A 144,179-nucleotide genomic window follows, 5' to 3' on the forward strand; every position below is an offset into this window, starting at 1 on the left:
TGGGTGTTCCTCGTCAACAATTCGGGAAGTTTTACACCACCCAAACCCCTTCAAAACATCCTGGATCTGCCGAAATAAATTATGATAATTAACAGCACTGCTGTTACTGATTGAGAGAATCAAATGCTGACACAGGAGATCACCATATTGTGAATGAGTCAGCCATTTTTCTTCAGCTATCATTATAGCTTGATCGAACATTAGAAGATGGACGTAGATGTGTATAGGTGTGTGTGTGTGTGTGATGTTCGTGCTGGGTACGTCTTCCCAAGGCAAGAGTGTCCACTAGCCTATATCTTAGCCTTGTTTCCACCCTTGCCATTTCAAGCCTGTTTTTTACATCGATCGTGGCGCCACCCCGTGTAGAACACGCATTGTGACCCTTGTGCTTAGATCTGTTGTTATTTCAAATGGCTTCACAACGATGGCTACCATAGCAGACGACCTGGTTGGTCAGATAACGAAAAGATTCAAGATTTACTCCCTGACAGACGGACAGTTAAACACAGTAAAGATACTATTACTTGATCATTTTTTCTTTCAATGATAGAGGCATACAGACTACACAGTATCAAGTAACCATGGTAACACTGCACATTGCTGTAACATGAAATGCCCAGCAAGGTTGATCTAAAAATGGCACTTCTTCTCCTTCACTTTGATAACGGGCGGTCGGGTAGCCTGGTGGTTAAAGCGTTCGCTTGTTACGCCGAAGACCCGGGTTCGATTCCCGACATTGGTACAATGTGTGAAGCCCATTTCTGGTGTCCCCCGCCGTGATGTTGCTGGAACATTGCTAAAAGCGGCATAAAATCAAACTCACTCACTCTCACTTCGATAAGCGTTCAGTTCAAGTTAAAAAAACGGTGAAGTTTGCATTGAAATATATAAGTATTTGAGCGAATTGATTGAAAACTTTCAACCACTTAGAAAATATTTTCCTTCGCTTAATTTATGGAATAATTTCAGTGCAAATTCCACTGGCCATAGCAGCGACCTTGTTTTCGGAACCGGATGTTATCCACTGTTCACTGATTGGAATATCAATATGTGCGATAGTCCTTTCATATTTTAGCACAGAGAAGTAGTTTAGAAATGGCAGGGGTTAAAACTAGGCTTTGATAGAAGCTTCTGGACGCTCTTGCCACGGAAAAATGTGCTGGATATTAAGGAGCAGAGGATGGAGTCACTTTTGCTGCTCAAACACTAAATTATGAGGTTGAAATTTATATGTATTCATTTTCTGTTGTATACTCCATTTCCAAACCATTTCAACTGACCTCTGCTTCCAGGAGTCCATACAGTGAAGTATATACCTATGATGTGTTTGTGTAGAAGGAGGACATTAGCTGGATAATACAAAGCTAAGTATATACCCATGATGTGTTTGTGTAGAAGGAGGACATTAGCTGGATAATACAAAGCTAAGTATATACCCATGGTGTGTTTGTGTAGAAGGAGGACATTAGCTGGATAATGCAAAGGACAATAAAACATGTTAAATGAATAATCCATGTTTTGTTGTGTTCAAGAGATACATTGTTTGTTTGTTTGTTTCCTGTTTAACATCTCACTCAGTAAGTCTTTTATCTTTGTTGTTTAACGCTGCACTCAGCAATATTTCAGCTATATGACGGCGGTCTGTAAATAATCAAGTCTGTACCAGACAATCCAGAAATTGACATCATGAGCATCGATCCACACAATTTGGATCGAGGACATGCGTCAAGCTAGTCAGCAGAGCCTGACCACCCGATTCTGTTAGTCGCGGACAAGCCTTTTAAGGCAAGCATGGGTTGCTAAGGACCTATTTAAACCCATATCTTCACGGGTCCACTCAGTAAGTAAGTGCAGCGATATGACGACAGTCTGTAAATAAGTCTGACCAACCAATCCAGTGAATGAGATCATGAGTATCGACCCACGCCTTTGGGATACGATGACATGCATCAACAATGTCAGCCAGCCTGACCACTGGGTGCTGTTAGTTGCCTCTTACAGTAAAGATGGCTTGCTGAAAACCAGGACGGGAACCAACCAAGTTGATCTCATGTCATCTGGTATGACAAGCATTGGTTGCATGGGACTAATTGTAACCAAGAATCCCTAAAGATTTCGATCATTACTGCACTGTGGCCAATTGTTCCTGTGGGCTTTCAATCAGCAACAGGGTACTGCAGACCTTGTCTGACCTGAATACCCACACAGGTACAATCAGTCACAGGGTACTGCAGACCTTGTCTGACCTGAATACCCCCACAGGTACAATCAGCAAAAGGTTACTGTAGATCTTGTCTGACCTGGATACCGACACAGCTACAATCAGCGATAGGGTACTGCAGACCTTGTCTGACCTGAATACCAACACAGGTACAATCAGTCACAAGGTACTGCAGACCCTGTCTGACCTGTATACCCACACAGGTACAATCAGCCACAGGGTACTGCAGACCTTGTCTGACCTGAATACCCACACAGGTACAATCAGCAACAGGTTGCTGTAGATCTTGTCTGACCTGGATACCCACACAGGTACAATCAGTCACAGGGTACTGCAGACCTTGTCTGACCTGTATACCCACACAGATACAATCAGTCACAGGGTACTGCAGACCTTGTCTGACCTGTATACCCACACAGATACAATCAGTCACAGGGTACTGCAGACCTTGTCTGACCTGTATACCCACACAGGTACAATCAGCCACAGGGTACTGCAGACCTTGTCTGACCTGAATACCCACACAGGTACAATCAGCAACAGGTTGCTGTAGATCTTGTCTGACCTGGATACCCACACAGGTACAATCAGTCACAGGGTACTGCAGACCTTGTCTGACCTGTATACCCACACAGATACAATCAGTCACAGGGTACTGCAGACCTTGTCTGACCTGTATACCCACACAGATACAATCAGTCACAGGGTACTGCAGACCTTGTCTGACCTGTATACCCACACAGATACAATCAGTCACAGGGTACTGCAGACCCTGTCTGACCTGTATACCCACACAGGTACAATCAGCCACAGGGTACTGCAGACCTTGTCTGACCTGAATACCCACACAGGTACAATCAGCAACAGGTTGCTGTAGATCTTGTCTGACCTGGATACCCACACAGGTACAATCAGTCACAGGGTACTGCAGACCTTGTCTGACCTGTATACCCACACAGATACAATCAGTCACAGGGTACTGCAGACCTTGTCTGACCTGAATACCCACACAGGTACAATCAGCAACAGGGTACTGCAGACCTTGTCTGACCTGAATACCCACACAGGTACAATCAGCAACAGGTTACTGCAGACCAGTCACTCACTCCTCTAACGTAAAATATAGTTTTCGGATGTTTCAGATATTCGTTTCATGACTGATGAATCTAATTGCCGTGCATGCATTATGACAGAAAGAAGTCGACATCCCTTGAGATGGAGTGTTACTTTATATATTCCTGTTCCGGCGATTAAAATGGAGCTAGTATTTATTGGCCGCCGTGGTGTAGCTTTAATATTGGTGATTGCGGTGTGAGTATCCTTCACTCACCCATCAGTAGTTATTGACCATGGCCCCGTTCCCACAAAGTGAACTCAAACTACAATTGTAAATCTTTGTTAAACTATGGGAGCTACGATCGTCTTGGCGCTACGATCGTTTTGTGGCCCAGTCTGCACACACATCGTCGAGATTCATTATAGTTTAACGTTGATTCGTGACAGACATAAGACCCCATTGTGATAAAGGGCCAGACCTGAAAATCTCATTTTTGTTTTTTGTGTAACCTTATATTTTTATTACGATAGAGTGTGGCAAAACTTTCCCCCAAAACTCGTGTAACGTGTTTTTTTAGATATGCCAGACATACGCGTCTCTAAATACCTTTTCTGATTTCATTCCATCTATAAATACACATATAATCATAAGTACAAAGCACAGTGAGAATGCATGTGTTTTACGCCGCAACCTTGTCCAGGGACCCGTTCCACAAAACCTATGCTAAAGCATGGGAGTTACGATCACCTCAGTGCTAAGATCGCTTTGTGGAACGGACCCCAGATCACACGTTATGACCACCCGATCTCCAGTTTAGCCAGAGACTGGTTTGTTTTTTGTTAGCGCCCCACTCAGCAATATTCCAGCTATATGACGGCTGTCTGTAAATAATCGAGTCTGGACCAGACAATCCAGTGATTGATATTATGAGCATTGATCTATGCAATTGGGTTACGATGACATGCATCAACCAAGTCAGCGAGCCTGACCCCCCGATCCCGTTAGTCGCCTCTTACGACAAGCATAGTCGCCTTTTACGGCAGGATGGGTTGCTGAAGACCTATTCTACCCCGGATCGTCACAGGTACTGGTATAATTGGACACACTCCTCTATACAGCTGTAATTTTGAAAACGTTTGGGGTTGCGTTAAAAAAAACTGCAGTATACATTCTACCCGGAATAACAAACGGTGTTATACGGAAATATCACCTGTTTGTCTGCCATATCCTTATCTCTAGCGTCCACGGGCAACAGGCAATGGAATATTTTATAAGCCCCTCGCAGCTCGCGATGGGTCAAGACATAGATAAGATAAGTGTACGTTGAGCCACGCACCTGTCACACGGGGACGAACTCACCTGCTCAGGTAACTCAGATAACTTAAGTTTGTCTCTCATACACAGAAACTTGAATTTTTTTTTGATAAGTGACAAAACCCATGACGCTTCTCTCTGTAATGACCCTAAAGAACTATATTCAGAAATATACGCAAACTAACCCTACCTACATTTTTAATTAGGTCACTCCTTGGTATAATTCTCATGTTAATACTGTTCTACTGACTACGTGACTTTGTATGTATAACTGCGAGTGTCCTAAAGATCATGTCATTCAGGGTCGTTTGAAATAAAATATTCATATTACATATTAACTGCGTGGAAGTCGGTGTCAGACTTTGTACGGTAGAGAGAATTATAGCTGAATGCAAACTTGAGTAGCCTTGCGCAAAACTGAAGGTCCCTTCAGGTCTGCAAGTGGTTGTGACGCTGCCTTATCTGCTTTATCTAGTTCTATCTTGTATGCCATTCTAACACTGACTAAATACCATCACTTCATAAAGTCATTGTATAGTTTCAACAAGGTACTGGAGTGAGGTGAAATAGGGTTTAACGTCGCGTTCAAGACTATTGGACTTATACAGCGACGTGTGTGTGTCTGTGTGTATGTGGCAGGGTAACCTTATTTTTGGTAAGACGCGACTGGGGATCGAACCGTCGATCTTCCGCTCTCCGGGCAGACGCGCCCTCCACTAGACCACGGAGGCGGTCCTACAAGGTACTAAGGGCTTGACTATTTAATATTGCAGGGAAGATCTGGGATTTTTGACTGAACGGGTTTTTGTTCAGTCAGTGCTTCAGAAACATTCTTTCTCTCTCCTTTCTCCAAGAGAACCAACCAATTTGGGGGGACGCACAATACAGTATTTTCAGAACACCCAGACCCTAATAACAACGCCTAGATATATGCCATAAATCAACGACAGACCTTGGCATGTAGCCCCAATTTAAAACTTGAACTTGAACTAAATATGACATACAAATGCTGGGTGAGGGCACTGCCTTGATGCTAATGTATGATTTCATGTATTGTAAAACGTTTTGGTGTTATAATGAATTGATTGTTATGTGTTGATGTCAAGGTTGTCGCACTATCGCTGCTGTTGACTTCAAATCCTATAGACGCTTGGTTTTCAGTGCTTATCTTTTGCCAGTAGATCTGGACAGAGGATCAGTGTAGGCCGGTCTAGGAGATTAACAGTACGCATATCACAGGACGGTCCACAGTGTTGTCTCTCAGCGATAACAGCTGGGGTCCATGAAGAATACATCTCGAGATCTTCAGTCTCATCAGCGCCAGCAGGACACACGGTGAAGGGAAACTACATCGAGCTGAAGATGTCCACGTTAAAAGAACTGTGCATGGGACTACCGTTACACCCGCTCCCTGAACGCCGCGACAGGGACGACTCGGTCCCCCACGCCCCCATCCGCACCCCCAGTCTCACCGTGGAGGACCAGAGGGTATGTACAGACACGTGCGGCCTTAGGTCTGACTCGTGGAGTGCACTGAGATTCTAGTTCAGAGTGTGCTAGGTTGGTCACATGTAATTGACCTCGTTAGAAACATTGTATTGCTGAATTCTATTTCGATATATGAGTCATTATCAAAAAATAACTTAATTTTAAGATTGAAAAAATGATTTCTTTTAATGGCTTTTCTCGGTCCAAGATTATTTTGGTTAATAACATTTTTTATAATGACTCGTATTCTAAATTAATCAAAAACACGCAAGTTCATTGACATGGACCCTTTAAAGATTCAGAGTTGTTTTATTGGAAATTATTGTTTTTAGGCTTATTAAATAAGTATTATACCATGTGTTATATTATCATGTTCGGTATTCTGTGAAATATCACTCAATTAGAATCTAGTTATGTCCAGGGACAGTTTCCACAGAAACCTCTGAAAGCTGGTGAGTGACATGTTGAACTGATGGGTGTAAAACACAGAAACCTCTGAAAGCTGGTGAGTGACATGTTGAACTGATGGGTGTAAAACACAGAAACCTCTGAAAGCTGGTGGACACCAGTAGCAAGTCAACAGTTGAGTGACACGTTGAACTAATGGGTGTCAAACACAGAAATCTCTGACGAAAATAAAAAAAACATATCAATATGTTCAAACTGGTTTATATTGACTAATCTGAAAATGTATTTCATCACTTGAGATTTGTGGTTTGATGAGAATAATATATGTGTTGATAACTCAATTTGACATTTCCTGTGTTGGATGTTTAAAAGCGACCAGACTTTGTCCACAATCATAAGAAATCTCTATCAAAGGCTTTGCACGATTCCTATTATATCATAACCGCGTTTGACATATTAGGTAAACATTAGGGTTATGATAACCGATTGCGTATAAGTCACTGATAACTGATTATGCATAAGTCGCTAATAAATGATTATGTACAAGTCGCTGGTAACTGATTATGTACGCGTCACTGATAACTTATTGTGTACAATTCACTGATAACTGATTATGTACACGTCGCTGATAACTGATTGTGTACAAGTCACTGATACCTGATTGTGTACAAGTCACTGATAACTGATTTTGTACAAGTCACTGATAACTGATTGTGTACAAGTCACTGATAACTGATTGTGTACACGTCACTGATAACTGATTGTGTACACGTCACTGATAACTGATTGTGTACAAGTCACTGATAACTGATTGTGTACACGTCGCTGATAATTGATTGTGTACAAGTCACTGATAACTGATTATGTACAAGTCACTGATAACTGATTGTGTACAAGTCACTGATAACTGATTGTGTACACGTCGCTGATAACTGATTGTGTACAGTTCACCGAGAACTGATTTTGTACAAGTCGCTGATAACTGATTGTGTACAAATCACCGAGAACTGATTGTGATGACGACATTGATCGTTCGGTGTGAACAAGTCACTGAAGATCCGTTGCTTAAATGTTCAATAACAAATACATTTGATGTCCTATCTAACATACATGTATATATGACCACCATCAAGCTGACATGCCCTGATATAGAAGTGAAACACTGTTAAAAGCAACGTTTAATCAATGTCTCTACGACATAACGTTCACAATAAGGTTGAACCATCAATCAGTCAAATGGAAACACTTGTTTGTTTGCTTATTGTTTTACACCGCACTCAGCAATATTCCAGGTATATGACGGCGGTGTGTAAATAATCGAGTCTGGATCAGACAATCAAGTGATTGACATCATGAACATCGATCCATGAAATAGGATAGATGATATGCAATTAATCAAGTCACCGAGCCTGACCATCCGATCCCTTTTGTCGCCTCTGACGACAAGCATGAGGCTGTTAGGAGTCTAAATTCTTACCCGGAATCCACGGGCTAATGGTCTGTCTGAACTTAGGTAGACAATTAGTTACTCTAACACAGATTTACGATACGTCGTCAACATGAGTGAGTGGGTGAGTAAGATTTTACGCCGCTTTATACAATATTCAAGCAAATCACTGCGGGGGACACTTATTGAACTCAGACTTTTGTCGTTAAGGGTATTTTCGTCTTTACGAAGAACGTTTAGTGTGTCCTAGCTCCGATGGTGATCTTTTACTTTCAGCTGGCACTGGAGAACGCCCTGCGCTACTTCCCCCCGGAATATCACGGGGTGCTTGCCTCCGAGTTCGCCCATGAGCTCCGAGAGTATGGCCACATCTACATGTACCGCTTTAGGCCGGATGTGGAGATGAGGTTAGTCACTTAGTTGCTGTTGTTGTTGTTGTTGTTGATGATGATGATGATGATTAAAGTGTTCGCTCGTCAAGCCGAAGGCTCTGGTTCGAATCCCCACATGGGTACAATGGATGATGATGATGATTAAACTGTTCGCTCGTCAAGCCGAAGGCCCTGGTTCGAATCCCCACATGGGTACAATGGATGATGATGATGATTAAACTGTTCGCTCGTCAAGCCGAAGGCCCTGGTTCGAATCCCCACATGGGTACAATGGATAATGATGATGATGATGATGATGATGATGATGATTAAAGTGCTCGCTCGTCAAGCCGAAGGCCCTGGTTCGAATCCCCACATGGGTACAATGGATAATGATGATGATGATGATTATTAAAGTGTTCGCTCGTCAAGCCGAGGCCCTGGTTCGAATCCCACATGGGTACAATGTGTAAAGCCTATTTCTGGTGTCCTCGCCGTGATATAGCTGGAATATTGCTAAAAGCGGCGTAAAACCATACTCACACACCATAAAACAGTCTACTGATCACACTTGGATCGCGGTCCTCAAAGCGTTGTCAACTTCTTATAGCTTATGTTGAAAAATGAGAAGTAAGACCGTCTCAGCACTAAGATCGCAATGTCAAACAGAACCCTGGCCACACATTTCTGGTTACTTTCTGGATGCAAAAGAAACTCTACGCCAAACGATTCTTTCTATCAGTAGATATTCTTTATCCACCGTGCATCAATCTGCATGTATATACAGTGTGGGTTGAATCCTCGGGTAACATTGCACCATGTCAGGTCGAGTTTTAAAAAATGGTTTTATGTTTCAGAGCCTATCCTGTAGACGAGTACCCGTCCAGGAGTCGCCACGCCGCCGCCATCATGCACATGATCATGAATAACCTTGACCCACACGTGGCACAGTTTCCTCAAGAACTCATCACATATGGCGGAAATGGACAAGTATTTTCTAATTGGGCTCAGGTATATAGCATACCCTATTGCATGAAGCGAGGGTTTATGTCTTATTCTTGACTCCCGTTAGGTCAAATCCTTTCTGTAGGTTTAAACCTGGGTTGTGCTTATCCTACTTTTTCCTCAGGGTCGCGGGCAACTTCTATAGTGTTAAACCCAGAGTACTGGATATCTTGGCGTCCCTACTACTTAATCCAGGAATATGTTTTGTATTAATCCTTTTGAATCCAAAGTAGGTTACCTTAATTTATTGAACTTGGTCCCTGTAACTGATCTATCCCATTAAGGCACAGGTGGCCGACTGGTCTGGCATGTCGCTGTTGGGTCCCCGAGTCTCATCGTGAACTGTAATACGTGTACTACCAAAGCGGCGTTAAAGTCAACTAACTCATTCGATCATTCCCTGTAATGACCATCACCTATATTTGACACTGCAGTTCTGGATAGTGATGAACTACCTGTCCAAGATGTCAGATGACCAGACGCTGGTCATGTACTCCGGACATCCCATGGGACTCTTCCCAAGCAGTCCGTCCTCACCCCGTCTCGTGGTGTCCAATGGAATGGTGAGTCGACCCCTCATAGTACCAGACCCCCTCCTACATCTCGTGGTGTTGTCGCCACAAAGTAGCACACCGCCCCCTCCGATCGAGGTGTCCAATGGAATGGTGAGTTGACTCAACTTCAAAGTAGCAGCCCGTCTTCACCCCCGACTCGTTGTGTCCAATGGAATGGTGAGTTGACTCAACCTCATAGTAGCAGCCCGTCTGCACCCCCGACTCGTTGTGTCCAATAGAATGGTGAGTTGACACAACCTTATAGTAGCAGAGCATCCTACTGCACCCCTTTTAAAACATCAATCTTAATGCCTCGAGCCCTTCAAATATAGTTGATTCTCTCCAATTTCAATATTTAAGCATATGAGAAAAAGTTCTAATGTGAATTGTTTTTTCGGCTTTTTATTTGCTATAGCCAGCAGGAAAACACAATAAGTCTCTCTGCACCCTTTTATTGTTTGGGTTTTTGTATTCATAAAAAAAGGCCATTCAAGTTTTTGTTCAACTTATATAATGGTTGGCCATAAAACACGTTCCTCTTATATATGTGCTACATTGGCGATTCTCCAGAGCCCGGTACTGGTCCAGAAGGCGGAGTGGTCCAGTGCACCCATTCCCTATACTACCACAAATAAAGAAACGTTTCTGGCATAAGCATAAATGTCATCCACCCCAATCTTCCACCCTTCCAATATTAAATTGCCGGTCCCTTTGAACCATAAATACGCAGCAAAGATACTGTGTTTGCTTCTTGCAGGTGGTGCCCAACTACTCGTCCCGGGACATGTACGAGAAGATGTTTGCACTGGGTGTTACAATGTGAGTGATGGAACAGCTAGGGTTTTCATTGCCGGATAGGAACACTACTTGATTCCTGAGAAGATGTTGAGACAGAAACTACAAACAATATATATTTCATTCACTTCGTGCGATTCCTGTTAAAATATACAAGACATTAACTTCTGCAAAATAAATGGTATGCCATTCTCCCAAAGAAGAAAAGTGAATGATTGACAATTAAACCATCAACGATTCGTGAAATATAACTATGTGTCATATTTACACCTGACAAGGCACCCGGTGTTGTAGGTACGGGCAAATGACGGCTGGGAGTTTCTGCTACATAGGACCCCAGGGCATCGTCCACGGCACCACGGTAAGTCTCGTGATCACAAACACCGTGAAACTCTTGTCTCAATCTCATTAAAATCAGACCTCAGTCCTCGCTACCGCTAAACAAAAATCTGAGGACATCCCATTAGGGGTCACGTCAGAACGACCTTTCATCCGACCAATCAGAGCATCGCTTACCAGATTATGAAAGTGACAGTCGGAATGTGATTCCTAATCATGCAACCTCGAAAACTTTAACTCCGAACAATAGTTACGGGTTCAACGACTGAATCCATGCAATCTAGACCATCTATTATCCATTCCAGAATGTTCAGGTTTCAAATTTATAATCGAGAATTTGTCAAAATATGTTTCGAAACGTAGTCGCCAATTTGAAATTAGTGCCGTAAAGCACGAGAAAGCTGCCTTCTGATTGGTCATTCCATTGGTTGGTCAAAGTTCGCGCAAGGTCGGCCTGACGTGACCCGTAATGGGATGTCCTCAGATCTTTGTTTAGCGGTAGCGAGAACTAAGATCTGATTTTAATGAGATCGCTCTTGTCTCGATACATATACCGCAGACTGTACAGGACGGGAGCTGCATGTTCAAGCCATGTAACACGTGATATCTGGATGTGCTTGATTAAAAAAAGGTCACTTGGGGTTTTATTCCAGTGAGACCAAACTTGGGGTGAGTCGAAAAGAGGTTAGGTACGAGTAAGTCTTAATAGAGTGTCCAAAACTAATATAATAACAGAACATCGTTTGTGCTTCATCGACATGGTACAGAAAGCTGAAGGCTTTGATAGATAGTTGACAAATATTTACTGATTGGATATGTCTGACGTCATATAATTGTCGATTGTGATGTTCCTAAACAGTTGGTGTTGACACATGTACTTGTAGCTGACGGTGCTGAACGCTGCTCGGAAACACCTGGGTACCAGCAATCTGGCGGGGAAGGTGTTTGTGACGTCAGGTCTAGGGGGAATGAGCGGTGCTCAGGCTAAGGCCGCCGTCATCTGCGGGTGTGTCGGAGTAGTAGCCGAGGTGAGATGTGCGACGTGCTCCTTGGTTAGACTGGATTCACACTTTGTGTGTGTGTATGTATATATTATTTCTCCTTATTTAGTATTTTCTTTTTCAAAATGTTGCATTTTTATCACATTCACAGTAACTGTATGCTCGATCGCAAACAGTTTTTAATTAACGGTCATAATGTTTAACCTAACGGTCATAAAGTTTAACTTAACGGTCATAACGTTTAACCTAACGGTCATAAAGTTTAACTTAACGGTCATAATGTTTAACCTAACGGTCATAATGTTTAACCTAACGGTCATAAAGTTTAACTTAACGGTCATAATGTTTAACCTAACGGTCATAATGTTTAACCTAACGGTCATAATGTTTAAGTTAATGGTCATAATGTTAATGTAGCCCAGTGGGTAGAACGATTCCTCGTCTCCAGTTGTTTCCGGGTTCTATTCCTTCATGTCAGCCCTCTTATACTGGTTATCGTTACTTGGCACTGCTGTTGACTGCCACCAGGGGGGTTACAGGGAGGAACAAATCCCCAGTGGTTCATGCTTGTCGTAATCATCGACCCAATAGTATGGTGAGTTGGGTTTAACGCCGCTTTTAACATTTTCCAGTTATATCACGGCGTGCAAGCTTAATGTTGGAGGAAAGCAGGTCTCAGTCGTTTAACACTTCGGTGAAACCTACGAGCATGGGTATGGTACTGACAAACCCAGAAACATAATCGGGGCGAACCGGGATTCGAACCCGCAATCATAAGTTTCTGGTGTGCCAAAGGGACGCAACTCTGCACAGCGAATCGCGGTGCCTTAGAGACGGGACCACGGAATCTGTTTGGTTCACAGTTAAACAAAATTCACCGGTTTCACAATATTTCTACGTTCTTCTGTACGTCCTGTTAACGTGGCCAGAGGAGAGCACGGGTGACCCAGTCGTCGAAGGCACCGCAAGTAGCTGTGCATGCAGACTTACATCCCTTAGAAGTGCAAGAACTCTATCATCTCGGGATAGACTACCATATTCGCCGTGCTCGTGTTTCTAGATTTGTCAGCACTATACCCGTGTTCTTGGGTTTTACCAAAGTGGTGAAAGCACCTGTCTCTTCTAGCTCACCTTGCGCATCAAGCTTACAAGCCGTTTGTTTGTTGTTTAACGCCGCACTCCACGCAAAATCCACGCAATTGGGATGACATGCATCAACCAAGTCAGCCAGGCTGACCACCCGATCCCGTTAGTCGCCTCTTACAACAAGCATGGGTTGCTAAAGACCTATTGTACCCCGGATCTTCACGGGTCCTCACACGCCGTGATATAACTGACCAAAGTGCCCCCAAAAATCTTATGTATAAACTGTCCATGTGTCTGTTTGTCCAGGTGTCTATGTGGTAGCTTGTCCTTGTTCGGACCTATGCGGTTTTATAGTGCTAGCCCCACGAGATACCATACAGTTTAACATGGATACTCAACTCAGTATACTGACTCGGAGCCGACGAATATTTGTTTAGCCCCATTATTGCGCAAGGTGCCCCCAAATCTAACCAAGAGCGGATCGAGCATTTTTGGAAAGAAGGGTCCAAAATATCAAAATTCTCTGCAAAATTTTACTGCCTACAATTGGTTTTCAAAAGGGGGAGGGGGTGGGTGGACCCCCTCTCTGGATCCGCCTGTGCTAACGTCTAAGCTGTCCATTTGTCTGTACCTCCAGGTGAGTCTGGAGGCGATACGGAAGCGGTACAATCAAGGCTGGTTGATGAGGATCACAGATGATCTGGATGACTGCATTGCCGTGATACGCCAGGCAAGGAGAAAGAAGGAAGCGTTTAGTCTTGGTTACCATGGCAACATCGTCAGTCTCTGGTAAGGTTCGTGAATGACTGAGATTTAAGTCAACGTCAATTGGCAAAAGGAGCCATATATCGACGAATATGGCTCACGAAAAGTCAGAGGGTAATAAGGTCGTCTTGGTCCGGACCGCCTCCGTGGTCTAGTGGTAGAGCGTCCGCCCGGAGAGCGGAAGGTCCGGGTTTCGATCCCCAGCCGCGTCATACCTGTTGTTACCCTGCCTGGCGCTTGGCTTTAATGGGATCAAACAAGAACTGGTCGGCTCGGAAAGCAGCCACACACGCACACACGTTCATGCACATCGCTATATAAGTGCAATAATCTTGGATGCGACGATAAACCCCATTGCACCTCACCTCATCTTGGTCCGATGTTGTTCACGTGATTACACCGTATAAAGTAAACCTGTTCTTTAACGATGTCGTTGATACACTGAGTGATATGGGACCCACCAAGTAATAGTATTCAAATCACCCTATTGTTTTCTGTGATTGGAGAAGCCGAACATTTTAATTCTTTTAACCTAACCAATCTGGTAATATCCGGATAGCCAACGTAAGAATGTCGTAGGTGCATTGATATCATACTGAATACATAAAAAAAATTGTTGTTTAACGCCGCACTCAGCAATATTGCAGCTATATGATGACGGTCTGTAAATAATCGAGTGTGGACCAGACAATCCAGTGATTGACATCCTGAGCATCGATCTACGCAATTGGGATACGATGACATGCATCAACCAAGTCACTGAGTCTGACCACCCGATCCCGTTAGTCGCCTTTTACGACAAGCATGTGTTGCTGAACCTATCCTTACCAGGACTTTCAGGGTGTTACTACATAAGAGCTGTATTAGGAAAATATTCCTTGTCACCGCAATCTATATATGCTGACAATAACATTAATAGCACGAACTCTCACTTCCCCACCCAAGCCCCATTTATGGAAACCAGAATAAACACAAGGGGAATGTATCAATGTAGAAGGAGTACAAAGGTATTATTTCAGGGAGAGACTGGCAGATGAATACGAGCAGACAGGTGACCTGCTGGTGGAGCTGGGGTCTGATCAGACGTCGTGCCACAACCCCTACTTGGGAGGGTACTACCCTGTGCAGGTAACACGCCTACCTGTGTTGCTCAAACTGCGTCTTCATACGATGTTGTGGGACAGTGCACAAGCCGCCGCAAATCTCAATTTAATTTGTGTCTCATCGCTTACCTGCATTTCATAAAATGCTTTCGTATTTAGGGCGGTGTGGTAGTCCAGTGGATTATGCGTGCGCTCGTAGCGCGAAGAGTCAGGGTTCGATTCCCCGCATGTTTGAAGCCCATGTGGTGTCCATTGCCATGATATGGCTGTTATATTGCTATAAGCAGGCAGAAACGACACTCACTCCATCGTTTAAAGGATTATGAGAAACATATGTACATACATAAAATGTAATCATTGTAAGAATTGGCAATATGGTGCTGGAGAACATAAACTGCCGGGCAAAAGAAAGTATACACTAAGTCTTGGAAATGGAAATTCTCTCAAAATGTTACTACGCTGAAAACAGTCGCAGAAACACTGCGAACTTCAGGTCAAAAATTCAACAACAGTACAAATACATTACCATCGAATAACCATTTCTTGTTCTCCATCAAACATGTGTGCAAACTATCTTTTTCCCGGCAGTTAACTTGCTGAAAGTGTTCTGGACGTTAGATTCAGGCAGGTTGAAGATAATATCATCTTCGAGAATCAAGGATATTACATATCCATACTCGTATGATACATACCGTGAGATTTTCGCCACCATAGCTTCGTTTCGGAAGTGACGTCTACACCCCCATTAGTCCTTTATCTTAATGAGCACGCAATTTCTTTCGCACTGTTGAATGATCTGATTGGGTGGCTATATTTAGTGTGCGGTCATACGAATCGGGTTAACAACTAAACTGCGTGGTTGCGGAGGGGTCCAGGGGATTTATCATTATAGTTTGAAGAAGCAATACCCTGGACACTCGAGGATGAGATAATGCATGTTGTCTGTCCTAGGTGGGGTATGACGAGGCCAGGGAGATGATGCACGAGAAGCCAGGGAGATTCAAGATCTTAGTACAAGAGAGGTAACTATTATACAGAGTGAGCAGGCTGGGTGTAACTCACCCATCCACCCACCCACCTTCTCGCTCAACCACACACACTCCGCCTCCACCCCCCACCCCATCCAACCCCCACCCCCCACCCCCCACCCCACCCACACGGGCCGCTCCACAAGCGTCAACCAATCCAGAAAGTCACATTCGCTAAGTTGATTCGGTTCAATAAACGTTGAGCAAATAAAATGGTTGGCTGTGGGATATAAATGTCCTCTGATCATCTCAATGGGTGTCTCTTTAATGTCCTCTTTGAATGTTTATGTTTGTTTTTGTCAGCAATAATACATCGAGTGACTTGTCTATGACCTACCAGTGATTCTTGTCATTTTGTGTTCAGTTTACGGCGTCAGGTGGCGGCCATCAACCGTCTGGCAGATCGGGGGATGTCCTTCTGGGACTACGGCAACGCCTTCCTTCTCGAGGCCAGCAGAGCAGGTAACTAGATCTGCTACATCGTATTCAAACATCGTCAACAGATCCATGCTACATTGTGTTCTCCTCTCTCTATCGCCGTCAACAGATCCATGCGTATCTGCTACATCGTGTTCTCCTCTCTCTATCGCCGTCAACAGATCCATGCGTATCTGCTACATCGTGTTCTCCTCTCTCTATCACCGTCAACAGATCCATGCGTATCTGCTACATCGTGATCTCCTCTCTCTATTACCGTCAACAGATCCATGCGTATCTGCTACATCGTGTTCTCCTCTCTCTATTACCGTCAACAGATCCATGCGTATCTGCTACATCGTGTTCTCCTCTCTCTATCACCGTCAACAGATCCATGCTGCATCGTGTTCTCCTCTCTCTATCGCCGTCAACAGATCCATGCGTATCTGCTACATTGTGTTCTCCTCTCTCTATCGCCGTCAACAGATCCATGCGTATCTGCTACATCGTGTTCTCCTCTCTCTATCGCCGTCAAAAGATCCATGCTACATCGTGTTCTCCTCTCTCTATCGCCGTCAACAGATCCATGCGTATCTGCTACATCGTGTACTCCTCTCTCTATCGCCGTCAACAGATCCATGTGTATCTGCTACATCGTGTTCTCCTCTCTCTATCACCGTCAACAGATCCATGCGTATCTGCTACATCGTGTTCTCCTCTCTCTATCGCCGTCAACAGATCCATGCGTATCTGCTACATCGTGTTCTCCTCTCTCTATCGCTGTCAACAGATCCATGCGTATCTGTTACATCGTGTTCTCCTCTCTCTATCACCGTCAACAGATCCATGCGTATCTGCTACATCGTGTTCTCTATCTATCACCGTCAACAGATCCATGCGTATCTGTTACATCGTGTTCTCCTCTATCTATCACCGTCAACAGATCCATGCGTATCTGCTACATCGTGTTCTCCTCTCTCTATCGCCGTCAACAGATCCATGCGTATCTGCTACATCGTGTTCTCCTCTCTCTATCGCCGTCAACAGATCCATGCTACATCGTGTTCTCCTCTCTCTATCACCGTCAACAGATCCATGCGTATCTGTTACATCGTGTTCTCCTCTCTCTATCACCGTCAACAGATCCATGCGTATCTGCTACATCGTGTTCTCCTCTCTCTATCACCGTCAACAGATCCATGCGTATCTGCTACATCGTGTTCTCCTCTCTCTATCACCGTCAACAGATCCATGCGTATCTGTTACATCGTGTTCTCCTCTCTCTATCACCGTCAACAGATCCATGCGTATCTGCTACATCGTGTTCTCCTCTCTCTATCACCGTCCACAGATCCATGCGTATCTGTTACATCGTGTTCTCCTCTCTCTATCACCGTCAACAGATCCATGCGTATCTGCTACATCGTGTTCTCCTCTCTCTATCACCGTCAACAGATCCATGCGTATCTGTTACATCGTGTTCTCCTCTCTCTATCACCGTCAACAGATCCATGCGTATCTGCTACATCGTGTTCTCCTCTCTCTATCACCGTCCACAGATCCATGCGTATCTGTTACATCGTGTTCTCCTCTCTCTATCACCGTCAACAGATCCATGCGTATCTGCTACATCGTGTTCTCCTCTCTCTATCACCGTCCACAGATCCATGCGTATCTGTTACATCGTGTTCTCCTCTCTCTATCGCCGTCAACAGATCCATGCGTATCTGCTACATCGTGTTCTCCTCTCTCTATCGCCGTCAACAGATCCATGCGTATCTGTTACATCGTGTTCTCCTCTCTCTATCACCGTCAACAGATCCATGCGTATCTGCTACATCGTGTTCTCCTCTCTCTATCACCGTCCACAGATCCATGCGTATCTGTTACATCGTGTTCTCCTCTCTCTATCGCCGTCAACAGAGCCATGCTACATCGTGTTCTCCTCTCTCTATCACCGTCAACAGATCCATGCGTATCTGTTACATCGTGTTCTCCTCTCTCTATCACCGTCAACAGATCCATGCTACATCGTGTTCTCCTCTCTCTATCGCCGTCAACAGATCCATGCGTATCTGCTACATCGTGTTCTCCTCTCTCTATCGCCGTCAAAAGATCCATGCTACATCGTGTTCTCCTCTCTCTATCACCGTCAACAGATCCATGCGTATCTGCTACATCGTGTTCTCTCTCTATCACCGTCAACAGATCCATGCGTATCTGCTACATCGTGTTCTCCTCTCTCTATCGCTGTCAACAGATCCATGCGTATCTGCTACATCGTGTTCTCCTCTCTCTATCACCGTCAACAGATCCATGCGTATCTGCTACATCGTGTTCTCCTCTCTCTATCGCCGTCAACAGATCCATGCGTATCTGCTACATCGTGTTCTCCTCTCTCTATCACCGTCAACAGATCCATGCGTATCTGTTACATTGTGTTCTCCTCTCTCTATCACCGTTAACAGATCCATGCGTATCTGTTACATCGTGTTCTCCTCTATCTATCACCGTCAACAGATCCATGCGTATCTGCTACATCGTGTTCTCCTCTCTCTATCGCTGTCAACAGATCCATGCGGATCTGCTACATCGTGTTCTCCTCTCTCTATCGCTGTCAACAGATCCATGCGTATCTGCTACATCGTGTTCTCCTCTCTCTATCGCTGTCAACAGATCCATGCGTATCTGCTACATCGTGTTCTCCTCTCTCTATCACCGTCAACAGATCCATGCGTATCTGTTACATCGTGTTCTCCTCTCTCTATCACCGTCAACAGATCCATGCGTATCTGCTACATCGTGTTCTCCTCTCTCTATCGCCGTCAACAGATCCATGCGTATCTGCTACATCGTGTTCTCCTCTCTCTATCACCGTCAACAGATCCATGCGTATCTGCTACATCGTGTTCTCCTCTCTCTATCGCCGTCAACAGATCCATGCGTATCTGCTACATCGTGTTCTCCTCTCTCTATCACCGTCAACAGATCCATGCGTATCTGCTACATCGTGTTCTCCTCTCTCTATCACCGTCAACAGATCCATGCGTATCTGCTACATCGTGTTCTCCTCTCTCTATCGCCGTCAACAGATCCATGCGTATCTGCTACATCGTGTTCTCCTCTCACTATCACCGTCAACAGATCCATGCGTATCTGCTACATCGTGTTCTCCTCTCTATATCACCGTCAACAGATCCATGCGTATCTGCTACATCGTGTTCTCCTCTCTCTATCGCCGTCAACAGATCCATGCTACATCGTGTTCTCCTCTCTCTATCACCGTCAACAGATCCATGCGTATCTGTTACATCGTGTTCTCCTCTCTCTATCACCGTCCTCAGATCCATGCTACATCGTGTTCTCCTCTCTCTATCACCGTCAACAGATCCATGCGTATCTGCTACATCGTGTTCTCCTCTCTCTATCACCGTCAACAGATCCATGCGTATCTGTTACATCGTGTTCTCCTCTCTCTATCACCGTCAACAGATCCATGCGTATCTGTTACATCGTGTTCTCCTCTCTCTATCACCGTCAACAGATCCATGCGTATCTGTTACATCGTGTTCTCCTCTCTCTATCACCGTCCACAGATCCATGCGTATCTGTTACATCGTGTTCTCCTCTCTCTATCGCCGTCAACAGATCCATGCGTATCTGTTACATCGTGTTCTCCTCTCTCTATCGCCGTCAACAGATGCATGCGTATCTGCTACATCGTGTTCTCCTCTCTCTATCGCCGTCAACAGATCCATGCTACATCGTGTTCTCCTCTCTCTATCGCCGTCAACAGATCCATGCGTATCTGCTACATCGTGTTCTCCTCTATCACCGTCAACAGATCCATGCGTATCTGCTACATCGTGTTCTCCTCTATCTATCACCGTCAACAGATCCATGCGTATCTGCTACATCGTGTTCTCCTCTCTCTATCACCGTCAACAGATCCATGCGTATCTGCTACATCGTGTTCTCCTCTCTCTATCACCGTCAACAGATGCACCACCGTCAACAGATGCATCCACATGTCGAAACGAGACCTAGACAGACAGCGGCTTTCAACATTGATCAGTCAATAAAGACAAGAATATTACATAATCAGTAATGTTTCCACACAAACAAAAGAATCGATAAACAATTTGGTTGACATTGTTGTAGCCGATTATACGTTATATATGCATCATTCTATCAGGAGTGGGGGCACGAGTGACCCCGTCGTCTAGGGCGGCGTAATTTGCTCTGCAGAGTTATATCCCTTAGGCTTGCCAGAAACCTTTAGAATCATGGGTTCGAATCCCAGAATCGCCATCATTGTGTTTCTAGGTTTTTACAGCACCATACCCGTGCTCGTGGGTTTCACCATGGTGGTCAATGTCAAATACTTGTTCAAAGCGGCGTTAACCCAATTCACTCACTCACTCACTCACTCAACGAGTGACCTTCCCGCCGACCCAACAAGACGACTTCCTGTTAATGTGGCGTTACACCAACCACATTCACTATTTTCAGAGTTTGATGCACACATGTCAGAATCTCCCTTTATAACAGCTACACAGCTGCATGCAGATGAGCAGCGAATTTGCGTAAAATACCCCCCAAAAATATTCAAAACCCAATTACTTTAAATTAACTTGCGTACAGAAACGCATGCATTAAATGAAAAACTCAAATGTATAAAAACAGCTCGCGTAAATACACAATGAAGTTTTATCAGCATGCGTTCAAAGGAGCTAATTCCGAAACACAAATACGAGCTAATTAACTTTCCGAGTCAAGCCTATATATTTAGAACAGTTATATACATCTCAAACATATTTTTTTTTTAAATCTTAAAATTTTCACTAATTTTGGGAAAAACAAAATAGAGTGATGAATAGATGAGTGAAAAAATATTGGTTACCCAATGAAAAATGTAATAACCCAATTAAAATAGAAACTCTAGAGTAAAAACTCAATTACTCAAAGAGTTATCTGGAGCTCTGGAGCTACATTAAATGGGTTCACCCCGTGGTGTTTCGTGGTAACAGAATCACGTTGTTGTGCAGGCGCTGACGTGGGACGCTGTGACGACATGCACGGCACCGCCTTCAGATTCCCGTCGTATGTACAAGACATCATGGGCGACATCTTCTCACTGGGATTCGGACCGTTCAGGTAACACCAACCGTTTTGCACAGGAATGCATATAATTTTTCTTTCTTTCTTTTCTTTCTTTGTTGTTTAATGCCGCACTCTGCTATTGCCCAGTTATATGACGGTGGTCTGTAATTAATCGAGTCTGGACCAGAAAATCCAGTGACTGAGATCATGAGCATCGATCCACTCAATTGGGATACGATGACATGCATCAACCAAGTCAGCATGCCTGACCATCCGATCCCGTTAGTCGCCTCTTAGGACAAGCATAGTCGGAACTCATATCCACTTCAAGCAGACAATATGGCCACCTCATCCCCATTTTATTATCCTCATACTCTTGGAATATTTATGGTTAGAATAGGCCCAAAGTGAATCTAGGCCTATACTATCGGCTCCATTTTGACGTATTTCGACCACGTGTTATTTTAGGTCTTTCGGGTTTTTGGCATGACTCTTTGACTATCCGGTGGTCAGATTTGATCTATTGCGTGTCAACGTACTCCAACAACGTGCATCGTTGCTCATAATATCAATCAATCACTTGTTTGTTTGGTCCAGGCTCGATATATACAGGTCAGCGTCATATAACAGGAATATTGCTTAATGCGGCTTTAAACAACAAAAGAATACCAATAGTTTCCATATATATGTGAGAAGTTAGAGGCTTTTTCTGCCCTGTAGCACCGCGGGGATAATTAATAAGGACAGAGGCTGGTTCCACAAACCATCTCAGCGCTAGAACTATTGTAAGCCTGGGTGTCGTTAAACAAAACAGCCTTAGCGCTACGATTGTTGTATGTCTACGTTATGGTATGGAATTTACTATCACCTTAGTGCTAAATCGCTTTATGCTGTACTGTATTGGTACGAACACTGTGCTATAGTTACGATCGTTAAGCGCTATCGTCGTTTTGTTAAACTTCGTACTGGGCACAAAGTATTCTCTCTGGACTGTAAGTATTCTTTCTGGACTGCTAGACCAGCTATACTCTTCCACACAGTATATAAAGATGCTGTGTGTGTCCTCAAGGTGGGTCTGTGCATCCGGGGACTCCGAGGACCTGGACAGGACTGACGACATCGCCGCCTCTGTGTTGGAGGACATCCTCAAGGAGGAAGGTAGGTTGTCGTCTTATGGGGGTCGGCGGGTAGCCCACTCCTTGAGTGAGTGAGTAAGTCGGGTACTTGGTGACCTCTGTTGTCTAGACTAGTGTTTGTGTGTGTGTGTGTGTGTGTGTGTGTGTGTGTGTGTGTGTGTGTGTGTGTGCGTGCGTGTTAGTTGAAACGTATTAAAACGCATTCATTAAGTGATTATCATGAAGTGAATATGTTTCAGTGCCTGAAACAGTCAAACAACTCTACCAGGACAACCTCCGGTGGATCAGAGAAGCTTCTCAACACAAGTTGGTGAGTTTCACATCTACCCGGGATGGGTTGAGGGTAGCTCTATCACAGGTGTCTCAACACAAGCTGGTGAGTTGTACATCTACCCGGGGTGGGGTGAGGATAGCTGGTGAGATGCACATCTACCCGGGGTGGGGTGAGGATAGCTGGTGAGATGCACATCTACCCGGGGTGGAGTGAGGATAGCTGGTGAGATGCACATCTACACTGGGTTGGGTCAGGGTAGCACTATGAGAGGTGTCCAATCAGAAGCTGGTGAGATGCACATCTACACGGGGTGGGGTGAGGATAGCTGGTGAGTTGCACATCTACCCGGGGTGGAGTGAGGGTGGCACTATGAGAGGTGTCCAATCAGAAGCTGGTGAGATGCACATCTACACGGGGTGGGGTGAGGGTAGCACTATCAGAGGTGTCTCAACACAAGCTGGTGAGATGCACATCTACCCGGGGTGGGGTGAGGGTAGCACTATCAGAGGTGTCCCATCAGAAGCTGGTGAGATGCACATCTACACGGGGTGGGGTGAGGGTAGCACTATCAGAGGTGTCCCATCAGAAGCTGGTGAGATGCACATCTACCCGGGTCGGGTTGAGGGTAGCACTATCAGAGGGGTCCCAACGCAAGCTGGTGAGATGCACATCTACCCGGGGTAGGTTGAGGGTAGCACTATCAGAGGTGTCCCAACACAAGCTGGTGAGATGCACATCTACACGGGGTGGGGTGAGGGTAGCACTATCAGAGGTGTCCCAACACAAGCTGGTGAGATGCACATCTACCCGGGGTAGGTTGAGAGTAGCACTATCACAGGTGTCCCAACACAAGCTGGTGAGATGCACATCTACACGGGGTGGGGTCAGGGTAGCACTATCAGAGGTGTCCCAACACAAGCTGGTGAGATGCACATCTACCCGGGGTAGGTTGAGGGTAGCACTATCAGAGGTGTCCCAACACAAGCTGGTGAGATGCACATCTAACCGGGGTAGGTTGAGAGTAGCACTATCACAGGTGTCCCAACACAAGCTGGTGAGATGCACATCTACACGGGGTGGGGTCAGGGTAGCACTATCAGAGGTGTCCCAACACAAGCTGGTGAGATAGCCGGGGTGGGTTGAGGGTACCTGGTGAGTTGCACATCTACCCGGGGTGGGGTGAGAGTAGTACTTTCAGAGTCTCAACACAAGCTGGTGAGTTGCACATCTACCCGGCGAGTGTGATTCAATTCTTCATTACAAGTACAGCTTGTCAGTTTTAATACACAATGCAAGCAGCGATACTGTCATGTGGGATATGACACAGTATGAGGGAGAGAATTATTTTAAATTAAATTAATAATTTTACTTAGGTAAATGTACATAAGCGACACAGTTTGACATTCAATGGAAATATTCACTGTACAGTCTTCAAGGAACATTGTCAATATGTTGTTTGTACATATATTATTTTGGGATGAGGGTAACACTATGTCGAAATAAACCTCTTATTTCGCCAGCTGTGCAGGTGAATATATCGTTTAGTCTGTTTCTGCTACGGCAATCGACAACAGACAGTCCCATCGTGCAAATCACTCTTTACCCCTCGGTCACGATCAGTGGCCATACATAGTATACTCCTGTACATTTCTCAAGGAAGGCTACTATCTAAAAGGATCTCGTTTAGTAATAAAAGTGTCAGCAGCTGATAAGTGGGCACCAGCTCATGGACAGCAGACGGGCCAAGGCCCTCCTCTTCTCTACGTTGTCAACACAATCACCAGCTATGCATGTCTAGTAATGTCAAGTCGACATTAGCGGGTGAGATAATGTATCAAGTGTATACGAGGTATCCGACCTTGAGAGCACCACGCACCGATGGCTCTGTTAAGAGTGTTAAATAACCGCAGAACGTGAAGTTCAGGCCACACCAATATATTTTTCTGTTTAACGGATATAATTGATGTTCGGGTGTTGAGACTTTTATTTCAAGAGATTTTTCTTCCGAACTTAATATCAATCAAACCTGAACATGTTTTTTTATTTGTTATATTTTCCCCTGCATCCGGGAATTTCCGTAAAACAGGACAATTAATCGTCCTAGCAAACAATGGTATGTATAAATTTTCTCGGGGACTTTAGGGCTTAGTGGATATGTAGTATACCTATACATTGTGGGATTCGAACCCACAATCATAGGTTTCTGGCGTGCCCAAGGGACGCAACTCTACACAGCGAGTCGCGGCGCCTTAGACGACTGGGCCATCCGTGCCCCCGTATTCTATTATAAGCTTCAGATTAAAGGTCGCCATGGAAAATGGTTTCAAAGTGCTGCTTATCCCATAACGAGGCTGACATTATTTTGCTAGTCTTAGCGGGGTTTTTTCTACACCTTAGTTCTAAACGGTAATCTAGAATAGAAAGAGAATTCCATTGTGACGTATTTAGGTACATGTATGTAGGAAGCGATAAAATGAATCGTGTGGTCAGGCTCGGTAACTTGGTTGATTGTGTGTCGCTGTACCCCGGCGGCGTGGGATATTGCTCACAATATCAATCACCGGATTGCCGGGTCCAGACTCGGGTCATCGCTGGAATATTACCGATTACGACGTTAAACAACAAACAAACAAACAAATACACTTCCTGTATCAGTCTTTAATCATTCTGGTTGCAGGTTGTGGGATCGCAAGCCCGGATATTGTATTCGGAGCAGTTAGGGCGGATAAGGATAGCCCTGGCGTTCAACAAAGCGATTGCAGAAGGACAGATTAAGGTAAACAATTGCATATGCAAATATTCATGCGAGATGTGCTCAGGGCCCATGCGTGGAGAGAGTGTCGACTAAGTGTCGGGTGGATGTGCTGCTTGTGGCACAGTGCCCCGATGGCGTGGATTGCTGTTCATTATTAACAAAGGCATTGTTTGCCTGGCCCCGTCTCCAGTACTTACAGGTTACCGTTATATAGCTCGCACAGTGCTGACTGCGGCGTTGACCAACAAAAGCATTCCGAATCGGTGCTTAACGGTGAAGATTATGGAAATGAGATCGATGGTTATGATTATGGAAGGAGATGGATGATTATGGAGGTGAGATGGGTGGTATAATGAGGATTATGGAGGTGAGATGGGTGGTATAATGGGGATTATGGAGGTGAGGTGGGTGGTATAATGAGGATTATGGAGGTGAGATGGGTGGTATAATGCGGATTATGGGGGTGAGATGGGTGGTATAATGGGGATTATGGAGGTGAGTTGGATGATATAATGAGGATTATGGAGGTGAGATGGGTGGTATAATGAGGATTATGGAGGTGAGATGGGTTGCATAATGAGGATTATGGAGGTGAGGTGGGTGGTATAATGAGGATTATGGAGGTGAGATGGGGGGTATAATGAGGATTATGGAGGTGAGATGGGTGGTATAATGAGGATTATGGAGTGAGGTGGATGGTATCATGAGGATTATAGAGGTGAGATGGATTGTATAATGAGGATTATGGAGGTGAGATGGGTGGTATATTGAGGATTATGGAGGTGAGATGGGTGGTATAATGAGGATTATGGAGGTGAGATGGGTGATATAATGAGGATTATGGAGGTGAGGTGGATGGTATAATGAGGATAATGGAGGTGAGGTGGATGGTATAATGAGGATTATGGAGGTGAGAGGGGTGGTATAATGAGGATTATGGAGGTGAGGTGGATGGTATAATGAGGATTATGGAGGTGGGTTGGATGGTATAATGAGGATTTATGGAGGTGAGATGGGTGGTATAATGAGGATTATGGAGGTGAGATGGGCGGTATAATGAGGATTATGGAGGTGAGATGGGTGGTATAATGAGGATTATGGAGGTGAGGTAGATCGTATAATGAGGATAATGGAGGTGAGGTGGATGGTATAATGAGGATTATGGAGGTGGGATGGGTGGTATAATGAGGATTATGGAGGTGAGATTGGTGGTATAATGAGGATTATGGAGGTGAGATGGGTGGTATGATGAGGATTATGGAGTGAGGTGGATGGTATAATGAGGATTATAGAGGTGAGGTGGATTGTATAATGAGGATTATGGAGGTGAGATGAGTGGTATAATGAGGATTATGGAGGTGAGATGGGTGGTATAATGAGGATTATGGAGGTGAGATGGGTGGTATAATGAGGATTATGGAGGTGAGATGGGCGGTATAATGAGGATTATTGAGGTGAGATGGGTGGTATAATGAGGATTATGGAGCTGAGATGGATGGTATAAGGATTATGGGGGTGAGGTGGGTGGTGTAATGAGGATTATGGAGGTGAGATTGGTGGTATAACGAGGATTATGGAGGTGAGGTGGATGGTATAATGAGGATTTTGGAGGTGGGCTGGATGGTATAATGAGGATTATGGAGGTGAGATGAATGGTATAATGAGGATTATGGAGGTGAGATGGGCGGTATAATGAGGATTATGGAGGTGAGATGGGCGGTATAATGAGGATTATGGAGGTGAGATGGGCGGTATAATGAGGATTATGGAGGTGAGATGGGTGGTATAACGAGGATTATTGAGGTGAGGTGGATGGTGTAATGAGGATTATGGAGGTGGGTTGGATGGTATAATGAGGATAATGGAGGTGAGATGAGTGGTATAATGAGGATTATGGAGACGAGATTGTTGGTATAATGAGGATTATGGAGGTGAGATTGGCGGTATAATGAGGATTATGGAGGTGAGGTGGATGGTATAATGAGGATTATGGAGGTGGGTTGGATGGTATAATGAGGATTATGGAGGTGAGATGGGCGGTATTATGAGGATTATGGAGGTAAGATGGGTGGTATAATGAGGATTATGGAGGTGAGATGGGCGGTATAACGAGGATTATGAAGGTGAGGTGGATGGTATAATGAGGATTATGGAGGTGGGTTGGATGGTATAATGAGGATTATGGAGGTGAGATGAGTGGTATAATGAGGATAATGGAGGTGAGATGGGTGGTATAATGAGGATTATGGAGGTGAGATTGGTTGTATAACGAGGATTATGGAGGTGAGGTGGATGGTATAATGAGGATTATGGAGGTGGGTTGATGGTATAATGAGGATTATTGAGGTGAGATGAGTGGTATAATGAGGATTATGGAGGTGAGATGGGTGGTATAATGAGGATTATTGAGGTGAGATGAGTGGTATAATGAGGATTATGGAGGTGAGATGGGTGGTATAATGAGGATTATGGAGGTGAGATGGGCGGTATAATGAGGATTATTGAGGTGAGATGGGTGGTATAATGAGGATTATGGAGGTGAGATGGGTGGTATAATGAGGATTATGGTGAGATGGGTGGTATAATGAGGATTATGGAGGTGAGATGGGCGGTATAATGAGGATGATGGAGGTGAGATGGGTGGTATAATGAGAATTATGGAGGTGAGATGGGTGGTATAATGAGGATTATGGAGGTGAGATAGGCGGTATAATGAGGATTATGGAGGTGAGATGGGTGGTATAATGAGGATTATGGAGGTGAGATGGGTGGTATAATGAGGATTATGGTGAGATGGGTGGTATAATGAGGATTATGGAGGTGAGGTGGATGGTATAATGAGGATTATGGAGGTGAGATGGGTGGTATAATGAGGATTATGGAGGTGAGATGGGTGGTATAATGAGGATTATGGTGGCGAGAACAATGATGGTGACGCATGTTAAATATACAAGCTCCTTTCAGGGCCCGGTGGTGTTGAGCCGTGATCATCACGACGTCAGTGGTACAGACAGCCCCTTCCGGGAGACGTCCAATATCTATGACGGGTCCTCCGTCTGTGCAGGTACGTCATGTCTTTGTACCTCCATCTGTGAAGGTACGTCCTGTCTATGCGCCTCCATCTGTGCAGGTACGTCATGTCTATGTACCTGCATCTGTGAAGGTACGTCATGTCTATGTACCTCCATCTGTGAAGGTACGTCATGCAGTTTGACAGCATATGACGGATCCTCAGTTAGCCAGACAGCCTTTGGGCACATCAAATGTCTTTGAGGGGGTCCTCTGTCTATGCAGACGTCATATAGCTGGAACATTGCTGAGTGCCGCGTCAAACAGCTAACAATCATTTTTCTCTAATAAAGTATCAACATGTAAGAAAAGCGATAGTAAACTAAAAAAACGATCTTAATTATAGAAATGTCAGAAACCTCAATGATGTCTCAAAGAGTTACAGCTTATATTTACGATATACATATATATTTCCTTACTCGAACATTAACCTCCGTTGGGGCGGTTAGGTTACCTCCAGGTGTCAGATCATATTCCCGAGGCAAGGGAGTTAACTGACTTTAAAAGTCCAGTTTCAATCCTTGCCGAACTAGGCTGGAATTCCTTGGCTCGATCGTAGCGCCACCAGTGGCTATTACCAGTTATGTCCCTTCTAAGCCTCTCCTAAGGATCAATCAGATTCCACCTCTCGTTTCACTTGCATTTGCTTCAAACAAAATGGTGGAGCCGAGTCAAGCGATCTGATCGATCATCAAGACCTATATTGCGATAAAACGAGTCTTACATCGCAAAGTGCATCAGATCACGTGAGCACCTTGATTAAAAACATGAAAAGATTTAGAATATATCTGTTGACAATGTGTTGACATTTTACGAACCGGGTTTCAATTTTGTTGCGCATTTTGATTGGACTATGCATAGACCCGTTAATCCAGCCAAACTGTAACTCCATAATACCAGCCTAGTTCGGCAAGGGTGGAAACTGGACTTTTATAGTCAGTTAACTACTTGTCTCGGTAGGATGGTGTCAGGTATGGCTCGTCAAGTTCAAAACCAGGGTTAATTCCCCCAAGGGTACAAGGTGTGAAAGCCTTTGTTACCCCCTTCCCCGACATAGGTATGATCAGGGCCCTAGCGTTCAAATTGTTGAACGCTCATGTTAAAGTATGGGTGTTACGATCGCCTTAGCGCTAAGATCCCTTTGTGCATGGAACAGCCCTAATTGTACTGTTATGAGTTCGTACTCCGCCAGCAGAGATCAAAGACCACATACGATCACTGACAGTCTATCTGCTCGAGACCAAACAGGTGATGAACTCTCTGTATTCCATATCTGTACAGACATGGCCATCCAGAACGTCATCGGGGACAGCTTCCGGGGAGCGACATGGGTGGCGATACACAACGGTGGCGGTGTTGGCTGGTGAGTGGGTAGCGTCGCTCCAAGTTTTCTCCACTTCACGTAGAACGGTATTTTGAGAGTCAGAAAATATATAACCTTTCGTATCGAAAGAACTTGTCACTGAACGGATACGACCCAACGAATTCTGATATTAAACACACAAACAGTTGACCTAAAGTGTGCATGCGAGCTGTCTATGTTAATGTATATGTCTATGACTAGCAAACGAGTTCCCAACATGGCAATACAATTCGTGATGGTTTAAATACTTTATACCTAAATATTTTAGAATTGCTGCAAATTTAAATCATATTCAACATTTGAAGGACGTGAAGTGAAAAAAGGTAGGATCTGTTGATGTCTGTCGACTCCAAAGATTACCGAAAAATTGCATGCCTTAATCTACGTTGTCCGGAGTTTATTATTGACGTCAAGGTTTCGCAAGAATAACGTCCCTTAGCAACAAAGATCCGCAGGTGTGTTCGACTCCTAGATTCATCCTTATGGTTTATTTAGCATCACACACGTACGTACCCCTTGGTTTCACTGTACCGTTCTCGCACATAACGCCGACATTGCGTGATTTGAAGGAAACGTGTAAGACTGAACTATTTTACCATAGTGAGTTGGGTTAAGGCTGCCTTGAACAGTTATTTTCATTCATATCACGGCCTGTCCGCTTGACGTGGGAGAAAACTAAGTAATGCAGGCCGTTTGACAGTTTGGTGAACCAAGCGATCTCGTGTTCAGTGCTGACAAACCAAGGTTCAAAATAAGTAATAAATCTGAGATAGATTCGTACCCACGATCAAGGGACGCAACTCTCCAACAGCGAATTGTGATGTGACCCTTACACAAATAGTCCACCTCTGCCACCCTTTGCTATCATATTACTGAAATGCATGATTCATCTGTTCACAGGGGAGAGGTTATCAACGGCGGGTTCGGTCTGGTCCTCGATGGTTCCTTGGTAGGGTTTTTGTGTTATAAAATGTTTTTTTTTTATTAAAATGTAAACGAATTCCACCTCACATAGGAAAATGTTGACATGTATACAAACAGCAACATGGACAAGCAAACAATGATGGTCATAACATCCTGATCGGAGTTTTCTTTAAACAATCGTGATGATTTACATGATGACAATTTGAAACAGCTATTGTTCTATTATCATAAAAATATTCATGTTCCAGGATTCTGCCTTGAGGGCCAAACGGATGTTGTCCTGGGACGTCAGTAACGGGGTAAGAAGGATGGGCAGTGACTAAAAGGTAGTAAATGGGGTTTGACCCGCTGGATGCTGAGTTATTTTACTGACGCACATTTTCATAAGACCTGCTTTGCTTAAAATGACAATGGGTGACATGGCAGAACAGGAAATTTCCCACAGAATTCAAAACTGAGAATTTGAGTGCTTTATGTATGTTGAATTTTATTCTACTCAGAAGTGAGTGAGTGAGTTGGGTTTAACGCCGCTTTTAACAGTATTCCAGTTATATCGCGGCGTGTCAGCTTTATGTGGGAGGAAAGCCCGAAGTGATGCAGGTCTCAGACGTTTACCACTTCGGTGAAACCCACGAGCACGGGTATGGTGCTGACAAACCTAGAAACATAATCGGGGCGAACCGGGATTCGAACCCACAATCATAGGTTTCTGGCGTGCCCAAGGGACGCAACTCTGGACAGCGAATCGCGGCGCCTTAGACGACTGGACCACCCGTGCCCCCCTCAGAAGTGAGGGTTGGAGAGGAGAGACATGTGTCTCTGGCATCCAGGGGGTTAACGTCGCGTTCAGTATTATTTTACTTATATGGCTTAAATTACGTGTACATGTGTGTGGGTGTGTATTAACTGAAAACGTCTTCGCCTTGCCTAGCGTGCCATGAGTTGGTATCAGGTTTCTTAAAATATAACTTGACTGATTGCCTGTCATCGCACCCGATAGTGTAGGCGTTGCTCGTGTATTCTGTCAGTAGTTGTTGTTTTTTCAGATCGTCGTGATATAGTTTGTTTGTTTGTTTGTTGTTTAAAGCCGCACTCAGCAATATTCCAGCTTTATGACGTCGGTCTGCAAATAATCGAGTCTGGGCCAGACAATCCAGTGATTGACAACATGAGCATCGATCCACGCAATTGGGATACGATGACATGCAACAACCAATCCCGTTTGTCGCCTCTTGCGACAAGCATAGTCACCTTTTACGGCAAGCATGGGTAACTGAAGACCTATTCTACCCCGGATATTCACGGGACCCGTCGTGTTATAGCTTGAATACTGAATACTGGGTTCATTTTAAGGCGAGAAATTCATGTATTTGAAAACCTGTTTATATTCTAGGTGGCCCGTCGTTGCTGGTCCGGCAACAGTCGAGCTGAGGAGACCATCTGTCGGGCAATGGAGTCTGACCCCAAGTTGAAGGTCACGATACCATACCACGTGAAGAACCCCAATGTCATCGACAAGGCTATCAACGGCTAGTGTGAACACCACGGATCTCATGGAAATCAAGAATACTGACATTGAAATATACTCTATCCTGCCATCACTAGATCTTTATGTCCAACACTACAGCTGACCATCGTCAGTGCACACGTTTCTTCATCACCCTTATCTGTTTGTTGTTTACGCCGAGAACTGAACGATTGTTAGATCTGAAAAAAATAACCAGTGGCCATTCATTCTAGGGGGTGCAGATATAGGAACAATATCTTTGATTGAAGACTCAGATTGGTCCGAGCACTCACTGGTTAGCCGCTCGCATGTTTCCGTAACCTACATTCGGCTTGTCTCGGAATGTCCCGCTCGTTGAGCCCGGCTGTCACTTGAGTCGTGGTTTACATCTTAACGTTTTTGCTAATAGTGACTACACCGCAATGCGACCGTATGTATGTACGGGTGATGGAGGAACGCAGTGTATACAAACCCCCCGCGAAGTATTGACGTGGTCAGCAGACGTTTCATGTCTTCAACGGTGGTAATATCAATTATATTATTTGTAATAAAGTTCTGATACGTGATAGAGGATATTTCACGTGTCGAGTGAAATATCATGTTTTTCTCATCGAATGGGGGAAAGGAGATATTTTCACGAGTAGCGTTGCGGTTCACCACCTATTGTATTTGCGACTAAAAAAGTAGTTTCGGGTTTGCAAAATCTAAAAAATCTGTCCATCCGATCCCGTAAGTCGCCTCTTGCGACATGCATCATCATCACTGATTTACAACAGTCGTATAGTGCTAAGATCGCTTTGAGGAACGGACCCTGCATCGCTTTTCATACGAAAATCAGACATTTGAACTCAGTGTAAATTTTAGGCTGCTTGCATCACATCACATTTAGGGCCCGGTTACACTGTACAACGAAGAACATATAGGACTTGTTTTTCAAATCTAGGACAATGTCAAACATACAATTAAGTTTCTTGTACATTCCTGAACATCTAACAATTTCTGAACTGTCATAAACACACTTGATATCATTGCTTGACAGAGTTTCTATTATTAATCTGCACGTATTATGTATTTGAACCCAACGAAAAGTCATTGGCTACTATTAAAAAAGATATTTGTCTAGTTGACCGTGGGCTTCATCTAGAGAGGGTTTGTCATAATGTAATACAGGTACCACGGTCACAGCATTATATACCCTTTCTATTAGAAGTGGCTATGGAAGTCACTAAATGTTCATGCTGCCCCTATAGACATCGTTATGGTGCATATGTTTCAAATATATTCTAAAGGAGCATATCAAATCCCTGTATGCACCATAACGATGATTATTTTTACGTCTGTAAATATATTTGCCAGTGCTCATGTGACTTTTTCAACTGCCAGTCATACGGACAGGCAGTATTTAGAAATACCGCCCTGGAAAATGTTCCCCTATTTAAAAACACTAGAATTGCTGAATAAAAAACATTTTATTATCACTTACTTGTGTGTGCCTTTGAAAACAGGAAAGAAGAGTGCGCGTCAGAATGGATATCGCCTTCACCATGCACATATGTGCCATACACTCAGCTGTCTCAAATACAGAGATTAACAAAAACAACCAGTTAGGGTGGTAAAATAGCGGACGTTTCAGTACATATGCTAGTACTTTAATCAAGCATGTGATCTACAACTGGGTAGGACATGGTCATATATAGCTTAGAATCACATGTACAGTAGGCCTGGGACAGGAAACTCGGGTCGGGTGGGTCCTGAGTAGGACCCGGGTACCCACGGGACTACCCGGACCCGTGGTTAGTCACGTGATATATTGTTTAATGACAAAAAATATCTAAAACTCTACGGTTACACTAGAAGTCACTGACTTTCGCATTTCTTTCTGACTATGCACATATTCGTTCTGACTTTTAGATGTTTGAATAAAGATAAAACTCGTTGAACTTCCGTGAATGCATGTTTTTCGTTGATTGCTTGTATCTAAGTACATTTTGGCAGGGCTACGGTCTCTCGAGGGTAGGGTCGGGGAATACAGGGCAGGGTACCCGGTAGTGAATTTGAACTCGTCACATCCCTAATGTACAGTCATCCTTGGCTTTCGTTATTGTTGATCTCAGTATGTTATGTTTAACTACAAAAACCATGTCTACTACTAATCATAGATCATAGGCGGGTACAGAGGGGGGAGCAGCTATATGATGGCAGTCTGTAAGTTATTGAGTCTGGACGAGACAATCCAGTGATTAATATCATGAGCATCGATCCAAGCAATTGGTCGGGTCGTATGTTGTAGGCAGTACATTGACAGAGAGGATTGTATTTTTGGACCCCTCCCTATAAAGTATTAAAAAAATGCTGGATCCGCCCTTCTGATCAGAATGTATCTTATCGTATTGTAGAATACATCAACCAATGATAAGACTATCTGGTTGATCCATCAAGATGCATCCACATATTGTGAATCATCCCACCCTATCATGTTTTCCTATTCTGAATAAAACAAGAAGGGACCATTAAACTTTTGGGTGATATTTTATGCAGTGAAGACTGAGCACGCAATTTCAAAAAGATATCCCAAATATAGTCATGATCCCTAACTTGTTTTGTTCAGTATACATGAATACCCGAGAAGACCTGGGATAGAATTGGTCTTCAGCAACCCATACTTGTCATAAGAGGAGACAATGATTTGGTTGATGCAGGTCATCGTATCTCAATTGCATAGATTGATGCTCATGATGTCAATCACTAGGCTTTACAGACCATCGTCATAAGGCTGGAATATTGCAACAGAACATCAATCATACCTGGTTTTCAGCATTAGACATTCATTTTCCTTAAGAATAGTCCAGAGGACTTTCGTAAACCGTATTACACTGGTCCTTGGAGATTGTAGTTATTCCTGCTTGAACACGACAACAATGTTTACTATGATTACATTTTCTCTCAGTTTTATTCAGTTGTCAGAATTATAGCCCTCGATTACGAGTAGTCAATGAGGACTACCCTTATCGGATTCTTACTTGTCTTCAGCACAATTTAGTAGTCTTTGGCCAGCGAACTAGCGTGAAATTTACCTGTAGTACTGTTTACTTATTCCATTCTGTCTGATACTGTTGTTTTAACTGTCTGAACAATGAAATAAAACTATTCAAATATGTTAACATTTTAACTGAAGATTAAACTTACATTCTATTGACAAAAAAACAACTGTAAGCACTGCACAAGTTGTAATATGTTTATATACTACATGTACACCATATATATTACACACACATGTATTCACATTGTCACACAATGTAGCTGTTATCTCTTGATACAGTCTCTCACTACAGTCAGGTCACAGAATCTGAAAGAGAAATCAGTTCATGAATAATAGTATTAGTCATGGTAGTAATACTGGTATCAACATGATCATGTTGATAGTCATTTGATATATTGTTTAATGACAATAACAATAGAACTCAATGCTTACACTACAAGTCTCTGATGTAAGTAATTTTCCCATAATTTTCTGACTGCACTTTTTTATATTTAAGTTATAGGAAAGCATCAGTCAGCTTCAGTGTATGCATCTGATAATTTTATATGTGTATCCAAATGGTTTTTGCAAGGGCTTCATTAAACATGGTGAAACAATTCTTAATCGGACATTTTGTACCCAACTCTTGAGATCTACATTGGGTTCCGGGGGTAGGGTTGTGAAGTAGGGGGTTGAGTACCCTGGTAGGGTTGTGTAGTAGGGCTGTCGGGTACCCGGGTAGGGTTGGGTAGTAGGGGGTAGTACTCCTCAGGACCCACCCAACCCAAGTACCCGAGTTAACCATCCCAGTCCTACCTGTTACCTAAGACATGCAAGTCTTGAAATGACTAAAAGTCAAATTCTCATTCGTATGGAGACATCTGATAAGTTTCGCATTGATGTGTAGCTTCAAGTGGACAAGCGGACATACCTGCTTAGCATGGTCAAGTGGACAAGCGGACATACCTGCTTAGCATGGTCAAGTGGACAAGCGGACATACCTGCTTCAGCATGGTCAAGTGGACAAGCGGACATACCTGCTTAGCATGGTCAAGTGGACAAGCGGACATACCTGCTTAGCATGGTCAAGTGGACAAGCGGACATACCTGCTTCAGCATGTTCAAGAGGTTGGCAACACCTCAGCAGCCTCTACTGCAGCTACCTCCCGGGCAACATACACAGCACCACAGAACACAAGAAGACTCTTCACCAGTGACCTGCAACAGTACTAGTGTGTTAGGGCTCGAACAATACTTTCAAATAACAATGTGTATAACACCTCGTAAAGGAAACAATGAGGACAATCCCCTTCTTATGGGTGTACAAATGGTATCACTGGTTACTGAGAAAATGTCCGCATCTCAGAAATGATTGCTCCTCCCTCCAAAAACTGTATATTTTAAAACACTTTTTTAAAAGTGTTATTTCTTAGGGGTGAAATGATAAGCCAAGGTCATGATATGATACGTATCACGACATATAGCTGTACACATATTTAGGTCAAATCACATGGGAACTTCTTGCCTTGAAATATTTCAGAGATGTACAATGCGAAGAGCTAACTGTAGACACATGTTCGTCGCGGCTATTTTTAGTAGTGAACTTGAAACCCTAATTTTATAACATATTTTGTAGTAAGTAGTTTCCTTTAGCATGTGTATCGTCTTGCATCGATACAGATAGAAAATGTATCGTGTTCGTATCGTCGCTTGAAGACTCACTCACCAAAGCACCAATGCATCATTTCACCCCTATTATTTCTGGTATACTATCAATGTTGACAGTATATTTGCAATGATGTGGCCTTTACTTTACAGCATTAGAATATTGACAATACTGATGTCAAAGGTAACTGCATCATTGAATAGGCTATATTGTCAAGGTTGTTATGAAAGCAATAACCAACTCCATCGTACAGGGGCAACAAGTTACTTCAATCAGTGTACATTGATCTATAAACATATAATTTGTATGATTCATACACAGACTCAAAACCATTCAACATTCTGTTTACTCGTAGGAATAAATCTGAACCAAGTTTATATCCAATGAGTCAGGACAGAACACAGCCTAACACATGAAGTGATCAACAGAATAAGCAAAGACAATTTTTTGTCACTTGTAGATAAAAGCCGAATCATGTAATTACTAGTCAAATAAAATGATTAATTAGTAAACACAACTGTGGCAGTTGTTTCATCATGATCTTATAGTATAGTGATCAGCTGAGCTGGTGATGAGCTGAACGAATTCTGAGGCCGTGAGGGAATGACTGAATGGTGACTGAATCCTGTCTACAGCAAAGGAATGCTTCTGTCGCTGCGAATTAAGTTTGAATGATACCGAAAAAGAAATTGTAAAGCAGATGCAGATTCGTCACTAACCATCTGAATGGGTCAGTCCATAAACTCTTGGTGAACGATACAATCGCAGAAGCCATGCTTGTCGGGTGAGATCGGCATTCGGAAACTATCGGTAGTTTTCAACACTTTACCTTATCCTAGACCAAGTACGAGATCACCAAGCTCACACAAGGCAGTTCCGATTGACAAAGAAACATGACTGGGCTCTGTCGTTGTGCATTGTGTACAAAGCGCAAAACCAGATGAAAATGTGAAGCGCTCGTACAAGTTTTAATTCAGTTTTACCAGGGTTACGTACCTGGGTGTTTTTGTTTCGAATTTCGAAAATAACGGTGTGTTTTTGGAAATTATCTTTTTATTCACTGTCCAATAACGAGTTACTGAGAGAGCTGCACCCTCAACCCTTTGTCCAAATGTGCAGGCCTTCCCTTCCTTCATCTTGAACACAATGTTAACCCCATTTCACCTCACATCACAGGTGTCATCACACTAATTTGCTGTTCAGAGTTACGTCCCTTAGACATACCAGGATCATGTGATGATTGGTTCGAATCCCAGAAAAACACTCATCATGCTTATCAGTAACCTGTGCTCATGACTTCATCAAAGTGGTGAATGTCGTGCATCACTTCAGGCTTTCCTCCCGTATGAAGGGAACACACCTGATCAAATCAGGGTTATCAACAGAAATACTTCTAAAGGCAGGGTTAATAATGCAGAGAGTATTTTCAACAAACATATTGTCCTTGAGGGCTGGTGAGGTAGTGTAGTGGACTAGGTGACCATTGTTTCTTCATACAGTTGACATAAATAATGCTGATCAACTTCAGTTCAGTAGACAGATTTACAGACTGAACCAACAGCAGACTAAGGACCGGTCTTGTATAAGTGGGGTGGGAAGACGTTTTCAACATCCTTCATCTGAACAAGCATTGTTCGTCTTGAGTCTTCCAATATGATGATCTCTCCAGACTCAAAGATAGCTCACAAGCATTATGAATTCCAAAACTTTATTTTAATAGTCACTGGGAAGGATTTCATATGCCACTGTTGGCAACATTCCAACAGAACACCCAGGAGAGGCTTCTGTTCTACTGTACATTTCATGTGTCCTTAACTTAGGCTTTTCTTCCACATCAAACTGACAGCTGTGATGTAACTGGAATATTGTTCAAAGCAAGTTAAACCCAACTAACTCACTCACATATGTCATGAGCAGGTCACCTGCCAATCCCATTAAAATCAGATCTTAGTTCTCTACCACAAAACTGTTTAATTTTGGTAGTGAGAATTATGATCTGACTTTAAAAAGATTGGTAACCTGCAGAAATCTATTTGTATTTCGTCTAATTTGTCGAGATCGTCATAAGCACAATACATTAAATGATCTATTGTTTCATTTTGTGGACATTTGTGTTAAACCTGGGTAAAGACCTGAGGTATCAGTTGATTACTTCAAGTACAGACTAAACGAGCGAATTACCATGTGTCACCTATTTTAATATCAGTGTGAAAGTATTGTTAGTTAATAAAGTTATTTCCACTTGAAAATCTCCATTCCAGACTTGGATTTGTATTCCAACATCAGTGGTTGTGATTCCCAATAAGACCCACGTCTTCCACCACAAGCCTGGGTCAGTAGAAGTAAGAGGACCAGGCTGAAGTGTCATGTATCAACTGAACAGGTCTGGTGTTACTCTGGAGGCTGAACCTTGGGTACAATGATGCACTATCTTTATTTGTTTGTTTGGTTTGTTGTTTAACGCCGCACTCAGCAGTATTCCAGCTATATGACAGCAGTCTGTAAATAATCAAGTCTGGACCAGATAATCCAGTGATTGACATCATGAGCATCGATCCACGCAATTGGGATACGATGACATGCATCAACCAAGTCAGTGAGCCTGACCACCCGATCCCGTTAGTCGCCTTGTACGACAAGCATAGTCACCTTTTACGGCAAGCATGGGTTGCTGAAGACCTACTCTACCCCGGAATCTTCACGGACAATGATGCACTGTCAGCCTGGTCAAATCATTTTGACACACATACTACCAAAAGAAGTCAAAGAACACTTGATTTTTGAGTACTCTAGTTTGATGTCGATTCAGCAGTGTCACATATTGCCGGTTGAACATCTGCCTTCACCACCAACATGTTGAAGTCTTGCAAGTCATCAAGTTCAATCACATGTTTTATCAACAACAAAGACACGCTGCTTAATCGAAATCTTTATCTTTCATAAAAAAAACTAGACGTTCAAGATACACATCTCATTTCAGCATCATGAAACACACGATACATTATACATTGTATTTGAAATACCTGAAAAAACAAAGACCCTGAATCAGGGGGCAGTGTAGCGAAACCTTTACGACTACAATTCTCCCTTGGTGTCCCACCAACACGAGGAACCCCAGCTTGAAGCATGCCCCGACGAGGTCGTGTTCAACATCAACAGGGGTATGCGAGGTTTGCGGCTGTGATCAGCTGATATTATTTTAATCTAGGAAACCCTCAAATATTGAACATTAGGGTTATGACAAGGACCCCTTGACTTTCAGGCTGAATTCCAAACCAGGGGAGTGTCTGACAACATCCTTGAGGCCAAAATAAATTTATTATTAGATTTTCATAAAATGTTGCACCCAATTCTTTCATATGACTATAGTTCTTCTGTCTTCCAATTGTGGGTGTTCTTTAACTATTGAGTAGTATATATGCTTTTTAAATGTCCAAAGCATCTGTGTACATTAACTGTTGATGCATATGCTTCACATGAAACAAATGTTTGACAGGACTAAGTATATGGTCTATGTCATCAAACAAAAAAAGAAAGGATCACACATTGCAATTTTCTTTCCCTGCACTTTTCAAATAATTATGTGAGGCAGGATGTTTGGTAATGAGACTGTAGAAGATGAAAATCTCAGGTAATAATTAATTTATTTTGGCCTGATTCACATCGGTTTAATAACAGTATGTATGAAACAAGTCAATGATGGATGACAGGAAGTGTCCACACAGTCCTTGTACAAAGCATTCCATGAAGAGATGTGGAATACAACACAATGTGAGATAACAGGACCCTGCAGGAATGCTTGGTGGCTGGGTCAATCAGTCCAACATCTTGATGTGTACAATGTTTCAGACCGGGCACAGTGTTCGGGTACATTTCATGTCCATTTAAAAATTCCTTGTTTATACGTCCTTCATCTCCCCCTCCTCCTCTTCCTCTTCCACGCCCCGGATGTACAACACGTTGTTACATCTGCAAGTAAACACACAAACATCAACTCATGATCACAACAATAAGCCAATGAAGAGACCCTAAGGGACACTGCCATATTCTAACATTTCACTCAAAAATATTTGCCTTCTCCATGTTCTCCGTAAGTGAAAGTTTTTGACTTATGATAATAATTTGAGGTGAGTGAGTTTGGTTTAACTCAGCTTTTTAAATATTATTCCAGTTACATCACCGTTTGTCATCTTAATTTAATAGGAAAGCCCGAAGTGGTGCAGGTCTCAGATGTTTACCACTTCGGTGAAACCTATGAGCACGGGTATGGTGCTGACAAACCTAAAAACATAATCAGACGAACTGGGATTCGAACCCACAAGCATAGGTTTCTGGCATGCCCAAGGGACACATTAACTAATGAGTCTATGCATAGTCCAATCAAAATCTCATAACGAAATCGACATCCAGTTCGTAAACTGCCATGAAGATTTTGGTTCAGGAAAATGTTTACATGTACAAATCTGGGGATTGATGCATTTTATGTATTTATCAGAGCTATTTGACACCGGTTTTCGGACCAGTTGCTAAAGTTGCAGACTGATGTAAGAATGTGGAGTGTTACCTGATGAGAACCTCCCCCAAGTTGCCAGCCAATGCACCATCAATGTATTCTTCTGTGTTGGCCAACTGAAACAAAGAAAACATGTCACACTGATATTTGTACCCAAACTGCACCATGTAATCGTATGATCTGCAATCTCAGACACATACCAGTGTTCGAAATACCTGCCTGCCCGACCGTCCGAGACGGGTTGATTTCAACTCGGGCTGCCAGATTTTCAAATCCCCCTGCCCGAAGGTCAGGTTATATTTCATATGTGAAAATATTCTAAATATTTCCCAATGATAAGCATTAATTCACATGTAAAGATGAATGATAAAATGTAACCAAAAAGAAACCCCATTAGCTTATCCTGAGAAACATATGATCATAGTGGGCAGGCAGGTTTTGGTCAGGGCTGGCAAGTATTTCAGCTAGCCAGTCCTGTGGTCTGGCTGAAATTTTGGGGAGTTTCATACCCTGCACATACACATGGTGAAATGACTGAACATGCCAAAAGTGATGTTTGAATGCCTGATTCAATCTTTTAGATCACTTCTTTATCATGTTTATACATGTGCCAATGTATACTAGTGTATCTCACTAGTGATGATAAAAACTGTTAGCAGTAGCTATCCATAGAATTTCAAGAGAAAAATGATGACTACAAAAGAAATAACCAGTGACCATTCATTCTAGGGGGGTAATTGGTTCAAATGTAGGAACAATCTCTCCCACAGCTTCTACCTATCTCTGATTGAACTCAATTTGAAGACCTAAACTGATATCTCAAGATGCTCGTAATTGTGTTTCAGAAATTAGCTCCTTTGTACGCAAGCTGAAAAAGCTTTATTGGGTATTTACGCAGGCTGTTTTTATACATTTGAGTTTTTCATTTAATGTATGTGTTTCTGTACGCAAGTTAATTGAGAGTAATTGGGCTTTGAATATTTTTTTTGTTGGGGGGTGGGTATTTTACGCAAATACGCTGCTTATCTGTAGCTCTGCATGCAATTAACCAAGGCACTGAGTCTGACAGCCTGGTCCATTTAGTTGCAGGGGAACAATATTCTTACTCGGACTCTCCTCAGGTTACAAGCTATGTACGACGACACACACAGAAATGGGAACTTGTGTATACCTGAAGGTTCATGTAGCCATCCACAGACACCAGATAGCCCTTGTACTCCATTCCCCACTTGAGTTTCACCATAACTGGCTTGCCTGTCAAACCATTCAGGAAAGGTTTCGGGTTCATAGGAAGAGCCTGCAAGAAAAGTGTTCAGAACAGTTTGTTTCAGCATGTTCAGTGACATCACAACACAAGGTCTCGGTCAGCAGGATCAGAGCATATTTCTACCTCAAACCAGCTGATTGCAATTTCTGCATATACATTGTCCTGATTAAATCCCATAGAGGTGTGGGTGAGCTTGAATAGAATAGTAAGCCTTATCTGAGAAGGTGAATTTCATAATAAAGTAAACACGTTATCATAATACAAATTGGTATGAAATTTGAGCTTGAATGCACATGTTTACACCCCACTTGTGGCTTGCTTACAAAGCATTATGACCATGATGACAGCAGAAGAGCACAGCAATGTACATCAATCGGCATAGACTGATAGAGTCTAAATATGGACTAACTTTCATAGTGCAAAATGTTCAGTGATGGTATAAGTAATATCATCAGGCAGATGGTTTATTTGGGAAACGGAAATCGGACGTAAAACTCTTCATTGAAGAGGCCAAATATTACTCATGCAAAATACAGATTTCAAATAATTAGAAATGAATTGGAATTAAGGAAACGTCGGCTGGCAGGGTTAGAGAAACAGATTCTAGTTCGTTTAGCCGGCTTTACATGTTTACGAATCTAACTCCTTAATTAATGAGTAACATGTAGAGCAGGAAATATAATGATTGCTAATCATGGAAATACATACAGCCATGTTGTCTGTCCTGTATTGTCTGTTGTTGTAGATAAATTTCTTTCGGACTCAAACCCAATTTTCTCCCGGCAAAGCGTGGTCTCGACGAACAAGGCATGCGCACTTTTACTTCCGGTTAAGTGTATAAAGTGAAATGTAAATACACATTTTCTTAATAAATGTAAATTCTTCGAATATCGACAGGTTTTGGAAAATAGACGATTATTCATTTATATGTGTGCAATATATTTCAATTGAAATTCCGCATAACATACTTAAGAGTATTTTAAAAATATTTTACACATATTGTTCGTTTCAGTGACCGTATTCCATATTATGGTCAAACAACATGGCGCTGCCCTGAAGTCTCCTTGCTGAAGTGAAAACAATGGGAGTTGTATGGTGTGTATTTGCTTCGCCCACAGGCTTAAGACTTAGTGTGTAAATTGCATGATAGTCCCTGTTAATGATTTAGGATTGATGGCTGAAGGAATTCATACATCTCACCAGTTCAACCAACAGTGTCTTTCATTATCAAATCAATATGCAGCTCCTGTTAATGGGTGTAACAATTAAGAATAATGTGTAGAAATGTCAGTGGTTAACTTGGTTAAGATCTGTTAGAAACTTATATGCTTATATGCTTCAAACAGTGTGAATTTGTAGAAATATGCAAAACGCATTGTGAAAATTATAAGATGATATTCACCAACTGTGGTTCTTCATCCTCTGAACTCAAATAAAATAACAATAAAAATACACCGAAACATATTTGACATATTTTAGTTTATTAATGAACAAGTGGTTCAAGACCTTTTACACATACCAACAGTATTTTACAATTCATTTTCTACAGTTTTACATGTGATGTTTATATTGTTTTCAATGCTTGTATCGTGGCAGTAAATATTGCAATGCACGGTAAATATTTGGTTAATCATTACACCCCTCGTACCTAGTATCAAAGGAGAAGTGTTGCCAGCTGGTTGTGTGCATAACAATATGCCCTCTGTTTAGTGTGTACCTGTACCCGGTACCGGAGGGGAAGAGTGGTCAGCAGGTAGTGGACACACTCCAGCGACAGACAGAGCAACTCGGAGCAGTGAAGGCAGGCAATTTCTGTGTGGACTGTGAAACATTCCAATCTACTTTCCAACAAGGAGGTAAAGTAAAAAAAATGGGATTTGAAACTTCCTTTTGAGCTTGAATGTAATGCAGTAGTCAGCAATGTTCCAGCATAATCAAATGTGGACCTGGTATACCAGTGACTGAAACCATCAGTAGGGCTGGCTAAATAGATCAATAATTGGAATGATCATCCATGGGAAGAAATATTAACGATTATTGATATTAGAATTGTGTCATCGACAATATCTTACATAAATTATTGTGATAAAATAAGGTTTTAAATTACCGAAGCAGACTTTTTTTTTAACCTTTGCCGAAGACGGAAAGGAACCGATTTCTTATATCTTAAATGTCCAAAAAGTAAACCATGCATACATGTGTCACCGCTCGCAAGTGACGTGAAATATGTTGTTTTGTCTCTCAGCTTTTTCACATATGCTCAAAGTAACTTCTCCGATATTTATCGATAATTGATCGATATTTTGTTAACGATTATCAATCTCTAAGATCTATATTTAACCAAGCCCTAACCATCAGCAATGATCCATGTCGTCACCAAGGCTGACCACTTGTTCCATTTTAGTCAACAAGCAAGGGATTATTTACAGGCCACTGTTGATGTAGCAAGAATATTGGAGATGGTGGCATAAACTACATTCATGCTTCACTTGCATGCTTCTGCAATACTTGCTTACACATGCTGAATAAACATATTCCAATTAAGAAGTTTTATATTTAATCACTTGCTTCATGGATTCAGCTCAAATCATGAATGTGAAAAAATAAATTCCAGTTTAATGTTTTTCTTAATAATGCAGAGCTTGATAATCATGGCTTCCCTGCCAGATCACTTACCAACAAAGGGGTGTAATCATATGAGTGTAGGCGAACTACCACACCACATCACCATTTCTGTAGGCAAAGTTACTGAAGGTGAAAGTAGACCTCACCCCTGACTGAGAAAAGTGGAATATGCTCAATGACCCATAAATGGTTGCACAAATTCTATTCATCATGTTAATAGCTTTTGACTACTATTCATCCTTGTCTTCCGACAGTGTGTAACTTTGTTCCCATGTGAAACATCTTCCTGGGGCAAGGGAGTAAACTGTCTCTAAAAGTCCAGTTTCCATCCTCACCGAACAAGGCTGGAATTTCTATGCTTGATCGTAGCGCCACAACTGATGATTACGAGTTATATCCCTTCTATGTACCCTCCTCCTGACCAATCAGATTCCACCTCTCATATCACTTGCATTTGCTTCAAACAAAATAGTGGCACCCAGTCAAGATGATCTGATGGATGATCAAGATATATTTTATAATAAAACAGGTCTTGCCTTACAAAAACATCTTCCCAAGGCAAGGGAGTTAACTGACTTTTAAAATCCAGTTTCCACCCTTGCCGATCTAGGCTGGAATTACTGGGCTCAATTGTTGCGCCACCAGTGGCTATTACCAATTATGTCCATTCTAAGCCTCTCCTATGGACCAATCAAATTCCACCTCTTGTATCACTTGCATTTGCTTCACACAAAATGGTGGCGCCCAGTCAGGACGATCTGATCGATAAGCAAGATCTATATTGTGATAAAACAGGTCTTACATCGCAAAATGCATCACATCACGTGAGCACCTTGATTAGAAACATGAAAGGATTTGGAAAATATCTGCTGACAACGAGTTGGCGGAGCACATGCTATGCAAAACCTGCAATCGTTCGAAATCTGCACGACAGTTTACGAACCGGATTTTGATTTCGGTGCGCGATTTTGATTGGACTATGCATAGACTCGTTAGTCCAGACAAAATTTAACTCCATAATACCAGCCTAGTTCGGCAAGGGTGGAAACTGGACTTTAATAGTCAGTTTACTCTCTTGCCTCGGGAAGATGTACAAAGTACATCAAATCACGTGAGCACCTTAATTAAACACATGAAAAGATTTGGAGTTGACCGTGCAAATTCATACAGTCGAATGAAATCTGCATGTTGAAATTCATGTTTGTACGAACCGGATATCAATTTTGTTATGCAATTTTGTTTGGACTATGCATAGACCCGTTAGTCCAGCCAAAATATAACTCCATTATCCCAGCCTAGTTCTGCAAGGGTGGGAACTAGACTTTTACAGTCAGTTAACTCCCTTGCCTCGGGAAGATGATGTGAACTTAGTAATGGTATGATACTGTTAACATTCCTGTCACAAACCTTATCTTGCTTATTCTTCTTATTTCTTAATTTGTAAACAAATAATATAATCTGAATGTCTAAGCGATGCATGGATTATGATTACAGCCCAACAGAAACAGTTGAGCATCCTTCACAACAGTGAGTATCCAGCCACATGTTTCGCCATCTTGGATTCGGGGACGAGCCTGGTGGCTGATGATCTGTTCGATGGCCTGGTGCAGAAGCTCAAAAACTACTACCAGCAGAGGAAAGGTTTCAAGATTGAATCAAAGGGACAGAGATACGAGTTGGGGGACTTTGTTATAAAGATTGGCTCTGTGACGCTGACATCAAATTTCAAAGGAATTTTAGTGGAGGTAAAGTTTTTTACTTTCCATGCTTTAGAAGTGGATTTCTTATGACTGCAAACACTTTAACCAGGAATTCTAATCTTACAAATGCAAGTTTTGGACATTTCACATTATCAAATACAAAAGTATTGCTAAATTAATGAAAAAAACACTACTGAAACACTTTGATGATGCATATTGGATTTTGATTCTTGGGAAGTAATAAGTGACTGAAAGTTTATGTCCAGTTAGACAACGCGAATGAGGATTCAAGCTCACACAACTTTACTTCAATGTTGCATGCATTCAAGCCTGACTACCACATGACGATCCAGCTTGGAATAGGTCTTCAGCAACCCATGCTTGCCGTAAAAAAAAAAAGGTGGCTAAAGGGATGGGGTGGTCAGGCTCGCTGACTTGGTTGATGCATGGTATTGTACCCCAATTGCATAGTTATTGTACCCCAATTGCATAGATCAATGCTCATGATGTCAGTCAGGGGATTGTCTGGTCCAGACTCGATTATTTACAGACCGCCGTCATATAGCTGGAATATTGCTGAGTGCAGTGTTAAACAACAAAGAAAGAAAGAAACAAACCACATACAAATTTCTTTGTTTTCTGTCAGTTCGTTGAAAACTATTTCCCAAATTCCACTTTGTGTTTTCATCATTTGTCAGTATGTATGAGCAATTCCGTGACCAATGCTGAATGTTTTACCATGTATCTCCATTACTCCATAAATGACCATCTGTCATTATTTAGCTTTGTCAATGTGGAAGTAATGTAAAATGTCAACAGTTTGTGTACACCCATAAAGGGAGACAAGTTGCGGTGAAGTCACTCTTGTAAGACAATAGTTTCATTGAAGGATGAAGTGAAAGATCAAATGTTATGTTCACTACTGTGAAATATCAAGTGTTATGTTCACTACAGTGAAATATCAAGTGTTACGTTCACTACAGTGAAATATCAAGTGTTATGTTCACTACAGTGAAATATCAAGTGTTACGTTCACTACAGTGAAATATCAAGTGTTACGTTCACTACAGTGAAATATCAAGTGTTATGTTCACTACAGTGAAATATCAAGTGTTACGTTCACTACAGTGAAATATCAAGTGTTACGTTCACTACAGTGAAATATCAAGTGTTACGTTCACTACAGTGAAATATCAAGTGTTACGTTCACTACTGTGAAATATCAAGTGTTACGTTCACTACAGTGAAATATCAAGTGTTACGTTCACTACAGTGAAATATCAAGTGTTACGTTCACTACAGTGAAATATCAAGTGTTATGTTCACTCCCGTGAAATATCAAGTGTTATGTTAACTGCAGTGAAATATCAAGTGTTACGTTCACTACCGTGAAATATCAAGTGTTATGTTCACTACTATAACGGTAACGCTATTTTTCAGGGCATTATCATTTACAGAAGCCTGAGGTCTTCTATTAACTGAAAAAACCGAGGGCTTCTGCAAATGATAATGCCCTGTAAAATAGCGTTACTGTTATTATAGCTAAAATGGATAGAATTTGTTATCAAATAAAGATAAACAATATCGGTTTTGAAACATTTTGTGCAATCAACACGAATTTCACTGACCCACTTTTACAAAAATGGAAACGTCTTTCACACTGAAGTATATAATAAAGGTCTGTATGTTCTGTCCAGGTAGTGGTGTATCACGTGTATGTTCTGCTGCAGGTAGTGGTGTATCACGTGTATGTTCTGCTGCAGGTAGTGGTGTATCACGTGTATGTTCTGTCCAGGTAGTGGTGTATCATGTGTATGTTCTGCTGCAGGTTGAGTACTGTCCGTGTGTTGTCCCGAGCGACTGCTGGAACCTGATGAAGGAACTGTTACAGAGCATCTTGGGGAGCAGCATCACAGACAACCCACCATCTTACCTCAAAACCAAGATGGACATTTTGTACTCTACAACTGACACTATGAGCCAGTATCTAGAACACTTCAACAACATCCGGAGATCGGCATCAACAACGGGGTCCGCAACTCCGCCAACTATGATGGCACGGTAGCAGATGCTATACATTTCTAAGGATTCCTGTGCAGTACATTTCCTCAGTGCTCCGTTCTTGTTTTGGAAGGGCGACCAACATGGTGATTGGGTGGTCAAATACACCTGGTACAATTTCATCGGGCAACCTGGAAGACATCATTTCACCCTCATGTGTAGGTTAACAATTCCGGTTACCCTTTTAGTTTTTCTGACCCATGTTAGACTTACTTACTGTAGCCAAGAGTTGCAGAATGTGGTGAAAAACACATTCACTTACTTGCTGTAGGATGTTTTATGTTGACAGCCTGATGTTCATTTCCCATAGAGGTGAGGTGAAATTGGGTTTAACGTCACGTCCAAGATTATTGCACTTATATAGCGATGTGCATGCACGTGTAAGTAACATGGTGAGCACTGTGCCAATTGTCTGGGTTATCTGGATGACATTTTAGGATAACTATCTACAAGTGAAACAGGTAAGAAAGTGTGGTATTTGAGGAAATTCTTATTGTGAACCAAGAAAGGGTCATCATGGTGAATAAATGTTTTTTTTATATAGTCATGAGAATGTGTTGTCTTTACTTAATTTTAAGAACTGAATCCACTTTAATGATTAATGACAGATCTAATAAGCCGCACCCACATGCCACACCAGCTGTTGAATGTCAGTACTAACATTGTGGGGATTCTTGGTTACACAGGTCCACAGTATCCTGTGCTTGTAACAAGCCTCCAAGAATTCCAGATCAGCATTGGTGCCCAGGAACTATTCTTGTAATGACTATTATGAGGACTGGGTAGTCAGACTTGGCAGATAGGTTGTCCTCATTTCTTGATGTCATGGGTGGGTGTTCATGCCATCAGTCACTGGTTTGCCTTGCCCCTCATACATTATTACAGGCAGCTGTGATATTGCTGGAATATTGCTGACTGCAGAGTTAAACGTTCACTCACTCACTTTAGAGCCAGCTGTGAATGAAGATCGGGTAACTGCTGAGTTGGTGTGTAAATCTTTACTTGGATGATTGATAGGGGAGGTGATATGGGTTTTAGCATCGCTTTCAAGGTTATTGAACTTATATACTGACATGCATGCACGTATGTGTGGCTACTTGTACTAGTCCGGACTTATGCTGTGTCATAGTGCTAGCCCACTGAGATACCATGCCACAGTTTAACATGAATACCCAACACAGATAATTATTCTGACTCCGAGCCAACCATTCCACGTTTTATCCCCATAAAACTTAGCGCAATACAAGGTAACAGGTACCGTCTTTAAACATCTTTTGGTATTTTGCGGCACCCGTCTCTCGACAGACCCTCTACCCACTAGACCACCTTGGCGTTCGATCGATAACCACGGATGATGCGACAGTTTTTGCTAGCAGTGTTGGCATTCGTTGCCCATACTGAGGGTGCCAACCCCCGCCTCCCCTGAATCCCGAATACCTCAAATCTCATTTTCACGCCTCTGAATCCCAAATACTATTTAATACAAATCTCAAAAGCAAACAGACGAAAACCATAGAACACGTTCCTAGGTTATAAAAAAGGCGCGATTTGAAGTTAAATTGGTAAAAAATATCGAAAAAAAAATCTAATCTCATTAAAATCAGACCTTAGTTCTCGCTATCGCTAAACAAAAATCTGTAGACCTCCCATTAGGGATCACGTCAAAACGACCAATCAGAGCGTCGCTTACCAGATTATGAAAGTGACAGTCGGAATGTGATTTCTAATCATGCAACCTCGAAAATCTTAACGCGGGGTATTCCGAACAATAGTTACGGGTCTAACGACTGAATCCACACAATCTAGACCATCTATTATAGCCATTCCAGAATGTTCTTTTGTTCAGGTTTCAAATCCTTAATCGAGAATTTGTCAAAATATGTTTCGAAGCGTAGTCGCCAATTTGAAATTAGTGCCGTTAAGCACGAGAAAGCTGCCTTCTGATTGGTCATTCCATCGGTTCGCGCAAGGTCGGTCTGACATGACCCGTAATGGGATGTCCTCAGATCTTTGTTTAGCGGTAGCGAGAACTAAGATCTGATTTTAATGAGATTGACAAAAATCAAATATATGAAGGATTAAATAATGTTGAATCTGCATACCAAATACGATTATTATTGCGTCCAGCGTCATTCGTGACCAACTCGTGTTATTCCGGGACAAGCCGAATAGCGACTCGTGCCCCTCTCGTGGCCATTTTTGCGACCGGGTTCCGTCTTAGCGCAAACGGGCATACCTAAAACAATTGTCTACTCGTTGCGTAAACTGTGTCTTTGGTATATTTTGTAGTAAGTCAGTCACAATGACGGCGCGTCATAATACATTTATATATCAAGTACAAGACGTCAAAATGGCCGACACGATAAACGTGACGAGAGAGATTTCGGAAGTTGTTAATGAACCTGTGGTGGTTACATGTGTTAGTCATCATTAATCAGTTGGCCGATCATTGAAAGGTGGTTATAAGGATATATACTAAGGTATTTTATACGCTTTTTTTAATTTGAAATTTATACGATATACGGCTTTTCCATAGGACACAAGCTCAGACGTTCACACAGTTTGGCCCTCGCTCTATAACGTTCACACTCCAAAGAACTCACACAAAGTGAAAATCATTTCTTAAAGGGCAAGTTCACACGGAAATTAACCTTTTTTTCTTGTACTTTTTCCACATTAAAAGTGTTAACCTAGAAGTGTCATAGACAAAAATATAAAAATATCACAATTAATCAACATAATTTTCGCATTAAAGCTATTTATATTTTTCACATTTACCAAGTGTTCTATTTCCATAACAAAAACACCATGGCTTATGCCCCTTGCAATATGACGTCATTGGTGCCAATTGATAAACATTATGACGTCATCATGCTTGGTTAGAGCCGCTTCACGTGGTGTAGGTACATGTGTGTAATTCTTGCGTCTCAGATGCCAGCTAGCATAGTGTTATGCTGAGTCACCACTGCGCCGGAGTGTGTCGTAGGCCATGTTGTTTTACCGCAAACTGGTACTTGATATCTTTTGCGTTGAGAATAGACAGGGACCCAGTTGAATTGGCACCAATTACGTCATAATCTAAGGGGGATAACTCAGGCCTGTTTAGCTCGAAAAACGAAGGCCTCATAACGGCATATCATTTTCACACTATTGTGAGCTTCCTACTTTCACTGTGAAAAAATGAGTGTATATTTTCAAACACAGATACTAACTAATTCTAAAATTGCGTTTTGTTTAGAAAACGAAAGAAAGTAACTTTTGCGTGTACACTTCCCCTTTAAGAGAAATTTGGCGCGTTTCTATCCCCGACTGTGACGTCATAATGTTCTGCGTCACAATAAGAGGTGGGACGTCATAATACTGACGCGCGGTGTAGATATAAAGCTTGCAAGGTTTGGGGTGCCTATGAATTCACGCTGGATTTCGAAATAGCCATTATCGATATAAAGGTTATAATTGGTGATTCCTGAACTGAAATTGACAACCCATTCTATATAATGGACTAAACCCATGCCGCTTCATTCAAGCTCTGTTCGCTTTTAATTTTGTCACGGTAGAATGGGGAAAAAAGGTAGATCTACTGTGTTTTCAGTTCAAAGCTAGCTGTAGATTTAATCGCGCTAAATTGAACATTTGAAACCTCTCGCTGCACGTTTACCTCTCTCTCTCACTCACTCACTCACCATAAAGCTGCTGGTATTATTGCTAGTAACGAAGAAGGTTTGGAGAAGTAGCGGACAATATCAAGTTCACAAAATGACAAGAAACATTTCCCATTTCCACCTGGAAGACAGTGTACCACAGTAACTTTGTAACGCAATGGTCAGACCAGTTTCTTTCAAAGACGTAACATTTTTAAACATTCTTGATTAAATGGATGATAATTCATGTTTCATGGTTTTTTTATCTTCAACACGTTAAATCTGTTAAATCTCTTGTTCATACAAATCGGTTTCTGACAACAATCACATGAGAGTGAGTGAGTGAGTATGGTTTAACTGCCGCTTTTAGCATTATTCCAGCAATATCACGGGTCTTCGGCGTAACGAGCGAACGTTTTAACCACTAGGCTACACCACCACCCCCAATCACATGGGAAAATACACAGAAATTTGTGTATTTCAATAAAAAGAAAGCTCTTTGAGCTTCCTCACCGCACCCACCAAGGAAGGTATAAGTCAAAAAGGGAACATTGTTGAAGAATTTCTGTTGCCGAAAGAGCCATTGCTAATTTTAGAATACAGCGGCTGGGAAAAGATGTAGTTTGTTTCTTTGTTTGTTGTTTACGCCACACTCAGCAATATTCCAGCTATATGATGGCGGTCTGTATTATAATCGAGTCTGGGCCAGACAATCCAGTGACTGACATCATGAGCATCGATCCATGCAATTGGGATCGATGACATGCATCGACCAAGTCACTCACTCACCCACACTAACCAATACACAACATTGCATGCGACGTGTCACCTGGCATCAGGCATCTCCCGCTTGCGTTGATGACGGTGGGGAAATCAGCGTCCCAGTTATTGTGGCTATAGCATCAACACTAATTGTGACAACATTGATCATGTCAAATGATAATAATAATAATCATCATCATCATCATCATCATCACCGTCTGACCACCCGATCCCGTTAGCCGCCTCTTACGACAAGCACAGTCGCCTCTTACGGCAAGTATGGGTTGCTGAAGACCCATTGGGAAAGATGAAACTCGTTTATGTTTCCCAGTTCGTAAGTCTCAACAAGACATGCCTTAATCGAAACAGGTAGATGTAACTGATTTACGAAAATAAGGGGTTGTGGGTGAGTGTGGTATGGGGTTGGGGCGTCTTTAGTGTCCATGATATTCTTCAATGTGTGGTTTGACAACACGTATGAAGGCAGGTGTAAAGTCATCATGCTTATAGGACTGTATAAATTGGTGTCTAGGAATGAATCGAAGCGTTGTGTTAGTGACCTGTAGCTCCGATGTCCGGTTGTACAAATGGAACGGTCAATAGCTACGATTTCGCAGCTACAACTAACTCCTATAAACTACGGGGGCACGGGTGGCCCAGTCGTCTAAGGCGTCGCGATTCGCTGTGCAGAGTTGCGTTCCTTGGACACGCCAGAAACCTATGATTGTTGGTTCGAATCCCTGAATCCCCCGAAAAAGACATAAACCACAATTTAAAAGTGACACCCGAACCAGCCTACTTCTTTGCATTAGGTTTAACAATTTTGTAAGTGCTTGCAATTAGGCCATTTACAAAATGGTTTCTGTGAACTTGTCAAGACTGAGTTGATGCCATCCATTTTCTTCTGGAGTTATCCTACCTTTCTCCATGAAGATTCATTGCTATATGAACAAACTGATCTAAAGCGCCCCATGGCTAGGGAAAGTGATAACGCTGTTATCTTGTTTAAAATTATGTTTTCTCCTGTGCTTATTTTTACAATGATTAAACTCAGTGTCGTCCGAAATCCCATCTCATAATGTGAAGATCCCTTTCACGGGAAGTGACGTCATAGACGACCCCGCATAGTTACGACTTCATTGTCGGCGCATCGCCGCCTTAGTCAGACGTTTTGTTGCTGCCGCTGTTGTTTCACGCCGTTTTAGACGCTGCCATCTCACTTAGTGGATGCGAGGTACGTGACAAATATATGTGTAACGTGAGTGCGTGAGCGATTTAGTTTATTTTGTGGCAAATATTAGCAAATTTGCAATTTGCAACTGCAAGTTACGATTAAAATCAGGTATTCGGGAATTTGTATCTTTGTTTTTCTAAAAATATGAAATTATTGTTCATAACATGGACCCGTTCGGTCATAACGCATTGAACTTACAAATGAAAATCGTTTTGCGCTGTGCGATGATTATATAATATATTATCCTTAACAATTTGTCTCTCTACTGTGAACTAAAGTAACAAAGTTGCATGGACGGTAGGCATGAAGAACAATAGGTATGTTCTGAAATAGGGGACATGCCAAACTTTATTATAAGCACACTATTGCAGGTTAACGAATAAAACAATTGAGGTTCATTGAACGTGTGTTTTGATTGATCGTGTATTGAACAAAACTGAAGGTGGGAGGTCACAGAGACACAGTGTGTCACTTTGTGATGGTAAACTGCATATTTTGTTTTATTTCTCTACAGCACTGAAAACAAGATGATATTTCTGCACGGTTTGGCTTTGGCCGTGTATGAGGTACAGAGATACCTCAAATACCGCCATGGTAGGTATCTGGTTAAACATACATGGCGTTTGTAATGGCGAATGAAGCCTTTTTTGTTTGTTTGTTTGCTGTTTAACGCCGCACTCAACAATAAGACAGCTTTGTGATTGGGGTCTGTAAATAATCAAGTCTGGACTAGGCAATCAGTGGTTGTTGTTTCTATGAGATACTTAAAATGTCAGATATCTAACCTCAGTTCCACAACGTTTTTTACATATGTTTTTGTTTGTTTGTTTGTTGTTTAACGCCGCACTCAGCAGTATTCCAGCTATATGACGGTGGTCTATAATCGACCAGACAATCCAGTGATTGACATCAGGAGCATCGATCTTGTATGTCTGGGATACATGCTTTTTGTTTTGTTTGCTGTTTAACGCCGTAATTAGCAATATTTCAGCTTTATGACGGCATCAGTAAATAATCAAGTCTACATGACATTCTACCATTTAGTCATCGAACCTGACAACTATCCATTGAATCGCCTCTTACGGGTTTTGGGGACCTATTCTAACCCAGATGGGTGAAGTTAAACTTTGCTCGCTAGATGACGTATATCCTCCACTCTACTTTTTCCCCATGTGACCTGTATCTACATGGTGATTGGTGTTCTGGAATGCCATTTGTTCTTTCTATGAGATACTAAAATATCAGAATATAATCTGATTTTCGACAACATATGTTTTACCTACCGTAAACCGTACGTAAAAGAAATAGAACTTGACATTTTGCGGAAGTGATCGCATGACCTACTACCATTCGGCCCAACAGATCAGAGATTGGAGATGCTAAGGCGGGATGCAGCACTGAAAGCAGCCGCGGAGTCCGCTGCCCAAAATAACCTCATGATTGCTAATGCAATGGAGGCTGAGAGATTGGCTGCAGCTGATGCTGCAGAGAAGGCCAAGGTTGCTGCTGCTGTAGCAGACGCTGAGTATGCCGCCTGGAAGGAGGCCCTGATTGCTGCAGCTCTGGAGGCCGAGAGAGTGTCTGCATACTTAAGGAAGAACGCCGGGACGCCTGCAGCGTTTGAGGCCAACAGATTAGCTGCAGTTGCCACGGAGAAGGCCCATTCTGCTGCTGCAGCAATGGAGGCCGAGAGAGTAGCAGCAGCAGCAGCACGAATTGCTGAGGACATGTCTGCAGCTGTTGCTGCTAACTTGGCTAAAGACGAAGTTGCTGCAGGTGCTGTTGCAGACGTCAGGGCCGACGCCGTTTTAGGTAGGAAATAAGGACACTGTATACACACAACGTCAGTAGAAACGGCTTCAAATACCTGAACATAATAAGCCAGAATGTCAGTGCTGTGAACGTAGTTGCAGATATTCTCCCAACCATGCCCTGTCGTTTTAGTGGCTGAAATTTTTATTTTCTTGCAGTCAAACAGGAAAAGCCCAAGAAGAAGGGCTTGTTCGGAGGCATGAAGACTGGCTTCATGCTGTAAATGCTGCATTCCGATTTGAAATCGAAACGCCCGATGAACTTTTTGCTCTGTGTATAAGAAACCTTCTGATCAACTTCAGAAGAGATTCGTAAATTTAGAGGCTGATGGGTAAACAGTTGAACATATTATTCGGATACCCATAAATGTACGTGTAATTATCGTTTCTTTAGATATGTGTTGATTTACATCTTGATTATCATGTTGATTTACTGTCTGATATTTAGTGATGACAAATATCCAGACCAGCAGGAACACTGACCTACTGTGACGGGATTGTGCGGGGGTGTTGTGTCACCATTTCCATGTGTTGTTGACAGTCCAGGGCGGACTAAATCGTGCTAACGTTGTACAGACTAAGTGGTTCAATACCAGCGTCATATTGTCAAAAAGATGATCAACATGTTGTGACAGGGGGTGGTGGCAGACCAGACCAGTAGCAGTGTCAAACATATTTTGAGAGGGGGTCAGTGAGGTGTTAGGAAAGGGGTCGGTGACGGTGAGGTGTTAGGGAGGTGGTCGGTGAGGTGTTAGAGAGGTGGTCGGTGAGGTGTTAGAGAGGGGGTCAGTGAGGTGTTATAGAGGTGGTCGGTGAGGTGTTAGAGAGGTGGTCGGTGAGGTGTTAGAGAGGTGGTCGGTGAGGTGTTAGAGAGGTGGTCGGTGAGGTGTTAGAGAGGTGGTCGGTTAGGTGTTAGAGAGGTGGTCGGTGAGGTGTTAGAGAGGGGGTCGGTGAGGTGTTAGAGAGGTGGTCGGTGAGGTGTTAGAGAGGTGGTCGGTTAGGTGTTAGAGAGGTGGTCGGTGAGGTGTTATAGAGGTGGTCGTTGAGGTGTTGTAGAGGGGGTTGGTGAGGTGTTAGAGAGGTGGTCGGTGAGGTGTTAGAGAGGGGGTTGGTGAGGTGTTAGAGAGGTGGTAATTGAGGTGCTTGAGAGGTGGTCGGTAAGGTGTTAGAGAGGGGGTTGGTGAGGTGTTAGAGAGGTGGTCGGTGAGGTGCTTGAGAGGTGGTCGGTAAGGTGTTAGAGAGGGGGTCGGTAAGGTGTTAGAGAGGGGGTTGGTGAGGTGTTAGAGAGGTGGTCGGTAAGGTGTTAGAGAGGGGGTTGGTGAGGTGTTAGAGAGGTGGTCGGTGAGGTGCTTGAGAGGTGGTCGGTAAGGTGTTAGAGAGGGGGTCGGTAAGGTGCTTGAGAGGTGGTCGGTGAGGTGTTAGAGAGGTGGTCGGTAAGGTGTTAGAGAGGTGGTCGGTAAGGTGTTAGAGAGGGGGTTGGTGAGGTGTTAGAGAGGTGGTAGGTGAGGTGTTAGAGAGGTGGTCGGTGAGGTGTTAGAGAGGGGGTCAGTGAGGTGTTAGAGAGGGGGTTGGTGAGGTGTTAGAGAGGTGGTCGGTGAGGTGATAGAGAGGGGGTCAGTGAGGTGTTAGAGAGGTGGTCGGTGAGGTGTTAGAGAGGTGGTCGGTGAGGTGTTAGAGAGGGGGTCAGTGAGGTGTTAGAGAGGTGGTCGTTGAGGTGTTAGAGAGGTGGTCAGTGAGGTGTTAGAGAGGTGGTCGGTGAGGTGTTAGAGAGGGGGTCGGTGAGGTGTTAGAGAGGGGGTCGGTGAGGTGTTAGAGAGGTGGTTGCTTATGTGTTAAAGTCAGGATGGATGGGACCTGTCAGGTGTTAGATGTGGTCAGTACGGTGTTAGGTGTCGCCGGGAATGTTCAGGGTAAACATGATTAATTGTAGCCCTCTTCTGTGATGGTTGGATGTCGTCTCACATCTACCTGGGATTATTGTCTCTTTCTTGGCTAGTATTGTCCCCTTTATTGCAAGAAGGGTTGTGTTAGTCTTTGATAAAAAAAAAGCCTTCTCTCGCTTGTCTGGGAGCTGTGTCTCTTTATTCGCAAGGTAAAGTTCTCTCATATGTTGGTTGAATTGTCTCGTGTCGTCTTTGATGGAGAATCTTCCTTCATTTGTCTGGGAGTTGTGGCTCTTTCTTACGAGGGAATGTCCTCTCATCTTTTCTTCTTACTTGCTTCTTTCTCCATTCCGTCCTGGAGTTGTGTCTCAGTCTTTGCTGAAGAACGTTCTCTACTTCCCCTGGGGATATCGTCCCATTCATCCGTTTTGCTTGGGGATGTTACTCTTTCTTTGCTCTTCTCGTTCTGTAAAATATCTTCCTCTCTCTTTCCATATGATATTGATCATTAATAATGATAATAGCAACAATACTAATAATATATAGTAGCAAGGACACTAGAATTTTACAATTATGATAGTATTCACATAGAAATGACCGTATAGTATGATAAATTACTTAAACAGATTTGCATTGGTGAGCTAGGCGTGTGTGTTGGAGAAACTGTTACGTGGGTTCATCCTCTACCTTGTCAAACCCCGGACATGAACAATCCTGTATCGTAACTTGGTGTGTGTGTTGGAGGAACTATCCGGTATCGTAACTTGGTGTGTGTGTGTTGGAGAAACTGTTACGTGGGTTCATCCTCTACCTTGTCAAACCCCGGACATGAACAATCCTGTATCGTAACTTGGTGTGTGTGTGTTGGAGGAACTATCCTGTATCGTAACTTGGTGTGTGTGTGTTGGAGAAACTGTTACGTGGGTTCATCCTCTACCTTGTCAAACCCCGGACATGAACAATCCTGTATCGTAACTTGGTGTGTGTGTGTTGGAGGAACTATCCGGTATCGTAACTTGGTGTGTGTGTGTGTTGGAGAAACTGTTACGTGGGTTCTTCCTCTACCTTGTCAAACCCCGGACATGAACAATCCTGTATCGTAACTTGGTGTGTGTGTGTTGGAGGAACTATCCGGTATCGTAACTTGGTGTGTGTGTGTTGGAGAAACTGTTACGTGGGTTCATCCTCTACCTTGTCAAACCCCGGACATGAACAATCCTGTATCGTAACTTGGTGTGTGTGTGTGTTGGAGGAACTGGTACGTAGGTTCATCCTCTACCTTGTCAAACCCCGGACATGAACAATCCTGTATCGTTACTTGGTGTGTGTGTGTTGGAGGAACTGGTACGTGGGTTCATCCTCTACCTTGTCAAACCCCGGACATGAACTATCCGGTATCGTAACTTGGTGTGTGTGTGTTGGAGGAACTATCCGGTATCGTAACTTGGTGTGTGTGTGTGTTGGGGGAACTATCCGGTATCGTAACTTGGTGTGTGTGTGTTGGAGGAACTATCCGGTATCGTAACTTGGTGTGTGTGTGTGTTGGGGGAACTATCCGGTATCGTAACTTGGTGTCTGTGTGTTGGAGGAACTATCCGGTATCGTAACTTGGTGTGTGTGTGTGTTGGGGGAACAATCCTGTATCGTAACTTGGTGTGTGTGTGTTGGGGGAACTATCCGGTATCGTAACTTGGTGTGTGTGTGTTGGAGGAACTATCCGGTATCGTAACTTGGTGTGTGTGTGTTGGAGGAACTATCCGGTATCGTAACTTGGTGTGTGTGTGTGTGTGTGTTGGAGGAACTATCCGGTATCGTAACTTGGTGTGTGTGTTGGAGGAACTATCCGGTATCGTAACTTGGTGTGTGTGTGTTGGAGGAACTATCCGGTATCGTAACTTGGTGTGTGTGTGTTGGAGGAACTATCCGGTATCGTAACTGGTGTGTGTGTGTTGGAGGAACTATCCGGTATCGTAACTTGGTGTGTGTGTGTGTGTGTGTGTGTGTGTTGGAGGAACTATCCGGTATCGTAACTTGGTGTGTGTGTTGGAGGAACTATTCGGTATCGTAACTTGGTGTGTGTGTGTGTGTTGGAGGAACTATCCGGTATCGTAACTTGGTGTGTGTGTGTTGGAGGAACTATCCGGTATCGTAACTTGGTGTGTGTGTGTTGGAGGAACTGTTACGTGGGTTCATCCTCTACACCAGTAATCCAGACTGACATTGAAATGACTAAGGAAGCCTTCATTCTGAAACACAGACACGTATTGCTGTCCTATCTATGTTTGAAGTACAACCAGATGGGTGCTCTAGTGCGACCCCGGGTATTGTGTTCCAAAGATCCTAGTGTCGGTAGCTGTTATCGTGCTCCAGAGATCCTAGTGTCGGTAGCTATTATTGTGTTCCAGAGATCCTAGTGTCGGTAGCTGTTATCGTGCTCCAGAGACTAGCGCCACATTTTGGTATTCTTTTCAGTAGACCATAGTGTCGACCGCTGGTATTGTGTCCAAAAGACGACATCTTAGTTCTCTTGTATCGTGTTCTAAGACATCAGTGTCACCTCTCCAGTATCGTGTTCTAAGACACCAGTGTCACCTCTCCAGCATTGTTCCAAAGACACCAGTGTCACCTCTCCAGCATTGTTCCAAAGACACCAGTGTCGCCTCTCTAGTATTGTGTTCAAAAGACACCAGTGTCACCTCTCTAGTACTGTGTTCAAAAGACACCAGTGTCGCCTCTCTAGTACTGTGTTCAAAAGACACCAGTGTCACCTCTCAGGCATTGTTCCAAAGACACCAGTGTCACCTCTCTAGTATTGTGTTCAAAAGACACCAGTGTCACCTCTCTATTATTGTGTTCAAAAGACACCAGTGTCGCCTCTCTAGTACTGTGTTCAAAAGACACCAGTGTCACCTCTCTAGTATTGTGTTCCAAAGACACCAGTGTCACCTCTCTAGTACTGTGTTCCAAGGACACCAGTGTCACCTCTCTAGTACTGTGTTCAAAAGACACCAGTGTCACCTCTCTAGTACTGTGTTCAAAAGACACCAGTGTCACCTCTCTATTATTGTGCTCAAAAGACACCAGTGTCGCCTCTCTAGTACTGTGTTCAAAAGACACCAGTGTCACCTCTCTAGTATTGTGTTCAAAAGACACCAGTGTCACCTCTCTAGTACTGTGTTCAAAAGACACCAGTGTCGCCTCTCTAGTACTGTGTTCAAAAGACACCAGTGTCACCTCTCCAGTATTGTGTTCCAAAGACACCAGTGTCGCCTCTCCAGTACTGTGTTTCAAAGATACCAGTGTCACCTCTCCAGTATTGTGTTCCAACGACACCATAGGAGGGTCACAATCTGTGTCGATCTTATATTTTCAAATACACCGGTGTCGACTCACTAATGTGTTACAAAGACACCAATTGCGACCCTCTTGCGTTATGTTGCAAAGACACGATTTCCGGGTCTCAAGACATATGTCGATCCTCTACTCCTCTACTTTAGTCTAGCTACGCCTTCACACCGATAATAATATAAACCAAATGTAAGTCCACTTAACCCACACAATCAGAGTAACAGGCCCTGGTTGACACCAGCACATCCCACTACCCCAATCGGCTCACAGTCGGTTTCTGTCTGGCTGCAAATTTGGCACGGCTCCCAGATCTGTCACAACCACATATTTCTTCAGTTAGGAGAGTTAGTATATATAGTTATATTAATAAAGGCTTTTAAGGCAAAACGATGAATTTGGCAAAATTATTTAACTTACCCATCAGCCTCTATTGTTATTATCACATGATGTTGTATTTATTTCATTCTGTTAGGCGAGTGCGTATGGTTGCACAGCTTGTAAATAAATGTGTTTTTCTGTCTGTATGACTTTTGTTCTGTTTTCTGATTTGTTTGTTTGTTGTTTAACGCCGCACTCAACAATATTCCAGCTATATGACGGCGGTCTGTATATAATGGAGTATGGACCAGACAATCCAGTGATTGACATCATGAGCAATGATCCACGTTATTGGGATACGATGACATGCATCAACCAAGTCAGCGAGTGTGACCACCCGATCCCGTTAGTCGCCTCTTACGACAAGCATAGTCGCCTTTTACGGCAAGCATGGGTTGCGGAAGACCTATTCTACCCCGGATCTTCACGGGACTCTTACAATTAACGTGGTAAATAATGAGTAAAGCTTTATTTAGGTTTAACTCGGTAAGCACAACGCAGCCGATCCGCTGCTCAGGTCACGATCCGCACGTGCGTCTGCTACCGCGAGGGCACTGCGCCTCACCAATGACGCAGGTCTTCTCCCTGCAGGCGAGAAAGTAAGACTCATACCACGACCTTGTTATAATCGACGAAAATTATGGTCACTATGTTTGATTGATTTGCAGGTCATCGTACCCAGATGGTCTTGTTTACCATTTTTCTACATTCATTCACTCGGCGTAACTATGACTAATAAACAACTGCAGGTTACCATGGCAATTTCTTCTTTATTACAAACCGAGTTGATACACATCACCATCATGTTCGTTTACCACTCCACATCAGGGTAATTACACAATGATCAAACTGATGCCGGACATTATCTATGTGAAGGTACCTGTATGCCCTATACTCAACAGGATGTTTGTGAGAGGTATATTTGACTGAGTTGTATCTAGGAGTTATTTCACGGCCTTGTTGTGTCTGGAGGTTATTTCACGGGCTTGCTGTTGTATCTGGGGCTTATTTCACGACCTTGCTGTTGCATATGGGGTTTATTTCACGGGCTTGCTGTTGTATATGGGGCTTATTTCACGGCCTTGCTGTTGTATCTGGGGCTTATCCCCCCTTGCTGTTGTTTCTGGGCTGATTTCACGGCCTTGCTGTTGTATATGGGGTTATTTCACGTTCTTTTTGTTGTATATGGGGCTTATTCCACTGCCTTGCTGTTGTATCTGGGGCTTACACCCCCCTCCCCCCCTTTGCTGTTGTTTCTGGGGCTGATTTCACGGGCTTGCTGTTGTATCTGGGGCTTATTTCACGACCTTGCTGTTGTATATGGGGGTTATTTCACGGGCTTGCTGTTGTATATGGGGCTTATTTCACGGCCTTGCTGTTGTATCTGGGGCTTATCCCCCCTTGCTGTTCTTTCTGGGGCTGATTTCACGGCCTTGCTGTTGTATATGGGGTTATTTCACGTTCTTTTTGTTGTATATGGGGCTTATTTCACTGCCTTGCTGTTGTATCTGGGGCTTACACCCCCCTCCCCCCCCCCCCCCCTTGCTGTTGTTTCTGGGGCTGATTTCACGGCCTTGCTGTTGTATATGGGGTTATTTCACGTTCTTGTTGTATATGGGGCTTATTTCACTGTCTTGCTGTTGTATATGGGGCTTATTTCACTGTCTTGCTGTTGTATATGGGGCTTATTTCACGGGCTTGTTATTTCTGGGGGTTATCTCACTGTCTTGCTGTTGTATCGGGGTGGGGTGGGGGATTTCACGCTCTTGCTGCTGTATCTGGGGGTTATTTCTGGGTCTTGCTGTTGTATTGTAGGGTTATTTCACGGTCCTTTTGTATCTGGAGGTTACTGTACGGGCTTGCTGTTGTATCTGGAGGTTACTGTACGGGCTTGCTGTTGTATATGGGGCTTATTTCACTGTCTTGCTGTTGTATATGGGGCTTATTTCACTGTCTTGCTGTTGTATATGGGGCTTATTTCACGGGCTTGTTATTTCTGGGGGTTATCTCACTGTCTTGCTGTTGTATCGGGGTTGGGGTGGGGGATTTCACGCTCTTGCTGCTGTATCTGGGGGTTATTTCTGGGTCTTGCTGTTGTATTGTGGGGTTATTTCACGGTCCTTTTGTATCTGGGGGTTACTGTACGGGCTTGCTGTTGTTTCTGGACCTTATTTCACGGTCTTGCTGTTGTATCTCCGGCGTTTGGGGGGTGGTCCGTCCAGTCTGGCGGTGGTGGGGGAGAAGACCCTGGTCTCAATGGTCTGCACAGAGTGGTAGTTGTCCATCATCGGCTTCACCTTTCTCCAGATCTGGAACAACACGGACACGTAGGAGTCGACTGAATGGACCAGGTGTCATCGTTTTCCTATGTGCAAGATGTCAATCACTGGGTTGTCTTTTCCAGACTCAATTACCTACAGACCGCCGTCATATCGCTGGAATATTGCCGAGTACGGCGTTAAACAACAAACAAACAATCATGCGCCACCACTTCTTCTACCACCGCCACTGCGACAGCCACCACTACTATCAAAACAACTGACACTACCACAATCACGACCACAGCGCAACCATCACTACTCCTACCACCGCCAACACTCCTACTACAGTTTACAACCACCATACTCTTATTACTATTACAAAGCTCCATCAGGACTACTACCACTACATACCGCCCAATTTTATGACAGTTAAACTTAATAGCATTAGATGCCTGCGATACTCGGCATAGCATTTGCCGTTGGTAGTTTGGAAAGCTTATCACCAAATGAGTTGGTTATATTGTTGTGACACACAGTAATGAAATGTATAAATGTTAAGTATATTTTCTGCACTTATCCTACCTGCTCCTCTTGCAGTAGCTTAGTGACTGCCTCTATGTCCGGAGCCATGTACCTGTCTCTATCCCAGGGGCTGCAGGCAAAATTAATCAGTTTATGAGTAGAAACAAACCTGATACCTGAAGTACATATCGGTTATCGCACATGTTAAGTTTATATTTCGTTAGTACATTCGTTCCTGCAGGGTAGCCCTGTAATCTAAGGCGCGATAATTTGCATTAAGTCGCAGTCACGACCTTGCTGTTGTATCTAGGGGTTATTTCACGGCCTTGCTGTTGTTTCTGGGAGTTATTTCACGGCCTTGCTGTTGTATATGGGAGTTATTTCACGGGCTTGTATCTAGGGGTTATTTCACGGCCTTGCTGTTGTATCTGGGGGTTATTTCACGGCATTGCTATTGTATATGGGGTTATTACACGGGCTTGTATGTAGGGGTTATTTCACGGCCTTGCTGTTGCATATGGGGGTTATTTCACGGGCTTGTATCTAGGGGTTATTTCACGGCCTTGCTGTTGTTTCTGGGGATTATTTCACGGCCTTGCTGTTGTATCTGGGGGTAGCCCTGTAATCTAAGGCGCCATAATTTGCATTAAGTCGCAGTGAGAGTTGACTCCCTTCCCGTGCGTTCGAATCCAAAACTCGCCCAGTTTATGGTCTGTCCGCACCATACCTGGATTTAACCCAATTGATTTGCATCACTGTGACATGTCCTCCCACACCAAGCGGACACGCCGTGAAAGCACTGAATTACTCCTCAACTCATTGAAAACGTACACAGTATGTGCCATACAAATAGCTTGGCGAGGACACACGGCTATTTACCCGACGACTGAGCGGACCAGCTTGTGCACCTCTTCCAGGGGTGGCGTCGTCTTCAGTGGCCGCAGAAACTCCATCGCCTGGCAAGCTGCCAGTAACTCGATTGCCAAGACTGGAATAAAGTTTAGCATGTTATCAGTAAGCAAATCTATAAGTTTATTCCAACAAATGTGAATCCTATTAACGCTCAAGATAATTATGGGAGGTACGTTGCACGAGTTTTCATTCACTTCGGTATCTACATTGCCCCACCTTGTTCAACATGTTCCACGACCCTGAGACACTTCCTGGAGGAGAAGCCCCCCATGGATACATGGTCCTCCGTCCCGGCGCTGGTGGTCAAGGAGTCCACGGACGACGGATGACACAGGACCTTGTTCTCGGACACTGAACGGGGATAGAATAACATGAAAATCAGTCATAAAGTTATGCAGCGCTACAGATGTTGTTATTTCGTTTAGTTGATTGTGTTCTTTAGGACAGAGGATGGCGGATGTGGACGGGTAGAAAGTCGGGGGGAAAGAGGTCGGTGGGAGAGAGGGTGGCAGATGTGGACGGGGAAAGAGGTCGGATGGAGAGAGGATGTTGGATGTGGATGGGGGAAAGTGGTCGGTGGAGAGAGGGTGGCGGATATAGAACGGGGGAAAGAGGTCGGTGGAGAAAGGGTGGCGGATGTGGACAGGGGAAAGAGGTCGTTGGAGAGAGGATGGCGGATGTGGACGGGGGAAAGAGGTCAGTGGGAGAGAGGGTCGCGGATGTTGACGGGGAAAGAGGTCGGTGTGAGAGAGGGTCGCGGATGTGGACGGGGGAAAGAAGTCGGTGGAGAGAGAGTGGCGGATGAGTACAGGGTGAACGTGGTCGGGGGACAAAGTAACAATCCACCGTACCGAGAGAGGCTGCTGTGCAGTGTGCGATCATGAAGCCAGAGTTGAGTCCGCCGTCTTTAGTCAGGAAGGCTGGCAGTTCACTCAATGCTGAAACAGTGCATATATTTATGTTTTGTATCAATGCCGACAAGGCATATATTCATGTTTTGTATCAATGCCGACAAGGCATATCTTCATGTTTTGTATCAATGCCGACAAGGCATATCTTCATGTTTTGTATCAATGCCGACAAGGCATATCTTCATATTTGTATCAATGCCGACAAGGCATATCTTCATGTTTTGTATCAATGCCGACAAGGCATATCTTCATGTTTTGTATCAATGCCGACAAGGCATATATTCATGTTTTGTATCAATGCCGACAAGGCATATATTCATGTTTTGTATCAATGCCGACAAGGCATATATTCATGTTTTGTATCAGTGCCGACAAGGCATATATTTATGTTTTGTATCAATGCCGACAAGGCATATATTCATGTTTTGTATCAATGCCGACAAGGCATATATTTATGTTTTGTATCAATGCCGACAAGGCATATATTCATGTTTTGTATCAATGCCAACAAGGCATATATTCATGTTTTGTATCAATGCCGACAAGGCATATATTCATGTTTTGTATCAATGCCGACAAGGCATATATTCATGTTTTGTATCAATGCCGACAAAGCATACATTCATGTTTTGTATCAATGCCGACAAGGCATATATTTATGTTTTGTATCAATGCCGACAAGGCATATATTTATGTTTTGTATCAATGCCGACAAGGCATATATTTATGTTTTGTATCAATGCCGACAAGGCATATATTTATGTTTTGTATCAATGCCGACAAGGCATATATTCATGTTTTGTATCAATGCCGACAAGGCATATATTTATGTTTTGTATCAATGCCGACAAGGCATATATTTATGTTTTGTATCAATGCCGACAAGGCATATATTTATGTTTTGTATCAATGCCGACAAGGCATATATTCATGTTTTGTATCAATGCCGACAAGGCATATATTCATGTTTTGTATCAATGCCGACAAGGCATATATTCATGTTTTGTATCAATGCCGACAAGGCATATATTCATGTTTTGTATCAATGCCGACAAGGCATATATTCATGTTTTGTATCAATGCCGACAAGGCATTTATTTATGTTTTGTATCAATGCCGACAAAGCATATATTTATGTTTTGTATAAATGCCGACAAGGCATATATTTATGTTTTGTATCAATGCCGACAAGGCATATATTTATGTTTTGTATCAATGCCGACAAGGCATATATTCATGTTTTGTATCAATGCCGACAAGGCATATATTCATGTTTTGTATCAATGCCGACAAGGCATATATTTATGTTTTGTATCAATGCCGACAAGGCATATATTCATGTTTTGTATCAATGCCGACAAGGCATATATTTATGTTTTGTATCAATGCCGACAAGGCATATATTCATGTTTTGTATCAATGCCGAAAGGCATATATTCATGTTTTGTATCAATGCCGACAAGGCATATATTCATGTTTTGTATCAATGCCGACAAGGCATATATTCATGTTTTGTATCAATGCCGACAAGGCATATATTCATGTTTTGTATCAATGCCGACAAGGCATATATTTATGTTTTGTATCAATGCCGACAAGGCATATATTTATGTTTTGTATCAATGCCGACAAGGCATATATTCATGTATTGTATCAATGCCGACAAAGCATATGTTCATGTTTTGTATCAATGCCGACAAGGCATATATTCATGTTTTGTATCAATGCCGACAAGGCATATATTCATGTTTTGTATCCATGTTTTGTATCAATGCCGACAAGGCATATATTTATGTTTTGTATCAATGCCGACAAGGCATATATTCATGTTTTGTATCAATGCCGACAAGGCATATATTTATGTTTTGTATCAATGCCGACAAGGCATATGTTCATGTTTTGTATCAATGCCGACAAGGCATATATTTATGTTTTGTATCAATGCCGACAAGGCATATATTTATGTTTTGTATCAATGCCGACAAGACATATATTTATGTTTTGTATCAATGCCGACAAGGCATATATTTATGTTTTGTATCAATGCCGACAAGGCATATATTTATGTTTTGTATCAATGCCGACAAGGCATATATTCATGTTTTGTATCAATGCCGACAAGGCATATATTCATGTTTTGTATCAATGCCGACAAGGCATATATTCATGTTTTGTATCAATGCCGACAAGGCATATATTCATGTTTTGTATCAATGCCGACAAGGCATATATTCATGTTTTGTATCAATGCCGACAAGGCATATATTCATGGTTTGTATCAATGCCGACAAGGCATATATTCATGTTTTGTATCAATGCCGACAAGGCATATATTCATGTTTTGTATCAATGCCGACAAGGCATATATTCATGTTTTGTATCAATGCCGACAAGGCATATATTCATGTTTTGTATCAATGCCGACAAGGCATACATTCATGTTTTGTATCCATGTTTTGTATCAATGCCGACAAGGCATATATTTATGTTTTGTATCAATGCCGACAAGGCATATATTCATGTTTTGTATCAATGCCGTCAAGGCATATATTTATGTTTTGTATCAATGCCGACAAGGCATATGTTCATGTTTTGTATCAATGCCGACAAGGCATATATTCATGTTTTGTATCAATGCCGACAAGGCATATATTCATGTTTTGTATCAATGCCGAAAGGCATATATTCATGTTTTGTATCAATGCCGACAAGGCATATATTCATGTTTTGTATCAATGCCGACAAGGCATATATTCATGTTTTGTATCAATGCCGACAAGGCATATATTCATGTTTTGTATCAATGCCGACAAGGCATATATTCATGTTTTGTATCCATGTTTTGTATCAATGCCGACAAGGCATATATTTATGTTTTGTATCAATGCCGACAAGGCATATATTCATGTTTTGTATCAATGCCGACAAGGCATATATTCATGTTTTGTATCAATGCCGACATGGCATATATTTATGTTTTGTATCAATGCCGACAAGGCATATATTTATGTTTTGTATCAATGCCGACAAGGCATATATTGATGAAACCAGGTATCAAGAATATTTATTCAAACCATGAAATGTACTTATTTCAAATCAGTTATAATACTTCAAGAAATACAAGAAATGAGTGAGTTGAGTTTCAGGCCGCTTTTAGCAACATTCCAGCAACATCACGACGAGGAACTCAAGAATGGACATCACGCGTTGTACCAAGGTTGGGAATCGCCCCGGTCCTTCGACATGACCAGCCAACACATGAAACACATCTCCCCTCTTATAGTTAGAACATATTTCCTCCTATACTTCTATATATTACACTCATTACAAAGGATCAAGAGTTTCACCTACCGGGGTTTACAAGTCTCTCAATTCGCCGCTCACTCATGTTAGCCAGCTCGTGCACCCCGATCGCCAGGTAGTCGAGAGCCTGGAGTGACAATACTGGATTACTGGACGCACACTATTTCCTTCTGTACACATGCAGATTGAACATGGGCACATACGCTCTTCATTGCTTTGAATCTGGTAAAAGCTAAAGTTAAAACTAAAATTCCAGCGTGTCCAGCGACTGATTATCCTCAATCCATCATTGAAATCCTTATGTAGGTTTAGGCTTCTGAGCTTGGGTTTTAAGTCAGCCTGGGACCCCCATTTTCAAGAGTCGGACCCCCGTATTACTACTGAGAATCCAATGGGCATGAAAATAGATAGAGCAAGGTAAACCCTTTATCCGTCACTTATACCTGTACTCAATGAATATTGAAATGATTATATACAGGATGATAAACTTGACTTTTCAATCGCAGAATTGAGTTAACCCCGGAGAATGCCTCACCTTGGCCGGGTACTCCCCATGGAAGTTCCCCCCTGACAAGATCTCACCGGTCTCAGCAAACACCATCTGTGTCAGGTTGAGGAACAGTCATATCAACAGTTACTACAGTGATTGTTTGCCACGCTTACAGGCGATATCTATGTTGGTCTACGAGGTCCATCATTGTGACGTCATTGACAATGTTGAGTCTTTTATTTTGGATACTGAGATGTTGGTGTCAAGAAGGAGAGATCACAGCAATACTTACGTTTTTTAAATAGTGTGGGGTGCTACGGGTGGCCCGGTAGTCTACAACGCCGTAATTACCTGTGTAGAGTTGCGTCCCTTAGTTCTACCTGGATCGTGATCGTGGGTTTGAATCCCCGATTCTCCCTGTTTGTGATTCTTGGTCTGTCAGCACTACTCGCGTTCGTGGGGTTCACGAAAGTGGTAAACGTCTTCGGCTGCACATACTAACCTAACACGCCGTAATATAGCTGAAGTACTGTTCAAAGCGGCGTAAACCTCAACTCACTCACTCACTCACTCATTGTTGTGAAGGATACAGGGTTGTCTGTGGCACTGTTCATCTCGGTCACCAGGACGCCCTTGACGAACGCCACCGTATCGTTCACGATGCCATGAACCTGCAATCAGAAACCAGCGAAGGAAAATAGCATATTTGTTTTTAAGTTGGCCACGGGGCACTCATACATACAGTTAGTGGTGCTCTTAAGAATTAATGTTTGCTAACAATATTTTTATCCATTTTTAAACTCGGGTTAGATAAAAAGCAGGCATACTTCACAAAGACTCCCTTTCCCCTTCAGTTCATTGAGATTTATAATTTAACCTTTTCCATTTCTGAATCCCATGTTAGTATGCGTATGATACTGTGTATTAAGGATATGACACTTAGGCATTGACTTTCACTTTGTGTGAGTTCATTGGAGTATGAACCTTCAAAGAGTGAGGGCCAAAACTGGACGTAGCGCAAGATCTACATCACAATTTTATTTAAAGTGGTACGTGTGACTTCATGTTTACGCTGACAGCAATATCACAACCAGCTACATCGCGGAATAAAATAGATTTTCAAAAAGGGAGGTGACATGAGCGTACGCACAAGTTGCTTTACATGAACATCTGTTGTAATTTGTTGACAACCATTGTATACAAATAATATCATCATTGGATGGGCTGGTGTCCCCCGCCGTGATATTGCTGGAATATTGCTAAAAGCGGCGTAAAACCATACTCACTCACTCATTGGATGGGAAAGGTCTGTTGTCACAATGACAGCGCGTCTTAATATATTTACATCAAGTACAAGACGTCAAAATGGCCGACACGATAAACGTGACGGGAGAGATTTCCAAAGTTAATGAATCTATTAATTAGTAAATTAGTAAATTCGTAGATTGCTGTAGACTGTCACTGTGGGTCTAGACACGGATCGAGTGGCTACTCGAGTGCATATCTTCGTTTTGTTCACTAGGATGGGTCGAAGCGGGGATACTCGTGAACGATCGTGCAGTGAAACTCCCTGACGTTTCCCAATGTATGCTATAACGCCGAGTTCAACATTAAACGCTCTGAATGATCAGAAACAACGCTTCTGTATGTATTCGTGCTAGGAAATTCCCAGGGGTTCCTCAGGGGAATGTGTAAGTAGTCCGTCAGCGTTTACGTCATTTCAAGAATACAGTTTCGTGAAAAACGCATGAACGTCAAATTGTGTCGCCCATACCCTTTTGAACGTCAAATGCGCTGTCATGTGACCGACCTCTCGTCCAATGGAAAAGAATACACAGTTAACACTTTACATTAAAATATAATTGTGCATTAATTGAGTTCAAATAACGGTCATCTGTTTTACACGTCGAGTTCCACCATGTCTGAGTCCCACAAAGCGTACGCATGATATACATTGAAACACAGGTACTAGTCTGTTTTCCCGAGCCATATAGTGAGTGAGTAAGTTGGGTTTAACGCCGCTTTGAACAGTATTCTAGTCATAACACGGCGTGTCAGCTTAATGTGGGAGGAAAGCCCGAAGTGATGCATGTCTCAGACGTTTAACACTTCGGTGAAACCCACGAGCACGGGTATGGTGCTGACAAACCTAGAAAACCTGAAGTGTAACAACTAGGCTTCGTGGTCACAAACTTATCTCAGCTCTAATATTTTCACATGGACCAACAGAGACACTCCGTACCTGCGGACAACACCGAAGCGTATAGGCGTCTTGAACCCGGTCACAGAACCTGTGGCTCTCTACAACAGACGGAGCACAGTATAAGTACGTATAAATACCAATAGACATGAGGTAAAAAGGGAAAGGTTCACTGTACTCATGGCAAGTACACATTGACATTTCCTGTGTCCTTAATTCATATTCACATGCCAATGTCTCCTTATATTAATTAAAGCGACGAAACCCTTTCCATATTCATAAGAAATCTCTGCCAAAAGCAGAGACGAGTGTATAATTTCGACACAGGCGGTCCCTATCCAAACAACGCTATCACTTGAATGAAACTGTCTGCTTATATCATGCGCATTGACATGTACTAAACGGAGTAGCTCAACATATGTAGTTCATATAAAAGTGAACATTCTGTATGGACCACGTGTTTAATAAAACCTCTAACTAACTTGTCCGATTGAAATACCACTGTACCCGGGCGTCAGGCAATCGTGATTTAACCCCCTCTTAATAAATAGTCCGGAATTACGAATGTCCGTTTGTAAGAACTGAAGACAAATATATAAATAGTAGATAAACTGTAGATATAAAAATGGTCGTGCTAACCAATCTGGAACGCATGGACTTTAATGCTTAATAGTTCATCTGATGCAAGAATCAAGTCCATGTCTGCTGCAGCACCAAAAACACCTTTACTTCAGTCATGAAAGAAAAGAACACACATGCTTGTTTGTTTGTTTGTTTAAAGCAGCCCGCACCAATATTCAAGCTAAATCACGGCGGTTTGTAAATATTGGAGTCTGGACCAGACAATCCAGTGATTGACATCGTGAGCTTCGACGTAAGCAATTGGGATATGATGACATGTATCAGCAAGCCTAGCCACTTGATCACGTTAGTGACATCTTACGGAAAGCATGGGTTTCTGAATATCAGTTAAAACCCGGATCTTCATGGAAAAGAAGACATGTGCAAATGATAGGTATTGGACATAGATATTAAAATGATCGTCCCAGCCAATCTGGAGCGCGTGAACTTTATTCTTAACATTTCATCTGATGCAAGAATCAGGTTCTTACCTGCTATCTCAGACGGATGTGTTTCTGAATGAAGGAGTGACCTCAGTCGCCTAGCAACCAGGCCTTGACCTTTGTGTGGTCGCACCATCTGGATATCTGAAAACAGAAAATTGGAAATAAATGTCCACGTCTATTTTTCCAGATCTTCAGGCAGAATAAGTTAAAACAAGAGGAACAGAGGTACAGAAGCTCACCTTTACTAAATTACACAAAACTTTCAAACGATATCAATCCACACTTGGTTATATTTCTATTTTTCTAGTTCTCTGAACATCTTGTGACACTGCTTCGTGACATCCTATCTTATTGTTTATAAAATTTTATAAATGTTATTTTTCAAACACACATTTCCATCATGTCTCTGAATAATTGTTATCAGGATCATTTGTACCACTCCGAAACTATCTACGTTATCTGATCCCTGTTAAACAGAAACGCAGAAATAAATAACCAGCTATATTCCACTTTGGTTAGATACAAAATCTATAATTATTTCTTCAGTTAAATTAAGGATCACTGCGGTATTCACATAATCTTACTTTAATTTGTTTGTTAGCCTGCTTGTTGTATGATGCATAAGATAAAACACCAAGAAAGTGAAACATCATACTATTTCAGTGAAATATATTACTTCATGAGAACACCGGAAGTGGTGCCAGTACTTACTGCTGTCGAAGGCCCTGGTTGAACCCTTCAGTACCTCCAAGGTCATGGCCGCGACGACGTCCGCCTGTCTGGTAATGGACTCCGACCTCTCGCAGGCTGGAGGAGATGGAGTGATTGTACAATGTGAAGCAATATTACATGCTACATAATGATACATGATACATACTGTTTTGTTCTCGATTGGCGAACCGCTTCTACAGGGAATTAGTATACTGCTCAAAAGAAATTAAAGAACACCCGATTGTTTCGTATGACCGCAGTTAACCCGCCAAGGCTGGTGAGTAATGCAACACACAGTCGTTGTGTTCTCTACTTGTTTTGAGTAGTATGTATCCCAATTTATATTGCTGAACCACCTACACCTTTTGGATTTAGAAAAGGTCTGAAGTACCTCTTTCTTGTCGGAAGAATCAAATACCGTCGGGATCGGAAGGCAGGTGTTCGGAAAATAAGATAAGCGGGGATATATACTACTCAAAAGAAGTTAAGGATCACCCGATTCTTTCATATTGGTAATGTTCTGTCATGGCATGAGAGATTAACTAATGTAGTATGAAAGAATAAGGTGATCCTTAACTTCTTTTGAGAAGTATATTTATATAATCTAGTAACATTAATTGCATCATAATTCGAGTCGCAAATAACGAAAATCAAAGTTTCCTCTGTTTGAAGATGAAATATCTCTGATAATAGTAAAATCTCACCACACCCCCAAAAATCTCATTGCTTTTGGACCATGGGAGATTTGTCTCTCATAGGTAAAGATTCCAGGATAATCCCTGCATTGATTGTCAGTTAATTGAATTGTTGGTATATTTCGACCCATTTAATGCCATCTTTGTCGTAATGTTTTGTAACACATGAATGTCGATCGAACTAATGATGATCGGGGGGTCAAGTTCTGGGACACGGGAATCCCCACTCGTAGCATACTTGCGCTCTCCTTGTGAATTAACAAATAAGGACGGTGGGGTAGGCGAGTTGTGTAAGTGTTCTCTTGTCATACGAAATGCCCAGGTTTCATTCCCCACATGGGTACAATGTGTAAAGCCTGTTTCTGCTGCCTCCACTGTGATATTGCTGAAATATTTCTAAAAGAGGCGCAAGACCACACTTATTCACACGTTCACTCACAATATAATTCCACTCACTCACTCACCTTCAACTCCTAACGATGTTATAAGTTGTGTTCCATTTATCATTGCGATGCCCTGCAAGAGATAACAAACATTACGGACTATATAATCTATCCGATCCACTCCAGTTGATTTATTATTATTATCATAACGTGTAAACACATACGCAGCAAGCCACGAAACGTACATCACCCCCGCCAGTTAATGATTACTGTTTGGTTACCTCTTTGGGCTTGGGCTTTATCGGAGAGAGGTTATGGGACTCCAGCACCTGCAACACAAAACACGGATGCGCATGAATAAACAGAACTACTTCCGGGCCAAGAAAGGTTCCCAGTACATCATACTTGTCTTTGGAGATCGGTTGGTCACGCCCTGTGACTTGGCTGTCTGGCTGTCTCGTGTGCGTGCGACGTTTGTCACGCAATAACCACTGGTTGACCTGGCCCAGACTTGATTATGAATACGTAGATCTAAACTATATACTTGGAATATTGCTGACTGTTGTATAAATGACACCTGAATTCAACAATAGCACCATCAACCGTTAAATTACATTTTAAAGGCGTTATAAACCCTCACAATACTTATTTTCGAATTTTGTATATATTCCACTTCTTACCTCGTCGAAACGTCAGTGGATTAAAATAGAGCATACAAGCCAGTGAATTTTTGACGATTTGCCACAACAAAAGTATAATCAGGTATAATATTTGTTTATTTGTATTTAATAGTTTTATTGTTTTTGTTAACCCTACTCAGCGATAGTCTAGCAAAATGGCGGCGACCAGACTGGACCAGACAATCCAGTGATATAGTGAACGTCGATCTACGCCATCAGGGTATGACGAGGAATCAACGAAGACACTGAGCCTGACCAACTGATCCATTTGGTTGCCTCTTACGACCAGCATAAGTTTGATGGGGACCTTTTCTAACCCGGAATCCCTACGGGGATGCGAAACATACAAGAGGTGTAAACGTATGTCCCGTATATAGCCGGGGATCAGTATAGTATAGCAGGTCCCCGGGAGGAATAGATCATAGTCATTGATGTTCATCAGAGGGTGAGACCCCTCCTTGACGCCACACCCATACCCACCCCACACCCCACACCCCACACCCCACCCCACATCCAAGGTCTTGATAATTGTATATGCACCTCAAATAGAGAAGAAAAGATACATTCCTGTTATTGAAATACTGGAGTATATTGTCAAGTGATACACAATGTTAAATTTACGGATGCTCCTACCTGCCAGGTAAAAGAATATATTTCTAGGGTTCCTTCGCAATAGTACGTGTTCCCTCACAAAAACCTTGGCGTTCCGTCGCAATAGTACGCGTTCCATCACAATAACTCTCGCGTTCACTCGGTACAAGGGGCGGTCGGGTAGCCTAGTGGTTAAAGCGTTCGCTCGTCACGCCGAAGACCCGAAGATAACAGTCACCATGTCACCATGTCTCTACAAATAACATTTTGAAACAAGAAGGAGCACCTATATCTGATCCACAGATCCACCCAAACCTTATTGTGAGGGAATATTGTGTGATGGTTTAGCGCAAGAACGCTAACGTTATGGCGAGTGAAAGGGATACTAGGGCGAGTGAACGCTATAACTACTAGACAGTATATATTTTACCATGGCGGGTTGCAGCTTCCATACAAACCCTCCCCTCCCCTAAAGAATTACTTACATGTTTAGCATCAGCCCATCCACTCTTTGGCGACCACATTTTCCCTTCTCCCATCATGCCGAGCGCGAGGTGAGCGAGGGGTGCGAGGTCTCCGCTAGCCCCCACCGATCCCTTCTGGGGGACCCATGGAAGGCAAGATGCTGAAAGATGTGGAGAAATCATGTTAGAATAGAGACCAAATTGTTTTGATCAAGTTCTTACAAGGCAAGTGTCAGATTTATTATCGAAGGAAGCACGCCACTATAACATACAGGTTGATTCAGGTCGAACCCTTCATAAACCATTATTTTTTTCTTTGCCCGTAGACTGAAACGTAATTGTGTATATGAATCTAGCAGTATATGATTATCCTGATCAATCAAAGAGATTGTCTCAGTTCGACACACGTCAAGGATTACGACATATGTGACCGGTGAAGATCTGGGGTAGAATAGGTCAGCAACCCATGCTTGTCGTGAGAGGCGACTAACGGGATTGGGTGGTCAGGCTCGCTGACTTGGTTGATGCATGTCATAGATCCCAATTGCGTGGATCGATGCTCATGATGTCAATCACTGGATTGTCTGGTCCATACTCGATATTTTACAGACCGCCGTCATATAGCTGGAATATTGCTGAGTACGGCGTTAAACAACAAACAAAGCAAAAGCACAAATCATGCAACATATGAAGCACGACCGAATATTCGCGGGGCACAGTACTGATGGATGAACCAAGTCAAGGACAAGCAAATCTCCGTTATTTTCCTATGAGGATGGTCGTATTCAAAAGAATTTACTGTAACTGACTGAATTATAAACGATTTGTGAATTATAATAATATTCATTCTAAACAAATAGTACCTTTGATAAGTTGTGCATACGTACCATTAAACGCTGCCATGTACTGCTCCAGTGTTTCCAATGAGATCCCGCTGTAGCCTTTGGCGAGGACATTAATACGCAGTGCCAGCAACATCCGGGTCCTCTCAGGGGATAATGGAGGACCAACACCTATAGGGTGGAATCACGGAGCTAATAAATCGAACACATACTTTAGGCAGACCTTAGGCAGCAACCACTTGATGTTTGGGGTGGGGGGATTTTGGTTTGAAATCTGCACAGTCATCTTTTTAATGTAAAGGCGCTCAATTATGTAAAACAGGGACTTGATTATTTTTAAAATGAAAATCGAATGATTGCTCCCTTAGACCCGACGTTCAATTTTTTATTGGTTGTATTTTCCCGGCGTTTAAGGTGCCGCAATTCGCTATGCAGAGTTGCGTACCTTAGGTGTGCCAGAAACCTGTGATCGTAGGTTCGAATACCGATTCACCGTAATTGTCATTTCAGTCGAAAATCAAAACCAGCAGGTCAAATCTTAAGTAAACCATGTATTGAAGATAAAATGTTTACATAAGTGCCATATCTTACATCATTCCCTCGCTCCTAATGCAAAATGACAATAAACACATTTGACACCCACGCTCAAAAACGTGGTCAATGTGACGAGGAACAACGACGAAAGACGCATGACCCTAGATACTCTTGTTGGGGTCTTGCCTATTAATAACTTGACCTACTGGTAGACCAGCATTTCTAGCCTTGTCAGCAGCATACCCTAGTTGGTGGGTCTTGGACCTGCATCACTCCGGGTTTTCTTCCCACATTAACCTGACACGCCGTGATATAAACAATTACTGCTCTAAGCGGCGTTAAACCAGACTCACGCACGCAAGTAGGAAGAAAAGCTGAACAGTTCTATACCTGCTGCGTGTGAGCGGATGACGTTTTCTTGGAGCTCGCTGAAACACAATGAAAACACATCTCATTAAATAACACCCCTATATCGGCAATGCTGTTATATATACATTACATATATTATACTAGTATGTGTGTCATACTGATTTCACGAAGCGAGTGTCAGAATTCTTGTATTTTCCGAGCAGAGGCTTCCGGATCTCCCCCGTTTGAAGACCAAATGTAGTACGTTGTAGACAATTATCTCAACACTCGTTGTAATAAATACGGTATCTAACGGAGACTCGTTCAGTAATCTTTTAGCAAGAAAACCATTCAAGGGTTCCCTTTACATATTTACCACGGGTAACAGTAAAGTGTGTTTTGGTACTTACACAAGTTTATCTTTAGGTATGGTTGTCCTAGCAAAGTTACCAAATCCCGTTGTGATTCCATAGACAACTGGAAATAAAGGAAGCCCAGTCTGTATTCTATGTAAGCAGGGTCTTGATCGACTGGTAGACACTAGCGGTAACTACCTGTGTTTTTGTCTCATGACGCTGTACATGTACCGTGTGTAATATACCCCCTCTTTAGAAGAAATGCACTGTTCTAGACCGCCGTCTTAGAAAACCAGACTTGTCGAATGACGTCTACATTCGTCAGGTACGACGTCGTTTCTAGCGTGACAGCATTCCGACCTTAAGATTCGAATTACGTCAACAATGCCGTCCGGATGACGGAAACAATTCACTGATATATTCGACTTTACGAACTCGGTTATTTCTAACCCCATGGGTAATAAAACATATATAAACACACTTTGGACACAGTCTCAAATAGCGATTCTTGCATGTCGATCGTCGTAACTCATTACTTTCCCAACAATCGGAGAGATAAGATCGCTTTGTGAAAGGGAGCCAACAGTTTACTTTGACACATTTTATGGAATTATCGTGTATATATCATATATTACCTTTATTACTGGCGAGTATCTCGTCCACAAGGTCACGTGACTTCTGTACGTTTTGTTCGGACTCGGCCGTTAACTGGAGAAGAACACAACGGTCATCAACGGTTGTTTTAATGAATATCTTCGACAATTGTGTTGATATTCTGGTGAAACGCATTAACATTTGAATACATATAGAGATGAATAAATTTGCCTAAAGACGAGCGATCAACACCTTTCTGTATTTGTGGCAAACAGTGTTTCCATTATTGTAGCGTGGTACAACTATTTCAGAATAATGTCTTACATGCCACTTGTCATTTCCCTATTATCAACACAATGACACTTAATATATGCTGCTGCTACTACTACTACTACTACTACTACTACTACTACTACTACTACTCCAATACTACTACTACTACTACTGCTACTAGCTTGAAAAGGGAAATTGTCACTCGCATTGTGGAGGTAAACTATGAAATATTTCACTGCATCATTCTCGATCCGGGGTAGAATAGGTCTTCAGCAACACATACTTGCCGTAAAAGTCGACTATGCTTGTCGTAAGAGGCGACTAACGGGATCGGGTGGTCAGGCTCGCTGACTTGATGCATGTCTTTGTATCCCAATTGCGTGGATCGATGCGCATGATGTCAGTTACTGGATTGTCTGGTCCAGACTCGATTATTTACAGACCGCCGTCATATAGCTGGAATATTGCTGAGTGCTGAGTGCGACAAAACTACTACTACTACTACTACTGCTACTACTACTACCGCTGCTGCTGCACTAACATACATCTATTACTACTACTACTACTACTACTACTACTACTACTACTACTACTACTACTACCACTACCACTACCACTACTACCGCTGCTGCTGCTGCTGCACTAACATACCTCTATTACTACTATTACTACTACTACTACTACTACTACTACTACCGCTGCTGCTGCTGCTGCACTAACATACCTCTATTATTACTACTACTAAAACTACTACTACTACTACTACCACTACTACTACTACCGCTGCTACTGTTGTTGCTGCACTAACATACCTCTATTACTACTACTACTACTACCACTACTACTACTACTACTACTACTACTACCACTACCACTTCCACCACTTCCACCACTACATTGTGTCTCACCTTTACAAGGAACTCTACTACTACTACTACTACTACTACTACTACTACTCCTACTACTACTACTACCACTTCCACCACTACATTGTGTCTGACCTTTACAAGGAACATTCCTTTTCCCAGTCTCACGAGATCGTCCGCGGCTAAGCTGTTTCCATCCAAAGAGATATACTGAAGACATTGAAAAAACGTAGAGTCACATCTATTATCCAGTAGAAAACAAACATTACGAGCTGATACCGGTGTAGTTATTCATTAAAACATTTTCTTTATAACCGATGATTCTGAAGTTACGACTGTAGGTTATGATGATGTAACTGTGGCACTGTTCAAAGCGGCTTCAAACTCACTCACGAAAAAAAAAGATTCAAGATACTCACATCTGACGCTGTCTTCACGCTGGCTTTAGGTCTGATTCAAGGTGAAGGTCAAGGGTTCAACGGACGATTCATGATATACAACGTGTCGCCCAGTCATATTTAGACAAATCTGCTGAAGCGGTGCATGATGGAATTTTGCAATTAACTTTTAAGATACTACGGTTCTTCACAAAGGGGCCTATAACGCTAAAGACCGACTCCGTGGTCTAGTGGTAGAGCGTCCGCCCGGACAGCGGAAGGTCCGGGGTTCGATCCCCGACCGCGTCATACCAAAAGACGTTAAAAGATGGTACTTGTTGTTACCCTGTCTGGCGCTCGGCATTAAGGGGCTAAAACAAGGACTGGTCGGCTCGGAGTCAGTATACTGCGTCTGAGTGGGGTATTCATGTTAAACTGCGGCATGGTATCTCAGTGAGCTAGCACTATAAATCGGCATCAGTCCGGACTAGTACAAGCAGCCACACAAACCCACACACGTGCATGCACGTAGCTATATAAGTGCAATAATCTTGGACGCGACGTTAAACCCCATTTCACCTCACCTCACCTGTAACGCGAAAAGTAACAGCTACGGCAAATGGTCATAACCTGCCACATTATCCTTTTACATACTACTGGCAGGGGTTGTGACCACATATCTTGTAGCTGCTATGTTTGGCGTCACAGGCCACTGTACTAGTTTTTACAAGTGTTGCCATATGCCGGTTTTATAATGCTAGCTCACACATTATACTGACTGTTGCTCCGAGCCGGCCAGTCCTTGTTTCATCATTTATGCCAAGCGCCGGGCAGAGTAAAAACAAGTATAATCTATTGGTATCGAACCATCCACCTTCCACTTTCCTGTACTGGGACAATTTAATATTCAAAATGGCAAAGTTATTCTTTAAGCCGTGTAACCTAGATCCGAAGGATACACCTTCTCCTCCATGTACACAATCTCAGCCGGCCCGGTCACCGGACTGGACATATCGCTGTCCAGAACTGCAACAGAGAATACAGATGACGCACCATCCTCGGTTCACAGGGGTATATTTTCTACCTGGTTAAGATAAAATCTTTCAACTCAACTAGCATCATTTCATCATGAGATCTTTTAATGCAATGTGCTCCTTAAACCAATGCTCGTAAACCGATAGTTAAAGGCATAATTCCACACAATGAAAATGCATCTGTATTGATAAACTTTGACTGAATATTGTTATGCATTATGGAGGTTGTCTTAGAATGATAGAAATTCTCTCTCTCTCTCTCTCTCTCTCTCTCTCTCTCTCTCTCTCTGTGTGTGTGTGTGTGTGTGTGTGTCGGGTAGCCTAGTGGGTAAAGCGTTCGCTCATCACGCCGACGAAGTCTCGGGTTCAATCCCGACATGGGTACAATGTGTGAAGCCCATTTAAATGTAACGACTCAAACCACTGGGCTTTCTCCATAGGCTTCAAGTACAGAGGTGATCATCTGTTATAAGACAAAGGTCAAAAGTACATCGTGTATACAACAACACTATACAAGTTACAGCTCAACCTTGACATTGTAGTTTCAGAAAATGGATAAGTTTACAAACATGTATTTCATAATAGATTAGTATTGGCTTCTTAACCCACATCTATTATCATCTGCTGTGATCGGTTTGGTTAGGCATGCGTAAATATACGAAATATACGCAATAATGCTTATCAAGACTTCTGAGAGCAGACTGGGTGTTTCCCGTGTCAGTTTCACAGTCCTGGGAGAATGGCAGATGGCTTATGCTTTGACCTGATCTTCAAGAAAGGTTGACATATTAGATTTACAACAGATATGTTATCTTTGTCAAACACTGATTTGGTATCAGAAAAAGGTTAAGTTTTAATACGTCAGGCTTTACAAAGCATTTTTGTGTGCACCTTAAGGCCAGTTTGCTATATATTGTCATACATATCGTTTCTTTATTAATTCCATTGTGTCACTGATACATTAACAGATATTAAACACTTGCAATATTATCATTATACATCGTTTCTGTATTAACTCCAATGTGTCATTTGATACTTTAAATGATATTAAATATTTTCAGTGGTCCATTCATATAATTTTCACCGCTATTTTGACTACAGCAAAAGGACTGTTTCGGCGTCTTACACTGACGTTGTGTATTACACATCAAATACACATGGTGCTATATTTGCTACGGAGAGCGGTCCCCATTACTCGAGCCAGGGTCCATTGATTGCAGGTTGAAAAAGGTCCTGCTTGGACTTTCCTCACCCATTGAGGTGACACACCGTAATATAACTGAAATACCCAACCCAACTCACTCACTCACCATGGTTTACCAACCTCATGTCATGAATCGACACACAACAATCAGAACATGACCAATAACGATTACGCCATATCGATATATCAGCAATATTAATATGCAGTCGTTGACGGTAAAGCAACCCGACATAAAAGGTTGGATGTATGGAGAAAGAGAATTCGAATAACAGATTCGCCCCGATTATGATCCTTGGTCTGTCAGCATCATAGCCATTTTTGTAGGTTTCCCTGGTGGTGTACCCCTCTACGAACTCTGTCTTGTTTCGGATTTCCTCTACATTAATCATGCCGATGCGACGTTAAATGTGAACACACTCACTCACTACATTGAGAAGATATACCCGAAATGCTGTTGAAAAGCGACTCATCCGATCGTCTAGTTCCAAAAACTTCTGATGTCCCCCGCCGTGATATTGCTGAAATATTGCTGAAATGCCTGTTCGCTCTGATTAGGTTTCTAGCTATGTCAGCACCATACACGAGCTCGTGGCGTTCATGAAATTGATAAGCGCCTAAGACCTGCACCACTTCGGGCTTTCCTCTTACATGACACGCTGTGATATAACTGTGATACCCATACACCCATACATGTGTGTATCAATAAAGACTAGGGGCGGTCGGGTAGCCTAGTGGTTAAAGCGTTCGCTCGTCACGCCGAAGACCCGGGTTCGATTCCCGACATGGGTACAATGTGTGAAGCCCATTTCTGGTGTCCCCCGCCGTGATATTGCTGGAATATTGCTAAAAGCGGCGTAAAATCATACTCACTCACTCACTCAATAAAGACTCGAGGAACACATCATCTCGTTTCCAGTTTCAATCACAGCCGAAAATCACGCAAACTGTAAAATATCTACAGCGCTTAGGTTTAACGTTGTCACCTACCAACAGTGACGAAGTCGTTGTCGTCTAGGACGTCCCTCACAGCGTCATCGGGGTCCAGTATAGCCCCACCTTTTGCTTTGCGAATCTCGTACACAGTCTCCTCCGCATGGCCAACCTTGCTCTTGGTCTTGTAGTACCTCTTCAGGCCCTCGTCCCCAAGCCAAGAGATCTTCTCCTTGCCATTACAGGGTAGCGCTAGCCACTGGCCCCTGATTCTCAGGGAAAGCTTCATCGTTAACTTGGATGTCCACTGGAAGAGTATATCGCTGACACTCCGTGCTTAAACAACGGTTCTGTCAATGGTTGCCATCTGCAAGTGTTGTCTTATAAAGCCCAAAGAGAATGTCTACGTCACAGCATTGGGCAGATAACGGCGGTGTCAGAAACACTGTGAGATCTTGACCAGGCCCACCAAGGAGCAGTGTATGTGTAAGTGTATTTAAGTCTTTCGTAAATGTTATTGTTATTCCGTAGACGGCTGGATTAAGGTCAGTTAAGACCCCAAAGGACTTGGCCAACATGATCATACAACAACTCTGTATTATATCAAACTTGGTGACAATGCACAAACAAATAAATATGGTGAGTCATTCAAATACATTTACACGTCTAATTCTTAAAATGATTACACTTTTGAAAGGCGTTCATATTATCCAGACATGAAGCTTTACACCATTCAAAGGTTCTTGGTACTTTCTTAATATTGTATCTGACTTATTTTCGTGTACTCATAACGAATAATTCAAACATTCCCCAAAGAGTGCGATGTCAAGAGCATGCGCCGTGAGACTACTATCAGCAATCATGGTTTCCGGTCAGAATACGATATCTCAGTATGTTCTGATTGTAAGAACCGGCTGCAATGGGGAGCGCGTCAAAAGGGTGTTCCTTCAATGATTGCGTGTCATCGTTGTAACAAGGATGGTTTGTTAGTTGTTTAACGCCGCACTCAGCAACATCGCAGCTATATAACGGCGGTCTGAAAATAATCGAGTCTGGACCAGACAATCCAGTGATTGACATCATGAGCATCGATCCACTCGATTGGGATACGATGACATGCATCAACCAAGTCTGACCCCGCGATCCCGTTAGTCACGTCTTACAACAAGCATAGCCGCAGTTTACGACAAGCATGGGTTGCTGAAGACCTATTCTACCCCGGATCTTCACGGGTCCAGTTTTTACAGAACGCCGTCATATAGCTGGAATATTGCCGAGCGCGGCGTTAAACAACAACAACAACAACAAACTCACTCAACACTATGTTGTGACTGGGGTGCAACCATAAGGAGGACAAAATGGTCAGCCACTCAACCGGAACATTTGCATTGGCTGAAACAATAGGGCTGGTAGGGGTAGTGTCTGACCCAAGCATAACCTTGACATCTTTAAGTAGGATCACCTCTTCATTAAAATCCCATACTGCAAACATATACTAAATGCAAAAAAAATATGTACATGTATCAAGTATTAAGAAAAACAAACTGTCTCTTGAAAACTTTCTGAAGATTTTAATCGATATATTTCGGAGAGAAATAAATTGCACACAAAAACATTACAATGAGACAGTTTGAAAGAAAATGGAAAAATTGGGCAAATGAATTGTCTAGTTATTATGTTTCTATTTTGAACATGAACAATTTCCACAAATGGGCCTTAAGGATTTAGCTTCACACTCAGTTGATGATGATCCCAATACGAATGGCAAGTATAGCATGCTCTTTCACCATGTGTTAAAGGGCAAGTTCACACGGAAATGAACCTAATTTTCTTGTACTTTTTCCACAATAAAAGTGTTAACCTAGAAGTGTCATAGACAAAAATATAAAAATATCACAATTAATTAACATATGTTTTGCATTAAAACGATTTATATTTTTCACATTTACCAAGTGTTCTATTTCCATAACAAAAACACCATGGCTTATGCCCCTTGCAATATGACGTCATTGGTGCCAATTGATAAACATTATGACGTCATCATGCTCTGTTAGAGCAGCTTCACGTGGTGTAGGTACAGGTTTGTGATTCTAGCGTCTCAGATGCCAGCCAGCATAGTGTTATGCTGAGTCACCACTGCGCCGGAGTGTGTCGTAGGCCATGTTGTTTTACCGAAAACTTGTACTTGATATCGTTTGCGTTCAGAATAGACAGGGACCCAGTTGAATTGGCACCATTTACGTCATAATCTAAGGGGGATAACTCAGGCCTGTTTAGCTCGAAAAACGAAGGCCTCATAACGGCATATCATTTTCACACTATTGTGAGCTTCCTACTTTCACTGTGAAAAAAATGAGTGTATATTTTCAAACACAGATACTAACTAATTCTAAAATTGCGTTTTGTTTAGAAAAAGAAAGATAGTGATTTTTGCGTGTACACTTCCCCTTTAACATTGTTGTACACCTGTAGCCAAATAAAATTTGCTGTCAGCTGTATAGGTATGTAACCTACACCTAATAAGTATATTGCATGTCATGTTACTCTTTCTAAAACTATGTAACATATACTGATTTGAATTAAAAAAATTGTAAAATAAACACAAACAAAACTAATACTAAATGCTAATATTTATACCACGTCACATGTAATAATTACGTATGCTAATATTAATACTAATACCAGCAACACTATTTATACTATATACTAAAACTAAATGCTAATATTAGTACTAATACTGACAACTAATGCTAATATTAATACTGATACCAGCAACACTATTTATACTATATACTAAAACTAAATGCTAATATTAGTACTAATACTGACAACTAATGCTAATATTAATACTGATACCAGCAACACTATTTTCACTATATACTAAAACTAAATGTTAATATTAGTACTAATACTGACAACTAATGCTTATATTAATACTGATACTAATTACACTATATGGTTTACTGGTGTTTAGTTGACAGTCACACAAAATCTGTGACTGCCATATACAGCGCACACACAAGAAGTATGCTCACATCGAAATTTAACATCGAGTTAATAAGCGGGATCCGGGGCAGGTCCCCCGACCGACTATTCATTTCATAATTCATTTAATAAACATGTGGGTTTTTTTAAAAATAATATAATACTTTCATTATTATTTCCTTTTTCAGAATTTATTTCATAAACATGTTTTTTTAATATATAAATTGACATTTATATTATTACTTCGGCCACCGACACTTCAGTTTTGGGGAGTTTTATATCAAACTGTATGTAAACATGTGCTAACAGTCGCAGTAGAGTCCGCCAAACAGCAGATAATCTCTGGCGAGCTGTAATCTGTGTTGATGTGGTTTGCCCCCTTTCCGCGCATGGGACTGTCACAGATGACGGTCGCCCACTTCAGATAGGTTACCGTAAATCCTTGAATGGACGCTAGGGTGTATATTTCAAACACGTCTCACATCCGGCGTCTATTCAAGGTAAGCGTCTGTTTTTTAATTACGATAATCACATTAATTTCCATTAAGATGGGACGTGTAATTTGATTAAAACGTGTGTGGTCTGCAGTTTGTATGATAACATCTTTCGTTTCAATATCACTTTATTGATTGCCTAAAGGAATATCTAAGTTTAACGATAAACGTTACTGATTTTTACCAACGAGTGAGTGAGTTGGATTTTAACGCCGCTTTTAACAGTATTCCAGTTATATCACGGCGTGTCAGCTTTATGTGGGAGGAAAGCCCGAAGTGAATCGCGGCGCCTTAGACGACTGGGCCACCCGTGCCCCCGATTTTTACCAACGCCTATTCAAAGTGTTTTCTTTCGCGACTCGGTCAAACCTGTCGTGTATTCAATACAGGCATTTATTCGAGGATATGCGGTAAGTCAGTATGCATACTCGCGTCTCGTGCATTAGGAATGCTGTAGGTCAAATGACTTCCACAATGAAATATATCTCACTCAATAGGCTTAATAGGATTTGAAACCTCCACGTAATTATACAGTCGACATTGAAACACTTATAGTTGTGTCCACGGTGGCATATGGCCGAGGTTCATGATCTGTAATGATAAATCGCTGTCATGTTTCACCATGGACCTGCGTTGAATGAGCGGTGATATCAATGTGTTTTCTGTTTCAGTTTGGACATACAGTGTATTTTATACCCGAGTTTCAGTTCAGCGTGAGAAATGGCGAAGTACAAACTCCTGATCAGATCAGCTCGTCAGGTCGTGCAGGTCACCAACACAGGAGCACGTGCACTCTATGGAGCGGACATGCAGCTCGTGGCGGTGTTGGAATCCGATGTTGAGGGTCATAGCATTGTGGTGGGGCTGTAAGTTGTCCTCTTGTCCACTCTTCACGGTTTAGCCTTATTGCAAAGTATGCAATACCATCACCAGCTCGCCTGGTGAATTTGAGGAAGAACCAATAATTACGGTATTTCGGATTTCATGCTTCCGGGTACTACACCTGATGCTGCACAGTGTGCACAGTGAAACGGTCATAAAATATCCGATTAACGTCGAGGTAGTAACGTAGAGTTACCTCCCTTATACTATTTTGGCGGTTATCAGTACCGTCGGTATAAACTCGACACTGGGTGTCTGAGTCAGTGGGGATTGTGATCGATGTGTCCATTACTATTTATGTATTTTTGCATGCAGACGATACATTTGAAATTTCACGATACATCGTCAGTCGCTCCCTCAATGGAATTGTAGCGTATTGTAAAGAATGGAAATTATCTATTAATTTTGAAAAGACAGAATGATTTATTTGTGGAGGTACCAAACTTTGAATGGCATTTGACTTGAATATGTTGATGATTATAAATACCATGGAATTTACTTTCGATGAATGTAACTTCTTTTCAATACCCATCAAAGAATGTTTTGTAATCACGAATCCAAGCTATGTACTACATAACGTACATCTATATAATGTATGTATTAAATGTAACCTTTATCTGATGGTTTAGTTTGACCAGTTGGTATTTATTGGATGGGAAATCTGAGGGTGACAAAATAAAACAGTTGAATAAATTCTTTAACAATTCCTTAGACAATTCTAACCTGTACGAAGAGAACTCTATTTTATATGTTATCGGAGGATCTTGGCAGCAGCAGGCTAGACATTGATATTATAGTGAGAGTGAGTGAGTTAAATTTTACATCGCATCGGCAATATTTCAGCCATATAGCGATGTGAACTAGGTTGAACAAGTTAGGCATTTATATTATATATTAAAAGCTGTCATCGAAGGACAGTACAACAACCAGCAATATTTCACAGATTATTATTTTAAAACTAGTTTTAGAGCAATAAAATAATCAGATACAATACAAACGATACAATATAAAAACGGGCTGTAGATCGCCAGCAACCAAAGTTAGGCCACCATACTAGGGACCATGGGGACTTACGGTACTTCTGCTACCTACATGGTACCCCAGCAGGATTTACACCATCCCTCTGGCCACTGGCGATTATCAGACAGATTAGCCAAAGAGTTAAAATCAACAAAAATACTACGATTAAAAGCACAGAGAAAGGAAATGATACCTTGAATGATACTGGACTTACGTACCTTCCCAGGGGGCATGGGTGTTATAACAAGCATAGTTGGTTTTGGGCCAAATTTGTATCTGACAAATGTATAACGTAAATGTCCTATATTGTGTGATCCATGATGTTTACAGTTTAGTTTTTACTCTAGGGTTTCTATTTTAATTGGATTATTGCATTTTTCATTTGGTAACCAAAATCTTTGCACTCATCTATTCCTCACGCTCTTGGTTTTTTCCAGAATTAGTGAATATTTTAAGATTTAAAAAGAATGAAATAATGTTTTAGATGTATATAACTGTTCTAAATATATAGACTTGACTTGAAAGTAAATTAGCACGTAATTCTGTTTAGGAAATTAGCTCCTTTGAAACAGCTTCATGTGGGTGTTTACGCGAGCCGTTTTTATACATTTGAGATTTTGCATGCGATTCTGTACGCAAGTTAATTGAAAAAAATTGGGTTTTGAAGATTTTTGTGGGGTATTTTACGCAAATACGCTGCTTATCTGTAGCTCTGTCAGATCATGGCAGAACTTATTGAAGGCTTCGTTTGTACGTAACATACTAGATTATACTGGATTCAGCTATATGTTTGGTTTCACATATCTTGTATCACCTACCTGGTTAAAATAATCTGTTTTAAGTACACTTCTTGATAATTATACGGAAAATTGAATTTCTTGCAAATGCATTGCTTATCGTCATTTGAAATCGGATGTAAAACAAGGGTACTATCTATAGTGTTTGCCCTCAGGGCTTGTAATCCCACCTGTGTTTTTGTTAACATCATGTCACCGCCCACCGTGTGAAACAGGAAGAGGGAACAACACCCCAACCCAAGGGCGAATCTGTAACGTTTGTGATGGTGGACACGGCTGTCACTATATATTGTCCAAACTTACATATCCCTGGCTAACCCATGTCCACCATTTGTACCTCATTTCTGACGAGGCTATATATTATGACCCGTGAAGATCCGGGGTAGAATAGGTCTTCAGCAACCCATGTTTGTTGTAAAAGGCGACTATGCTTGTCGTCAGGCCCGCTGACGTGGTTGATGCATGTCATTGATCCCAATTGCGTGGATCGATGCTCATGATATTGATCACTGGATTGTCTGGTCCAGGCTCGATTATTTACAGACCGCCGTCATATAGCTGGAATATTACTGAGTGCGGCGTTAAACAACAGACCAAAATTCGTATAAGTTATCGTCGACCGCCTCCGTGGTCTAGTGGTAAGGCGTCCACCCGGAGAGTGGAAGATCATCCGGGGTATTAATCTTTGAAGCGACGTTAAACACCATTTCACCACACCTATAAGTTATCGTCAGTTTTATCATGTTTATTGTGTTTAGATAAAGATAAGGAGGATAAAGATGATGATGATTATTATTATTATTATTTGACATGATCATGTTGTCACAATTAGTGTTGATGCTATAGCCACAATAACTTTACACCTGAGACTTGCAGAGTATCCCCCATCATCTCGTACTGTTTTCAGTGATGGTAAAATCAGCGACATTGGTCCGGACAGCGAGATATTAGACAAGTACAGGGACGCTGATTTCACCACCGTCATCAACGCAAGCGGGAGATGCGTGATGCCAGGTGACACGTCACATACAATGCGTTGTGTTTTGGTTAGAGTGAGTGAGTGAGTGAGTTGGTTTTTACGCTGAGAGTGAGTGAGTGAATGAGTGTGAGTTAGGTATAGTTTAGGGGACAAGGAGCCTGTGACAAGGAACTCACATCTATTTCTTTCAACATTGTAGAACACAATGTATTTAATTAAGGTGCGATAATAACTATTTATGATATTTTTTACAAAAACTGAAAACACGTATTTAATGCATACACATACCCAATTTAGAAAACAAAAAGTATTACTTTGTTGTTTAAACAACATTGAATTCCGAAATATTATCTTGTTTAAGCGAGGTACTATCTCGGCTTATTACGTTGTACTACGGCTTTGGTGTATTTAATGTCCATGCCCTCTTTGTTCCAGGGTTAGTGGACGCACACACCCACCCGGTGTGGGCCGGGGACCGGGTGCACGAGTTTGCTATGAAGGTATCACTACATATGTCTGCGTGATGGGTGAGACTGCGAGGAGTGCAATTCATAGTTCATACACAAGTCTCGTTTACACCGAAACCCCGTTCATCCCGACCCCATGAGACAGGACGTATTCAGTTGACAGCGTCTATACTCAGTACCCATGACTCGCTAATCCGGACGATTTCATGGCAACGCTACAGTCCGCATTAGTGAGTGGGTTTGGTTTTACGCCGCTTTTAGCAATATTCCAGCAATATCACGGCGGGGGACACCAGAAATGGGCTTCACACATTGTACCCATGTCGGGAATCGAACCCGGGTCTTCGGCGTGACGAGCGAACGCTTTAACCACTAGGCTACCCGACCGCATTAACGAGGTTTCATTGAAGAGAGATTTACTCAGCTAAATAATTAAAAGCATAACAATTGTTACCCCAAATCTAGAATTTGATGGAACTCTTTTTTTTATTCCAAATAGTTAAAAGCCTGTTCGTCCCATCAACTTCCGTCGGAGGATGAAATGCACAAATATAGTTGTATTTTTTACCGGTGCCTTGTGGATTTAGAAGCAAAATCACCCTCTGTGTTTCGAACCAATGTTTTAAACCGACTGCAATACTTGTAAAAACGTGATTGCGTGATTGTTGGTTAGGGCACGATAAATGTGTTTTTTGGATTTTCGTCTATTTTTTTCTGAAAATATGTGAGGAGGGAGGCATTTTTATACCATTTTGTAAACCAATTGTTCATGTGTATCGGAACTGTCGACTGGTGTGATTCACAGGTCTATTCTCGTCACGTATTTCGATGTCAATCGCTGATCGGTAACGTGTCACTTTCACCTGTCACCTGAATTCGTTATAGCCACCAGCTGGTTGTTTGTTGCCACGCCTGTGTGTTTTTCATATTTGCATCACGTTTACTAACAAGAAAACACAAAATAGCAATTTCCTTCGTCTGTAGATACTTCGTGGCAATAAAACCACGTGGTGCTTGTTGGTGAGGCGGCCGGGAAAATCTGATTATCACAAATATGTCCTAATATTCCTCCGACAATAACGACAGACTGAGATACTGTAAAATGCTGCGTCAACCTCCACACCGCCCTTGGTCTGGCTGATATAGTGTGTAATCGTACCCCGACGGCATGGGCAAATCCGTCACTGTGTGCTACAGGTCATTGCTTTTTGAACTTTGTATGTTTTCTAACGCCCACCCAGTAGTGTTCCAACTGTATGAAGGATGCCTGTAAATAATGGAGTCTGGGCCAGCAACGCTCCACGCCGTCGGGGTACGATGCTACGCAATCAGTCGAGTCACGGAGGCTTACCACCGGATCCAACAAGTCGCCTCTTTTTTAAAACGAAGACATGAAAATCAGATTTAATATGTTTTAAATAGCCTTTGGTGTCGTATATAGAATATATATGTAATTTGCAAGCACATCTCTTAAAGTGTCTGGACCGCCTTCGTGGTCTAGTGGTAGAGCGTGCGCCCGGAGACTGGAAGGTCCGGGGTTCGATCCCCGGCTGCGTCACACCAAAAGACGTTAAAAGATGGTACTTGTTGTTACCCTGCCTAAAAAAAACCTTTTAAAATACATGTCATACTTGTACTAGATTTTGTGTGTGTACAGTTGGCCGGGGCATCGTACATGGAGGTGCACAACGCCGGCGGGGGCATACACTTCACCGTCGACCACACCAGGCAGGCGACGGAGGAGGAGCTGCTGCAATCATTCTGCGGTCGGCTCCGGGCAATGGTCCGGTTTGGTACCACGCTGGTTGAATGTAAAAGTGGATATGGTTTAGACACGGACAGCGAACTGAAGATGCTGAGAGTGATAGACAAGGGGAGACAGAGCGTCAGTATTGACGTTTCCAGCACATACTGTGGCGCTCATGCTGTCCCGAAGTAAGACAATGCATAGTCCCATTGTAAAAGGATGTGATGTATCAAAGAAAGAGCAGACGACATTCCAAAGTAAAGGCAGATGATATTCTGAAGTAAAAGCAGACGACATTCTTAAGTAAAAGCAGACGAACTAAAATAAAAGCAGGCGATGTTCTAAAGTAAAATCAGACCATATTCTAAAAAGATGCAGACGATATTCTAAATAATAAGCAGACGATATTCTAAAGTAAAGGCAGATGATGTTCTTAGTAAAAGCAGAGGGTATTCCCAAGGAACGAGTTGTAATAATTCGACAACTCCTTGGTTGACAAGTGACTGAATTATAGAATTATTGTGTAATCAGGCACTGTTGCAATGGTTTTTCGCCTTTGTTGGTCAATCGTCTCGCCAGGTGTCATTTGCTAACATGTATATATAGTCCCTCCCAAACCAAGATTGATCTCAATGATATAATGGGGGAAAGTATTAAGCATCCGGCAGCAATACTGTAAATAGCTTTTGGGAATTTTTTTATAAAGGGACAGTGAAGTGGGTCTTCAGCAACCCATGCTTGCCGTAAAAGGCGACTGTGCTTGTCGTAAGAAGCGACTAACGGGATCGGGTGGTCAGGCTCGCTGATTTGGTTCGTTTATTTATCTAAGTTCATCAACTTAATTTGTATATACAGAGGTCGAACGGCGGCAGAGGCGACAGATGACGTCATTAAGAGGCAGCTCCCTGCTATACAGAAACTGATGACGTCAGGCGAGCTCCGCGTGGACAACATCGACGTGTTCTGTGAGAAGGGGGTGTTTGACGTCACACAGTCACGTGACATCCTCTTGGCTGGGAAGGCAGCGGGGTTACAGGTCAACTTTCATGGTGATGAGTTGCACTGCTTGAACTCTGCCGAGGTACAGTTACTGTCGCATTTTGGACTCTTTACATTGGCCACTAGCTCATCAGCGTGTCACGTTTGTCTTAACGTGACACGCTGATGAGCTAGTGGTCAATGTAAAGAGTCACGTAGTCATCTTCCCGAAGCAAGGGAGTTAACTGACTGTAAAATGTCCAGTTTCCAACCTTGCCAAACCAGGCTGGAATTTCTGGGCTTGATCGTAGGACCACCAGTAATTATTACGAGTTAAGTCCTTTCTACTGACCAATCAGATTCCTTCTCTCATATCACTTGTATTTACTTCAAACAATATGTAGGGGGCACGGGTGGCCCAGTCGTCTAAGGCGCCGCGATTCGCTGTGCAGAGTTGCGTCCCTTGGGCACGCCAGAAACCTATGATTGTGGGTTCGAATCCCGGTTCGCCCCGATTATGTTTCTAGGTTTGTCAGCACCATACCCGTGCTCGTGGGTTTCACCGAAGTGGTAAACGTCTGAGACCTGCACCATTAAGCTGACACGCCGCATATAACTGGAATACTATTAAAAGCGGCGTTAAACCCAACTCACTCACTCACTCACTCACTCACTCAAACAATATGTCAGTGAAGATGATATGATCGATAATCAAGATCTATATTGTAATAAAACAAGTCTTACTTCGGGAAATCATGTGAGTAGCTTGATCACAAAAACATGATAAGTTTTGGAAAATGTATGTTGACATTAAGTTGTCGGTACATATGCTTTGCAAATCCTGCATTCGCCCGAAGTCTTCACTGCCGGATGCCGATTTCGTTACGCGATTTTGAATTGACTATCATTCCAACCTTGTTTGGCATGGGTCGAAACTGGACTTTAATAGTTAGTTAATTCCCTTGCCCCGGGAAGATGTATGTAGTGTGCACGCCTGCAAGTCATCAAAATTTGCCACTGTCTTTTCCTGCACCTACACGGAAAACAGGTTAAAACATTCTCTCCCTTTACCTCAATTCCACCACAATGATGTAACAGAAAACCTTTAAATCTGTCATCGTGGGGATTAAATATCATCTGATTCCAAACTTGTAATGTAAACCTATCATGTTGAAGACCTACATTGCAGATGGGCGCTGATATCGGTGCTCTTGCCATCAGCCATCTTGAAGAGGTGTCACGTGACGGCATCGGCGCCATGTCAAGGAGCGGCACTGTAGCAGTTATTCTGCCTACGACGGCCTATATACTTCGGTTATCCCCCCCTCCCGTCCGTCAGATGATCACAGAAGGCGTGGCCGTGGCCCTGGGATCGGATTTCAACCCGAATGCATATTGCTTATCAATGGTAGGGATATAAGCGCTAAGGAAACACTCTCTATGTGAGCCACTTTGACTGTATTTAGAGCAACTACAACTATTCGATGATAGGGTTGAAGAATACAAACAATGTCATCATTTTGGTGCAGCATTTTATATCTTGTCGATCTAGAGAGCTCATTTTAATGTACGTCTACCATTAATATTTTTTATTCTTCGTTCTGATGGTGCAAAAAATGCCCAGATCGAAGTTTCATTTTTTTCTCAGGTCGTCTCAAACAGATGTGGAACATCTTAGATGTGGTAGCTATAGAGGGATTCGAACTTAAGTGTTCGCGATGAGCGACGTAGTAACGACTGAGCTACCAACCGCTGGATTGGATTTTAATGTGAATATAACCTACATGGTTGTTGCAGTGGTAATTGCAGGTCTTCTCGATCGTTTCTTGCAGCCGATGGTGATGCATCTTGCCTGTGTCAATCTGCGCATGTCCATGCCGGAAGTGCTATGTGCTGGTACTATCAACGCGGCAGCTGCTCTGGGCAAGTCGTCCAGCCACGGTTCTATAGAAGTGGGGAAAGTCGCCAATCTCCTCGTCTTGGATGCACACAGGTACAGTGTGATGTGATGAATGATGCTTACCATAGCAGTCAGCAATACTCCAGAGATATCACAGCGACTTGAAAACCTCCAGTCTTGTCAAGGCAATACGGTGGTTGATAGCACGAGCAAGAGCCACACGGACGGGATACGCTGACATTCTTATTTTAGCTCTACTCTTTGGGGAGCAACAATGGAGGGGCTGGGAAGTTTATGATTTTTTCCAGAAAACAAATGGACATGATTGTCTTATATAACAATAAGTTGTAGCCGAAAGATTTTTTTTCGCTTGAATATTTAACGTTAGAAGTACTGTTAACCAGCTTTGAACAGTGTCAGAGAGATAAGTTATGTCATTTTATTGTGACGTCATGGTTTAAAAATAATTAAATATGTGATTCCGATGGTTTTTTTGTATTTTCTCAGGTGGGAACATTTGATCTACCAGTTTGGTTGTAATGACGTCATCGAACACGTCATCTGGCACGGAGACGTTGTCCACAGCAAGTCAAAACCTTGTACGTCATAATCCTCAACTCCGCTAAGTCATGTTTGTACGATGTATTGTTTGCCACAGATTGGCTGGCTGGCGTTTGATGTATAACGAGCGCTTCTAACGAACTGATTTTGCATGTCGATTTTACGTCACGTATATACTTCACCTCGATCATTCGCTGTGCAGAGTTGAGTCCCTTGGGCACCCCACCTATGATCGTGGGTTAGAATCAAGGTTCGCCCTAATTATGTTTCTAGGTTGGACAGCACCATACCCGCTCTCGTGGGTTTCACCAAAGTAGAAAACGCCTAAGACCTGCATCATTTCGGGCTTTCCTCCAACATCAAGCCTACACACCTGATATAACTGGAATACTGATCAAAGCGGTGTTAAACCCAACTCACTCACTCACATTACCCCGATGAGTGGGTTTATGTCAGTGTATCCGTTGTTCCTGTAAGATAAGCTTTCTGAACAATGCTTATTCTTTTGTGTTTTTTGCTGAAAACTACAAAATACTGGTAACCATGTCTTTTGTGCATCCTGTTCAGGTCCAACTCATTGTATGCATTTAATAGTTTTAATAGGACCCCCAGCACCCATCAGATAATTTAGACACATCAGTTATTTGTAATCATTGGCGGGGAACTCACTCATTTGTCAACTTCTTTTGAAATCTGAAACATCAAAAAAGCAACCCAGACAATTTGAATCATTTTATGGCCGCTCGATGTCCAGTGATGACCACTGATGTCCACGGCGGGCAGTATAAATCACGGGTATCGTCCCTAGCATCGGTGTTGAGACTCCGTGAAGGGAGCACGTGCCACGGGCGTCCGTAGTCGCCCTGATCGCGCGCCATCCATCACCGTTATCACTGTCGATCATAAACTACCTGTCGGCGGATATGTTCGACACACAGAATGAAGGATCGTGCTCTCATTTGTCCCCTCACTTCCACACAAGGCTGAGGCGATGTGGGCAAATTAGACCTAATGATGTGTATCAGTTCTGACAATAAATCAGGCTCTATCTTGTTCTCACTATTCTCCTTAAGACTCTGGAATGAAGACAGCATGTCATTTAAATTCCACGAGATCATTAAACTTCAATCTATGTCAACACTATTTTTGTTATGCAACGTGTCTTCGTCGATGCTATGCGTCTATGTTCTGAGGTCCGTTTCGTTCCTCAAGCCAAGTGTACCTTTATCTATAAAATATTTACACTCGCTTGGTGTGCCTTTCGATCTAACCTAGATTAGATTAACCAGATTAAACTATGTCAGATGATTATGTGTGAGTTATCCTTTCGTTTTTAGTCGTCATATTTTTTATTGTTGTGTCATATGTATTTTGTTTGTTGACGTCGAAATTTCGCTTTGCATTGACAACCTAGGTTCAGTCGTGTTGCAGGACGCTTAAATACCTCACCATTTCAATCAGATCGACACCGTTATAAGTCCTTATATAACCCGGTGTAATACTAGTTCTGATCTGGGCCCGTTGCACAGATCGATTGTAGCGCTAAGATCATGGTAACAACCATACTTTAACATGGGCTTACTATAGTCGTAGCGCTAAGATCTGTGGAACAGGGCCTAGACCCGTCTATTTGAAGACGAGTACACTGCTCCACAAAGCGATCTTCGTACTAAGATCTTACAAGCAAGTCTTTGTTTAAGCACATTGAAATCTTGTTACGTACATCATTTACCACTAAAAACGTCACCATTAACTAACAGAATTATGGATCATGGAATGAAAATATATTCCCACTTTGAACCACAAAGCGTAAATTACGGATTCGACAAGGGCAGCTTCGACGATTGCAATCCGAACTCAATTACAGGAAGCGTTCTTACGCACAGAATATTTGTAACGTTACACCTAACGTACAACGATGATGTTTAATCGTTGTTATACGGTTAGGATTATGGTCAGTATTTCTTACATATACCACTCAAAAGAAGTTAAGAGCAGATTAACTGTAGTAAAATAAAGGAATCGGTGGTCCTTAACTTGTTTTGAGTAGCATATCGCCGTTCTGGTCTGAGTACATTGTATATCGTGAGCTGCTACATATCTTATGCTGCAAAATGTATGGAAACAATTCCACTTGCAATGGGTTTGTGTCCTTTGTTAGTGGTATTATGGGTATTTATTAAAGCATCTGTACGGATCTCGAAGTTTTGATTGTTCTTGCTCAGAGGTTCTCCTGGGTGTAGTTTGTAGAGGAAAAATTCTATTTTGCCACACTTTGAAAACGTATGTTCGATCTTTTTGTAACATTTGGCAAAATGGCCACAAAATCAAAATAAGTTTTCCTGGGTATTAAGGCATGAGATAATCAAACACAACAATACTGTTGTACGGGTTCTCATTTGATGTGTTTGGCGAAGGACTTGAGCACAATAACACATATATTTGTATTTTAAATTAAAGTTGATTGTGCGTTTTCTTTGTGTTTCAGTATATATTAATTTACATCAACGCCCACTCGCCCATGTGTCTATGACCGCCATGTTAATGTCAGACCCCTTTATATATTTCAATGAAAGCACATGCTAAAATGTGCTTAAAGTACAGTCGAAACCCCATCAAAATCTGTTCCCGATCAGTATGTCATTTTCACAATGGACATTTTTTCTGATATATGGCTCGTTGTAGACACGACCTATGACCAATACTACTTTTCTCCATTCCAAAAAAAACCAGGAATGGTTTCCAGACGATTAACCCTTTAAAAGATTCCTTACAATACACTGAATTCGTTTTCACGTCGTTCAACACGCACGTATAACATGTGTCAGTTCAAATCAGCCACAGCATCCAAAATGGATGAGAACTCAATCTTCTACTAATCCAGTTTTACCATGGTATTTGACTCATTCGCCTTTAGAGGAAGTTCTGTCACATGTAGCAGTTTATGTAAAGCAAATCAAATGATCCATGGTCTTCACATGGTTTTCACACAGAATGGTGACTAGGTTGCAGCGTCACAGTCCGCCATATGCACGCCGTCACCCCAGCAGGACTGCCGATCATGGCTTAGTCCCGCGGTGAAGGTCATTGCGCATGAGCTGTAGCGGTGTATGCCGCCGTCTGCTATGTATCAAACCTTGGTCAATATTTTCGGCCTGGAATGAAATGAAATGGCGGCATGGTGGCGTTTATGAGTATTTTGGGCTGTAAGTGCCATTAAACACTTTCCACTAACTGCCACTAATTTCTTTATTCGTCCTCGCTCTCCCTTCAATTTCATTTTCCTTTGATGTAGCGACTGTGAAGCGTAAAGTAGATGTTAATGACCGCCTATTGGTTCTCAATACAAGATGGCGGCGATAAGATACAGCGACACCTAGTGTCGTAGCGACAGCTCAATTACGGTAGGGGACAATTGTCCAGCTATACGGTGGTCACTGGAGCAGCACGTGCCCTCGTCCAAAGTAGGTGTGCACTCTGACCTGGCTGAAAGACCGGGTCGTGGAAGTTATTCACAGATTTCATCATTGGAACATATCACACCTCCTCCGTCCGCCATAAAACGGCACAATGATGGACGTTCCCTCGTTTGTAAAGTAGCTATATCCTCGCTTTCAATTTGGGTTTTAATAAAACGGCTGTAAATAAAAGGCTATGTGAGCGTCACGCCTCATAAATCATACTTGAGCTTTCAAAATGGATGTCTTAATTTAGTAGGCTCGCCCAAACTGACGTGGGGGCTTAAGGTAATATTGTAACGCTGCTCTTACCGTAGACGTCGCAACACGATATCAAAGTCTAACGAAATACGTATTGTCCATGTCAAATGAGTGCGTAGCGTTTAACAGTGAATGAAATGATTTGGAGACAACTTGAAAGTCATCCTGATGGCTTAACAGGTTTTGTTCCGACTGTAATATTGTTTGAGACCGTTGAGAAATAGTTTGGCTAATCTTTATGTATGCTGTATTTATGGTGTAGACATTTTTCGTTTCATTCCAAGACCATTACGGCCTAATAATGATCATGATAGTCACGTTTTCTGGCCCCATGTGTCGGGGATAGGTTTTTGTATTGTGAAAGGGATACTACGGCATCTTAAATAGATACTTAGCTTTGAATGTAATATATACATGGGGTACATTTATTTGCAACAGAATATGGTTAATCCGAAGCAGTATAGGTCATCAGTACCTTGTGAAAGTAGGTGGAGTAGGTGTGCGATTAAAGTGTTCAGTCATCGCGCCAAAAGCCCAGGTTTGATTCTCAACTTTGGCGTTGTGAAACCCTGCCCTGGCGTGTCCGCTTTAATGTTGTCTTAATATTCCCGAAAGCGGTGTCGAGCCATATTCACTCACTCACTTCACATATGTCTAAGGGCGGTCGGATAGCCTGGTGGTTAAAGCGTTCGCTCGTCACGCTGAAAACCCGGGTTCGATTTCCGACATGGGTACAATGTGTGAAGCCAATTTCTGGTGTCCCCCGCCGTGATATTGCTGGAATATTGCTAAAAGCGGCGTAAAATCAAACTCACTCACTCACACATATGTCTAAAACATTATTCAATTTGTGACTGGTTTTAAATTCTCTTTTGACGTAAATGTCATTGATAATTTTCCATTGCCCCTCTCACCATCGTCTACAGTCGCCAGCCTGTTGTGTGCCGTTACCGCGTCTGTATACGATGTGTCAGGAACGGATGGCCCAGTGGCCCATGACGACGCAATTTTCGGTGCAGAGTTACGTCCCTTGGATGTGTCAGGATTCGTTGAATGGGACACAATTCTGCTCATAAAACTGGCATAATCGAGGTTGACGCAGTTATATAGGGTTCAATATTGCTCACAGAGAGAGAGAGCGAGAGAGAGAGAGAGAGAGAGAGAGAGAAGCAGAGGGAGAAAGGGAAGGGGAAAGAGAGAATGAAGGGTGAGAAAAAGGAAAAAGAGAGGGGGTGAGTTGGGTTTTACGCAGCTTTAAACATTAGGTATGTCAGTTCTATCATTTCAGTGCCAGCTTAACATGTAAGAACAAATGCCAGGGGACAGGGTGAGCATGTTTCAACATTCCTTCTCCCGCCACACACATCGACCCTGACAACCATTCCCACCTCCCCCTTTACATTTTACATTTTACTTTGTTAAGTAATACGTTGAACATGAAAAGACAAACGTGATCTTTCACCTTAATAACCAAAAACCATTGTATAATCTTCAATTTTCTCCAATAAATAACACAATAATTTGTGTAGCCCCATAAACCTTTAAACATCACACCGACATAAACACTCGCAATTTTATTGCATTAAGTTTGCGCTTTCTGTGTCAAAACTGATTTATTGCACTTAACCATGAATTTGAATTTTCGCTTCATCTTTGAAATTTCATCAGAATCATTACAGTTCGTTGGCCATGTACTTAGTTTATGTTACAAGTCAATAGTCCGGTTCACTGATCTTGATCCAACCCATTGGCGTGTTTAGAAGACATATTTGATTAACATTGTGCTCCAAGCAGCATCGTTTTATAAGTAATGGTGTTTTATAGTGATGAACAATGCAGAACATGCTCCACAAACAACCTCAGACAAGCGATATACAGCCTGGCTTTGACGTCCGGCTTACAAAGATACATCCTTTTGTGCAGCGAGTTTTATGGTGAAGTTTCCCTTTGAACTATCCAGTCCTTGACATACGTTATTCGTGAAGCAAGGACCACTATTTCTAGGTATCTGGTTTTATTAACTAAGCTCAGCTCGGGTGGTCTCTGACACAATGAAAAAGGAGGGAGATTTTTCAGAGAGAGGATATTGAGTGTGGAGATTTGTTTTGTAATTTTGTGCCATAGAGAGCATAGGTATATACATATCATATGGATTCGACACATCAGCGTCGCAACAAAACATCAAAGTCAAGAGGCAAATGCTTAAAGAACGGGTCAGTTTTATCCACTGACATTCCACAGATATGATTGGGTTACATTTACATGTTACAGTCGTGTCATGGGGTACATTTACATGTTACAGTCGTGTCATGGGGTACATGTTCATGATACAGTCGTGTCAAGGGTTACATTTACATGTTACAGTCGTTTCATGGGGTACATTTACATGTTACAGTCGTATCATGGGGTACATTTACATGTTACAGACGTGTCATTGGTTACATTTTCGTGTTACAGTCGTTTCACAATAGTGGTATTGGTGGCATTTATTTGTTATGGAGGGAATAAACGTAAGTTTCACAATAGTGGTATAGGTGGCATTCATTTGTTATAGAGGGAATAAACGTAAGTCTCACAATAGTGGTATAGGTGGCATTCATTTGTTATAGATGGAATAAACGTAAGTTTCACAATAGTGGTATAGGTGGCATTTATTTGTAATAGAGGGAATAAACGTAAGTTTCACAATAGTGGTATTGGTGGCATTTATTTGTTATAGATGGAATAAACGTAAGTTTCACAATAGAGGTATAGGTGGCATTCATTTGTAATAGAGGGAATAAACGTAAGTTTCACAATAGAGGTATAGGTGGCATTTATTTGTTATAGAGGGAATAAACGTAAGTTTCACAATAGTGGTATAGGTGGCATTTATTTGTTATAGAGGGAATAAACGTAAGTTTCACAATAGAGGTATAGGTGGCATTTATTTGTAATAGAGGGAATAAACGTAAGTTTCACAATAGTGGTATAGGTGGCATTCATTTGTTATAGATGGAATAAACGTAAGTTTCACAATAGAGGTATAGGTGGCATTCATTTGTTATAGAGGGAATAAACGTAAGTTTCACAATAGAGGTATAGGTGGCATTTATTTGTTATAGAGGGAATAAACGTAAGTTTCACAATAGTGGTATAGCTGGCATTCATTTGTTATAGAGGGAATAAACGTAAGTTTCACAATAGTGGTATAGGTGGCAATTATTTGTAATAGAGGGAATAAACGTAAGTTTCACAATAGTGGTATAGGTGGCATTTATTTGTTATAGAGGGAATAAACGTAAGTTTCACAATAGTGGTATAGGTGGCATATATTTGTTATAGAGGGAATAAACGTAAGTTTCACAATAGTGGTATAGGTGGCATTCATTTGTTATATATGCAATAAACGTAAGTTTCACAATAGAGGTATAGGTGGCATTTATTTGTTATAGAGGAAATAAACGTAAGTTTCACAATAGTGGTATAGGTGGCATTTATTTGTTATAGAGGGAATAAACGTAAGTTTCACAATAGTGGTATAGGTGGCATTTATTTGTTATAGAGGGAATAAACGTAAGTTTCACAATAGTGGTATAGGTGGCATTTATTTGTTATAGAGGGAATAAGCGTAAGTTTCACAATAGTGGTATAGGTGGCATTTATTTGTTATAGAGGGAATAAACCTAAGTTTCACAATAGTGGTATAGGTGGCATTTATTTGTTATAGAGGGAATAAACGTAAGTTTCACAATAGTGGTATAGGTGGCATTCATTTGTTATAGATGCAATAAACGTAAGTTTCACAATAGTGGTATAGGTGGCATTTATTTGTTATAGAGGGAATAAACGTAAGTTTCACAATAGTGGTATAGGTGGCATTTATTTGTAATAGAGGGAATAAACGTAAGTTTCACAATAGTGGTATAGGTGGCATTTATTTGTTATAGAGGGAATAAACGTAAGTTTCACAATAGTGGTATAGGTGGCATTTATTTGTTATAGATGGAATAAACGTAAGTTTCACAATAGAGGTATAGGTGGCATTTATTTGTTATAGAGGGAATAAACGTAAGTTTCACAATAGTGGTATAGGTGGCATTCATTTGTTATAGAGGAAATAAACGTAGTTTAGGGCCATAAATAACAGTGCCCGTAAATAGGGCACCGGGTCCTGCTTGTCGTGTATGACATATGCACAGACCGGGCGGTGAGGCCCAGGGACATTCTTGATTGCTTATCATCATACCTCGACTGCGTTGGACGCTGCTCATGATATCAATCACCGGTTTCCCTCACCCATGCCTGTAAATTTGCAGGCAAACGTGATACAGCTGGAATACTCCCAACTGTACTTAAACAACATTCATTCACTCACTTTCATTCCAACCCAATCTGTTTGTTTATTTGCAACATCGGCGACATTGGCAGCAGTGCAACGACTGCTACATCACCCAAGAAGTTCGCGAAACGGAAATTAGAACGTGACTCTGATCAGAAACGCAAGACTAGGAGCCGTGACAATGACGGCAGAAGCTCCGTTCAGCCCCGAACGTTCATCTGACAACTGCAACTGACTCAACACAGCTTGTGGCTCTCGGGGGTATCTCTTAATACTTAATGTCCAATCAAACAAAAGGTAACTAGCCAACTCGCTCACAGGGGCAAGGCTGACGGGACGACTTGGACGCATCCGTGCGGGGGAAATGTCGCGTCGTGACACAGAGTAGGGGAATTACCAGAACTAGAATAAAAACCCCGGGGAGTAGGGTGAGCGAGAAGAATGATTTGTAACAGCAATATTTTCCAATTGTGAGTTTTATTCCGGAACCGTGGGAAAAATAACACCCTTAATAAAAGCGACATATATACGCGAGGGTTTGTCCCGTAGCGCCGTGGGTAGATTGTACTTATCATTGACACGGAAACCCCAAGGGTGGGGCTGAATGTTATTACTGGCCATCCATGGACGTATAACCATGATCGTATACACAACTGACTGGTCACGTTCACACTGAGGGGCAAGTCAGGACTTGAGTGTCGAAGCGTTTACAGGAGTTGATGTTTACAGATTTACACGACATGAACTTAATTGTTTTTAAGTATGCATTTCACATATCTACCATACACTTTTGTATCTTGCGAATCTCCACACCACTCCCCTTACCCATCCCATCCCATCCCATCCCATCCCCCCTCCCTCCCTCACCCCTCTCCCTCGCTTACTTAATCCACTTTCTCTCTCCCTTTCTCTCTGCTTTTCTCAACCAATCTTTACCCCCACTATCTCACAGCGCCAATTGAGGAGATAAATTGATCAGTTAGTTCGACACAGCCTTTGCATATATGTCCTCTTTTATCCTCCGAACATGAATTTTCTTTTCTCTAAATTAATTAACTAAAATCAATTTAAGAAAATGTAAAATAACTCAACTCACAAAAAAACATAACCCTAGTCCAATTTCCAATATTTGATGTCACCTAAACTTATTTCGTTTTCAGGATCACAACGTATTCTTTACTGGAAAAGAAGTTCTTATCATAAACAACACTTTTACCCCCACCCGTCCCCCACAAGCATAGAGTTTCACACTGACAAGAACGGTTCCGTTTACCCAGCTAGAAATAATACGACAAGATGTGCAATTATATGAGAAAAATAGTGCCATACGTAATTGCTTCAACAAGGATTTTCAAATTCCCAACCTCTTAAGGGTAATGTTTAAATAACCGTGATACAAGCTTTCAAAAGTAACCAGTATTAAATTTTACCTGGATTAAAATCTCTTTTACCGGGCTTAGCCCAAGCACTTATAGTCCACTGACCTTATTCAGCTCGCCGAGCCCCCATAGGGGATATTTCCTAAACATTAAAGTTTCTCACCATTGGAAATGTTTAATTTTCGTTAAAATTACTGCCACTTATTTTTCAACTCTGGGGCTGCCTGTGTTGTTGAATGATGGACGTGAACGTTTTGTTATAGGAATATCATATATCGTGTCACGGGTTCACATATATCCTGTGTTGTGTGAAACACTACTACGGGCGAAGATGTCAAGTAACATAACCAGGGGTACCTTATCACCTTCCTCTCGTCTGATAAACTACCGCGCAAAAAAAGTATACACTTGAAAACTGAAAATAACAAACGTTAGCTGAACGTTACTAGGCGGAAAACAGACGCAGAAACACTGCAAGCTTTAGGTCCAAAACACAACTATGGTATCCGTATCAAATACATAACTATCGAATACTAGTAGCCATTCTTGTTTGTTTAATTTTTAACCACCATCAGATATGGGTGTATACTTTCTTTTGTCCGGCAGTTTAGTACAGCTGGGATTCCGGTCTTGGCCGACTACAAGATAAGGAAACACGTAATATAAACACAAAAAATAAACTTAAAAAGCAACTGAGTACTTATTTGGCTAATAGTCGTATAATGATAAGTTGTCATGAGAATAAGTTGTAAAAGTCTGTGGATACACATTCCGTAAAGTCTCGTACATGATGCGGCCAAGGAAGCGGATGCTCTTTTGACTCTCCTTCAATCAAGGGCGTGGGAGTGAGGCAAAAAACAACAACAAAGAGGTGACGCATCGCTGCCGTATATTTTTATATATTTCGATTTGATTTTAAATGTTTAAATATTCAAATGTTTAGACATTATTAAAATGGAAGATAAAAAAATACTTCAAACAGTTATAACGTCATGGTTATTCGTGAATATTTATTACAAGCTGTAAATCACAAATCCGATTCAGAAGGCCGGTTTTATTTACATTCTTCGATACGAGCAAGCGCATTTATAAGCGATTTTAGATTTTTATATCATTCAAACATTCAGAACTTCATGGTTAATTATAAGCTTTTTTTTCTAAAAGTTCAGAATTTGTGCCACAGCACCGGTGTTGTAAGCATATTTAGAGAGTACTGTTGAAAATTATATCTATAAATATTAAAGTTTCTTAAAAAGAAGGTTATAATCAAATGCTTTGAATTACATATTCTACAAAGCTTAATGTTTCTTAGAATTACCAGCGACCACAATAGATTACAATAAAAATGCATATTCGTAAAATAGCAAAAATGCTTGGAAACAGTAATCAAACTTAACATCTGAATGAATAAAAAATTAGTTTATTACTTTCTAAATCGACTAAACCAAATCGTATACTATTCAAACAACCATACGGCATAAACCGTAGAACATTTGGACACTTAACCAGTCACATATTTACCTCATGACCGCTACTTAAGATCTAATGAAAGGTCTTCTTTTTCAAACTATTATGATTGTTTTTGATTTGATGGACGTGACCTCTGGTGACTTTAGCTCTCCCATGAGAATACGTTTGAATGCTTAACATTTAATAATGACAGGCTTTTAGGGAAGCCTGGCCGGCGTTTGAGAAATTGTGGTAAGATAATGGCGAATTAACTTCACTCGGTATTGTAATAATTAAACTAAACCCTTTTAATATCAATTTTAATCACAACATATGTTAAAATGCACCTAATAATCGGGCACTGTAAAAGTAATTATAGCAGCACTGATACGCGTCATTGAACATTGTATTGTACAAAAAGCAGCGCTGATATTAACATATTTGCGCAGCTTGTAGAAACAAATAGGGTCTAAAGGCACAACCCTGCCGTGGCCAAGTGGAAAGGGCACGTGGTGTGTGTTTACTCCACCACCGTGGTCAAGGAGCTGTTGTACAATATGGCAGGGGAATTGATATCTCATGTTATCGTTTAGGTAACGGGAGAAGATCTATTAGAGGCCCGACGGACATATGTCGTGATTTTATAAACCGAACAATTATAAATAAATGATTGCAGTTTAAGTAGTTAATTATGCTGGTATTAATGATATCACATGACAATCAGACTGAATGGCGAGAGGTAATCTGTTAAACTAATAACTGATAGGTTGAAAATTATATTTTTTTAAATGCCTACCATGGAAACCACAGGAAATAGGTGATGTGGTAAAAATAATGAAATCGTATGCCCTATCTATCAGATACCAGTGTTTCTGGATACAGAGAGGGGAGTTCCACTGTGAAAAAAGCATACAATTTCATTACTTATATAAAGGAGAGAACTCGGGTCGTCAAAAACGTCACTATTTGTTATAAAGAGTTGCGTCCCTTAATTTTGCTAGGATCTGATGATCATGGTGTCACTCACTCGCCCAGTCATTTCACTAAACCGATTTTCTCACTGCCACTACAACTTTCACAAGAGCTACGTCTCTCACCTAGTGTACTACATCTGCCACATCGAGTATTAGGCCAACCACACTACGCCGACGACAAGGGGTACTACATATACCACCCCATACACTGCATCTACCACCACGGATACTACATCTACCACCACGGGTACTACATCTACCACCACGGGTACTACATCTACCACCACGGATACAACATCTACCACCACGGGTACTACATCTACAACCATGGGTACTACATCTACCACCACGGATACTACATCTACCACGACGGGTACTACATCTACCACAACGGATACAACATCTACCACCACGGGTACTACATCTACCACCACGGATACAACATCTACCACCACGGATACAACATCTACCACCACGGGTACTACATCTACTACCATGGGCACTACATCTACCACCACGTATACTACATCTACCACCACGGATACAACATCTACCACCACGGGTACTACATCTACCACCATGGGTTTTACATCTACCACCTCGGATACAACATCTACTACCACGGGTACTACATCTACCACCACGGGTACTACATCTACCACCACGGATACTAAATCTACCACCACGGATACAACATCTACCACGACGGGTACTACATCTACCACCACGGATACAACATCTACCACCGAGGGTACTACATCTACTACCATGGGTACTACATCTACCACCACGTATACTACATCTACCACAACGGATACAACATCTACCACGACGGGTACTACATCTACCACCTCGGGTACTACATCTACCACCATGGGTACTACATCTACCACCTCGGGTACTACATCTACCACCATGGGTACTACATCTACCACCACGGGTACTACATCTACCACCACGGGTACTACATCTACCACCACGGGTACTACATCTACCATCATTAGTACTACATCTACCACCACGGGTACTACATCTACCACCACGGGTACTACATCTACCACCACGGATACTACATCTACAACCTCGGGTGCTACATCTACCATCATTGGTACTACATCTACCACCATGGGTACTACATCTACCACCACGGGTACTACATCTACCACCACGGGTACTACATCTACCACCACGGGTACTACATCTACCACCACGGGTACTACATCTACCACCACGGGTACTACATCTACCACCACGGATACTACATCTACAACCTCGGGTGCTACATCTACCATCATTGGTACTACATCTACCACCACGGGTACTACATCTACCACCACGGGTACTACATCTACCACCACGGGTACTATATCTACCACCACGGATACTACATCTACCACCACGGATACTACATCTACAACCTCGGGTGCTACATCTACCACCACGGGTACTACATCTACCACCACTGGTACTACATCTACCACCACGGGTACTACATCTACCATCATTGGTACTACATCTACCACCACGGGTACTACATCTACCACCACGGGTACTACATCTACCACCACGGATACTACATCTACAACCTCGGGTGCTACATCTACCATCATTGGTACTACATCTACCACCATGGGTACTACATCTACCACCACGGGTACTACATCTACCATCATGGGTACTACATCTACCATCATGGGTACTACATCTACAACCTCGGGTACTATATCTACCATCATGGGTACTACATCTACAACCTCGGGTACTACATCTACCATCATTGGTACTACATCTACCACCACGGGTACTACATCTACCATCATGGGTACTACATCTACCACCACGGGTACTACATCTACAACCACGGGTACTACATCTACCACCACGGGTACTACATCTACCACCACGGGTACTACATCTACCATCATGGGTACTACATCTACCACCACGGGTACTACATCTACCATCATGGGTACTACATCTACAACCTCGGGTACTACATCTACCATCATGGGTACTACATCTACAACCTCGGGTACTACATCTACCACCACGGGTACTACATCTACCACCTCGGGTACTACATCTACAACCTCGGGTACTACATCTACCATCACGGGTACTACAACTACCACCACGGATACTACATCTACCATCACGGGTACTACATCTACCACCTCAAATACTACAACTACCATCACGGGTACTACATCTACAAACTCGGGTACTACATCTACCATCATTAGTACTACATCTACCACCACGGGTACTACATCTACCATCATTGGTACTACATCTACCATCACGGGTACTACATCTACCACTTCGGATACTACATCTACCATCATGGGTACTACATCTACCACCACGGATACAACATCTACCACCTCACATACTACATCAACCACCACGGGTACTACATCTACCACCTCACATACTACATCTACCACCACGGATACAACATCTACCACCTCACATACTACATCTACCACCACGGATACAACATCTACCACCTCACATACTACATCTACCACCTCACATACTACATCTACCACCACGGGTACTACATCTACCACCTCGGATACTACATCTACCACTTCGGATACTACATCTACCACCACGGGTACTACATCTACCACCTCACATACTACAACTACCATCATGGGTACTACATCTACCACCTCAAATACTACAACTACCATCACGGGTACTACATCTACCACCTCAAATACTACAACTACCATCACGGATACAACATCTACCATCACGGGTACTACATCTACCACCTCACATACTACATCTACCACCACGGGTACTACATCTACCATCACGGGTACTACATCTACCACCTCAAATACTACAACTACCATCACGGGTACTACAACTACCATCACGGGTACTACATGTACCACCACGGGTACTACATCTACCACCACGGGTACTACATCTACCACCACGGGTACTACATCTACCACCACGGGTACTACAACTACCATCACGGGTACTACAACTACCATCACGGGTACTACATCTACCACCTCGGGTACTACATCTACCACCACGGGTACTACATCTACCACCACGGGTACTACATCTACAACCTCGGGTACTACATCTACCACCACGGGTACTACATCTACAACTTTGGGTACTACATCTACCACCACGGGTACTACATCTACCACCACGGGTACTACATCTACCACCACGGGTACTACATCTACCACCTCGGATTCCACTGCTGTTCCAACTACAACTACAACCATTTTAAATCTGCTATCTCTACAAGTAACGGATATACTGTTTTCCATGAATCAAGTAAACCAACGTTGGCAACCAGTACGTATACAAGGTGCACGCGTTTCAGCTGCAATTAACACTATTAAAGTGAAGAAATAAGTATGTTTACGCAGTGTCGAGTCGATTCACTTGGATTCAGTCTGAAGCTCACACATCTGAAAGACTGCTTTGCCAAAGTTGTTTTTCCTGGCAGAGCGATGTCTCTCGGATGTTGACAACAAACACACACCGGTGATGGGGGCCTGGGTGGGACATTCGTCACCAACTTTTCCTGTATTGTAATGGAAATACTGAATTTTGCAGGTAACAAATTGTGTTTGTCACTTCTAGATAACCATCTAGTGTATTAGCAACATGAACTACGGGATTAATCATGTACAAGGCGGCTAAATTAGGATTACATAGATTTTTATCGATGAGCTAACAGCAGTGTCAGGGGGACGGAGCAGCGCGAGCACTGACGCAGAGATTGTAACATAACACTCTCCCTCAAACTCCCAAGGGTGCTGCACAAAGGATTTCAATCATCCTCTCGCTGGTACGGGAACACGTTTCAATCTGATTTCAGTAGCTTTTGTTAAATTTTCAAGAAAGATTAAAAACACAGGTGAAAGGGTGAAGAAATCTCACTGAACATTTGACGAGAAAAAATGCAAAATGCATCACCTGCATTGGTGAATGCCCCGTAATTGGAATAGCCACATATCCCCTTCGTTCTCAACTGAGATTGCTAGTGGCACTGTTTAGAATACAAACATACCCCTTGATTCTTCTACATAACAACAATGCGCGACCACATGACGCCAAAGCGCCCTCGCCTATTTCGTGTATGTTTCATTAATCAAATTTTAACGGAATATATCAAGTCTTAATAATTCCCCGTCAATTTCAATCTCGTTAAGTTTACACCACGGAAAGATTTTATCATCAATTTAAAACGTGATGTAGAGATTTCAAGGCAGTGTGTAAAGGTAACAATCCCATGATGCAACTGTGGGTACACTCATATCTAGATCAAGTCTGTGATTAATCATAGGATAATAGATACCATGTGTTCTGGAAGATATTGCAAGGTAGAAGCGTTCTTTGAATTACCGGGATATATTTATATGAATTAATCGGTTTTGACGTTTTGTTTTAATCAACATTTCAATTGGATGAAAATTCCTTTTTCACGAATGTGTATATTTTGTGTGTGTTAGTTTACATTCGTGATGCTTGAGAGCGTGTTTTATTTTGGTATATGTTAAATCAACAACTTCAGTGTGTCCGTTGGTATTTTGACCGATTTATCATCACAGTTATGTTAAATCTTTGAGTGAGTATGGTTTTACGTCACTTTCAGCAATATTCCAGCAATATCACGGCGGGGGACACCAGAAATTGGCTTCACACATTGTACCCATGTGGGGAATCGAACCTGTGTCTTTGGCGTGACGAGCGAATGCTTTAACCACTAGGCTACCCGACCGCCCCTTTAAATCTTTGAACGACAATTTTGATGAAAGTATTTAACCACTTTAATAGCTGTTTAGTGAGTAACAGAGTATTGTTTTACGCCGCTTTTAGCAATATTCCCGCAATATCACGGCGGGTGACACCAGAAATGGGCTTCACACATTTAACCCATGTCGGGTATCGAACCCGGGCCTTCGGCGTGAGGAGCGAACGCTTTAACCACTAGGCTTCCTGACCGCCCCCTGTTAATATGACAACCATATGTCGTTTAATGTTGGTCAAATATGAAGCATGTGTCCTTGATGCCAGAATGTATGACGTATATTAGGTATTGTCAGAGAAAGAATACGGAAATGCGTGTTTTTGTTCAGTAATATCACAAAAGTGATCACACTTAAAAAAATGAAATATATGACAACGACATGTCGTTTGATTCTCTCCATGGTGATGTCTTCTATTTTAACGAATTCAGAAGGACGATTCCTAGTGTTGAACAAATTACAGAAATAACTTGGATGTGGCATATCCTTGAGAAAGTGTTTTTAAAATGCATGTCACTACGTAGACCGATGCTCATGATGTCAATCACTGGATTGTTTGTGCCAGACTCGAGTATGTACAGATCGCCTTCGTGTAGCTGGAATATTGCTGAGTGCAACAATCCAATGATCAGCATCATGGGCATCGATCCACGCAATTGGGATACGATGACATGCATCAACCAACTCAGCGAGTCTGATCACCCGATCCCGATAGTCGCCTCTAACGACAAGCATAGTCGCCTTTCACAGCAAGCATGGGTTGCTGAAGACCTATTGAAGATCGGATCTTCGCGGGTTCAAAATGGCTATTCAATAGTTTACATGTACTACTCAAAAAAGTTAGTCCCGTTAGTCGCCTCTTACGACCAGCATAGTCGCCTTTTACGGCAAGAATGGGTTGCTGAAGACTTATTCTACCCCGGATTTTCACGGGTCGAATACATGTAATACTTTATACGGTATCTATAAAATTTGACGCGAGAGGGCTTTCATCATACTTTGTCTATTTGTAAATCAGTCAGATGAGCTATCATATCCTCCTTCACCCATTCTTTACAGTTTCTGTGCCGGAAGGCGGTGAGATTCGTGTGCCACGAACAATTAGTATTCTGGTTCCATTCCCGCGGAGCGATATCCTGAAGGTCTATGCTTTACCTTAGATGGCGGCGATTAGCCTTGTCAACATCCGATATTCTTTTACATCAGAAACAGACGAAGGAAATGTAGTCCTTTATCAGGCAACCGCGGGGTGAAATTAATGAAAGTGTTACTCGATTAGATCTTGGTTTTGCTTGCCGTTCAATAGTACTAAATTGTATTTGAATTCAAACATAGTCATTAGTGGTGATTAGCGATCTAATAGCTACGGGGCACGTGTACCCTGCCATACGAGCATGGCGGCCGACTGAGTGATTAATTTCAGTGAGCCCCATCACAGATTCGTCCTGGATCCCACACTGCCGAGTTGCGGATCGCGCCAGTGCACGTGCGAAACGCCAATTCGCTGCCGTCGACAAGAGCACTGTTTAACATTTATTATACCGTCGATTGCCGCCAAGCCCTGCAGCAATTGAGCAAGAAATAGCCGATAGCTTTGATTCTCATTAGAAATTTATGATCATTCCTAGTCTTGACTTTGGCCATTGTTGACGTTAACAAACAGTGGTTCTCTTCTTTTAAAGAAATCCTTGCTTCAATATTGATAGGTTTTTACGCTGGGTAGCGCACGTGTTCATTTCGCAGGGTAACCTAGGTGTTTCCGCTGGGTTTTTTAAGAAAGGGGTTAGTTTAAACTCTTATCACACCATCACATGATTTCCATCAAAGCTGAAATCCAAACGTAAATTAATGAGGATCAATTGGTGAAACTCTTGTTTTTATGTACACTGGGGATCAAGAGAAACTATACCTCTCAGCTGACTTTATAATAGAACTACAAGAATACTTCGGCATGGTTATACTTTAAAAAATATATAATTATTTAAAACTTTTTTAAATTAGAAAAAATGCGTGTCATACACAACAAATTAGTGATATTTTGGACATTTTTTCGGCACACATTTGCAACATTTCAAACATAGTATGAGTCATGAGGTTGGATATTTTAACCAATATATTTTTACACAAAATTACCCCAGCCACATATTACTTTTTATGAAATATTACAGGAATAAGTGATGGGGTTAAATAGACATAAGCAAATTTAACAATATTTCTTCCAATTTTCAATTAAATATAAAAACAAACTCGGTATATTTTCTTGTGACCCTCGGTTTGTATGACTTACACAGGTGCTGTGGCGACGGGCTGTTTGGTTTGGTTTGGTTTGGTTTGTTGTTTAACGCCGCACTCAGAAATATTCCAGCTATATGCCGGCGGTCTGTAAATAATCGAGTCTGGACCAGACAATCCAGTGATTAATATCATGAGCATCGATCCACGCAATTGGGATCGATGACATGCATTAACCAAGTCAGCGAGCCTGACCCCCCGATCCCGTTAGTCGCCTTATACGACAAGCATAGTCACCTTTTACGGCAAGCATGGGTTGCTGAAGACCTATTCTACCCCGGATCTTCACGGGTCGGGCTGTTTGGGCTAGGGTCTGCATTGGGGATTACAAATAGTGTGATTCACGCTTTGCAAAATGATTTCATACGTTGAAAATATGGCGAAATATTCGGTCTCCAGACCAAAAATGGTTGTCCTCTAAATTAGAATGAGTTACGCGACTGATTTGTTATGGGGGTAGGTCGTACAACGCGCGTCACTCGACATCGAGCCTGGGAAGTGAAATCCTGAGGGGATGGGGGAGGGGGCAAGGTAGGACGTGGGGTGGAGAGAAGGAGAAGCGAAAGACAGACGTTATGTAGTGACGATAACAAAAGGGAAATGCAGATAAAAACCTTATGAGATGAATGTTTCCTAATTCCCTGACAATCCAGTGACTGAAATCATGAGCATCGATCCACGCAAGTTGGATACGTTGACATGCATCAAGTCAGCGCGACTAAACACCCCATCCCGTGAGTCGCCTCTTACGACAAGCCTTCTACCCCGGATCTTCACGGGTCCTCAAATAAACAACTGTATCGAGTGAGTGAGTGAGTTGGGTTTAACGCCGCTTTTAACAGTATTGCAATTATATCGCGGCGTGTCAGCTTAATGTGGGAGGAAAGCCCGAAGTGATGCAGGTCTCAGACGTTTACCACTTCGGTGAAACCCACGAGCACGGGTATGGTGCTGACAAACCTAGAAACATAATTGGGGCGAACCGGGATTCGAACCCACAATCATAGGTTTCTGGTGTGCCCAAGGGACGCAACTCTGCCAAGCGAATCGCGGTGCCTTAGACGACTGGGCCACCCGTGCCCCCAACTCTATATCGAGATAACCCTGTTTGATGGTGACGATGCTTGACGATACATGTGAAGTATCATCGTCCTGGAAAAGTGACATCTGTAGATGTCAGATCAGTAGATTTGCTTAATTTAAGACAAACGGCTTAATTTGTGATCAAAATATCCAGATCAAAACCTTTAGTCATCGTAGTGTTTAATATCCAACTAGAACAACCCTAGCAACCTCACGGTTTGTGAGTAGATGCTGAACCATTTTCTTTTTTTCCCTTTTATGTAATACTCAACTAAATATTTGATTTCAAAGCTGGGTTTGTCTTCAAAAAGCTTCATAGGTTTTGTCGTAGAAGATTCTTCAACAATTTCAGAGCACAACTTTTTACAAGTTTGCCAAAAGAGCATGTTATATTTTATTCACAAGCCTGTTTTTAGTTGCTACATCCTCACAAAGTTTCAACTTTCTAGGTCCTCTCCGTCTTATTAGGGAGGGAGATAGTATTCTGCGGTTTCTGTCATCGTATCCCAATTGCATAGATAGATGCTCATGATGTCAATCACTGGATTGTCTGGTCCAGAATCGATAATTACAGACTGCCGTCAAATAGTTAGTATAATGCTCTTTAAACAACTAACAAATGAAAACACCATCATACGCTCGTATATCCTCTGCATCTCCAAACCGGGTTCAAACGTAATTACCGACCATAATCCCTTTTGAAATACCATGCGTTATTAATTATATTATTTATTATATTTATATGGAAAAATCTTTGAAATATACATACGACAGTATCACTAAAGTAAATCAAAATCACCAAGATAATGACTATATACAAGTCATTTGAAGTTATGGGGCGGTCGGGTAGCCCAGTTGTTAAAGCGGTCGCTCGTCACGCCGAAGACCCGGGTTCGATTCCCGACATGGGTACAATGTGTGAAGCCCATTTCTGGTGACCCCCGTCGTGATATTGCTGGAATATTCCTAAAAGCGGCGTAAAACCAAACTCACTCACTCACACTCAATTGAAGTTACGAAAAAGTCCAATGTTTCGATGATTTTTAACCGTCTATCAGAAACACTTTATACTTCAAAACCAATGTCGAAAACCCCTATATCTGCGGAAAAAGCAGACCATGGAGGGAACAGGGCAAAGCGTCAAAAAGTGCATACATTTAAGATCCTTTTAGTATTATCTCTGTGACTGCATACTGATAACAAGCGTTTTGACCTGTTTCAATCGATTCATGTGGGTATTTCTGATACGATCCTAATTTTAAAAACCGGGCTGTCCTAAAATATACGAATGTGATTACGTCCAGGGCATTGAAGTTTCTATACTTATGATCAATAACGCGGAAGAGCAGGGATTTAAACGTTATATATTTTAAAATATTATCTTACTTATTTACTGTGATGTTTGGCATTAGGTCACACCATAAAAGTCTCCATATTTAACACAACATTTGCCTTGTAACAAAATCAGTATTTACGAAAGTTTGAATGGGGTAACAATCTGCATGAACCAATTTGTAAGACAAATGGCTCGGTAAGAAATGGGTGTTGAAGTTTTGTAATAATTATTAGAGACGAGAGCAAGACAATAAAATCCTATCATCAAAGCATAAAGTTAAAATGAAACGCACATGGCTAAACTCGTGTTATCATAGCGATACTACGTATGTCTGATCGATACATAGCCACAGTGCATAGCCCAAACAGATTAGGTATCTTAAACTACGACACTATTAGACATGGAGGAGATTGCGGGGTTAACCAGGATGCTGTACCATGTAGAGCATACAATCTGCACTAAAGTCACCTACCACACGCATATGCTAGTATTGTCATCAGAGATAATTTGTGGAACAAACTGATGGTTCACATCTCATGTCTACACATTGACATGACAGATATTTAATTTGCATTTTCAGAAAATTGTGTACCCAGCTACCTTCACTTTTTCACACGCGCGGTGATCTCTTGAGAGCAAATGTGTCGGATAATGTGTGTTCACATGCTCTACATATAGACGGGATCAGGTTACCGAAAATGATTGGCTTTATGCTTTACGCTGGCAACACTTATGCGTTAGAAAATGAATGTATGCTACATACTTAGTGAGGGGAAGATTTCTTAACAGTCTTAAGAATCGTCTGAGTCATTATTTGACTCATGAAACGTCCTCCCATAATATTATCGCGGTAGGTATTCCAAAATAACGTTTACACAGAAATCAGCATGGTCGATTTCCTCCTTTCATACAAGAACCCTTATCTGCTCACAAAGGAATTGACTCGATATGTTAATGCGCGTGAGTGTCACTTTCAGATGAAGTGTTGGCATTCTGTCAAGATATATATCACAATTACAATCCTTACAGCTGATTAACTACTCAATTAAGCACCACAGTTAATTGAACAGGTAGAAGTTTATCTTGATAGCTTTTTATGTCTCCGAGAAGAACAGTTGAAAGAAAATGTTACAATATCAAGTTAATGGTATCCAACATATTTCACACAAAAATAATTATCAAAAGAATCTCTTCACTGCATTATAATTCCAGATTTATAGAGGTTAACAGGTTCGTTAGGTGCGAAACGCGCTCATCGGTGTGTTGTTGGTGAAATCTGGACGTATATCATTAAAGAGATAGCACCCAGCACATCACCTTGGCTTACACCACTCTATACAATTAATATTTTACAGCAATCCAGCCGGGTTTAAAGGCTTATCGTATCGATGCCATAGTTCAATAATCTATACACCATATAAATATTAGTAATGTTCTCTTGAGAACGCTTGGAATATTAACATATACATTGTGTCATCTTGTGGGAAATATCTACTAAGTCATTCAGTGTTGAATATATATACTGGGATAAGTGATGATATTCTTCGGGTTAGTGAAGATGAAACAACGAATTGTATATTATTTGGTATATTGTTTGTCCGGACATGAGTCTTAATATATGAACAGTTTAGACCATGTATGCAAGAAACCCCCAAACTATATATTGAAACCTATATCTGCATACCAATCAGTTACGCGAAACACGTGTCGTATATGCTTCGCCTTTTTAACATTATTCTGTCTTAATATTGGACAATACCTTAAGTTTGTCGTATTAGTGTGAAGACATTCTTCGTTGTGACCAATTTTAAATTCATTTTTATATTTTGAAGTAGTTGCCTTAATTGTTGTTTAATCATTTTTCGAGGTTCAGGTGCAGAAATTCTGCCAATCCGTCAGTTGTGTAACTGACTGGGCATCAAAGAACTAACAAACATGACTGGAGGGGGTAGAAAACGGTGGACCTATGTCGAGTCGGAATGTAAAGACACTTTGTACTTTATTGTCAGCCACGTAAGGTCGTTATGACAAAAACATGACAACAAGATTTAATTGAGACGGAGTTCTGAGAACTACAGTTACCCTGAAAGCAAAATATGTTTTGACGACATTTTGGACACAAAAACTGCTAACGTTAATACTCCAAGATCTATTATTGTTCAATCCATCCAGTAATTCGAAAGTTATGGATCTTCTCTATTAAGCCAGACGTCCATTAAAGTGTATTGACTGCTTCAAATGTTCAAACTCACGACGTAAAATTACATATAGACGACTGGGATTACTTTAAAACGCATTGTCTGTCGGTGTATTTGATAGGAACGTTAGCTGTTAAATGGAGCCGGTGAATTTGTCGGCACTTTGACTTGTGTCAGCAGTCGCCACCTTATTAACGTTTACTGAGAAAAGTAGATAAGTTCCCACCGAGAACTTCATCTGTTATTGTTGAAAATATCCACGGCATGACTGGCCTAGAGAGCTATTTGTCTTGAGTCTGTAGTTCAGGTGCGATGGATTCATTATTTTCCACTACCAACAACCATTTACTTTCAGTATTTTAAATGTGGCGAAAAGGGACAACATCATAAATGGTAGAAAGAGTATCGCGCAGTGTAAAGCGAGAGGTTGAATTGAAGATCGGTAATGTAGTGTAAAAAGACAAGGGGAAAGAGACGTCCCTTGTCACAGCGGTATCCTTGCGCCGAGCCGCCGTATAAAAGGCGAATAGCTTGGCTCACTCGGGCGTGCTAACTAATGTTTATATGTCAACGATTACGGATTTATAGGTTTAATTGAAAAGTTTTGAAACTGTAACTATTTTCCCTAAATAGTCCCTCGATTGTCAACCTGCTTGTTCAACTGTGACTTTGCAACACAGATGGTTTTAATGTTACCCGAATCGCAAACACTTTTGAAGTGGATTTAAGTAGATCGGTGGTATAATTTATGCTAGGTGTAGAAGCGGACGGTGACCTGGGTCTCTCGTATTTGAATCGGCCTTAATCCGTAATGAGGTAATGCAATGACTCCCATCTGACATTTGACTTAAAAACGATTAGGAAAAATGTCAACACAAACCACTTTTTATGTAATATTAAAAGTTGTCGATAATTTAAATATTTATTTGTAAGGCTGAGAATGGCATTATCCCAGCTCCCGGTTCCGGGTATTGGGTTTAAGACTCAGGGCAAGTATAATTATGACCTGAGTACTATCTTCATAAAAATTATGGACCAGATCTTCCAGCCTGATTTAACAAATGTTTTGTTCCTACTGAGAATAAAGCCCCTATTGATAATTTTGAGTACACAGGGAAAATTTATGAACATTTCTGACACATTGACTTGATAATGAACTCTCGAACAGCCGCATGCGTTATGTAAAATTAACAAGATTTAATGTCTATTTCATTCCCACTATTTATACATTATTGTTCGTGGTTAAATACTAGTAAATTTGTGTCAATGAAATAAATTCATATTTATTGTTCGTGTTATAAGTAGATGGATGAACTCATGTCGTTTAATTTTAGAATGATTAATGCTGCAACATTATCCCTGTGTAATTTGTGCACTGTGCCACCCCATCAAAATATCACAATGTCTGTATAGGAAGCATTGAAACCACGAAGTTCACGTATGACAGTGAACCGACAGAGCGGCGTCTTCCTCTATGGGAAGAACCATAATATCCAACAGATTTAGTAAGCCCCTAGTAAGCTTGTCTTGTCGGTGTTAATGTCTGTCTAACTAAAGGAGGAACGTTTATATATATATATGTGTGTGTGTGTGTACCCTGATATATTATCATCTTAACAAACTGATTTTAATTATAAGAGGTAAGACTAAAGGGGCAACGTTTTTTATATATATGTGTACCCTGATATATTATCATCTTAACAAACTGATTTTAATTGTGAAAGGTGATACTAAAGGAGCAACGTTTTATATATATATATATATATATATATATATATATATATATATATATATATATATGTGTGTGTACCCTGATATATTATTGTCTTAACAAACTGATATATAGTGTGAAAACTTATCTTTGTAACCTGATTTTATTGTCTCAGTAAATTGATATAAATTATGAAAAGGAAGACTAAAGTAGCAACGATTTTATATCTGTTTGCCCTGATATATTATTATCATAATTGATTTTAATTACATCTTTATAAGTGATATATTATTGTCCAAAAAACTTGATATAGAATATTAAAAGTAAGACTTAGGGAGTAACGTGTGTATTATATAACCTGATATATTATTGTCTCAACAAATTGATTTAAACAATGAAAAATACGACTGAAGCAGTAACGTGTATATATCTTCATAACCTGATATATTATAGTCTCAAAAATAGATATAGATTATTAAGACTTAAGGAGCGGGTATATTATATAACCTGATATATTATTGTCTTCAGTCTCTGTAGCCCTATACTGATCCGCGGTCCGAGGATCGTGGGTTCGAATCCAAGATTCACTCCGAGTATGCACCATACCCACGCTCCTAGGTTTCTCAAAGGTGTATACATTTTGGATTTTCCCCAAAATTAGTTAGTGAGTATGGTTTTACGCCACTTTTAGCAATAGTCCAGTAATATCACGGCGGGGGACACCAGAAACGGGCTTCACACATTGAACCCATGTTGGAATCGAACCCGGGCCTTCGGCGTGACGAGCGAACGCTTTAACCACTTGGCTTCCCGACCGCCCCCGGTTAATATGACAACCATATGTCGTTTAATGTTGGTCAAATATGAAGCATGTGTCCTTGATGCCAGAATGTATGACGTATATTAGGTATTGTCAGAGAAAGAATACGGAAATGCGTGTTTTTGTTCAGTAATATCACAAAAGTGAACACACTTAAAAATTTGAAATATATGACAACGACATGTCGTTTGATTCTCTCGATGGTGATTTCTGGTATTTTAACGAATTCAGAAGGACGATTCCCAGTGTTTCTGAAAAAACTACAGAAATAACTTGGATGTGGCATAACTATTAGACTATCTCAGCGCCCCTCCCCAACAAAGCTGACCCACCGCGATGTAGCTGACATAGACTGGACACTGCCAGACAGGATATAACGCATGTATGTGCCGTGGGGTGGCTCGTTGTTGTCTTGTAACGCCGGTTTGATTCCCTTAAATGGGTTTAATGTGTGAAGTGAAGTGTGTGTGTGTGTGTGTGTGTGTGTGTGTGTGTGTGAGAGAGAGAGAGAGAGAGAGAGAGAGAGAGAGAGAGAGAGAGAGAGAGAGAGAGAGAGAGAGAGAGAGAGAGATACCATAATAATATTCATTAGAAAAATTCAATAAATTCATTCCTACAAAGCCATACTGGTGCACAAGCCCGACGGCGATATATGGCACCTCCAGCAGAGTAAGATACGTATTCTTCCTTGATGAAAGCAACATAAATGTGGGGGACTAACACTCAACATTGGACTCAAGACGTACATTGTGATTACTGAGCATTCCAGCTAAAGGTTTATTTTAAACCCGAGACGGAACAATGAAATCGTCCTGATGCTTCGCGAGACGTGTTTATTACCCACCCAATTACAGGAATTATAGGAAGTATTATTTTCACAATTCATATCGTATGACGATCACAAGTGGCAGATTTATAAGGCTTTGGTGAACTGACACTAAAATTATAATGAACTATTAATATTTAGATTTAAAAAAAATCCATTTCTAAACACTATTCATAAACAATGACGTGAAATGCTTTTTGTGAAATCGAGGTTTCGACGATGCATGTAATGGCCTCTTGTCTCCACCTGTCTGGACGAACAGCCCCCACAGATACAGTTGACACGGACGTTGTCGACAGAACCGTGGTTAAGAACGCTGGTAAAAAACGGATGAAGCAGTTGTGAAATGTTGGAGACCCCTGAGTAGACGCTGTTGCCATGACTGTCGTTGACTATGGTGCACGTGTCGGTGGTGCTGCTCCCGCCGGGAGAAAGCCTTTCATACCATGTGAGCTTATACAAGGCAGTGATGGCCCATTACTTCGTTCCGCTTTCCAGTTCCACTTTTGTAATATTTGCGATAATCGTTCCGGTATCCAGTTTAAGTTTTAGAATCTTTTGCGGAACATAATTTTTGAGAAACATATGCCCCGCACCTGCCTCGCGCTTCTACTTGGTTTCTGCATGAAGTACTCCACAACAGCCTTTACTCTCATTATGTTGGTCTAATTTATAAAACTACCTCTTGATGGAGTGTGCCTTTTGCAGGCCTCGCATATAGGGACATGCACATCATATTGTAGAAGTGGCCTTATACACGTGCCTAGCTGGTTATGGGTGTTTGATAATGCAGGAGGTCTATGTTAATATAAATAGATAACGTCAACGTTAGAGAATAATCAGTCTCGATTATCTGCCCAAACAGATTCCATTGGGCTTAAAAGGCACATTAGCGATGGAAATTATGTCAATGGATCATCGAAAATCTGTGATGACACCAGGCGTTCGCGAAAGTGAGTGAGTTTGGTTTAACGCCGCTTTTAACAGTATTCCTGTCATATCACGGCATGTCAGCTTAATGTGGGAGGAAAGCCCGAGGTGATGCAGGTCTCAGACGTTTACCACTTCGTTGAAACCCACGAGCACGGGTATGGTGCTGACAAACCTAGAAACATAATCGGGGCGAACCGGGATTCGAACCCACAATCATAGGTTTCTGGCGAGCCCAAGGGACGCAATTCTGTACAGCGAATCGCGGCGCCTTTGACGACTGGGCCACCCGTGCCCCCCGTTCGCGAAAGGGTTTCCGTGTCCTGCTCTACCTGTAGCAACTGCCACTTACATCATTTGCATAAAATAAAGAAACTTTTTATTTGTTGCCTGATTCCTCAGTACTCCTGCCATGCCACGACGCCCTGAAAACGATCAAGTCTTGGCCAGACAATTCAGTGATGGGCCAGACAATTCAGTGATAGGCCAGACAGTTCAGTGATGGACTAGACAATCAAGTTACATAATAAGAAAATCGTGTATACCAAATGTGGCAATTTAGAAAATAAGTGTGCGTGATTCTTGGATGACCGGCAACAGAAGTGCAAATTCTTGCGAGGTGAAAACAAATAACAAACACCATGACCCGGAAATAGTATTAATCCCGAATATTTGGCGAAAACAACCAAACCAACTGGAAAAACGAGGTTCCTAATTGTTTTTTTAGTGCAAGGAGGGTAGACCTGAGTTTTGATGTTAAATAAGGGTACACGCTATGTTAGAGAAGGGTACACGTGGTGTTGATATAGGCGTTAACCCCAGCTTACATGATCTTACGAAGGGGCGGATCCAGGATTTTGAAAGAAAGGAAGAGATGTGTGTGGTGGGAGGGGGTCCACTTGGGTTATTTATTCATAAAAATACTTGAACAACTATATCAACATGTTATCGTGGTTGGAAATGCGCATACAAAATGTCATCTGTATCAAAAAGGGGTGTTTTCACCCCAAGAACCCCCGGAAAAGCCCCCAATCCTATCACTACCCCTGCAATCCAAGTCCCAGCTCTATCAATCCAATCCTATCACTACAGCTTCAACCCAAGTCCCAGCTCCACAATCCAATCCTATCACTACAGCTTCAACCCAAGTCCCAGCTCTGTCAATCCAATTCTATCACTACAGCTTCAATCTAAGTCCCAGCTCTATCAATCCAATCCTATCACTACAGCTTCAATCCAAGTCCCACCTCTGGCAGTCCAATCCTATCACTACAGCTTCAATCTAAGTCCCAGCTCTGTCAATCCAATCCTATCACTACAGCTTCAATCCAAGTCCCACCTCTGGCAGTCCAATGGATCACTACAGCTTCAATCTAAGTCCCAGCTCTGTCAATCCAATCCTATCACTACAGCTTCAATCCAAGTCCCAGCTCTGTCAATCCAATCCTATCACTACAGCTTCAATCCTCGAACCTCGCATCTCTGTCATCATCCATTACAGGTAGTTTTAACAGCCCAGCCCTCCCTCCTAGAACAGAAACAATCAAAGCTGTACACCTAGGTACCTGGTTCCACCCCACCCCCATTTTTACCGGTCCCCCCTCCCCCCTCCCATTTACAGCAAGGGTCAGTGAGTCCGGGTGGGATCCGACTGAGCGTGTCGTCCTCTAGCAGCAGGCCTCTGGAGGTGTTATTTGGATTAAGAGTCTAACAAGCTACATTTCTGGAGCGTTCTGGGGATAGAATGGGCTAAGCGGTGTTTGTGTCCTGACAAACGTGCCCATTTTATAGTACAAAAATTGTCTCAAACGAGCGCGAAATAAACTTCGCTTCATTGAGCCCTATTTTGTGACTGCTTTTGCCCGTTGCCATAAAACGGCTATAAAGTGCTTGCGCGACAATCGGAGCCCCTTCAACGAGTGTATGCTCTCTCGGATCCCCTGCGGCGTTCCCCCGGGGGCTTGGGACCCCAGCCATTCTCAGCCATTTCCCTAGTTGAGGACACAAAGACATCTCCAAATGCAGCCTCATTTACATGGTGAATTTACTCTCTCCGTTCCATGTTCGTGTTCATGAACTTTCCGTAATGACTTCATGGGGCCCGGTAAGCGCCCTGCTGGAGATACTGCTCCCTTACATAACACCCCGCGCCTGTAGATTGTACACTATATAACGGTATACAACGTCATCAGGCTGTCCACACACAATATACTAGTAGTCTAATCACTGAGATAAGTAGATATCTTTCTTGTAGCAACATATACTGGTGGTTTCAAAAGAGTTCACACCACAGAGTTAAATTAATATTTTCGGCAGGATCACACAACATTTTTTACGACCAACGTCATAACGAATAGATGATTTACAGTTATATTGTTTTCCTGTTATAATTATCTACACTTGGAGGAAGAAAGATCTGACAGCGGCAAGAAAGGGTACCCATGACCTTTCTAGAAAGGTTTTTAAATATAAAAGTCAGAAAATATCCAGCCTCGATTATCCGCCGAAACAGATTCCACTGGTACAATAGCGGTGAAAAGTATATGAACGGATCATTGAAAATCAGTGACGACACCGGGTGTCAAATGAAAAGCATATGAACAACACTCTCCTGAGTTTGAAACACTCGGACTCCTTTACCAGGCTATTATACAAATTAGATATTAATCCTTTAATATGTGACCCCACTTGCACTTACCAGTACCGATTTTTGTATTTGCCAATAAGGAGAAATATCACGCAACCCATTTAGGACCTCTTTATAAACTCACAGGTTCATCATAATGATTGGCCGGGAATGTGCTCGTTATTTTCAAGAGCTAAGCAGCTGCGAAAGGGATGGAAAATCTTATCTCCCTTTCATCAACCATAATATTGGCTTGGGCCGAGAGAGCACCCTCTGTAAATGCACTGTGTAAAACTCGGTGCCGAATGCCTCCATTGTTAACAGCCTTCCCCAACCTCTCAGAAACCTTGCGTCATTAAGGACCCCTGAGACAAAAAGCAAATCATTGTTTGTCGTGATCGGTTACTGATAATCATGTGATTTTTCACCTGTTAATGCATAACAACTTGTACAAGAAGAGGCACGTGTAAATGTTTAAGCTGTAAACCTGCAAGAGGAGATGCTTGGTAAAAGGCTCTTCTGCTCTTAAAGACCAATCGCGATCTCTTTGGCATTTTGGTGTTAAACGCCAAATCTGAAATCGATGGCGTCTACTGCGCTAAAGGTCGTTAGGGAGCATTGTGGTGTTTCAGATTTAGTGCTGTCTTAAGATTATAATCGAATCAGGATCTTGAGTGTGAATAAAGCTTTAACGATAAATCACAGGTGTATTGGTATGACCCAAGTGCTGTCGTCGTCCCCAACGATCAAGGTCATCTTATGTTTTGATGACAAAGGGCGTGCGTAAGAAACTGTTCACACGGTATGACAAGTACTCAGTGAGAGTAATCCATATGGCATTTTCAAAAGATGCCAACACCAATCAAATGTAGATTGATAATGATTATAGATAATGTTTATTTAACACATGGTAAAACTGTAAAAGAGACATATAATATATTCATGGGTTGCTATCCGGCTTGACTGGCAAATGAGGCACTATTTGCAGCAAAACATTAATTAACATATGTTATTATACATTTTTATACACATTTATACCATATAAATTATTATACAGTATATAATCAGTGCAGACAACAACAAAAACAAACACAGGCACCCACCCAGCCCAGGCCACAGACACCCGGACAAGCCGTGTATGGTCCATGCACCCACCTTGACATATTTAACACACACACACACACACACACACACACTCACACACACACACACACTCAACAGCTCAATAGCTTTACTATGCATGTCGGATGGTTTACTCTGTCCCCAACGCCCCCTATTGATGTATAGGCTCGGCTCAGGATCATGTCATTGTACCTTATGAAACATCCTGACATTCAGTTGACTTTCAGTCTGTCGTAATTACGTATTAGTGTGATTTAAATCTTGGTTGAATTTGAACAGTTTCACTCTCGTTTTTTTTTGTTTTAACTGTGGAAAAAGCCATAATAAACTGCGGGTGAAAAAAGAAACTAATAAACTGCGGGCAAAAGGAAGTATATTCACCCATGTTTGATGGTCAAATCCAATTTTCATGTTTATACTTTAGTGCAGTTTAGTTTAATTAAAGCGACAAAAGAAATAGAAATCTCTGCAAAAAGCAGAGTCGATTGTACAATTCCGACTATATCATGAGCATGTGTTTATGAATCACTATCAAACAGTGATGATACCAGGTGTTCGCGAAAAGGTGAGCGTATCCCTCCCCGACGCCAGGATAAAAAATGCGGCAGGCAAAAATACGACACCAGTAGCTAATGAATTCATTTCTGTACGCTCCTCATAATGGTCCAAAAGGAGCAGAGTCGATTGTACAATTCCGACCATATCACGAGCATGTGTTTATGAATCACTATCAAACAGTGATGCTACCAGGTGTTCGCGAAAAGGTGAGCGTATCCTTCCCCGACGCCAGGATAAAAATGCGGCAGGCAAAAATACGACACCAGTAGCTAATGAATTCATTTCTGTACGCTCCTCATAATGAGTGAGTGAGTGAGTATGGTTTTACGCCGCTTTTAGCAATATTCCAGCAATATCACGGCGGGGGACACCAGAAATGGGCTTCACATATTTTACCCATGTCGGGAATCGAACCCGGGTCTTCGGCGTGACGAGCGAATGCTTTAACCACTAGGCTACCCGACCGCCCCCTCCTCATAATGGTCCTAAAGGCTTCCTCGGATCATATTTATCACCTAAAAACCAGAGAGCATGATTTAAGTAATTGCCAACATGCATGAGAAATGTTTTATTCTTCATGTCGTTTAAAAATAAGTAGTTTTATGTCATCAAACTATTGATTAATTCAGATTTTATTTACAAAGGAATTTCAATTTTTAAAAAGACAACACAAAAGCATCGTAAGTTCAATAGTAGAACTTCCTCATTTGGCACAGGTTGTTCTGCGAACCAGAGACCTACTGGGGTGTTACAAGGAAGTGTTCCGCCAGTGTTATTCTGTTTCAAGTTGCTCAAAGTTCCGGTAGCGAACAGCCCGGCAAACACAAGCTGCAATAAAATAAAAAGTCGATTTCTAAAAGAGTTAAATTGTTCTTTATTAAAGTAAGACATATTGTATTAAACAACATCCACGGAGCGCCACAAAGCCTACCCAGACGTTAAAATGGTAGCCGACATTCCTTTCTGCAGTTAACGACCCATGGTGTAATTATAAGGAGTTTTCGATATTGTACCGCTGAGAAAGGCTTTTATGGACATAATGTCATGCGCAAGTTATGCCCAGTGTCTGTCACCTGTCGGGAACCGGGTAAATGTCCCTTTGGTTCTGTCCGATGTCATGCCCATTTCACATATACTGTGTTGAGACTTCTGTCATGGTGAAGCAAATTGGTCTGTTTCCGATACATGACTGTTCAGTGTTGTTTGAGATTAAATCCCAATGAATGGTTGATGACTGTTATTTATTCAGGAAAATTTTAATGTTATGTTTTTATTTTGGTAGTTTTTTCTGTGTAATGATATCATGAAATTAAGGTGGAAAATGTAATGGCTGGGGTTCTTTTTCAAACCTTCTAAAGGTTTTATGGTACATTATTTTGTGGAGGTCATTTTCAAATCTGACGCATCGGCGACCAAATTATGTCCGATGCAATTCATCATTTTGACTTGTACCATATGTTCCCGGTCTTGTTTAAGGTGAACGGTTGACTGACCTTTGCATGTGTTTATGATTGATGAAACTGGTGTCGGAATTATAAACTTCACTCTGTGTGCAGCAGCGATTTCTTATGGAAATGTGTTTTGTCAGTTTTATTTATATTCATTTTACATATTCACCAAGTAATAATTTCACGGTTTTTTGTCCGTATGCTTAAATACTGATTCAAATTAAGTTGGTACCTATAATATTAGATGTCATTTGTCTATTCACTGAAAGTAGGATTTATTTCTCTTTTCATATGAATAAAAAATAAGCATGCGTGTTAAACTGATAAGTAAAGTATAATTATAAAATGTGAAATAACATGTGCCAGTTTTGTCACAGAGGACGCACGTGCGGTAAATATTATTGAATGGTGGGACGTTTCTCTTCATGAAAGTGATTTCAACACGCCAGGGTCGGGCTCTGTAATGATGTTGAAATACAGATTATAGGGCTATATGCAGTTTCATTTTAGCTGTTATAATCCCCAATAATCCTATTCCGAATGCAATAATTTCCAACCTTCTTTGAAGTTAGTATGTGCTGCGCACTATGCAAATGTATTTATGTCAATCGGGTAATGTCTTCTTACAGAGTGTCAAAAAAAGTTTAGGTAACATAGCCTTATTCCCGAGAGTAGGAGAAGTACACACAATGGGTGCGAGTGCAGTTTGTATAATACAAAACATAAGCCTAATCCATTAAAAAGAAATATGAAAAATGCACAATCGCAAAATTAATACTCCGCACAACGCGAGTACATGGCATGATACCTTGAAGTAGGTTACTGTCGCGTGCAGGTGACGCAAACTCCACACAGTGTCAGAGTTAATTAGGATCGTCGGGAGGCCTGATCGCCGGGCTGGCTAATTGTCCTTGGCATCAATGGACTCACGCTCAAAGAGATAGGATCGAGACCGATTATCAGATTCCCGGAGTTGCTCTTAGATTGTAATGACACATTAATTTACACCAATTACATCTTTTGGGTGATTTTTGGAAAACACGAAAGAAATTGTTAGAGTATCGATCTGGTCGGAGATAAAATGAAATTAACTATTCATACCATTCTCAGAACATTCTGATTGTGAATTCATGGGCAAGAAGTCAGATCAACATGCTTGTCAAATGGTTAGAGGTTCATCCTGAACAGAAATTAATGAACTTTTACTGGCTTGGCCGTGAATGAGACTAAATAGATGGTTCCGTCAATCTGTTGGTTTCTCACAATAAAATCTGTGTTGAAACCCCCGGTGCGGAGTTTTAAGAGTTTGTCCCTCATTTATTCATTACCCTCTCAAATTGACAAGTTTCTTAAATATTTCAGTAGGTGGGCTAATATTGGTCGCAGACATTGAGTATGTTTATACGATATGATTCAATGGCTGCACTGACTCAATAGAAAATTAGTAGTGAAATAAGGTGACAGTGAACAATGTGCCCGAGATTACAGTCATGATAGTGGGTTTGTTAAAACGATGTTTCGCCGTGCGCTGGAGTGTGTCCATCATTAATGTTTGTTTATCACGCGATGAGGAGACAATCTAGATTTGAAACATTTCAACGCGAACCCTCTCACCCGAGACGGCTTGTGTGCACGGCAGGAATGCACTTGCTCTGAAATCTACTGGCTTTAGGCGTTGTACTCCAAGTTGTTACGAATAGTTTACGGCTATTTTTGTGAATAACCACGAGTTTTAATATAGCTTTGACATAAGGTAATTGAAATAGAGAAGAAGTTTCCAAAGTTACAGACTTGTTTACTTCCTGATCGTTGACAGAGGTTGAAACACCCATGTTGTGTCTCTTTCCACCTTCCTCGTCCTGCAGGGTCGAGATGTAATCAGTTCCTTACATTGTGATAACGGATGCTTGATGTAGATTGGTAGTTATGACTGTTTATTTGTTGTTTTACGCCGCAACATTCCAATTGTAAGGCGGCGGTCTGTAAATATTCGAGTCCGGGCCAGACAATCCCGTGATTGACAACATGAGCATCGATCCACGCAACTGGGTTACGATGACATGCATCAACCAAGTCAGTGAGCCTGACACCCGATCCCGTTTAGTGGTCTCTTACGACAAGCATAATCGCCTTCTACAGCAAGCATGGGTTGCTGAAGACCTATTCTACCCCAGTAACGTATCATACGGACATTAGACATCATAGGTTTTCGGATTGCCATGTTTAACGCGATTATTCGCGGTATAAAGAGGGTTGTGGCGTCACGCAGACATTGTCAATACTCGGATGATGGCCTGTTTTTAAGATAAAGTTGTCTCATATAACTGAGTGAGATGTTTTACAATTGTTTGTGTGATTAGCGAAAAAGCTACGAATGTTTCTTTAGCGTTCGGAAATCCCTAACATATGGATATGTAAATGATGTAGGTGGTTGTAAGTGTTAAATGGCGTTATGCAAACGCTAATGATGACGGTTATCGTTGTCAATTATATAACTGATCGACAAATCTCTCCGTGGCTCCGCGGTGTTGGAGTACCGTACGTCGCGTGCCGTCTCCACGCTATCTGTCACTTTTGTGTGGTCGACGCGCCGGGGTCGCAGTGGCTACCAGGCACGACCGTATACATGGTTAATTACTTGATCAGCGTTCGTGGCGGCGTTACGCGTGCTCGTTGTCTGCAGACCTCGCCTTTGTTGTCCTGCCCCACACTCGTGAAATTAATTCTCAAACGGAATTATAGCAGTCGAGCCCAATCCCTCATTTCCTGCGAAAATACGATCACGTGACAACCGGTCTCGTCCCACTCACGCAAATACTACACTTGCGACTGTTTGCGCGATGGCAATAAATCTTCACTTAACTGTTCAAAATTGTCTTATCCCACGCAAAGATATCAACATATCTGTTCTCTCAATGTCAAGGGAGGTCTTCAGCAACCCCTACTTGCCGTAAAAAGCGACTGACGGGATCGGGCGGCCAGGCTTGCTGACTTGGTTGATGCATGTCATCCATCCCAATTGCGTGGATCGATGCTCATGTTGTCAATCACTGGATTATCTGGTCAAGACTCGAATATTTACAGACCGCCGGCATATAGCTGGACTATTTCTGACTGCGGCGTGAAACAACAAACAAACAAACAAACAATGTCAAGGGAGACCATTCGTAGCGTCAATACGCCCGGTCCATTTTACATTTGGGATATTGTTATTTTACGCCCCTTAACGTATTTTCTCGAAATAGTTAATGTACCGAAACCATTCTGGGCGTTTGTTGCCGTCTACATCGTGTGGTGCGTTTGTTGCCGTCTACATCGTGTGGTGCGTTTGTTGCCGTCTACATCGTGTGGTGCGTTTGTTGCCGTCTACATCGTGTGGTGCGTTTGTTGCCGTCTACATCGTGTAGTGCGTTTGTTGCCGTCTACATCGTGTGGTGCGTTTGTTGCCGTCTACATCGTGTGGTGCGTTTGTTGCCGTCTACATCGTGTGGTGCATTTGTTGCCGTCTACATCGTGTGGTGCGTTTGTTGCCGTCTACATCGTGTGGTGCGTTTGTTGCCGTCTACATCGTGTGGTGCGTTTGTTGCCGTCTACATCGTGTGGTGCGTTTGTTGCCGTCTACATCGTGTAGTGCGTTTGTTGCCGTCTACATCGTGTAGTGCGTTTGTTGCCGTCTACATCGTGTGGTGCGTTTGTTGCCGTCTACATCGTGTAGTGCGTTTGTTGCCGTCTACATCGTGTAGTGCGTTTGTTGCCGTCTACATCGTGTGATGTGTTTGTTGCCGTCTACATCGTGTGATGTGTTTGTTGCCGTCTACATCGTGTTGTGCGTTTGTTGCCGTCTACATCGTGTAGTGCGTTTGTTGCCGTCTACATCGTGTAGTGCGTTTGTTGCCGTCTACATCGTGTGGTGCGTTTGTTGCCGTCTACATCGTGTAGTGCGTTTGTTGCCGTCTACATCGTGTAGTGCGTTTGTTGCCGTCTACATCGTGTGATGTGTTTGTTGCCGTCTACATCGTGTGATGTGTTTGTTGCCGTCTACATCGTGTTGTGCGTTTGTTGCCGTCTACATCGTGTAGTGCGTTTGTTGCCGTCTACATCGTGTGGTGCGTTTGTTGCCGTCTACATCGTGTAGTGCGTTTGTTGCCGTCTACATCGTGTGGTGCGTTTGTTGCCGTCTACATCGTGTGGTGCGTTTGTTGCCGTCTACATCGTGTGGTGTGTTTGTTGCCGTCTACATCGTGTGGTGCGTTTGTTGCCGTCTACATCGTGTGGTGCGTTTGTTGCCGTCTACATCGTGTAGTGCGTTTGTTGCCGTCTACATCGTGTGATGTGTTTGTTGCCGTCTACATCGTGTAGTGCGTTTGTTGCCGTCTACATCGTGTGATGCGTTTGTTGCCGTCTACATCGTGTGATGTGTTTGTTGCCGTCTACATCGTGTAGTGCGTTTGTTGCCGTCTACATCGTGTGATGTGTTTGTTGCCGTCTACATCGTGTAGTGCGTTTGTTGCCGTCTACATCGTGTGATGCGTTTGTTGCCGTCTACATCGTGTGATGCGTTTGTTGCCGTCTACATCGTGTAGTGCGTTTGTTGCCGTCTACATCGTGTGATGTGTTTGTTGTTCCCCTCTTACTGTTATGTGGCTCAGCGTCTTATGCACGTGCTGTTGTCAACATTACGTCAGACAGCTGTTGCAATCAGCTATTTCACTGTCGCCTCTATCACACGCGTCTTTCGAGGTAGGCCAGAGCGTATACCGCGTGAATAGTGTTGCATTTTGTCTATTTCAGTGCGTTACCAAACATCTGACGGAAGAGGGAATATTTTATTAGCTACTCTGTCGCTAGTTGCATGCTTCTGCCACCCTCCACAACCAGCTTATCAGGTCGCCATGCTTTGTTCGATGGCGTTAGAAACTTTCACGGAAATATACTGATGAAATATTCATTCCAAGATGCACGTGTTTTCCTCTCGCAATTGATCCCGAGAACGGTCATCACCGAAAGCGAATACTATTTTGTCGCAAATGATTAATTCTAAGCGTGTGTTCAAATGATGAGACAAACATGAAATATGCAAGCACTATTCCGGTGCTGGGAGTGACGGTGACAGATGAGAGACCATCAGAGTTATACTTCAAAACGAGGCCGACTAAATACGCAAGGGAGATAACTCGCGAACGGAGTGAATTTGATCACCCTGGTTGAAACATGATCCTGAGCAATATGTCGGGTGATTAAACCCGGCTTTTATAAAGTTTGGGTCCCCACTACAAAATGCAGCGTTAGTAAATCTCATGATGATAATCATGATTATATCATTCGTATCAGTTTTCATACAGAGATTTAACTGATAAGGATTCCATATAGTTTGCCCCAAAACATTCTGCGTCAGAAACCCTATATGGGGCACCTGAGAGAAGTTTTCTGAAGCGAAAGATTCCATGGTTCTCTAAGTTCGTAAGTTCAATTATCATTAATCATTTAGAATTCACACTTAAAATTACAATATCATTAAATAAACATTGGCAGTTTGCAATCTTCAGCTGCTGATAAAATTACAAACAATGTTTACAATTACACCGTCATCTGCAAGACAGACTCTTTGAACACGGAACACGAAGCATGTGACAAAAGTTTAAGATGTGGAAGAATTTTGACGTCTTTTCTTTTATTCGTTAGCTGTTCCGGGTTGTAATCAAAAAGCTACTTATTTCTATGAAAAAAAATGTATTTGGGTTTTGCAAAAATTATGTCAGTCGGAGAGATAGTTGATAAAAAGTAGCGGGTTGGATATTTTTTACAATTTCTTTTATGTATGCTATCCGCTTATATGATTTTTGTTTGTTTGTTTGTTGTTTAACGCCGAACTCCAATATTCCAGCTATATGACGGCGGTATGTAAATAATCGAGTCTGGACCAGACAATCTAGTGATTGAAATCATGTCGCATCGTTCCACGCAATTGGGATACGATGACATGCATCAACCAAGACAAGCATAATCGCCTTTTTACGGCAAGCATGAATAAGGTATAGTATTGCTGAAAGGTGTGTATAGTTAGATCAATACAAATAACCTTTACTTAAAACATCATGACCGCTTCTGCATGTCGCTTTAAAATTGCAATCATCTGGAACCGGTCGTTTAACGTCATTTTACTTCCACCCACTTTACATCGGATATCAACGAAATCCTTCCGCGCGCCTTGATATATTGCAATACATTAATATTGTAATAATTACTGCTTCGGAATCATTCTGACTGTTATTAGTTATCTATTTTTAATAATAATCTCTCCTCAGGTTTTACCCCAAAACTATTTTATTCACTGAAAAATATATTGTTGTGGGTCCCAAAGAAAGAAGATTTAGTTTCTCCTTCAGAGATAAATGTTGTACATCTTGAAGCGTTGACTTTAACAAATTAAATATCCCAGGGCCTCAAGACTATAAAATGGTCACTTCACGTGCAGGGGGCACGGGTGATACAGTTCTCTAAGGCGCTGCAAATTCGTTCTGCAGAGTTGCGTCCCGTTGGCACATCAGAAACCTATGGTTGTGGGTTCGAATCCCGGTTCACACCGAATACGTTTCAAGGTTTGTCAGCACCATACCCGTGCACGTGGGTTTCATCAATGTGGTAAACATCTGACACCTGCATCTCTTCGGGATTTCTTCCGACATTAAGCTGACACGCAGTGGTATAACTGGAATGCTGTTCAAAGTGTCGTTAAACCCAAATAACTCACTCACTCACTCACCCTCAGCATCCACTTCAGTCCGTCTGTAATTATTCTCACGTGGTGGTATGTGCAAACAAGCATATCGCTGTAGCAGCTAGCACGTGGTGAACGTGCGAAACATGCGCCGTGTCTTCCGCGGAAAACTTCAGCACGTGCACGCGATATGACGCACGTGACCAGTAGAATACACTTGAACGTGTGTGGTAGCGTCGTGATCGAGTTTCAACTCGGAAATGATGGGTTTTCACGAGTCAGTGAATCGATCAACGAGACAGGTGCATAAACTGTTTGACATGAAATACGTTAAACGTTAAAGTCTATGATAATCCTACATACCAAATCAGGTGACAATATAGTCCCCATTCTAATGATGCAGGAGTCGGTGGCTGACGAACATTCGGATTCTGGAGGGCTTGTTATACGCAAAGGTGTCAGGTGACGGTGACGGATACTCGAATTCTGGAAGGCCTGGTACACGCCAAGGTGTCCGGGGAACGGCCGTAAATACCCGAATTAGAATAGGTCTTCAGCAGGCTCGCTGACTTGGTTGATGCATGCCATCATATCCCAATTGCATGGATCGATGCTCATGATATAAATCACTGGATTGTCTGGTCCAGACTCAATTATTTACAGACCGCTGTCATATAGCTGGAATATTGCTGAGTGCGGAGTAAAACGTGCGGTAAAAAAGCATTGAGGGTGAATATATAAAGTGACATGGCCTACGGTGTAGCTGTGAAATGTTTTTTTCTATGAGAGGACAGTGTAATCTGCGTGTAATATTCTTGTATTTGTCGTCTAAGGCGCCCCAATTCGCTGTGCAGAGTTACGCCCCTTGGGCACACCAGAAACCTATGATCGAGGGTTTGAATCCCTGTTCATCCCATTATGTTTCTAGGTTTGTCATCACCGGCACCTCGTGGGTTTCACCGAAGTGGTAAACGTCTGACACCTGCATCACTTCAGGCTTTCTTCACACATCAAGCTCACACACCGTGGTATAACTGGAATACTGTTCACACCGGCGTTAAACCCAACTCACTCACTCTTATTGTATTATATGGCAACAAACGTAAAATGTCAACTCATTTTGGAAAATTATATTATATATTTTTGAAACATCGTTAAAGCGGTCAAAGTTGAGAATACAGATGCTGGTGCTTAATATTTTACTGTGATCTTCTTCATAAAATAAGACTGAAAGCTTAGAACTTGTTATTAAACAATCTTAAAAAAATAACGTGAGCAGTGATCCAAGTTTACAACCAATACGATCTGCCTAAAGGTCTAAGCACCAAGCACTGAGCTAAGCGCCGAGCTCACGCCTTGCTAAGCCAGCACAGTCACCCATGAGCCAGCTACGCTTGGCACTAGTTTTGTAAGCATGCTGCAAGACGCTAAGTAATGGCCACTTGCCTCACTGTGTTCACAAACTAATCAGGGTGGTGGGTTAGCCAAGTGGTTTACGCGATCGTTCGTCACGCTGAAGACCCGGGTTCGATTCCCCACTGATGTGCCCCGCCGTGATATTGTTTGAATATTGCTAAAAGTGGCGTAAAACCGTACTCGCTCACTCACTCACTCACTCAGAAACTAATCCTCTAACCTCACTGAAAGAAACATAGCGCATATGATTCTTGATATAAAAAAACAACAAATTTCTCGTCCTCGTGCTAAAATCCATAAATTACGTTTCAAAAGAGCGAACAGTTTTATTGGGTAATAAAACGGAATACAAGCTCTCGCCCTTCCGGTTGAGCGATTCCTAAGGTGAGGAATAAGTAGAAACAAACGAAATAAATCGCAGACAATCTGTCTCCAAATTTTATGCCCGTAATCATTGGTTCATAAACAACATGTTTTAGAGAGTTATGTCAGCACCCTTGAAACATAGCTTGTGGAGGATGGGGGAAATTATTTGAAGTTGCTTGTCTAAGACTGACGGCTTTCATCGCATCGTCACGCTTTTGGATCCACCATTATTTCATGAAACTGATGATGCTGTCTTATTGATAACTAAAGGATTATAAATCAAGGATCAAATTATGCTTGCAGCTGTGAACATTCATTTTTTGATAAATACAATGGGCAAGTTGTATCTATTCAACTTTCTGATTCATGATTGGCCTGATTTTATCACAACTCGGCTTCACAAAGGGATCTTAAGGATATGAAAGTGGTATTCCCATACTTCACAGCGTAAAGCCCTGTTTATATGGACACATTTTTATACGTGTAATGTGATACACATACAAGTATATTTACAAAGGTATGCACAATGCAAAAGTGGCATATAGACGGTTTTACAAAAGATACGAACATTTGTGTATGAGGTCAATTTGCATTGATGTCAGGAGATAGTTCACACTTACATGTATGATTATTTGCATTTTTGGCCATATACGTGAGTGAGTAGGTGAGTTGAGTTTAACGCCGCTTTGAACAGTATTCCAGCGAATGTATGTACAGCGAATTGCGATGCCTTAGACGAATGTGCCCCCGTTTGGTCATATAAACGCACTGGATGTATGTGTACCATAATATAATCGCCAAGGAAACAAGGAAGTGAGAACATTGACAAATGTACATGGCCATGCAGCATGAGTGAGTGAGTGATTATTGCCGCAATCTTTCAGCTATTCGCGGCGACCAGGCAAAATAAAACATATATATATCAAAGCTCCACCTTCCTCCTCACAAAAATTTAGCCCGAGCAACATTTCCTTTTTCCCCCTTTTTTTTCTAATCTACACGTTTAATGTTTGTCTGTCTGACCAAGCCAAATAGACAGGTGGTTTCTCCATCTCCGAAGAGCGAGTGGTGATTCCATACGGATAGTCAAAATATTATTCTTTTTTAGTGTGCCATCTCTGCTGTTCACAAGGTATTGAAGACGAATGAAAGGCCAATGTTTTTAGATAAATAGTGTTACGTATGGCCAACTTTATGTCAATATATACAACGGCTATGTTCACAGAAATTACAGATAAAGAAAAGGCTGTTTAAGTTTGTAAATAGATATTTAATAGTGTAAACACGAAATAGTGTGCATGTTTATGTAAAATACATCAATGATATGTAAAATATGGTCTTTACCATAGTTGGTGGTTCTTCTGAGAATAAAAGTTGATGTTAATTAATAATTGTTAACCTGTCATTTACACATGTCATTACGGTTGCATAGCAACGCATGGTAATTAAACTAATGCCTTTGCTCGTCACGCTGAAGACCCGGGTTCGATTCTCCACATGGTTACAATATGTAAAGCCCATTTCCGATGTCCCTCGCCAGGATATTCCTGGAATATTGCTAAGAGCGGCGTAAAACCATACTCACTCACTCACGCTTACAGGTGTATATTTATACGGACATTTTACGTCCAAGGGTCAAACAAACTAGGCTTTTATCGTTGTGCAACGGTGGCTTTGTTGAACAGGTAATATGTTCTCCAAACATGCTTCAGGCTATTTCATTTAGGGTATAGTGAGTGTGTGTGAGGATAGTTGAGGCGTTAATATGAGTTCCGTATGTTCTGTTTTGTTTGTTTATTGTTTAACGCCGCACTCAGCAATATTCCAGCTATAGACGGCGGTCTGTAAATAATCGAGTCCGGACCAGACAATCCAGTGATTGACATCATGCGCATCGATCCACTCAATTGGTGGGATACGATGACATGCATCAACCAAGTCAGCGAGCCTGACCACCTGATCCCGTTAGTCGCCTCTTACGACAAGCATGAAGACTTATTCTAACTCGGAATCTTCACGGGACTCGTCATAACTGAACCACCGTTGGGATTCCGGGGGCCCCATGAAGATCCGGGTTAGAATTGGTCTTGAGCAACAACCCAGCTGGAGTAGGACTAACGGTATTTGCCTTGGTTGATGCATATCATTGTTTCCCAGTTGCGTCGCTGGATTGTCTGGTCCATACTCGATTAGTTTACAGACCGCCGTCTTATAGCTAGGCTATTGCTGGGTGCGGCGTTAAACAACAAACAAAAAAACAAACATATACCATGATTATTCCTCAGCTATTACTGATAATGAGACGTTATATCATGTTTCACGCCACTTTGATCAATGTTACAGCCATGCCACGGAGGGAAGGAGTGCACCGATGTTGGCGTCAGACATTGTACCAATGTTTGGGAATCGAACTTGAATCTTTGGCGAACCCAAGGCTGCCAAAGATAGCTGTATAGGTGAGTTCGAGTTGGGATAAGTTAATATCAGCATGTTTCTTTATTTTTTTAGAACTCAATTATTGTTCCAAAATAAAACAGATGCTCCTTTTTTGAAAATAAATAATAATAATGAACTGTATTCTTTGGACACTTTAATATTGTCTGCAAGAAAAGGGCACACCATTTTCGTCCTTCAGTGCGAGGCAGGGGCGGTCGGGTAGCCTGCTAGTTAAAGCGTTCGCTCGTCACGCATAAGACCCGGGTTCGATTCCCGGCATGGGTACAATGTGTGAAGCACTTTTCATGATATTGCTAGAATATTGCTAAAAGCGGCGTAAAACCATACTCACTCACTCCTGGCGAGGCATATGTAATTTTCAGTAAACGGGATGGAGTATTTTTAACATTTCCCAGACTCTACCCCCATCCCACCACCCTGAAAATCAAATGGTGCAAGCTAATCACCGTATCCCCATTTTAGTCCATCACTGTTATTGAAAATTACATATTTAGAAAAAAACAGGTTTGCGTCCTGTCCTTCGGGTTGTTATCGACAAATTTGTTGGTAATTGTTGTCCAATATGTTTTTGTATTAAAATTATCACCATCGTTATTTATTTTAGACTCATTCCGATCGTGTCAAAATATATTTGGAACGCCATGATAATTAGCAAATATGTAGTACGCATGTCAAGGCAGCTAAATTATGTCGTTACGTTTGTTTCCCAAACATAAAATACAACGAACCAGTAGGTCACACGGGGTACATTGAATCTGCCAAGCGGCTCGTTTTCATGTCATTTAGCATTGATTCGTTTCTACAAGTGCACATGAAGAGGATTGAGGAGCAGTAAAGCTGAGAAAATTGCGAAAAAATTAAGACAAACTATTCTCCTCTTTTAAATGCTTGCCACTTGAAAGGTTTGAAGTCGGGTCATAGTTGCATGTACTTGTCAAGTCAAATGCATGTTCTTTACAATGCCAGCAGTGCACGTGCTGCATGTTTTTCCCGTGCAATGATCACATGCCTGTGACATTAAGTACCACTGCGTGCTGAAGAGTTATAAACAGGGGACACAACTACTCCTCGACGTCGAGGGCAACTGAGGGGCCATTCGCATTGCTTCCAAAGATTTCCCGTTAAGCGACAAGAAACACATTGTTTTCTGTCTATAACTCCCGACTATGAATTTTTTATTGGAGTTATCATGAATATTTAATATCAAGTGCCCATTGTTAGGTCATAATCTATACTGTTTGAATAAGGGCGTAAAGAGCGGGTGTATTGGGAGCGTCACCTGGCCTAGTCGGGCTTAACAAGCACGTCATCGTAAACGCTACACGTTTGTCAACGAAATCAAGTGAAAAGCAGACCATTTCAGTAAGGAGTAAGTGCCTTTTCTTTCCAAACAAAATAGAATTGGCCACTTTTCGCTTGCGAACTTCCAGCTGAGCGCCGAGTGCATGTGAATATAAGTCCGGCCCATGACAAACCGAAAGCAGAATTGTCGATTTTCATTCTGATTTAAGTTTTATTATTTCTAGGATTCTTTTCAATTATACCTTTCTCGGAACTAAAAGTGTGATCACTCGAGTCACATTCTCCCAACACTGTTCCGTGTGGGTGGAGCTGAATGCGCCACTCCAATGCACTCCGCGTTGTAAAGCGAAGCCGAGTGGACGAGCATAATTGTACAATGTTTTAAGAGGCCTTGCAACGGCGCGCTGAGAAATCAATGGACACAGAGAGTAGCGATTCATCGGCCTAAGCTTTTGTTGTGCTATAGGGAGGAGCTTACACAGGTAGAAGCTATCACGGAAGTTAAGGCGGAAAAAACGTCTTCCAATGAAGGAAGC

At 42.1% G+C, this 144,179-nt stretch overlaps 8 protein-coding genes and 1 long non-coding RNA gene across 15 annotated transcripts in view; 6 read left to right on the top strand and 3 right to left on the bottom strand.

Moving 5' to 3' along the window:
- The window catches only part of LOC124136155 (mitochondrial intermembrane space import and assembly protein 40-B-like), a 5,264-nt gene extending 3,757 nt beyond the window's left edge, over nucleotides 1-1,507 (top strand). The window contains exon 3 of the mRNA XM_048396895.1: nucleotides 1-1,507. This exon is cut by the window's left edge and continues 462 nt beyond it. The gene's annotated coding sequence lies outside the window, so the exon portion shown is untranslated.
- Nucleotides 1,508-4,558: 3,051 nt separating this feature from the next.
- On the top strand, nucleotides 4,559-34,008 carry LOC124136119 (urocanate hydratase-like). Of its 4 annotated transcripts, none has more exons than XM_046501935.2 (21): nucleotides 4,559-4,645; nucleotides 5,754-6,080; nucleotides 8,212-8,342; nucleotides 9,164-9,317; nucleotides 9,746-9,874; nucleotides 10,623-10,684; nucleotides 10,955-11,021; nucleotides 11,884-12,027; nucleotides 13,724-13,875; nucleotides 14,871-14,979; nucleotides 15,906-15,976; nucleotides 16,347-16,444; nucleotides 21,448-21,556; nucleotides 22,572-22,660; nucleotides 22,878-22,948; nucleotides 25,590-25,688; nucleotides 28,632-28,731; nucleotides 30,018-30,099; nucleotides 31,000-31,048; nucleotides 31,272-31,322; nucleotides 32,417-34,008. In XM_046501935.2, the coding sequence occupies exons 2-21, from the start codon at nucleotides 5,955-5,957 to the stop codon at nucleotides 32,555-32,557; spliced, it is 2,034 nt and encodes a 677-aa protein (XP_046357891.2). In that variant the 5' UTR covers nucleotides 4,559-4,645; nucleotides 5,754-5,954; the 3' UTR covers nucleotides 32,558-34,008. The 4 variants fall into 4 exon arrangements, with proteins under 4 accessions (XP_046357891.2, XP_046357881.2, XP_048252853.1 ...); XM_046501925.2 differs by having other exon boundaries at nucleotides 4,563-4,645; nucleotides 5,774-6,080; XM_048396896.1 differs by lacking the exon at nucleotides 4,559-4,645 and adding an exon at nucleotides 5,103-5,334.
- Nucleotides 34,009-35,751: 1,743 nt separating this feature from the next.
- On the bottom strand, nucleotides 35,752-38,088 carry LOC124136164. The gene is made up of 3 exons (XR_006861310.2): nucleotides 37,935-38,088; nucleotides 36,657-36,767; nucleotides 35,752-35,876 (listed from the first exon to the last, which is right to left on the bottom strand). It is a non-coding gene; the product is annotated as an uncharacterized LOC124136164 (long non-coding RNA).
- Nucleotides 38,089-40,131: 2,043 nt separating this feature from the next.
- On the bottom strand, nucleotides 40,132-43,829 carry LOC124136168 (small nuclear ribonucleoprotein F). The gene is made up of 4 exons (XM_046502016.2): nucleotides 43,704-43,829; nucleotides 42,900-43,025; nucleotides 41,780-41,844; nucleotides 40,132-41,184 (listed from the first exon to the last, which is right to left on the bottom strand). The coding sequence occupies exons 1-4, from the start codon at nucleotides 43,707-43,709 to the stop codon at nucleotides 41,115-41,117; spliced, it is 267 nt and encodes an 88-aa protein (XP_046357972.1). The 5' UTR covers nucleotides 43,710-43,829; the 3' UTR covers nucleotides 40,132-41,114.
- Nucleotides 43,830-44,010: 181 nt separating this feature from the next.
- LOC124136212 (mediator of RNA polymerase II transcription subunit 20-like) lies at nucleotides 44,011-49,924 on the top strand. The gene is made up of 4 exons (XM_046502080.2): nucleotides 44,011-44,090; nucleotides 44,706-44,851; nucleotides 47,115-47,365; nucleotides 49,149-49,924. The coding sequence occupies exons 1-4, from the start codon at nucleotides 44,077-44,079 to the stop codon at nucleotides 49,383-49,385; spliced, it is 648 nt and encodes a 215-aa protein (XP_046358036.1). The 5' UTR covers nucleotides 44,011-44,076; the 3' UTR covers nucleotides 49,386-49,924.
- Nucleotides 49,925-54,762: 4,838 nt separating this feature from the next.
- On the top strand, nucleotides 54,763-57,472 carry LOC124136219 (uncharacterized protein CG45076-like). The gene is made up of 4 exons (XM_046502091.2): nucleotides 54,763-55,018; nucleotides 55,533-55,612; nucleotides 56,381-56,830; nucleotides 56,989-57,472. Exons 2-4 carry the CDS (start codon nucleotides 55,546-55,548, stop codon nucleotides 57,051-57,053), a joined length of 582 nt encoding a protein of 193 aa, XP_046358047.1. The 5' UTR covers nucleotides 54,763-55,018; nucleotides 55,533-55,545; the 3' UTR covers nucleotides 57,054-57,472.
- A 6,645-nt stretch (nucleotides 57,473-64,117) lies between these two features.
- On the bottom strand, nucleotides 64,118-85,383 carry LOC124136175 (histidine ammonia-lyase-like). 2 transcript variants are annotated; one of them, XR_007221585.1, is made up of 23 exons: nucleotides 85,044-85,383; nucleotides 82,778-82,844; nucleotides 81,861-81,891; nucleotides 81,577-81,651; nucleotides 80,344-80,416; nucleotides 79,763-79,829; nucleotides 79,395-79,432; nucleotides 78,516-78,641; nucleotides 77,650-77,789; nucleotides 76,175-76,222; nucleotides 75,975-76,026; nucleotides 74,816-74,911; nucleotides 74,150-74,245; nucleotides 73,080-73,138; nucleotides 71,428-71,508; nucleotides 70,883-70,948; nucleotides 70,396-70,474; nucleotides 66,985-67,071; nucleotides 66,350-66,484; nucleotides 66,101-66,209; nucleotides 65,282-65,351; nucleotides 64,501-64,747; nucleotides 64,118-64,399 (listed from the first exon to the last, which is right to left on the bottom strand). XR_007221585.1 is itself a non-coding variant. In XM_048396897.1 (22 exons), the coding sequence occupies exons 1-22, from the start codon at nucleotides 85,273-85,275 to the stop codon at nucleotides 64,607-64,609; spliced, it is 1,968 nt and encodes a 655-aa protein (XP_048252854.1). In that variant the 5' UTR covers nucleotides 85,276-85,383; the 3' UTR covers nucleotides 64,118-64,606. The 2 variants fall into 2 exon arrangements, 1 of the variants encoding a protein (XP_048252854.1); XM_048396897.1 differs by having other exon boundaries at nucleotides 64,118-64,747.
- LOC124136189 (probable imidazolonepropionase) lies at nucleotides 85,343-98,081 on the top strand. Of its 3 annotated transcripts, none has more exons than XM_046502046.2 (9): nucleotides 85,343-85,472; nucleotides 89,137-89,331; nucleotides 92,072-92,178; nucleotides 92,579-92,643; nucleotides 94,268-94,545; nucleotides 95,213-95,438; nucleotides 96,525-96,743; nucleotides 97,168-97,328; nucleotides 97,743-98,081. In XM_046502046.2, exons 2-9 carry the CDS (start codon nucleotides 89,186-89,188, stop codon nucleotides 97,843-97,845), a joined length of 1,305 nt encoding a protein of 434 aa, XP_046358002.2. In that variant the 5' UTR covers nucleotides 85,343-85,472; nucleotides 89,137-89,185; the 3' UTR covers nucleotides 97,846-98,081. The 3 variants fall into 3 exon arrangements, with proteins under 3 accessions (XP_046358002.2, XP_046358026.2, XP_046358017.2); XM_046502070.2 differs by lacking the exon at nucleotides 85,343-85,472 and adding an exon at nucleotides 88,875-88,918; XM_046502061.2 differs by lacking the exon at nucleotides 85,343-85,472 and adding an exon at nucleotides 88,918-88,987.
- Nucleotides 98,082-111,009: 12,928 nt separating this feature from the next.
- On the top strand, nucleotides 111,010-113,217 carry LOC125380962 (integumentary mucin C.1-like; the record flags this gene model as incomplete). The annotated part of the gene is made up of 3 exons (XM_048396749.1): nucleotides 111,010-111,204; nucleotides 112,564-112,636; nucleotides 113,129-113,217. Coding segments are annotated over 3 exons (357 nt in total), but the record flags the coding sequence as incomplete, so codon positions are not given.
- Between the last annotated feature and the right edge of the window lie 30,962 nt (nucleotides 113,218-144,179).

The sequence above is a fragment of the Haliotis rufescens genome, unplaced genomic scaffold (assembly GCF_023055435.1).
Source record: "Haliotis rufescens isolate VD_foot unplaced genomic scaffold, xgHalRufe1.0.p SCAF_16, whole genome shotgun sequence".
In the NCBI taxonomy this organism is placed as follows: domain Eukaryota; kingdom Metazoa; phylum Mollusca; class Gastropoda; order Lepetellida; family Haliotidae; genus Haliotis; species Haliotis rufescens.

Coding starts and splice junctions, on each gene's coding strand:
- LOC124136119 (XM_046501935.2), top strand. CDS start 5,955: ATGTCCACGTTAAAAGAACTGTGCATGGGACTACCGTTACACCCGCTC. Junction 16,445..21,447: donor TCTCGAGGCCAGCAGAGCAG/GTAACTAGATCT, acceptor GTTGTTGTGCAG/GCGCTGACGTGGGACGCTGT. Junction 31,323..32,416: donor CCTGGGACGTCAGTAACGGG/GTAAGAAGGATG, acceptor TTTATATTCTAG/GTGGCCCGTCGTTGCTGGTC.
- LOC124136168 (XM_046502016.2), bottom strand. Junction 41,845..42,899: donor ATGGCTACATGAACCTTCAG/GTATACACAAGT, acceptor TCTTTGTTTCAG/TTGGCCAACACAGAAGAATA. Junction 41,185..41,779: donor TTGGGGGAGGTTCTCATCAG/GTAACACTCCAC, acceptor GTTTACTTGCAG/ATGTAACAACGTGTTGTACA.
- LOC124136212 (XM_046502080.2), top strand. Junction 44,852..47,114: donor ATCTACTTTCCAACAAGGAG/GTAAAGTAAAAA, acceptor TTATGATTACAG/CCCAACAGAAACAGTTGAGC. Junction 47,366..49,148: donor TCAAAGGAATTTTAGTGGAG/GTAAAGTTTTTT, acceptor GTTCTGCTGCAG/GTTGAGTACTGTCCGTGTGT.
- LOC124136219 (XM_046502091.2), top strand. CDS start 55,546: ATGATATTTCTGCACGGTTTGGCTTTGGCCGTGTATGAGGTACAGAGA. Junction 55,613..56,380: donor ATACCTCAAATACCGCCATG/GTAGGTATCTGG, acceptor TCGGCCCAACAG/ATCAGAGATTGGAGATGCTA. Junction 56,831..56,988: donor CAGGGCCGACGCCGTTTTAG/GTAGGAAATAAG, acceptor ATTTTCTTGCAG/TCAAACAGGAAAAGCCCAAG.
- LOC124136175 (XM_048396897.1), bottom strand. CDS start 85,275: ATGAAGCTTTCCCTGAGAATCAGGGGCCAGTGGCTAGCGCTACCCTGT. Junction 81,892..82,777: donor GTGTACATGGAGGAGAAGGT/GTATCCTTCGGA, acceptor ACCTTGAATCAG/ACCTAAAGCCAGCGTGAAGA. Junction 76,027..76,174: donor TAAAGCCCAAGCCCAAAGAG/GTAACCAAACAG, acceptor TATCTCTTGCAG/GGCATCGCAATGATAAATGG.
- LOC124136189 (XM_046502046.2), top strand. CDS start 89,186: ATGGCGAAGTACAAACTCCTGATCAGATCAGCTCGTCAGGTCGTGCAG. Junction 89,332..92,071: donor CATAGCATTGTGGTGGGGCT/GTAAGTTGTCCT, acceptor TACTGTTTTCAG/TGATGGTAAAATCAGCGACA. Junction 95,439..96,524: donor ACTGCTTGAACTCTGCCGAG/GTACAGTTACTG, acceptor CCTACATTGCAG/ATGGGCGCTGATATCGGTGC.